The 121,896-nt window shown below is 44.0% G+C and overlaps 1 protein-coding gene and 1 pseudogene across 3 annotated transcripts; both read right to left on the bottom strand.

The window, feature by feature from the left end:
* Positions 1-360: 360 nt before the first annotated feature.
* Upp2 (uridine phosphorylase 2) lies at positions 361-38,208 on the bottom strand. 3 transcript variants are annotated; one of them, XM_032901935.1, is made up of 8 exons: positions 37,730-37,791; positions 31,161-31,214; positions 29,537-29,654; positions 21,657-21,815; positions 18,106-18,220; positions 13,917-14,126; positions 11,771-11,917; positions 1,494-1,645 (listed from the first exon to the last, which is right to left on the bottom strand). In XM_032901935.1, the coding sequence occupies exons 1-8, from the start codon at positions 37,789-37,791 to the stop codon at positions 1,494-1,496; spliced, it is 1,017 nt and encodes a 338-aa protein (XP_032757826.1). The 3 variants fall into 3 exon arrangements, with proteins under 3 accessions (XP_032757829.1, XP_032757826.1, XP_032757828.1); XM_032901938.1 differs by lacking the exon at positions 31,161-31,214 and having other exon boundaries at positions 361-1,645; positions 11,771-11,911; positions 29,543-29,654; positions 37,730-38,208; XM_032901937.1 differs by lacking the exon at positions 31,161-31,214.
* A 13,814-nt stretch (positions 38,209-52,022) lies between these two features.
* LOC116900816 lies at positions 52,023-100,320 on the bottom strand (annotated as a pseudogene).
* Positions 100,321-121,896: the final 21,576 nt, after the last annotated feature.

Below are 121,896 nucleotides of genomic sequence, written 5' to 3'. Positions count from 1 at the left end.
GAAGTGGATTCCACTTAACAAAATAGGAAGTCGAGGAAAAGGATGTGGCTGAGGAAGTGGATGCGCTCCTGCCTGGCCCTTCGATGTAGTAGTTCAGATGTCTGTGTTTGATGGTCAATTATTAAGAGACCCAGAAAGGTGCACTCCAAGCATTCTCGCTGCCAAAAAGGTTCACAAACTGAAGCACCTTTTAGGGGATCCTTTATTACTGCTGCTTAAAAGAGAAATTCATCCTCATCTCGTCAGAGGCATGGGCCATTTCAGACAGCCCAGAGCCTGCTGTCTCCAGCAGGGAATCCTGCCTTGAACATCTATTCAGCCACATACAACGGACAAAGGATCCAGGACCCAAATATTCTGCAGCATGATGAAAGATATATTTTATTCATTCCACAACTATGTACAAACATATATACACACAACATTACATACTATACAAGTTCGCAAGTCCTCCTCCACTCTTACCCCAACCAGACACTCCAGTTTCTAAATGTTCAAAAGAACCTGGAAGGCGGGGTCAATTCCTGGAGCCTCTGCTGCTTGCATCCTCTCAAGGTCAACCAGGGGAGGCTTAGGTGCAGGCTCTGAATGAGACCCGCCTCAAAGTTCCTCAGATGGATTCAGTTACTATCTTGATTTCAAGTTTAAATTTGGTTATTAACTAATCCTGCAGCTTATTCAGTTCTTACTGAGACAACGACAAATACAGGCTTTGTGTGTGTGTGTGTGTGTGTGTGTGTGTGTGTGTGTGTGTGTGAGACATATTTCCTTCTAGGAATAAAAAGATCTTGAGAAGGTAACTGAGTCACTTCTGATTTCCAGCTGGGGAGGTGGGTGGGTGGGTGGAGGTCTGCGTTACTGAGGGCTTTCATTTGAAGAGGGGGAAAAAAACCCAAAAGTGTGACCTCAAGCTGTGATGTTCTGTGACTCTCACATACACTCATAAGGTTCTAATTCCATTTTTGTGCACTGAAATTGTACAGGGACGGGAGAGAAGGGATGGCCATATTTCCCCAAGGAGAATTCTTCCATACCGTCCTATATTACACTGACACATTTTTGTAAATATTTTGAATGTGCATGATCAAATTTTGTCACTTGTCCAACACCTAGAAGTGCTGACAACATCCTAGCATACACTTCTGGATCTGCTTCAGCAAGCAACTGGTAAGCATCTACAAATGGCTGATCTATTTTGATATAAGCTTAATTAATGCTACATGTGAAACTCCAAATGTCACATTTCATGAGTTTAAAATATTAATTATTAGGCTGCTTTAGTTAACTCGTTCTAAAATGGAATTTGAACTTAATTTCACATGGGTATTAAATTCTCTTGCAATAAATTGAACTTCAAGATAAAAGATTTCATAAAATCTTTTATGATTTTTTTAGCCCAAGGATGAGAATTACATAAAAATATTATAAACAACACATGGCTTCATCGTTGCAGATCCATGTACCAACTCTCAGGAGAGGGGCGGGATTCGGAGCTATGACATCTGGTCACAAAGTCCAAGCTGTTTTTTGATGAAATTTGAGATTAGGCGTTGTGGCCGTTGCTGGTACTCCACCAGGACATCATGAGACAGATTGATTTGGTCACTCTCGAGTCTGTCGAGAAGTGTCACACAGACCACAGCAGCTAGTAAGAAAAGCCATATGGTTAGTGAAGTGAATGTGCTGATCTATTCTACAGACTATTTGTCTATAGCACTGACATTCTCAACATGGACGTTTTAAATGGTTTCCCCGTGATGTAGACACAATCTACTGGATTTTCTAGTTTCCTTCCTTCCTTCCTTCCTTCCTTCCTTCCTTCCTTCCTTCCTTCCTTCCTTCCTTCTTTCCAAGGCTCATTTAAATTAGTTAATTGAAAGTATCAAAATCCGTCTTGGCCCTTTCCTCTGTAGTGTACTAGATTAAGGAAACCACTGTGCTCAGACCAGAACACCCAAGGCACACAAACCCCTGGGCTGCCAATGGTAGTACTCCCCATTGCTGGGAGGAGGCTCTTTCTCCTTGTGGATACATCTAAAGGGACGCTTTATTTCTGGGTGCAGTACATGAGTGAATGTGCTTGCTGTAGATGAATGAAGCAAACAGCAGTGGGCTAGCTCTGGGATGCTGCCTAGAAAAATATAAAGTCGAGCACTGATTCTTATAAAATTTAAGATCTCAAGTCAAATGCTTGAAACTCTCAGGCACATGAAAGGACAAACACATTAGCATTTAATTTCCAAAGAATGCAGGAAATAACATTGTTAAAAAAAAATACAAAGACATGTGAGAAAGAACACAATATCTTTTTAAGAAGCAAAATTCTCATTCTTTTGACCCAAAGGAAATGTCTTTGATTTGTTCTACTAGGAAAACCCAGACGGAAAAAAAAAATGTGTGCTGTATTAATTTTTGTTACCAATTTCACATCGTGTCTTTGATTCTGAGGAATGTGCCTGTTTATAATGGCATCAGTGGCGAGCACTTATGGATCGTTAACAGTGAGCTAATCTCCATCAGCATCTAAAAGTGTATTTCTGCAGAGAGGGTCAGCTCTGGGGACATTAGCGACCTGTTTGGGCATAGAAGTAGAATTGGGTAATATATATTTCTGTTGCAGACTTCATTGGGAGATTTAGGAAGAAGTATACTATAATCACAAGAGTGAACACTATCTTTTAATTTTTTACTTTTCATGGATAAAGGATACTTATACATGCTTGGGGCACAATGAAACACTTCAGTATGTAATTGAATTATTATAGAAAGATTAAGTCAATCTAACATGCATATATATGCATATTATCAGCAATATTAACAATATTTACTAGGATGTTTAAATTGTTCCTCTAAGTGCAACTTTGTACCCTTTGACCAACATGTCCATATTTCCCACCCCACCAAACTTCTACTCCCCATCCATTTGTAACTATGATTCTTGTCTCTATACCTATAAATTTGAGGTTTTTAGATTCCGTACATGAATGAGATTATGCAGGATCTCTTCTCACGGCTGACTTATTTTGCTTAGCACAATGTCTTCAGTGTTTATCTGTGTTGTTGCAAATACCCAAATCGCCCGACTTGCCTTCATTGTAAGACAAGAATGTCCTGTTTATATGACCTTCATAGTTCGTTCATCTACGGATGAACACTTTGGTTGATTTTATAATGGTGGCTGTTGTGAATGATGCTGTAGTGGATGCTAGTGAGTACCAGTCTCTCCACAGACTGAATACAATTCTTTAACTTATGTATTCAGAAGTGAGATTGCCAGACACCATGATGCTACTATTTTCAGTCTGAGAGACTTTTATCCAGTTTCCCAAGATGGCGGTGCTTTTTCATCCCTCACCAGCATACTAGGCTTCTGTTTTTGTTTTTTTTTTTAAATCTCCACTAACGCTTGTAATTCTTTGCTTTTTGATAGCTGTTGTAGCAGGTGCCCCATAATCACTGGGTTACTTCTTTCCCTGCTGTTAAATTGTATGAATTCCTTTTGTATTTTGTTTATAAGTGTCTTGTTATTCTATTGGAAATGTTTTCCCAATTCGTGTGTCTTATTGTTTGTTTAGTTCTTGCTGCATGTCGGGCATTTGAGATATCGTAATTCAGGCAGCCATGTCATGAATGAGGCAGTATTTTTGTTCCCTTAGACAGATGATGGAATGACAGCTTAGAAAGGGGTAAACAAATGGCCCATTATGATGGAACAGCTAAGTAAGTAACCAGTAAATCCCCAACTTCCTAAACAGCTGCATCCATTCCTCTCCTGAACTTGTATGTGGTGAACTGCTAGGACTTGCCCTGGTCTGCCCAGCAAACTGGTGCTTACAATCAAATGAGAACCACTGAAAATACTCAACCGTGGAAGAGTCGAATAGTCCATCACCTAGGATCATTTCTTTTACTCAAAACCCAGTCACTTTGTGGTAGAGCAACTCTGCTGAACAGGTAAACAAGAAAGCTGTGAGCTAGCACTCCCCGTGCTTTTTAAGTTAATGAGCAGCGGGTCTGTGAAGTGTTGATGTGGCTGGCAGATGCATTGAAAGTCCAGCTCCAGTCCCTCACTTGGCAGGATAAAAGGAAACGTGTGTCCTGTACTCTCCACAGAGCCGGCACCAAGCAGAATGTTTCCCTTGGATTTCAAGGGCCAGGTCAAATCCGCAGAGAGCAAGTAACAGCAATTCTGGCTTCGTTTCCTCCGCCCTGGGGAGCCCCGTAACAAGCAGCATATAATGATCTTGTCACCCCCCTATTTCCATGAACAAATAAAAGGGACTAATTACTCAAAGCAACCTGTCAAAACGAAGCCTGTGGTTTTGCTGCCATGATCCTTAGATTAGGCATGGAGGGTAGTTCCTGGGGCCAGAGGGACATTTAGTGACCTAACTGTCACCAAGAACATTGTCAGCTACCTGACCCAGGAGAAATGTAATGGGGACACACAGCTCTCAGGCAGAGCTCACTGTGTTCTGATCTCAGCCCTTTGCCACCTTTCATGGCCTCTTATCGAAGCTGAGGGAAGTTGCCTCTGTGTCTTTTTTGCATAAAAAAAACTACATGGATTTCTATGCATATAAAATACCTGTGGATAATTTTGGGGACCCAGAGCCTCAAAGCTCATACATTAAATCCTTTAGGTACCCTGCAGCCCTCTGCTCGGTTGGGTTAGTAGCCCCTCTCTGGTTCAGACCAAACCTCCAGCAAGGTTTTACATTAATGGGGGACAAAGATAACAGGGCTGGAAGCCAACACCCATGCACACAGCAGCAACCAAATGAGCTGGCTGTTAGAGGAAAGAGAAAACAGCAAAGGTTAGTGTCGCAGCTCCCAGCCTGGCTTATCTTTCTGCAACTCTTTTCTCTTTTCTTATCCCCAACGTCTGCTTTCTCCCACTCAATCTGTTGCTCCTCAACATTTGAGTTTACAAAGCCAACACACTTCCATTCTGGTCTACCTCCTATAGAAGACACTAGAATCATGCCATCATTCACCCAAAGCCTTTCCACTTCCTGTCTCTCCTCTAAGACTTTGATCTCAGCCCGTTGACCACCTATCACAAAGCAGGTAGAGAGGTTCACATTCAGAGGGACCGACAGGACCAGGGACATGCAAATAACTTATTTGTATGTTCATTTCTCTCAAAACTTGGTATGCTGGCCACCTGTGTCTGAGCCCCAGCCTGCAGGTAACTCAGATTTGTAGGCTACATTCTAGACACACTGAACCAGAGTGTGGGTGGGGGAAGGGAGGAGACAGTAAATACAGTAAATAGAGAGCAGGTGTTTCTGGTTGAACTATCTGAAAACTAAAACATCCAACTCAGTTCTTGAATCAAAGAAAGTTGCCACAAATGCATATACCTGGACCCTAACCCTTTAGGTCAATAAAACATGCTGAATTAACTGGTTCGTTCACATCCCATCCTTTGATTGTCCCGGATCTCTTATGAAAGTGTTATTAAAGATGCTTCCTGATACAGCCAAGCTGACCATCGCACTTGTTTAATCATTGGGTAAAGTTTAACGTTTGGATCAAGTTTTGCCAAAACAAACAAGAGAAGAAAGCGACTCACATACTTTCTTTGGTTATATAAGGAGAACTGAATAACACAAGGTGTTTTCATTTTCACCCAGAAGTCTAGAACTAAATCCAGGTGTTTACATTCAGCCTTGGATTCCTGGGTATTGAGGCTCCTAGGAGTACATTCACTCCCTTACATAACCACCTCTCGGTCGTTTTCTCTTGTTTTAAATACTGTTTCAACATTCTTTTTCCATTGAAAGCTGTTACTTGTGTTTCTTCCTGTACAGGCGTGCGCATGTCCTCTTTCAACAGCAGCTGCCGGTCTGTGGCACCATGCTAAGGAATTGCCCATTGGAAGGCAGTGATGTCAGATCTCATCCATCTTTGTCCTTACTTAGCTGTGTTTCCTTAGGCTACTCGATTTTTCTCTCTAGACCTGGCCTCATCCTCTCAGACAAGGTTGTCTTTCTGAGGCCTCCCCAGGCCCCCAATTTCCACCTCAGACCTTACATCATCTTTCAATAGGAAGACCATGCTACCATCCCTGAGGAGGCCTAGCAGCAATGCTGGGTCTGAGACCATCTTCTGCTGCAGGCCGGGCCATGAAACAAAGATGTCTTGGGAAGCACAGACAATGGAGCCTGAGATCCTAGGCCTGGTTTCTGGTGCCATAGCAAAGAGAGGCCACACACGAGATGTGTTGGCAGTAGTGAGAGAAGCTTTGCCTTAGAATTAAAGCCACTCAACCAAAACCATACTGTGGCTCCTATTAAAGTACATTAAAATATTGCAAAGTATTTTTTCCTTAATCTCATCTTTGTCAAATTAACAGGCCCAAAATAGCTAAGTGTCAGTATTTTAAATATTTTATCTCAAAAATTAGAAACATGTTTGAAGTGATAGATATGCTAATTAGCCCAAGTTGATCATTATACAGGCTATACACATATTGGAACTTGCACGGTTATTAAACAATGGAAAACACACTGCAAGGTGTGGTGAGATAACACACAACTGTAATCACGGAATTTGGGAGGTTAAGGCAAAAGACGTCAAGTCCAAGACCAGCCTGAGCCATATAACACCTCGCCATGATCACCTTAAACAAAGCAACAAGTTAACTACTTATTGACACCTGATCTTTTAGATGTGAAAATTGAGTTGCTATGGCATCGCTATGCAATATCACTTGGTGGTTGCTTAACTTTTTATTTGACTCCAGCACTAACTCTTGGGAGGACCCAGTCCTTACAGTTTGTTTGCTGAAGCAAGATGATTGTCTACTCATCATATTTATGACACAAAACTGGTCTCTGATTTTTGTATGATACACATTTTGGTTCTTTGGTCCAGAGACCCCCAGTCTTGTGTTTTTATGGAGAGGCTCCTGGCAGAGGTAGCAGTGTTCCTGAAGCAAATGGCCTGAGTTACACAGAACTGAAGTCAAATTCCAGCCCATTGGCTTAGCTGGGAGAAGGTGCACTTGGCCACTGTTTCTCTTGCGAAGGTTCGGAGAGCTGCAAGTGGTTGTCAAGTATCCATGTGAAACAACTTTTCAAAACCCTGATTTACTTCTATTTTGGGATTAAGAAATACTCTAGCTACAAACCTAAAATAATCATTAATTATTTCAGTAACATCATCTGGGCTTCGTCAGTGGTCACCATGCAGATTCCAGACCCCAAGATCCTTCATGGCTGGGAACAGCCTCAGAAGAATTTAAAAAGTTGAATGCAAGTTGAGTTTCTGTTCCCTTTTATTGAAGAGTTTCAGAGTTAACTTCCTAAAGAGTGAATACCTCCCTAAGTTACAAGTAGCTGTCAAAAGAAATAACGTGGAATTATTCCTTTACTCTAAAGGAAAACCACAGTGAATTGCAGACAACTGAAGACATTGAGAAGGACTTGAGCAGAGCCTAATCTTAGACAAATATTAGGTTTTATATATTGCTGTGCAAGTTTGTGTCAAATGGCAGTTCTCTTGATAAAAACTAGATACAGACTGAATATATTTGTCACAAGTTCATAGCCCAGGAGGGTTACCATCTTTGATCAGAAGCCAGGGGCTTAATTGAAGTAAATTTCACCACCAGACAGGGACAGACACATCAAAGACGCACCTGCTGGACACTGTGTTGCTTTTCTGCTGTCCAGTTTTGAGTTACTCTGAAGGTACAGCTTTCTGATGTGGGGTGACTTGAAATCCACTATTTCCTTATTCAGATCTTTGTTAAGGTGGTACTGAACCCCTGATACATTTGTTGGGGACAATGGCCAAAAGAACAGCAGAGACAGATGGATATTGGTGGCCCTATTCCAGGCAGTTTGTTCACCCACATGTAACAGCAGACCTCCTGGGACTGCAGGTTTGCGTAAGTCTAACAGCAAAGGGAACTCTTGGCTCCCGTCCTTCAAACAATTCTGAACTACTCACGTGACCCGAGAATGACGGATCTGGTTTTCTATGGCCGTTTGCCAAGGTCAAGTAGAGTCTCCCCGCCATCCTTTACATTCATTCCTATTTATTGAGTTCCCACGTGGTAGGCATTACTCTAGGGGCTGGGCCTGGAGCAAGGGCAAACTCCCCCCCCCTTCTAGTGTCACATCACAAGGGAGAGAGAATGAAAGCTCGCCTGATTCGATTCTTGTCACTTGAAACAAATTAGAGCCAGGTGGACCCCTCAGCTCCATCATATTGGCCTTTGGAGCATTTTCTTCATTAACGATTGATATAAGAGGCCCAGCTCACTGTAGGCAGTGCCATCTATAATAAGCAGGGGATCCTCGGTTGTGTAAGAAAGCAGGTTGAACAAGCCAGCGGGCGAAAGCCAGTAGGCATCCCGGGGCCTGACTCCCCTCAATGATGAACTTTGGTGTGGAAGGGTAAGCCATTTAGAAGAACTCATTCCTCCCCTAGTTGCTCTCGTCAGCCAGCATATTGTATCCCAGCAACAGACAGCACAGCAGAGCATGCATTATATAAAGCCATACATACGTTAATATATAAGCAAGCCAGAAATAAAGATAACAGTGTTGAATAGGTAACGTAGAAATCAAATACACAATATAAATATGGGTGATTGGGTTTGTGTAGTCATACAACGGTCCCTTCCTTAAGAGACCAAGTCTCACTAATTGTGAAGATGAGTGCTGAACTACATGGACACGGACCCTCCCCAGGCCGGACAGATACAGAATGATGCAACTCTACAAGCGTGCTAACTCTATGACTGAGTCCTCTGGGTTAAACTGTGGTTCCCAGGAGAGCAGTGTCAAGGCCCAGTGTTATCGGAAGGCAGAAACTGTCAGTTCTCACATGGGTGTGAATTCATGGTGGTTGTTCTGCTGTCTCTTTATAGTATAAAAAGACAGAAAGGGCCGCCAGAGAAGGCAACCTGAAGAATATGATCGGATGGGCTAGGAGTGACCGTGGAGGGTAGTCAGGTCTTGTGAGCCCGAAACCACGGATCTTGGACTCAGGGGTCAGGTGAGACATCACCATACTCCTTGTCATTCATGTCCTTCCTGATTTTTTGCTAGGACAGCAGAGAATGATTGCACCCTGGGCCTTTCCTCCCAAGCTTCCCTGGTCTACACAGAGTGAGTGGATAGGATAAAGCTAAAGAGGGTTGCCAGCTTTAACACCATGAAGGGATGAAGGGAACGTGTTATGAAGTAGCAACGAAAGACAAGGGCATGATGGCTACCTTTCCGTGGGCCTTTGACCCCAGAGAGTTCATCTTCCACAGCCTACATGCTAGAAATGCACCTTGTAAAACAATGATGTCTTAGGGACATTAGAGTCCCTGCGACTATGAAGACATTTTCACAGTAATACTTGGATGAGCGACAGAGCTGCAGAGCTGCGTGTGTGCCGGCAGCCAAAAGGGCTCTGCAGGATGAAAGAGAGGCTGCGGCAGTGACTTGGAAGAGAGAGACCCGCGTGGATGCTGAAAGCAGCAGCCAGAAGCTCCAGCAGCAGCAGCAGCAGCAGCAGCAGCGAGAACAGAACACTGTAGAAAGACCACGGAAGGCAAGTTATGAAGTGGAGATATCTGCAGATACAGGTGAGCTCATGACATCTGCCACAGGACCAAAAGGCTCTCTTAAGAGAATGGCTTCCCTCCAGTCTCCGAAAGATTCTCAAAAGACAAAGACAGATACCCAGGGTTCACAAGCCTACAGGGTTCCCTGGGGGCCAATAGATCACTTTTACAGAAGGAACTCATGGTCATCACCACACTTATATCTGGCAGCCTATTGGCTCAGTATTTTATATTTGACAGTGCTGGTTACCAAAATCTGCTCGTTTACATATTAGCAGAGATATGAGTCATTTGTTCCGATAATAAGGAAACCTCAGAAGGTCTTTCCTGGAGCAGAAATCTTTTGCATTGCGGTTCAAGCAAGGTCAAACTGCCCTGCCCTTGTTCGTTGTTTTGGGTTACAGTTTCTCTGAAATTGGGCATTCGTGCTGAGTTTGTAAGCAAACAAAGAGCACAGAGGTGGTGTCTGGGCAGATGGCTCAGTGGTTAAAGCACTTGCTATGCAAACCTAACTAAATGCCTAGTAAGTGTGTAGACCTGCCTGAAACTGTTGCCTCAGAACACAGAGAAGAGGTATTCTCTAGAGCAAGCCAGCCAGCGGGACCAAGCCATGACATTAAGCTTAAGGTTTGGTTGAGGTAGAAGAGTCACTGAGGATGATTCCTGACCTCCAGCTTCCACATGGCATGCACACTCCTGCGTGTGTCCCCCGACACAGGCAAGCATGCACATCACACACATACACCGAAAAGCAGAAAACCTAAACAGCACAAGGAGGAATTTGTGGTTCTTCGCCAGATAGAATCACCAGATTGTTGTGCATATGTATTCTGCAGTAACTGGTTAAAAAACAGTGTTCCTGCAAACAATCTCCTATAACTCTCTGTAATCCCAGAGTGCATTTCAGACATGCACGGTGTCTATTACATGTATAAGGAAATGGATTGGCTGCAAAGACAGATGTTAGAAATCAGGATGCTTTTTGTGACGTTTTTGCTCTCAGAGTAGCTGAGAATGCCTTCCTGGTGTACTGGTGACATCGCTGGTCACTCCGTCTTGGTCTTCATCTCCGTAACTTTTAGCTTTGATCTCTTTCTGTCCGTCTGTGCTCTTTCTACCTCGTGTACTGTATGGGCTTCAAATGCCACTTTATACTGTCAACGTATTAGTTATTCCTCCAGTCCAAACCCTTCATCGGAGCCCAAGTGTCATCAAGTCCAACTGCTCACCTGACCTCCATCTGCAGGTCACAGCCACCAAATCCTCACCTAAACAGGTCTGTCCCGGGTGTGATAAGCTCACTCTTCTGGGTATCCTTAGGGTCTGCCTTTCTCCTAAAACTCACAACAAACTGTCCTCAATTCTCCTTGGGTTCCTCTCTCTGTTGACTGTGACTGTATCCCACTGCCCTCTGCTATCCCCCTGGCCTTTCCTGCCTCCCTAGTCTGCTGCCTTTTAGCCCTTTAATCCTCTTCTCACTTCTCTGTTCCCATTAGCGTCTTCCCAACTCGGCATTCAGAGAAAAGTCTACCGAAGCGTATCTATTCCGAGTTCTCCAGTTCCTTCCAGTTTCCAGACAGAAAGTCAAAGATTTAAAGGTGCTATGTGCAGCCTGCCCCTCCCCCTCCCTCACGCCCCACATCTCTCCCCACCCCTCCCCACCTGTCCCTGTCACACACCTGCATGCTCCCAATATATTTAGCTTTACGTTTACACTTTCCGGAACGTGCCACTTTCCAGAACGTGCCTGCCAGGTTCCCATGCGCCCCTTTCCCAAATGGCACCTTCTCCTCCTACCTTTCCCTGACCACACTAATTAAAATGATGACTGATAGACTATTTTAGGAATCTCTCATTTACAACCTGTCTCAACAAATTCAATTATGATTTTAAGAAAACCACACCCACTACCAAGATAGAGAACAGTGAACTTGCAGTTGAGTCCTCTGTACGTCATCAACCAGCAGGTGCCTTCGGATTTTTGATCCTTGAGCTTTGCTTTCTCGAGTCCCTGAGGGGAACAACGTCCTGCCTGCTCACAAATCTCTATGAGGTAATGTTCAGTATGAATAATTTTTAGGCATGGGATCGACACAAAATAAAATTTGTTTGGGCTCCCTTTCCTTCTCCTGAAGAACAAACACATTAGCTTTGTGGAAGAGGGGAGCAGGCCCTTAGAATGCACAAGAAATTTACCTCTCAGGCCACATAGTCCACACATGGCTGCGAACACCGTCGATTCCATTTCAATGTTCCTGACTCCAGCTTTGTACGCTCTCTTCAAGTAGTCCAGCTTTTTCTCTCTCGAGAAAGAACATAGCGCTCCATCTAAGCGGCCTTGGCCTGAAAGAGATTGGGGTGATTCAGTGGCTGCTGTCTCACCTCAGTGGAAGTAGCATCCTCAGAAGGCTGCCGGCTTATACGCCTAACTCTTGGGAGAGCCTCCTCTGGGGACCTGGCTGTGGACTCTTTCCTCCAAAGGGAACTACAGAACATGGCCACACCTGGCTCAGGTCTCATACACAGGGCAGAATGTCTGTACCAGAGTCCCCCAGTTCTGAAGGACAGTGGGGACACCAGGAATGGGGTGAAGGGGTCACAGAGAAAGTTGCCCTTTGAGGAGAATCTCAGCTGGTTCAGTGACAGGGACACAGGCCATGTGGAGACACCGAGGGAGAAAGGTTTCATATCTCAGTGATGCTCCTGAGGTAAATAGTTTGGATTCCGCCATTCTCCCTATGACCATGGCCAGACATAGGCAGCTGGTGTGTGTTTTGTCCCTTGCACACCCCTCAGGCTTCGTGCTACCCCTTCACTCAAGTTTTCCTATCCAGATTGTCCCTGTTGCTTCTGCCTTGCTTAGTTTCACTGGGTTGACCAGTGGGCCCAGAAGAAAGTGGAGAACGATCTGATGTTACCCCTTCACCGAGTGTGTAGCCCAACCTTTTACACCCAGCCAGTGCCCGGATGGAAGCTAGTGACCCGCCATTACTTATGCAGACCTTCCCGAAGGAAGTGCTTCCTCTCCTCTGCTCCTGATCCCTTTGGCTTCCATCCTGACAACGAGCTTTCTCCTGTTCTTCTCTCCTCTTCAGTGCTGCCTGCCAACACCTCTGTGGTATTGAAGCTGAGTCAAGCTCAGTTGTCCCAGAGGCCCTCGGTAATGTGAGGATCTACGCAGGCAGATAGGGGTTGTCTCACCTCACCCAGCCCCAGCATAAGTAGCCCCAGATGTGGGCCAGGTCTTTCCAGAGCTGTCATGCATAGACTATTTTGTACTTTTTAATGCTACTTTATGTTATGTCAGAGAGCCAAACATCTGGACTTTCACATGGAAAGCTCTAGAAATTACAAATGTTGGCAAAAAATACCTCATATTTGGAACAATATCTCACAGGCCAATGGAAACACTGACTCTACCAGGCGTCTGCTAGTGAACTGTGACATAACACATGAGTGGGTGATGCTCTAAATGGAGGGCCTAAGAGCTGATGTCCTAGAACAGTCTCAACCTGTCCATAAATACCTGCTTGCCTATTGGATAAATACCTCCAACGCTTTTACTAACCCGAGCAAAGGCAAACAGAATACGATCTATCTCCCTGCACGACTTTTAAAAGTAATATGTAAACTTTGATTGAAAGGTAAAAGAAGTTGGCAATGGAATCTTAACATTAACTAAAATGATTATAGAAACATAACTACAGCCCAAGATTTGCTGTGAAATGCTATGGTCTGAAGACAGTGCAGATTCTTCTGTAATGAGCAGAATTCGTGGAGATTGTCCTGTTTTTCTTTTGCCTTGACCCTCATCCCTTGGAACAAGAGCTGTTATTTGATAGTGACCTTCAACTTAACTCTACACTAGGTATGGAGAGCATTTACTCTTGGCTATAGGATAAAAGCCCCACTCTGAGACTACCACATCGCCATAGGATCTGTCTAATTAAACATTTCTCTGTTTGCTAGTCTCCTTTCTTGCCTGGGGGTCAGGAGAATGACAAAAGCATAGAACCAGCATATTCCTCTTTCTTAAAGTCAGCAATTTAAGTAAAAGTCACAGGCAGAGAGAGAAGACGCTGTCAATATCGCTAATTGCATTTTAGTATTCAAATTGATACAGGATTAAACCCATTCTCAATATAAAGTCACTCTGCATGTTTCTCAGCTGCTTATTAAGCCCTTATGTTGCTATGCTTTAGTAAGTAAAAAGGCTATTTGCTTCCCCTTGAAAAATCCACACTATTAATTTGCTAGCATGCAGTTTTAATACAAATTGTGGGTTCGTGTAACGAGCGGCTGCTGTTTTCCGACGCTTCCCTGGTGTGCAAATGAGTCTCACCTTCATAAAAGTCATAGGTACACATCGTGTGTCCGATGAGGGTTGGAAAGTTGGGGATCTCTCTGCTACAGTTGAACAAATCAGTAGCCAGTTCTTTGTCAAGCTCGGTGCTTCGGGTGACCACGTTATCCAAGATGACCTGCTCAAACCGAGGCTTGAAGAAGGAGTCTACAGCTGTATCTGTTATTACAACAGACCCTGGAGCAATCCCTGCAATGTGGAACAAATAAGTGATCCCAGAAGATTGCTTCGAGTTGACTTCTGTGTCGTGTAATACGCGACCTCTTCCGTCAACATTAATTAATGCTGTTTGTTAGTGGTTCTCCCCGCTTCCATCTTTAAAAATATTTTTTCCCCTAAATGCAATCGAATAACCTTTAGAACAGGCATTCTCATTGGCCGTCTTTGCAGATTCGCATTCACAATGTGGTGGGGTTTAGGTTTCAAGACAAACATGATTCTTGGACATGCAAATTAGTGCCAGCCTTCAGGCTCGAATTTGAATAAATTAGGTCAGGAATGAAGTAAATGAGCCTGCCAGCAAGTAGCTTTCACAAAGCGATGTGACTACTTGATATTTAATCTTCCTACAAACTCCTCCATTACTATAATTTCTTGGCAGCCCTCCTCTCTCTCCCTACAGAGTCTCACCACAACCCCTCCCTTTTCTCCCTGACTCCATGCAAATTAGGCCTCTTGGCTGCCCTTCCACTGCTACAGAGTCTGGCTTGAGCCAAGTCAGGGACCCACTGAGATGCCATTTCCTGTCAACTCTTACTCTCCCTGCTTGTCCTTGTCCTCCCTTTCATCCCACTAAAGCCAATGTTCCCCGGTGTCAGTTTGAGTCACTCCCTTCCAAAGGCTTGAACCATGGAGAGAGAACCAAAGAAAGGAGCCTATAAAGGAAAGGTAATGAAGGCGGGGTACAGAGAGTTGCCCAAGGCCTTCTGGGACCCATCTTTTGATTTAGGCCAATTTCTACTGACAGCCAGAGGGAGAAGATGTATCTAAATGATACTTTTTAAAAAAGATTTATTTATTTTACATGTATGAGAATACTATAGCTATCTTCAGACACCAAAAGAGGGCACTGCACCCCATTACAGATGGTCATGAGCCACCATGTGGGTGCTGGGATTTGAACTCAGGACCTCTGGAAGAGCAGTCAGTGCTCTTAACCTCAGAGCCATCTCTTCAGCCCCCTCCTTTTTACATTTTTTAAACTGGCCTTTGTGTGTCTATTTCTCTGATGAAACACAAGCTATATAAGGTTAAGAAGGGCGTCAGCTCACTGCTCTCTTGCCTGGCCTGGTGTGGAACCCAGCACGTCGTGAGTATTCACTAGAAATCAGTGAGTCCTTGCTTCTGTCAAGATACCACAGAACGCAGGTCTGCAAATTCTGGTCCTCAGGCCACATGCCTTCTGTCTTAGTAATCGAAGCTTTGTTGCAACATGATCCACGCACTCATTTACATACTGTCCTGGCTGCATCTGAGCCATGATGTGATGTTAAGACGTAGCAACAGAAAGTGCACAGTTTGCAAAGCTCAGAACCTTTATTATCTGGCACTGTGAGGAAACATTTCTAACAACCCTGGCTATGGAGTGCAGACTCATCTTGGGTTCGTCTGCATTCCGATATTCCAAAGGAAAGTAAATAGGGAGCACTTCACATTTCCCACTAGATGCCCAAGGTGGCTGTGGGACTTTAATTTCTGTTGTAATAACAACCCTAACAAAAGCAGAGAGACCAGGTTTATGTGGTTTACAATTCCAACTTACAGTCCACCATTATGAGGAAGTTAAGGTAGGAACTAGAAGCAGTCATCTCATCCAGTCATGAGCAGAGGGGGGAAAAATTGGTGCACATGTACCTGCTAACTTGCTTGTGCTCAGCTGCATTTCCTTACGCTCACAGAATTCAGGATCCCCTGCCTAGGGAATGGTCACACCCACATCAACAAATTGAATTAAGACAATCTCCAACTAGATATACCCACAGGCCAGCCCAAGGTAGATGCTAGGTTGTGTCAAGTTGACAATTGATGCTAAACATCCCAGTAGCTTCTGAAGATACAGTTCTGGTTGGCCAGAACAACAGAACAAGGGTTCCTTGTGTGTGTGTGTGTGTGTGTGTGTGTGTGTGTGTGTGTGTGTGTGTGTGTGTGTTCAGAATACCCTAAGGCACTGAGAAGGAAGTTGAACATGTGTTTTCCTCATATTGGTTCAACATGTGTACATACACTGCAGCATCTATAGCCTAGTTTCTCCAAGACAAAAGTTCTTTTTAATTGTGTACATTTCCTTTATCAAGGTATTTTTCACTCAGTTAAGGAATGACTGTATCAGCAAAAGAATAAGTAATATCTGTAATTTTCTGTCTTCAAATATAGTGTTGCTTCAAACAAAGCAAACGAGTCCGTCTTAGATGCAACTCTGAGCTGAAGCTGTTCACACCAGTACAAAAGCTTGCTTTGCCTCCATTTACAGGCCTCCAGAAGTCGGTACAATCCTGTTGTAGTCTGTACTGTGTCATCATGAAACACAAGACCATGACCGTGATTTGGGCGGTCACCAGAGGGAGGAGCTGGAGGCTCATTCCTATCAAATGACAACTGCTGCAGTCAGGAGGCCAGAATGTGGAGCTGTGAGCGCAGAAGGCAGATCAGGGATTCCCACAAACGGAGGATTGCAAGCAGCCTTAATGATGGTTCCCAGGTCTTTCCCAGGCTCTTTGTCCCCTGAAACTGATTATTTGAGAAACTACAATCCAAAAGGATGTCTGGCCAACACTGACTGATTCCATTCTCCCTTTCCCTTTGGAAGAGCACCCACGAAAGAAAGATTTTTTTGTTCACATGTGAGGGGCTTTGGGCTGGCTTTGTCTCTGGAGTATAGCTCTAGAATGGCTGCTCCCTTCTAGCCTGCCCCACCTGAGTCAGAGCCATCCGTGGGCCTGCCATTTCTCTAGTCCTCTGAGGGTTTTTTGAGATCACCTCTTGCTCCAAAATGCTTACTCAAGCAATTCTGGTGTGTGTGTGTGTGGGGGGGTGTCTTTTTAAAGGCTCACCCTGGTTTATGGAACCATGTGGTCCTGTTGCTCTATCAAACCTTCCCATATAAAATATTGCATCTGCATTAGCATGTAGTCACATGATAAGATGATACCCTGATAAGACCTGCTCCTTAGGAAACAACTGAAGGGAGGCAGGGGAGATCTTGGATGGACTTAGGCAGTCACTTGACCTTTCCTAAGAGCTCACGTGGTCCTTTTTGCTGTGTAGTTGAGTAAAACACAGGACCAAGAAAAGAGCTGTAAGCACTGAGATGAGCCAAAGGAAAGATTTTGCTAGCAGCCATAAGGTCTGATCTTATCATTTTCTTTACCGGAACATCCCTATTCCTGTCACATAGAATTCCTCAGACCCCACCCTACCCTTACTATATGCTGATTAGTTTTTGTCAACTTGGCTCAAACCGAAGTCAACTGGGAAGAGGGAGCCTCAATTGAAGAGCTTCCCCATAAGAAAGGCCTAGCAGCACCATGACCTCTGCTTCAGTTCCTGCAGCCAGGTTCTTGCTGTGAGCTCTTCCCTTGGCTTTCCTCAATAATTGGCTGGGAGCTGTTAGCTATATAAGCCCTGCTCTCCCCATGTTGATTTTGGTCGAAGACTTTTGATGGCAACAAAGAAACAGACTAGAACATACTGTAAAATCATACTTTCTAATAATTCTTCTCTTCTTTGTATGAACATCTTTGAACACCAGTAGAATCACACACACACACACACACACACACACACACACACACACACACACACGCACAGAGAGAGACAGAGACAGAGACAGATACAGAGACAGAGACAGAGAGACAGAGACAGAGTTAAAGTCAGAGAGATAAAGTCAAAGACAGAGAGAGGGAGAAAGAGAAAAAGACAGAGAAACACACACACAGATATATATATATATATATATATATATATATATATATATATATATATATATATATAGAGAGAGAGAGAGAGAGAGAGAGAGAGAGAGCGCTTTAAATTTTCAAGCCCCAGCCTCCCAGTACTTCGCAGCCTATCTGAATTTCTGTTGGGCTCTAAGTATGTTGGTGTACTTTGAATTAACACAGGGATGTATGAAGAATCACTCGCTTTAATGGTAGAAATCAATCCATCTCACCAATTCCCCCCGATGTTCCAATTCTGATGATGGTAACATCGCAGCAGCGTGCATGGTGGAGTAATTTGATGAGTTCGTGGAGCATAATGGAAATGGAGGGGATGCCCATCCCGTGCTGCGGAGAGAGAGGAGAGTCATTATACATCTCACACACGCATAAGCGAGCAGGACGTATTTTTTCTTCTTTATGAGTTAACAGCCCTTGTATAAATTTACATAATCATCAAGACTGTGCCAACGCTTGGGAGAACGTAAGTCATCTCTAAGTGATGCCTACGTGGCATGCTGATGGATGGGTCCATCTGTGAGGACTAGAGAGAGGCATCCTCCAGCCAGCTAAACTGAGCCGCTCACTGTCAGGAGCAGAGGTGGACGGCAGGGAGTACAAGTCTGCCAGGGCAGCGTCAATGAGCTCACTTGATACATAACTGACAGGAAAGTGACGAAACCTAATTTTGCCTTCCATTTCACACAGCCTTACTTCACCCTAGTGAGCGAAATAGTGAACTAATTTTATTGTTCAGATGTAGCCTTGATCGTTTTGCTGTTAGTTCTGTGTGAGTCCTGGACTCTAATGGAGAAACGTGTATTCAGTTCCCACTCAAGAGTTTCAAACTTATGCTGACCCTGTGAATACATCCACATTACCATGGATTATGACTGCAGCCTGGTTTAATTCAGAACTTATGTCAAAACAATCACAGGCACCACACTAGGGGTCAATCAACATGGACTAGAGGATTGAGCCACTTACGGTGGATCCATTATGTCTAACAAATCTTTGGAAAGATTTTTCATGCAGTAGCTTGTAGAAACTGGAGCTGACTTTTATCATGGCTACTTCACTTCTTCTTTTTTTTTTTAATGTCATTGGATTTTTTTTTTACTTCTACTTTTATACTATAGCTTTTTTAAAAAAATCATTATAAACATCAATATGGTTTGCTAAGCAAAAGGTAATTTGTAGCCAGCTTTGAACAGTATTGTTTGCCCCTATAATGTATTACATATAAAGGTTGTCAGTGACATCTAGGCTAATCCCCCAACCCCATTTTCTACATTTTGGTCTGTACCTTAGCATTCTCTTTCATTCTTCCTTCCTTCCTTCCTTCCTTCCTTCCTTCCTTCCTTCCTTTCTTTCTTTCTTTTTTTAAATTCGGTATTTCTTATTTACATTTCAAATGTTATTCCCTTTCCCAGTTTCCTGTCCATAAGCCCCCTAACCCCTCTCTCTCCCCTTCTATAAGGGTGTTCCCCTCCCCATCCACCCCCCAACAATCCCCTACACTGGGGGTCCAACCTTGGCAGGACCAAGGGCTTCTCCTTCCATTGGTGCCCAGCAAGGCCATCCTTTGCTACATATGCAGTTGGAGCCATGGGTCAGTCCATGTATAGTATTTAGGTAGTGGTTTAATCCCTGGGAGCTATGGTTGGTTGTCATTGTTGTTCTTATGGGGGTCTCAAACCCCTTCAGTTCTTTCAATCCTTTCTCTAATCCCTCCAACAGCGGTCCCGTTCCTCGTTCAGTGGTTTGCTGCTAGCATTCCCCTCTGTATTTGACATATTCTGGCTGTGTCTCTCAGGAGACATCTATATCTGGTTCCTGTCAGCATGCACTTCTTAGCTTCATCCATATTATCTAGTTTGAGTGGAGATATATATATATATCTCACATGTGGGGCAGGCTCTGAATGGCCGTTCCTTCATTCTCTGCTCTAAACTTTGCCTCCCTATCCCCTCCTATGGATATTTTTGTTCCCCCTTTTAAGAAGGAGTGAAGCATTTGAATTTTAGTCATCCTTCTTGAGTTTCATGTGGCCCGTGCATTGCATCTTGGGTAATTCAAGCATTTGGGCTACTTCGCGTCTAATCTGATGGCAGAGTCTGTGTATCGATCCACGGCCACAGAGACTTTGGAAAACCACTAGAGCTGTGGTCATGTTGTTTCCAATCAGAGCTCCCTCTCCTTCTGGTCACCAAGAATATTAAACTGTGGAAACTGTGGGCCTCTGGGGTCACCATGTTTTGTTCTCATCCAATATGCCCTAATTTCTGAAAGCTTCATAAGCCTCCTGGATCCGGGAATCAAGTCTGTATTGATCTGTGTGCTCGAGATTAACAAGTTTGGGGCCTTGGTGCTAGCGCTGCAATGAATAAATAAACTATCGTTTGCTCCAACTGTAAATTAGCAGATGAGTTACTATTTCATCTACTAGGTTCCCTTACAATCAGCCATTGTGAACTTTAGGATCAGCACTCAATTTTCAATATGATGATAAAATTACAAATAGACTTCCGTTTCTCTTAAAATTCTCTCTCTTTCCCTTTCCCTCCTCTTTCCCTCTCTCCCTGTAGCTACTGGAGATTTGCAAAGTGGTCTGTATTGGGAGCTGCCTGTCCGTCTAGTACTCTCAGTGGCTAGCTTTGACCATTTGGGTCCTGGTCCTTGACAGGACACCAGTATCACCTCTGGCTTTGCCTTCAGATCAAGTATTTCTGATCGTTTTTGTGTGTGGATGCTACTTTTTTCTCTCTCCATTTGTTGTACAAAATAGAACAAATAATTATTGTTTAAAGGATTTTAACTGAAAAGTTACTAGGACAGCATCAGCGGACACTTAACTTCTTCTAAGGTAGGTAGTCTGTAATTTTTTTATCGACTGAACAAATTAGTAAGTAAATGGATTCTGCTATTAGAAGCCAAAATGAATTTCAGGCACTCTTGGCCTCATGAGATCCTCTTCGCCACCCCAGTGGAATTATTATGCATGTTTTCTTTGGTTCCCCCATGTTCCCTGCTCTCTGCACATTCCACCACTGTGTAATCTGAGTCACTTGAGGGATCAGTGGATTGTGATGGTTCCCTAACACTTTACAACTCAGCTCTTCAGAATTGCCACATCTATGTAGGTCTTACTCATTGTCCCAAGCCCATGCCCCTTAAGAGGACTACCACATCCAAGCCCATGACAGACTTGGGTTTTTGCTTCAGAATGTAGCCATGTGTGGAGAGCTAGGTCAGGCAGAGTGGGTGGCTGTGTACACCTTGCCATTGGTGGGAACTGCTCAGAGACTCACTCTCCTTTCATTGCATCTTAGACAGTGTCCAGAAGAGCTATCAGGTTCTGACAGAGAGCAGAACGCATCACAAGACCTCAGTGCAAATGCGCTTGCTGCTTTTTGGCAAGTTTATTTGTGTTAAATTCTAACAATCCTGAGAATTGGCCTCTATGAGTAGCTCAAGGCTCCTAAGGCGGGATAAAAGACAAAGGAAAGGAAATGGCTGGGAAGGGGACCATGTTGAACAGTTAGGAACAGAAAGAGAGATGAGCTTTGAAGACTTTTGCCCTTTCCTAATAGTTAAGTAGTGAGTATAAAGGCAGGTAGTGACCCTGCATGCTCTGCCCTGTCCCAAAACCTTTTCCCAGTTGTTCACTTTCGTTCCTTGTGTAAGAGGACACAGCAGCATGGGGCGAGAACTGTGTTCAGATGGTCCCAGTTTGGTGTGCATCCCACAAAGGCTAGCTGGCCTGCAGCCGTCCCCTACTTACACTGAGGGAGAGCACAGGGCCTGTTTTGAACATGCAGTATCTGTCTGTCCCCGCACAGATGTCTTCGATGTCGTCTCCATCTCCCTCCAACCCGAGTTCCTTGTGCATAAACAGTGCAAACGCTTTCATTCTGTTCGGGCTCCCACCAACGCAGACAAACTGTCAACAAAAATGAACGGGTGTCTACCGTCATCACTATGATAAGAGCAAGGGGCTATGTCCGGTTCTAATGTTTCTGTTTTCACAGCGCATTTAATTTACTTCTGAGTGTGTGTAGATATCTTTGATTGTGTTCAAAATTTGGCTCATTTACGTCATTAACCTGAAAGGAGGCAACTAGTTGAAATGCATTATGTACTAAATTAGTGAAGAAAATCATGTAAATGTTCACATTGTTCAAGGAGGTGTTTCCTGGTGGTGTGGTAGCATCAGCCGGCATCTTCATGGCTATAATCATCCTAGTGGGGAGCACTCACGTGACACGTTTAGTGTCAAGTGCTAAGGATGTGGATTGTAAGCACTTGCCAGTTTTACTCTGTTTTCTGTGTATCCACCTTAATCAGGATCCTTTATTTTAAAATTTACTATGATACCCTCAACCTTTATAGGAAGCATCTCAAGACTTTCCTTCACTGAGAAAAAAATCATAACGGAACACGGCTTGTTACTGTAAGCTCAGAACTTGACTGCAGTAGGTCATCCATCCCCTAATTTGGTTTTGTATTTATCTTATTCTCTGACTTTAGGGTAGATGTTGCAGTCAAAGGTTGTCATGAATTGTCATGACTAATAAAATGTGTTGATAATCGGCAGTTAGGCATGGTAACACATATCTACAGCCAGAGTTCTGAGACAGGAGGATTATGAGTTTGAGAGCAGCCTGGACTGCATAGTGCTTTTGATGCCAGACCAGAATATATAGTGAGACCCTATCTCAAAAAGAAAATTATAATTGGTTGTGTCACAATCTGTTAGAGATATGTCAACCCCAAGGATGGAAGAATATGCCAGAGAGAAAGGAAAGGAGTGTCCTGTTGGTGGCCTACATGAGTAGGCATCCAGGTGGGCACCAAGCAGGATTAGCAACAGAGAGAGGGGTCTGAAGGCCAAGAGGAAGCAGAGCACACAGAAGGTTGTCAGGCAGAAATCTACTCTGAAACAAAAGCTGTGTGGTATGGTGCAAATGTGGTGTGGTGTGTCATAAGAGGCGTGTGTGGTGTGATATATACAGTATGGTGTATGTGATATGGTCTATATGGTGTGATGTAAGAGATGTGGTATATGTGGTGTAAGAGATGTGGTATATGTGGTGTAGTATATGTGGTATGCTATATGTGATACAGTATGTTGATGTGGTATATGTGGTATGGTATATATAATGTGGTATATGTAATGTGTTATATGTGATGTGGTATATATGTAGTATATGTGGTATGCTATATGTGATACAGTATGTTGATGTGGTATATGTGGTGTGGTATATGTAATGTGGTATATGTGATGTGGTACATATGGTGTAGTATATGTGGTATGCTATATGTGATACAGTATTTTAATGTGGTATATGTGGTGTGGTATATGTAATGTGATATATGTGATGTGGTATATATGGTGTAGTATATGCGGTATGCTATATGTGATACAGTATGCTGATGTGGTATATGTGGTATGGTATATGTAATGTGGTATATGTGGTGTGGTATATATGGCACTGTGTATAGAGTGAGGTGCAGAAAGCAAAAGCCAAGGAATGCTGGACAGCTGCCATTTGAGTGTAGGCACACTTGGCTTTGAGCACTAGCTCACCACTGATTAAGTCACTTGCTCAGCAACACACAAAACCTTTGTATTCCTCAGATCATCATCTCTGGCACTCTCAAGTTTAATCAGGATGAAGTAGGACTGAATTTAACAAAGGACCAGGCATGGATCCTGGAACCTTCTCAGTGTCCACATCTGTGGACTTCTACCTTTCATATCAGATAACACCGCTCTGGCCTGCATTTTGAGCCCACATCTCTGATGCAGAATTCAGTTAAAAATGAAGCCAACGTAAGTTTTCTTGGGGGGAAAAAGACACTTAGTGGTGCCTGGCTGATGTGGGCAGTTTTGGGCAGAGGAGCCAAGGAAGGCTAGCAAGGGCCTTCGCAGGGGCTGTCTGAAGAAATTCCTGAGGTTGTTGAGTGGGTGTCCTTCATGTAAGAAATCAACAGAAGTATTGGGTGGTCTGATCTCATGATGCATCCTGTTTCCACTTAACAATAATTTCTGGGCAGCGTACAGTAACTTTCAATCACAGGACATAATTACTCTTTTTGTCTGGGTACTGCTTCTCATCTGCCCTCACTGCTGCCTTCTCTGGAATTCCCTAGGAGGTTTCTCAATGGGGCCTTAAGGTAGTAATGAAGACAGCCTTAAAGGCTAGAGACAAGAAGGCAAGGCAGGCCATGTTTAAGGTAAGCCTCGAATACTGCTCCTTTCTTGTTATGAGTAGTTGAGCACTTTCTTGCTGTGCGCAGGTCAAGGTCTAAGTACAAGAAGGCCCCTTTTAATATACAAAATACAGGAGATTGAAAATAACCTCACTGTGTGGTGCCAGTACATCTAAATTACAATCATTTGGATTGACCATAAAACCAGAACAGATGTTAGAATAGTTTGCAGTTTGTGTTCTGCTTTGAACTGTAGATATTGCAGTAATCAGGCAGAATGTCTGCAGATTTCTGGAGACATGCATAGACAGAAGCAAGCTTAGCTCCTGACACCTACTCCCAGATTCACCAAGCATCGCCTGTAGACACCATGACCAGCCTGGCTGCTTTAATAAGAAGTAACACACAGCTGAAGACCACCAGCCAACATTGGTCACCAGTGGCACTGACTGTGATTTATGTTCCAAACAAAATGGTCTTTGTCCAGGACTTATCAAAAAAGGTAGAAATGCACTGGGCAGGAATAAAGCATTATAAAAATATTTTCAGGATTTTGCCTAATGACTTCCAGAACAAACTCACCTTCAAACATCCCCAGTAGCTTAAAAGGTTTTGCCATATGGCATTAATTTACAACACAGAGTTTATGCATTTTGTATATTAAGGACTAGAAACAGTCCAATGCATATTCTGAAGTCTTATGAAGCAATGACTTTCCATGTTACTTAAAATTCTGATGACACCATGCATTTCAGAACAAAGCCCCCTGAGCTTGAACTGATCAAATGCTCCCTACCTGAGAGAGTTTTGCATGGTAAAACTCAAGCTTCTAAAGGAGGTAGGCAACCAGCCATCATGTGGCTATGATGTCTGTGAACCACATTAACCAGTACGGCATGCTAACCCGAAGGGTGCAGTAGTGGCCCACACATCTTGGTAGTAACCAATTGCTCTCTAATTGGACGTAAGACCCACTCAACATTCATGGGACTGGAAACCTAGCTAACTATTCAGAACTAGGAAAGTCATGGTTTTAGGAGGAGAATCTCCAACCACTAATTTACTAAACCAGTGCTATCCCTAAAACAATCTATAAAAATTTGCCCTTGTAACCACAGGTAAGTGTAATCTTTACCCCCAACCCCATCAAGAAAACCTTTTTGCAACAGAGAGGGACCATTACAGAAACCCACAACCGGTCAAAATTTAGAGCTGTGAAGCCCAGTCTCAGCGGCTACAACTACGAAGCATTCCTGCACCTAAAGATCAGGGAATTGTGAAGGAGGAGAGGGGAAGACTGTAAGATCCAGGGGACCAGGGAGATTGTTTGGAGACCATATTACTTATAACAGCAGAAGCTGTACTCATAGAGTCTCACCAACATAACTACCCAAATGTGAGCTAAACAAGAGCAACACCCATGGGCATGCAAACACACACACACACACACACACACACACACACACAGCAAATAAAGAAAGCTGGGAGGTGTTCTTCCTCAGGGAAGAGAACACCAATTGGTTGGCCAGTGCCAAATACTCAGCCCTGAAAACATACCTCCAAGCAACATCATATGGACTGAACCAGATAATGTTTAAGATGGTATATGTATATGCACATATGCATGCGATAACAATTAGTGAAAAAGAAGTCAGGAATTTGGAGGAGAGTGGGGAGGAGTATATGGGAGGGTTTAGAGAGAGAACAGTTAAGGGAGAAATGTAATTAGAAGCTCGGCAAAATTAATTGCTTGGATGAAGGGTACGTCAGTGATTTTATAAAAGGCATCTGTGACAACATGATAAAATATACATTTGGATATTGAATTTGGAAAACATCTTTCTAGCACCTCTATCATATTTTTCAATCGTATTCATCTTTTATGAGTGTGGCAGAGACGGATGAGTTACATGTCAAGATTCTTCTCTCTGAGTTTACAGGTAATGTTAACTTCCCAGACATCTTTCCAGGTAGACAAGGCCATATGCCCAAGTTCCAGCCACTAGAAATGAGCCACTTCCAGCCTGGTTCACAGATGCACCCCATCCCCATCTCACAGGAGGATATAATACACATATATACAATCTATAAACAGAGAGACACGAGAGGACCAGGTCTCTGGACCTCTACTCTACCTGGTCAGCCATCAGCCAGGTATCCCTGCTGTACTTGCTATGACCTAAAGGTCAACTTACATTGTCCTAAGTCACATAGACTATGTAGTACCAACATGAAAACCCTTCAAAATATAAGAAAGCTGTGAAGGAGTAAGGCTAACCGTCAGAGTCAGTCAGATTTGTTTTTCTGTGCATTTGTCTAAGACAGGATTCCGTGTAATCCAGGCTGGTCTTGGACTCATTGTATAGTGAAAGCCAGGCCTGAACCCCTGACCCTCATGCTCACACCTCCCATGTGCTTTGAGTGCAAGCATGCACCACCATACCTAACTCTTTCGGGTCCTAACTGTGTATCTTACCATCTTCTCTCCTTTTGAAGTTACTACTGATAATAATTATCACCTTCATTTGCTGGGTAAAGGTGAGTTTTTAGGTATTGGTGGTTTGTATCCTTTGCTCTGTAGCCAGAATTGCTGACCTGAGACTTAAGGAAGAAATCACGTCTATAATGTTCTCACTCTGAGATAAGGGAGCACTGGTGCAGACACACTTCTGAGGATAGGATCTATAACAACACAACTGGGTTTTTATCTTCTGTTGCCAACATTCCGTTTCCACTGTGATTATAATTCTCTTCAGATCCTAAAGCTAAACACACTTTTGCCTCCTATGCATCAAAATGGGGCTACGATTAGGGTTGCTGTCAGGGACAAAACTCTTTGAATTGGCACATGTCTGTTATTCAAGTGACTGTCCTGGTGGGTGACAGTGTTTCCGGGAAACAGTGTGGCAAACATGCTGGTGGAAATCCAGCTAGGTAGCAAGTGGGAACATGAAGTCTCAACTTCTAATGTAATAGAGATAAGACCATATGTACTCATGTGTGTGTGTGTGTGTGTGTGTGTGTGTGTGTGTGTGTGTACATAACATGTGTGATTCTCATCTCTAAAACAAAGTTATCCATCCTGTTATTTACCAATAACTAGCAAAGCAACTGCTTCATCAGGGAAACTAGGGTTTAATCTCAGCTTTTCCACTTACTGCCTGTGCCTTCTACAGATAGATAAATATAACAGGTGAGTTTTAACACCACATATACATTGAGACCTAGTGTCCTCTTCTATATAGGAAAAATAATAACTAGTTTGTAATGTAAGCAAAGCCTGATTTTAACTCCTGACCCTTTTGCCTATACCTCCCATGTGTTTTGATTACAGGCATGTGGGTATAAGAAAGGAATGAGTCTCCTTAAAGGGTAGGGTTAGATAGGATCAGATAAAAAGAATGGCAGAGGAGAGGCAGGCACTTGGACATGTAGATAATAGGCCAGTCTGTATCAAAACATCTCCTATCTTCTTTTTCTTTTTTTTTTTTTTTTTTTTTTTTTCGGAGCTGAGAACCAAACCCAGGGCCTTGCGCTTACTAGGCAAGTGCTCTACCACTGAGCTAAATCCCCAACCCCTCCTATCTTCTTAATGTACTGAATACGGTGTATCTTCATTTGTTAATTATGGCAATCCTTCTATTCCAAACAGTCATCCTTAGATAAAGGTCTTGGGGAAATCACTGTGAGGCACGAACTTCACACCTAACATCTGAATTCAGGTACAATCCAGTTAATAAGTACCAACATTGACTCCATCAAAGATTCCTGGGGCCTAAACATCAGATTCAGTAGAAAAGACAGAGATTGCATTCAAAAGATGACGCAGGAAAAGAAGGTGGGCTTTACAAAGGCAGGGAGCTGCGGTGTGGAGAGGAATTGGGGCACAGGCTGTGCTGCTGTCTGGAAACCCACCTACGTTCTCTCCTTTAGCGCTGGACGGAGGAGGTGGCTGCGCATGCGCGGACCGACAATGGGCATCCTAGATGTACTTGCTTCCCTACTTCCTTCTTCCACCCTCCTTTCTTCCTCTGCCTAAATTCATCCTCTTTGTCCTCTTTCTCCACATTCCTCCCAGTTCATGTTTGAGAATTCTGACTTACGGTAACTCGGGATCTACTCAGTATCTTGAGCAAGAGCCCTGGCACCTTGGTCTAAGTACCAGCTCCTACCAGCTCTGCCACTCTGGAATAACTTTAACTTCCTTTGACGTCTGTGAGTTCATTCCCTTTGACCATGTCTGTGACTCAACCTATACTAATATCCTTGCATGAGAAAAGTCCTTACAAGAAACAATATCTACTTGAGTCCTGTTTCTAATGAGAAACATTAACTACAAAAGTTAAAAATAGTTTATGTAATTCTTGATCCCATGAACAGTGATTTTCAAATAAAATGGAATAATATGGGAAAATGGTAATAATATAACGTTAAATAAAGTGATAAAGGGTATCCTTAGATAAGAGCCTCACCCAGGCTATCCCTGGACTTGTTATGTAACCAAAGATGATTTGAATGTGAATTTCTGATCCCCCTGCCTCAACTGCCCAAGTTTTGAAATAGAGGCTCTCACCACTCCATCAGTCTATGCTGAGTCTTATTTTACTCTTAGTCTTATTATAAGTATTTTAATATTTTTTATTAAAAGCAATGGAGGAGGCAGTATAGGGGTAATATGCTCAAAGTCCTCTATGTGCTTATAAGAAAATGTCCTTATGTAACCTAGTACCAACTACAATGAATATATACCAGTAGAAAAAAACGAATAAGAGAAATGGAAGAAAAGAAAGTGGGCTGGTGGTGTCTTGGTCTAGGAAGTATGGCTATAAGGTATATTTTAAAAGGAGAATGTTCTTGTCTGTGTTTTCCTAATTTTAAATAAGGAGCAAGAATCGCTCTTACAGTTTATGTGTATGATAAAATAAATAACTTAGTAATACAATTCTCCCATTATTATTCCATAAACAATTTTCTCATGAAATATTTCTTATAAGATGATAAAATCTTAATGATTCAAAATACGGGCAAATGGTCGTTTTTGAGAAGAGAATAATAAGGCATTGTTAGTCTAGAATTTTTTTATGATTCAATAAGATGAGAATTAGTGAGGTTCAGCGATAAATGTAGACGTTAAGATGTGAGCTGAATCTGTTAAGACATAATGAACTCTGAATACCCAACAGCGTTGTCAATACAAGATTTATGTCCAGGGAACAGAGCAGCGAAGTGATCATGTTTGCATTGGATTCAGTTCGGAAACCTTTGTATCCTGTTGGGGTGGAAATGACCATTCATGATGCTTGCATTCCAAATTAGAGTGGCTTCATGTGCTCTTGGGACTTCTGACCTATCTCTACCCAAGGCTATTAACTTTATTTGGAAAAAAAAAAGAGAGAAAAAATGGCTGTGTAAATACAGTAATGTTTCTGACATTCAGAATAGTTTTACCTTTACATCCCCAAACATGGCTGGTAGGTTGTGTGTTTTGGTCCCTAAATCCAAGTGGTAGAGAATGTCTTCGTCCATGGCATCCAAGTGTGGATTCCTAACATACACAGACCGTTCTCTAGGGGAAAACACAATGAAGATGTCAAGCTATTTGGAGAGAAGAACACCTGAGACACGAGAACAGACTACACCTATGAGCGCCACTAACACAGCGATGCCCACAAAACTCTCATAGTTAAATCTATAATATAGTTAACATTTGTTTTACAATTACTATATACCACATTTAGACCCAAGCATGGAAACTATACTATCCCAGGAAACTGATGAAATAAATACACCAACTCATTCAATACCATGACCATTACATTACATGAGAAATATTAATAATCAAACTTACAAACTGAGACAGCAAGATGCTTAGAAGTTGAACACTCCCACGCAGCTAGGAAGTCTGCAGTCATCTCCCTCTGTTCACTCTGTCCCTAATTGTCATCTCTTACTGTGAGGCTACATAATGTAGGGACGTGGCTCTCAGACTGCCTTTGTTCTAGTGTCTGATCAACTGGACACACACTTACCGTGCAAGCATAAGTAAGCTAACGCTGTCCTTCTGTTTCCTCATCGTGAAGTAGGGGTGGTGAAAACTGCCATCAGGCAGTTTGTGAGCCCTGAATTTCCTGATAATTACAAGACATTGGGATGTATAGTGACAAAGCACTTACCTTTATGCAGGAAACTCAGACACACACACACACACACACACACACACACACACACACACACACACACACACACACACACACAGAGAGAGAGAGAGAGAGAGAGAGAGAGAGAGAGAGAGAGAGAGAGATGCTTGCAAAAGCCTTGTGTGCAGTGATAGAAGCATCCATTATCCCTCTACTTGCAATATTGTGAGGCTTTATTGAGATCAACCAGAAAAAGCAAAGTGGGACCCAAAGTGCTTTGTGTTTGTGAACTTCTGATTCTTTGCCTTTGGGGTACACCACTAGGTAACTCCCCAGTGAGATAATGTCATATGACTGAGTTTGGACAACGGGATGTGAGGACATGACTTGTCTACAGTGCTGCTTGGTTCTGAATTACATTATCTCAATGGCTACCTGGAGTCAGTACCCTCTTCAGCCATGATTTGCACGGAGCAAGAAGCTGCTGAGCTCAGACAGTATTGGTGTCTGGTCCCTGAGAGGTTGCTGTCTGTGGTCAGTGAGCTTGGCCATGATCCTGGTCCCATTAGAAGGTTTAGGTGAGAAAGAGACTTCAAAGGATGGGGAGCTGGGCACAGAGAGATCAACAGGCTCCTGAGGAATGTGAGTTAGGGTACATCAGAGACAAAGAAAGGAGGACTAGGTACAGGTCTGGGCAAACAAGAATTAGCTAGCCAAGAAAGCAAATGCTTAAAATGAAGCCTAAAGAGCTTGAAGAAAGTGGGGGTGGGGGTGAGGAGAAGGGGTTTAATCTTAATGAACACATGAAATTCAAAACTATTGCCATAAGAAATAGGAAACTTAGAAACTGAAGGTAAGACCAAATGAACCCTTTAGCCGAGCATGGTGATGCATGCATTCAATCCGGCACTCGGAAGGCAGAGGTAGGCTGCTACCTGTGAATTTGAGGGCAGCCTCGTCTGTACTGTGGAGTCCCAGTCCAGCTGGGGCTACATAGTGAAACCATGTCTCAAAAAGCAAAACCAACCAAACAAAAAGTCTTTTGTTTTCCTTTAAAGGAAGGTCCTTCAATGTGGAAAATGTCCAGTAGCATTCTTTTACTGACATCAGAAGCGTGTGGGACGGGGAACAATGGAAAGACAAACTTGCTCCAGAGAGAGAAAAGGGGTGGGAGGCCTAGAAGCTTCGCTTGGCATTGGCCCATCGCTCCATTATCCAGGATTTCAGTGGCTTCTCATTTCCCCCTGCATCCTGGAGCCCACCTCACACTCAAGGCCTGAACATAACCTCCCTTTGCATGGCTGACAAAACCCTGCTTCTTTCCTGACTGTATCCTTCCCCGGGGAGCAACTGTGTCTTCAATAGCCTTGTCCCACATGCTCCACTGACGAGGCATCTCTCAACACTTGTCTCCATCTCTACACACTTCCTGTCTCCCGTCTCAACTTGTTCTGGGTCTGGGTCTGGGTATACCTACATAAACAACATATGAGTCCTGTGTTCATATGCCAGGATTTCTTAAAAGCAACCATGAAGAATTGTCTGGATGGCTCTACTCTCAGAAATCTAGATTTAGTTGTGCTTCTCTGTCTCTGTCTCTACCTCTGTGTGTGTGTGTGTGTGTGTGTGTGTGTGTGTGCATGTGTGTGTACATTCTTATGATGCTGGTTTATGGAAATACTTTGAGCATCAGTGCCTTTGAGAACCCACCAGTTATGTTTCCTTTCTGCCTAAGACCACTGGCCTAGCTCCCCTCACAGCAGTCCTAGCTGGGTCACCAGTCCTTCCTTTCTCACTTGGCAAATCTATGTGAAACAAGGTAGCGAGCTGCCCTTACAGGCGGGCCCTTAATTCAATCTACTCTGTACTTACAAAATACACTCTCAACAGCCTTCTCTTATTTTGTTTATGATATACTCCTCTGGGTATCTGTAATAGCAAATCACCTGTCCTAAACTGCAGTGGTCAAGACCTCTTACCAAGAATCCTCTGGAAATTCTTTGCTCCGTCTACTTCCTTCTAAATACTTTGAACCATCTCAACTCACCTCATGACCTTATACATCTCCAGAGACTATCCTCTAGATCAGGGATGGGCCTTAAAACCACTAAGGGGATTCAAAGGAAAAACACTGGTGACTGGACCAAAATCAATTGGATGCTCAGAAAGTATTTTTTAAAGTTTGCCATCAAGCGCGCTGCTGACGCCGAGAACTCCTGCAGTAAGCCTTTGCCCATGAACTTCTCCTTCCACTCCCCTTCCAACTTTTCCTATCAAAACAGGGCTCATTCCTTAGTCCCATTCAAACAACACATCTTCCGGGAGAGTTTTCTAAGCAGTCTTTATCCCTAATCAATATCTTCCCTCACTGTTGTTCCTAAAGCATGTATGTTGTGCTAATGCTATTAAAATGGAGTTAACTTTCTGTCTCCTCAAAAAGACCGTAAATTCCTTGATGCGGGCTGTCTAATGCATCTTTCTTTAATCTCTAAGACTTAACAAATCCTATTTGTTAACCTAAATTTAACTGTTCAGAGAGTGGAACAAAATACTATTAGGTTATTTTTTTTTTCTCCTTAAAAACATTATAAGTGACAACATCTTAATTGGTTGCTGAGTCATACCGCTTTTGAAAGAAAGGAAGAAAAAGAAAAGAAGGATGGACAGACAGACGATTACTCCATGATGCTGCTGTACCATCACTATTTCAGGCCCAGCCCCTGCATCCCAAAACAATGCAGACACCAGACACCTCCTTGCCCCTGCTGGGAGGAGTGAGTCAGCATTCCCCACAGTCCTGATGCAGAATGCTCAATGAGGCTTCTGGGCCTCCCAGCCCAGCTCAGGAAGCTGGTTAGAAAAGCAAACCACGTTTCCACCCCAGAACCATTGAATCAAAACGTGCATTTTAAGAAACCCTAGTGATTCACATGCCAGTTCTGGAAGCACTGCCACTCATTTCCTCCTCCAAATTCAATTCTACTTTTGATTTCATTCTGCCAAAGCAGATTTCATGATCTGGACATTTTTCTTGGGATTTCCAACCTAATCTACAAACTGAGCCGCAAAGAAACACACTCACTCATCTCTGACGACTCTTTAATCACTCGGGCAACTTTGAACTAGAGTCCGATGTGGATGGAGACTCTTGTCCCACTGGTCCATGAAAAAGGACTGCTAAGGTATCATTCTCTCAGCAACCAGAGAAGGCTTTTTGGCCATTTGAAACCTTTTCTGGTTCCACACAGATTTGAGGGTTCTTCTATTTCTGTGACAAAGGACATTAGAATCTTAATTGGAACTGTGTTGAATCCTCAGGCCACACTGGGTAGTATGGACACTTCGCTAGTCTCTGTTCACAAACATGAGCATTCCTCTCACCTGTTTATATTTCGTGATGTCTTGAAGCTGTCACCAGTATTCTATGGTTTCTCAGAATACAGTATTATTCTGTTTAATTGGGATTATTTTTTTAAATTCATTTTCAGGCAGTTTCTTGTTAGTACATAAAAAATATTCATCTTCGTTTGCTGAGTTTATAACTTACAACTTCACTCAATTTGTCGGTTGTATTAGGGTGTGTGTGTGTTTAACATAATGCCTTTAAAACAACAAAGTTAGAGACATCATCTTTGAGTGGAAATACAAAACTATTGTAGGGAGGAGAAATATAAAATATATGGCCCCGTGCACCTGTAATATAGAACTAAGTTCTAGCCATACAGTGAAATCACTAGATGGACTTTAAAGAGCATCTCAGTTCCTTCTCTGGATTTCTGATTCAATTAGACAAGGACACCTGTGTCTTAAAGTTTCTAGAACAATGGGTGTCCACCTTTTCTGTGTTCAAGAATAAAGTCTGGAATCAGCATTGTCATTACTTACATTCTCGTGTTATATTTGTTATAATAATCTATAATAATCCCATACCACACTTTGGAGATGTTCATTAGATTTCTGTGATGTCTGATTGCCAATTAGTGATGCTGAAACAGAATAATCCTAAATTCAAGGCCAGTTTAGGCTATATAGAAGGTTTTAAGGCAGCCTCTGTCAAAGAGTGGAACACGGTCTAAAAGAAACAAGCAAACAAACAAACAAACAAAAACCCACACATGATTGTAATCAAAACAGTGTGGCACTGAACCATCACTGAAAGAAACTAGATAGAAGATGCAGAAATAGACCCAGTTATAAATGGACAGCTGGTATTCGACAAGGCTGCCGAACACACACAGTGACCAAAGGAAAAGCCTTCCAGTAAATGGAGTCCAGAAAATTTGATCTCCACTGGCAAAAGAAAGAAATTGAACCAGGTCTTGGACTACGTCCAAATGTCAGCTCAGAAAAGACAGCAGCTGTACATGTAAGACGTGATGCTGTGTCACAGAAGACCACAGGGAAAAATTCCACCATATTTGTTTGGAAAGTAGTCACACGGGTTGGACTCCACAAGGAAAGACAAAAAAAAAAAAAAAAAAAAAAAGGAATTGTAGCAAACTAAACTCATGCGTCGAAGAGACAATCCATGAGCTTAGGAAAGTGTTTACAAACTACATATCTGACAGGAGTCTATAATCCAGGTTAAATAACTTAATAAGAAGGATGCAGAATACAGTTGAATACAGCCTAAAGGTTAGGACAGATGTTCTCAAAGATCCAAATGTCCCACAAGGATATTTAAAAATTTTTTACTATCACTAATCATTAGGGAAATTAAAATTAAGAACACAATGAGATATCTCTTCACACCTGCTGGAATCAGTATTAGTAAAGGCCAGTGATAAGAGATAATGAGGTCTAAAGACAAAAAAAAACAAAAAAAAAAAACAAAAAACAAAAACAATAACAACAACAACAAAAAAACCCTGTATACTATTGGTGGCAGTGTAAATTAATACAGATAGTTTGAAAAAATACTATGGGGGAGGACTAAAATAGACCTATCATGGAGTATAGAAATTTCACTTTTTGTTATATATTCAAAATAATTGAGATTGGGGGAGGGGTGCTGGAGAGAGGGCACAGTGGCTCAGGGCACTGGATACTCTTCCAGAGGTCCTGAGTTCAATTCCCAGCAACCACGTGGTGGCTCGCAACCATCTGTAATGGGATCTGATGCCCTCTTCTGGCCTGCAGGTGTACATGCAGATAGAGCACTCAAAGACATAAAACAAATAATTCTCTTTTAAAAAAATTGAGATTGGCATGTCAGTGTGAAATCTGCACTCCCATGTTGATTTTAGCCCCGCCTATATACATATTTGTGTATATTATAAATATGTTTATTAATATGTATTCAAAATGGAGTACTATTTAGACTTTATTACAGTTAGTTATTTGTGGGTGTGAACGGGAATGTGCACACAGGACGGCACATGTGTGGAAGTCAGAGGACAGCTTGTGGGTGTCTTTTTTCTCTTTCCACGATATGGCTCCTAGGAACCCAACTCAAGTCACCAGCTTAGTGTCAGGTATTTACCCACTGAGCCATCTCACTTCTCCCAGCTTTCACAGAGAAGAACGTCCCATCATTTGTAATGTGGACAGAACTGGAAATGTGCTAAGGAGAACAGCATCCCAGAAAGGCAAACACTGTGCCACCTCTCCTTTGTGTGGTCTCTAAAAAAACTGTTGCCATAACTGAAACAGAGAGAAGAGTGGAGGATATCAGAGTCTAGCAGCCAGGAAAGTGTGAGAAAGAGAGGGTCAAAGGATCTCTACCTTCAGTGAATGATCTATCCCACCTTGTCTGGTAACCACAGGTGATACATATATACTTCCAACTTGCTTTAAAATAGACTTTGGACATTCTTACCACTAAACAATGAAACATTGTTGAGGAAATGGATATATTATCTAGATCGATAGAATTTTCTACAACACGTACATAGTGCAAAACCTCTTGATGGGATGAGGATATGGATCAGTGATAGATCCAGCATGCCTGAAGCCTTGGGTCCAGTCCCCAACACCATAAACCAACCAACCAACCACCAACCAATCTACCAACCACACAAACAAAAACCTACCAACACATCATGCCTCAGGAATACAGGTCAATTATCATTTTCAACTAAAAACAAATAAATTCACGTCTTAAAAATCTTTGAGGAAAAGCTTGTCTGAGACTTCATGCCAAATTCAAACAAGTGTGAACCTGGCTCTTCCAACACTCTTCTCTTTCTAAAAATCTCTATCTACCACTAAATACACTCCACGTACTGTTTCCTGTGCAAATCTATTTTTTAAAAGAGTTATTTGTTGTACTATGTGAGTACACTATCACTGTCTTCAGACGTACCAGAAGAGGGCATCAGATCCCATTACAGATGGTTGTGAGCCACCATCTGGTTGCTGGGAATTGAACTCAGGACCTCTGGAACTCAGTCAGTGCTCTTAACCACTGAGCCATCTTTCCGTGCCTTTTTTATAGTCTATTTTTATTCTTTTTCCTAACTGGTGCTCTAAATATTCGTCACCAAAGACAAGTACTAACTGGGACATTTTCCATTTTCCTTTGCCTTCGTTTGCATATTTCTCCATCTCTCCTTAGCTTCCCTGAAGGAATGAAGGTGGCTGGAGGGGTCGGTTTGAGCTTGGGGTGGAGCGCTGACCGTATGCTGACGTCATGGCAAGACATTTCCCACAATTCTCCGCGAATCAGAGGGAATTTATAAAAAATTCCTTAAGCCTCATGAAGACTAATGCTCTATTATGTTCTGCTAACCGGAGGCAGAAATTAGAGTTTAATTTGCAGGCAGCTAGGGCAGATTTATGCCTACCTTTGAGACGAATAACATGCATGGTATTTCAGAAGTCGATTCTATGTCAAGTCCGTCCATCACAAGGCATAGGAAATTACCCCATGACGCACTCAACACAGTTAAAGTGCCGTAGGCACCACGGGGCCCTTTCATCATTTCTCAGGTACAGCCCGTGGTCCTGGAATTAAGCACTGAACTCCACAGTGAATTCCAGGCTGTACTTTGAATTTGTCCGCTCCTGTGGCTTGGTTAAAATTCTCACGGCTTTTGTAAGTTCTTTTGACCTATTTTCTTTGTCTTTTCCCCTCTTTTTCCTTTATTATTACTATGTATGTTTTTATCATGTTCTCTTATAAAACCGTATGTACATGTGCCGGGGTGCACATGTGGAGGTCAGGAGACAATTTTGCAGAGTCCGTTCCCTCCTTCTACCTTCTCTGGGTCCTGGGGGAGTGACCTCAGGTGGTTAGGCTTGCTCAGGAGTACTTTTATCTACATGCCTCTGCTCTGCGTTCTTACATGAACTAACTTGCCAACTCCACAAAAAACAAAGGATGAAAATTTTCAGTGCTTTCTCCCCACTAACCCCCGTGGATTTGTATTATGAACAGTATTAGAATACATAAATCCAATTTTTAAATGTCCAATATAAAATGATGTGTAACACTCTGAGCATCTAAAATAAAATCCAAGGGACACTCATCTGACTGAAACGATAAAGATCAAAAATTACTCACCTCTCATACGTATTCTTGTCAGGTCTCATGGATCTATTAGAAGCAGGCAAAATGGAAGCCATACTCCGCACTGGGCAGATAGCAGGAAAAAGCAGTGTGAGAGCCTGCTGTTAAATTACAGAGCTAATCACAGTGATGCAGCTTCAAGTCAGAATACCACCTCCCCTTCAAACTGAGGTTTCCTCCTGAAATTTTCTCTAAAATCTTCCCTGAGTATTTTGAACCCCTCTGACAAAGTCAAAACACCGTCCCTGGATAGCCTTTTATACTCAGCCCTGCTCTCAGAGAATCATCCCCCAGGGAGATAGGCTCCCTTGGAAGGTGTGGCATCCCTTCTCTTTGAGCAGGTTGGTTAGCTTGTTAACTTTGATCCCAGCACCTGTCCATGGCATGTGACCCTGGTCCCAGCATCAGGCTGGTGTGACACCCAGACTTATTTGCTTTGAGACAACTGTACACGGATGCAAGTCCACTTTCAGCCTCTGTGCTCACCTCATCAGAAATGTGCCCAGTGCTCATGATAACTTCCAGTTCTCCAATGTTTCATTTTCCTCTTCTGCCCCATCTCTTGCCAATCTGTTTTTGTTGTTCTTTGTGTGAACATCCAAAGTCAGGACCTCAGAGAGGTTTCTTTGTCTGAACTTTGCCCATCTGAGCTCAGACAGAAGGTCTGATGATTAAACCAAGCTGGTTTCCTGAGGCCTCTTCATTTAACTCAATACTATACCCTCCACTAAGCCATGTCTCTGGGTGTCAACGTGGGTAGAATAGAGTTATAGCTTAATATTTTCAGAAAATATGGGTTTTTTCTATTGATTAGTAGCCTGTTGTGGTTGTGCAGGGCTGTTGTTCTAACACTTAGGAGTCGGAACAGGAGAGTTGTTGGAAGTTTGAGGGCAACCTGGTTTACAGAGTTCTACAACGTATATGGGAGTAAAGCAATCTCTGCCTTAGATATAAAGAAGGAAGGAAGGAAAAAAAGAAGGTAGGAAAAAAGGAAGGGGGAGGAGGGAGGGAAGAGATGGGAGAGAAAAATTATGGACCCACTCTATTTTCTGATGTATTTCATTCTGGAGTGACGAAACCTACTTCCTCATGACCCTTTCATGGTTCCTATGGGAATCCACTGACATTTTGTATGGAGCAGAGCTTTGGGAAAGTTGGTATCGTGAATTTTAAGTAAACCTGATGTTAAAATATCCTCGAGTGCCAAATGGAAGCTGGCATACAGTGGCACTTCCTGATGCCTGTGGATTTCTGTTTAAGACCGTGCATGTCATTCAAGGAGCAGATACCCTGGATCTTAACGTACCCAAAGCATCCAAGAACCATTATGAAAATTACCTTAGACAATGGAATGATAGGTGCAAGGCAAAATAACTCTGGGCATGAGAGTTGTCTTCAAACTTGGGACCTTGGCTCCCGCCTGCAGCTTACAATTGCCTGTACCCCTCAAGGCTCCTGACACTGCAAGCCAGTCCACCGATGCCAGTCACCAACCACATAGACACTGTTACCAGCCCCTTAGTTGGTTGTCTATATGCTCGATCTCTCCGTTTATCTTAGAAGATAAAGAGGAAGACCACCAAATTGCATCTGGCATTTACGGCTGCTCCTGACAGGTCGAAAGTGTTAGCTAATTAGTTATTATGTAATTAATTATCTTTGTGAGCAAATTAGGGTAATTAACATGTCTGTCTCCAATGCTCATTCTGTCAGCTAATGATTCTGGTCACTAAGAAAGTAAGATAGAACAAGTAAAGTGTATGTACTCCATATAACGACGTTTCCCCGCTCTGGGCATTGAGACCAGTAGTCCATCATGTGAGGAAAGTTTAGTCTACGAAAGGCCAGGATCAGATGATGTCTTTTGAGGAATCTGAAATCATTCTCTCCTGATTTCAGTCTTCTAAAGATTAATTCATACTCTTACAGTGAGCTGGTACCTGAAGGCCTAACAGGAATGGGAGAAAGCTTTGTTTGGGGAGAGCAGGCAAAAGGTCAACTCAGGTCCCACCACCGAGTCGCAAACATGGGCTGTGTTCCAGCAAAGTCTTATGACTCCTTAGAGCGCGGATAAGAAAGGTCCTGCATTAGCCCCACCGGAGTCCTGCTCTGTGGTGTCGGAGCTGCAGTGAAGTGAGTCTTCCAGCCTTCCGCCCCAGGGCCAGGCCCTGAGGATCCTCCAACCTAGACTATTCTATCCCTGACTTAGTTCTGCCTCTAACCTCTGATGTCAGCTTGATGACTCTAGGTCTCTCCCCTGTGGCTGCAGTTTCTACTGAGTCCAGGAGTGTTAGACATGTGGAGTTAAAATCCTGCCTTCCCACCCCCTACAGCAGTGTTCTGTCGCTCTGAAGAGGGTTTGTTTTCAAGATCTGGTAACACTGTTAGCGCTCAGTGTTCTTTATCGCTAAGTATTTTCCACAAAACAACTCTAGTGTCCTTCATTTTTCCTTCCAGCATGCTCGTATTTTAAAAATCAAGTGTCAGAAACACTTTCGATATTCACACCTAATAACAGCCACCTTAGTTCCTTCAGTAATGTTTCATCTGTGCGAGACACAATCCTCAGGATGCTTCTCCTTAAGGTGCCCGGTTTGGCTGTGCAGGTAGATGGTAGCCTTCGGCAAGTTACCTCTGTTCTAGGAAGAGCATCCCTGACGGGCGTGCATAAGCTTGCAGGCACACCCCTCATAACAGGGAAGTACCACACCCCTGTCCTGGTTTCCTTCTTCAGGACGAGTGGTTAAGGGCAAGCATGGGCAACAGTAGGAAATTCCCCTTTTGAACCAGATTCTCCTACTGGCCTGTGACTGGCTTAAAGGAGCTCTAAAATCATCATAGTCTATCCACTCTGGTGCGCATAGTTTATTTATAGCTTTGGTTTCATTCGGTAATATTAAACTGAGCACAGTAATATTCAGCAATATTACTGTGGCCAAGAAAGCGGTCCAGATAAAGGCATGAGTAAGACAGTTCTTACTTCTCTTATTTCTTTGACAAAACAAGTGTTGTCTATGGGCAAGAAGACCCAAGCTCCCACCTTCCTTGAGCTTGTCTTCCATATGTCAGTGCACATGCACTGGCTGTATTGGCAGCAGCTCTTGTGTCAAGCGGTATGCTTTCTTGATCTTTTGGTCTTCCTTTCCTAATCCATCCCCAGTTCTCTCCCTTTATATCGTAGACGACTTGCAGCGAAATGTTAGGCATTATTTTGCTTTAGAAACTCCAGACGCCCTATTAGTAGTGCTACATGGTTTTCACGGCCAAATATTTGCCACGGAACAGCACTGGTGGCCGTTCTTTGAAAATCAATTTTCCAAAATTGAATGCCCAAGCAAGGTTTCACTGACTATAATGCACTTGCAATGCTCACAGTTAATGCATGGGCACCTAACTCCTTTAATAGTCACTCTGCCGGTGCTCTGTGCAAAGCCTCCCAAAGATGCCTTATTTTCTATGACCCATTTAGGCTTTCTCACTATTTCCCACCTTCCTGGGAGTCAGAGCAGGGAGCAGTGGCTATAAACGTCCCGCTCACCTTCTTTAAGAGAAATCACCAGCATATCTGGCTTCCCTCATCCCCTACTCCTCTTCAAGGTGACCCCACGGAGCAGTGTGGGTATGAAGGAATTTCGTTGACTTTCTGGCACTAAGGAAGAAGGCTCTTTTACCGTCCTTTGGTTCTTTTGTCAGGGGGCAAATCTGTGGTTTTTGTGAGGTCCTTGGATGTAGTTTATGGGTTCTGAGGGACAGCTAAGCTAGCTTGCCTTAATTCAGTGCTTCTCAGCCTTCTTAATGCTGCAACCCTTTAATACAGTTGCTCCTGTGGTGACTCCCAACCACAAAATTATTTTCTTTGCCACTTCATAACTAGTTTTGGTACTGTTATGAATTGTAATGTAAATATTTAATAGGTGATCCCTGTGAGAGGGTCATGTACACTTAGTTTTTTAAAAAAGAACAAACAAACATACTTTTAATAAGGGTTCTCAAATACTTCGACCCCCCTTCTAGTCCAAAGATAGGGGAGAAAAGACGGTAAACAGGACAAGGGAATAAGGATCGGTTTAGAAGTGGTTCTTTGGGGGCAATTCCAATCTTCATTTGTTAGGATATCAGCAGTCCAGTTCAGTAGTGTCAAGACAAATCAACAGCAGTGGCACAATTCAGCAGAAACCACCAGGCCTCCACCGAATTGGCACGAGTCAGCAGCAATGACCAGGACCAGCCAGAATGCCAGGAGTTCTCTACCAGTTCTCAAGACCAGCGAAGCATTGCAAAGTTAGCTATGCAAGCACTCTGTCACTGCCCACTGAGTCCTATTCATAATCTCTCCAAACATCACATGCCCTCCTCCAGATCTTGCCTCAGCAAAACACCATGTGAGTTTGCTTCAACAAAACACCACATGAGTCTGCCTCACATGACACAACCAGAAACTTACACTTTGGGTCATTCAGTCCCTGAAGGGGGCACAAGCCAGGGGTTGAGGACTGCTGCCTTAGTGGACAGTGGTGTGTTTCCTTAATGTGTTAAACATGGCTGAGCTCAGAGGAGAGCTTCTCCTTGCAATTCACCCCTCCAGAGCCATGTAGAAGGAGCCCACCGACGATTCTTTTCCAATATGACATGGAAACTCTTTCAAACCATGAGCCCATTCAAACCTTTGCCCTGTTAGTTATTTTGGTCAGGCATTGTGATCACTGTGATACAAAAGAAACAAATAGAGAAATTTTGGGCTGACAAGGGATTGTATTATGAATAACTCTGTGCAATTCTTAGACCTTTAGACCTCCCAGGCTGAGGTATGCCTGCCAGGATGTATGCTGCTCCCCCTCCCCGGAAGTTCATCCCTTAGAGTGAAACAGGAAGTCCTGTGCTTCTCTCGTTTGCTCTCTCTCAATCTAGAAGGGGAGGTCTCTTTTGACTCCCCCCAACCCCTGGCAGAGTGAATTTCCTCTATCATTCTGAGTTCTTTCTAGTTTCTAGTTAGCAATGTCCAGAAACTGAGTGGAGACAGTCCAAGCAGACTGCAAGCCTCAAGGCTCTAGGGGCGTTCAGTCCTATTGGAGCTCACATGACATCATCACATCCCCAGGAGAGACAGGGATTTAATGTTTCCCTTTTTAGGTCTTGGTCTTGCGTTGATCCGACCTTTCCTTCTATTCTCCTGTTCCTTCATTTTAGAGTAGGGATGTTTACTCTGTGGATTATACATTGGAAAGATATACCTCCTCTTTTTCTATTTTACACAGTCTTGCCAACATAGAGTTGACCTTGAGCCTCGGAAGAAAAATTGAACTTTGACATTTAAACGGCCTTGAAACTGCTAAGTTTGAGGCAGGGCTCCTAACGTGGTGTTTAAGTGCTTTTTTATATTATGGGATGCCCATGAGCCTTTGAAGTCTAGGGAAGAGATATTCTATTTTGGATATAAAATGTGCTTTTCGGGCTCATGTTTTAAATGGTCAGTCTCCAGCTGGTGCTGCTTTCTGTAGGAACTGATACATGAAACCTTCAGTAGGGAGGGCTTAGCTGGGGAGAAGCAGAGCGCTCAAGATGGGCCTTTCTAGGCTATATAGTTATACAGCCCGCCCACCCCACCCCTTTCTAGATTTGCTTTGTGCTTCGTGGACCATTCTGAGCCACCTCTGACACGTGCTCTCACCATCACGAATGGAGCTGGCGACTTTGCTTTTCTTACCATGATTCATGGAAACTGAGCAGAATAAATACTTCCTTTCTTGGGTTGTTTATATCAGATATTGTGGTCAGAGTGATGAAAAATACAGTCTATTACTCTTGGAGCTGAGAAGTGAGAGGAAAAGCTTCTTCTTCCAGAAGCATCCAAATGAAAATGGTGTTATTTACACCCTGGCTTTTCTTACTGGGAATATGAGAATAGAGTGTCGCTAAATTTGAAATACCCTGTGCTTAGGGCTAGAGAGATGGCTCAGCAGTTAAGAACACTTGTTGCTTTTGAAGAAGACCCAAATTCACTACCCAGTCTCCACATTAGTTCACAACCTGTAATCCTAGGTCCAGGGGATCTGGCACTCTCGGATGGTCTCTGTGGACACAACTGCACATACATTAAGGCAAACACTCATGCATAGAGAATATATATATATGTATATGTATATATATATATAATTTTTATGCTCTAATGGATGACTTTAATGTAAACACAGAAAATCAACAGACAACTCAAAAGCCAGTGACACCATAGACCCATAATGGCAGGACCAACAGAGTTATTTAAGACTAAAAATGCTGGGCTTCCAACTATGCTGGTCTTTCATTTTTAGAATTGCTCTGCTCTCACTTTCTGAGAAAGGAAGTATGAGGCACAGGATATCAGACAAGATTCAGAAAAAGAAAAGGAAAAGAAAAGAAAAATGAAAAAGTTAATCTTCCCGAAACAAGTATGGCATTTTAAATCAATAGCAGTAGGGAATCAAATTTTAAAGCTTTTCACTAAGCTCAAAATAACCGCTTTCAAAAATAATAACCACATTCAATCTAGAATGGAAATCTGAAGGACGGGGGACAGAAGATGAAATAGCAAGACGAATGTGTACCATCGGTGCCTGCCTCAGATCCCCTCCCACCCACCCCGGGCTGAACCGGGGCTGGGCGGTTTCTGTGCCACACCACATTTAAGCCTCGTAACAACCCTCGGAAATGGCTGTTATTATTGCCCTAGCTTTCAGTTAGGAAGTTAAAGCTCAGAGTGCTGATCTAGGGGATGGAGATGAGCGTTCCTATAATAATACAAACCCACAGAAGCCCCGCCCACTTCACCTGTACAAGGGCAGGAGGTCAAGGACGCCGCAAAAGACAGGAAGTTGCTCAGGGTCTTCAAGGTAAAGTAGGATGTGAATTTTGGGTTAATCTCTGCAACGTTTTACCCTGGGAGACACAAGAATTTTTTCAATTCATTTACAGAAAAAAGAAGCCATGGCGGGGCTATGGTGGATCATGTGTTCCGTAGGCACGGAGGGGCAAACCATCCCACTAAAAGGAAGGCCCGTTAGGAGAGCTGAAGTCAAAATCGGCGTGCTGCCAGATTTTAACTAGACCTCCGATTTACAATTTAAGCACCTGATGTCTGGGTCATGTCAAGAGCACAACTTCCCTAAGATTTTATGTCAAAAGTCAGGCCTGGTTCAACACACCCCCTGCGGCATGTCCTGTTCTCCTCAGCAGGACACTGAAAGGTGAGTTAGAGACACAGAGCCGGAAGTTGTTTCTGTGACCTCCTCACCAGCTTGCTGGCTGTCCTCACCTTTCCAGTGACCTGAGCCTGTGTTTGTTTTTCAGCGATGCATACAGGAACATTCGGTGTACCGGGCAGTCAGCCTTGGGCTGGGAAGGAACCTGTGAGTCTGTAAGCCAGTTAACCACGTTCATCGAGGAGAGTGGGCCAATTTTCTTAGGACCCAAGGCTGTAGTAACCTCAAACATACAATTTAGACTTGTGTTGCTACTGCCTGATGCAACTAACACCGTAGGGTTATGGCATTCCAAAGCCAGTTGATTCTAATTTGGGTTTGAAAATAACGTGTCTTATAGCATTCCCTCATCACGAGTGACTGCAACGTGTTGGCTAAACATTAATTCTTTCCTAAGGAGGTAGAGCCCTTTGTTACACAACCCCGATTGGGCTTCTGTTTCCGTCAGTTATAACCTGATTTTCACGGCTGACTTTTTAGCACTTTACCTTGGTTTGCTTCTTAGGTTTCTGTCCCTTCAGTGATTACTGGTGGTTCTGTGTGTGCGTTCCACACTGAAGATGTCCAGCTATAAAAGATTTAAAACAAAAGTAGATAGATACTTAGTAGAGATCTATCGAAAGGAGGGATTTTGCTGGCAACCATATGAGGGGGGATTGAAAATTACTTACCAGTATTTACTTACAATTTCACAAGGAGGTTTAAGATATCTATGTACATATTAAATATAAACTATAACATCTCATACATTACAGGTGCTGTTATATACAATATACACATTTATATCATGTTACACATTGAGTACCTTTGTCCCAAAGTCTAGGTAGACAAAATGTTTCAGAATTTGAATTACTTTCAGAATGTAAAGTCTGTATGTATGAATAATGAGGTATCTTGGGTATGGGACCCAAGCACAAACACAAACACAAGTTGATTGATGTTTCATGTACACCTAGGCTGACAGTACCATTACTCAACATTTTAAGTAAATTACGCGTGAACCAAAACATGTATACAGTGAACCATCAGAAGTCACATGTGCAACGTATCATCTCTGGACTGACATGTCAATGGTCAAAAAGTTACAGACTTTGGAGCCCTTTTGACTTCACATTTTTGAGCTAGAGATGCTGTGTGTGTGTGTGTGTGTGTGTGTGTGTGTGTGTGTGTGTGTGTGTGTGTATACAAGTGTATGGTGGGTGTGAATGGGTCTATCCATGTCCTACAATTTGTTCTTTTGTGCTCAATGGAGGCTCTCCTGCAAAATGCATATTTACTCATAATATATACATCTTTGTGTGTTTACATGAGTTTCGCTAGAATATATGATCGTAGGTTGACATGTAATCAGTTTGAATCAGATATTATGACACTGCCCTATACAGTGATTTACCAAGTTACATTTCTGCCAATCATGCATGATTTTTCTATTCTCCCATATTCTTACCACTAAATCTAGTACTATAAGCCACATAATTGTCTTGCCAATGTGGCTGTTGTATATGGTATATTTCCCTAACTATTACTAAGGTTAAATATTTTTAAAGATTTATTTATTTATTTTATGTATGTGTGTATACACTGTATCTGTCTTCAGACACACCAGAGGAGCATCAGATTCCATTACGATGGTTGTGAGCCACCATGTTGTTGCTGGGAATTGAACTCAGGACCTCTGGAAGAGCAGTTGGTGCTATTAATTGGTGCGCCATCTCTCCAGTTCTGGGTTAAATATTTGTATGAATTTCTGGTATGTAATTGGTTCTCTCTTCCATGATTTACTCACTCCTTGTCTGTTTGTCTTTTGACTTTTTGTCTTTGTCCTACTCATTCATAAGTCTTGGTATATGTTAGGTACTAATCTTTTGTTGGGAGTGTATTTTGTTTTGTACTTTCAAGCATTTTCTGTCAATTATATTTTAAGAATTTATCCAATGAACAATATACAGCCTGATTTTTTAAAATAATACTTTTGGGCTGGGTGTGGTGGCACATACATTTAGTCCTAGCACTCAGGAGACAGAGGCAAGTGAATCTATGATATTGAGGCCTCCCTAATCTCCTCAGTTAATTCCAGGATGGCCACAACTAGACTACAGAATAAGACCCTGTGACATAACAACAAAAAAATCCATCTTTCACCTGCACGGGACACATTCAAAATTACTGTGTTGCTGGTTGTAATGGCATAGGCTTTAATCCCAACACTTGAGAAGCAGAAGCATTAAAAGGTCACAGGTTCAAGGCCAGCCTTGGCTATGGCTGGCTGGTTGTCTGTCTGTCTGTCTATCTATCTATCTATCTATCTATCTATCTATCTATCTATCTATCTATCTATCTATAGAAAGAGGTTGGTTTAGGGTAAGTTTGGAAACAGTAAGTGCATGAGATACACAAATGACACAAGAAAAGAATTTTTTTTTAAAGGAGAAACAAGGCTAAGTTGATACAGGAAAAAGAATGGAAGTGGAGAATACTATTTGGAGGGGAAGGAAAAAGGGGAAGAAATAAAGAGAAAGGGAAGATTTTACAATACTGTAAAAGTTCAAAAACCAGAATTTGTAAATGTCAGGAGTAAAATGAAAATATGAATTTTTAAAAGCCAGTGAGATAATATCAAAACACTACTAAGCGTATTAAAGGCAAAGAGAAATCACAGGGACAGAAAAACAATTAAAAAAAAAAAAAGAAGCAAGGGAAAAGAAAATGCGTTGCCTAACACATGTAAGGAAGTGTGTAAACAAATTAGATGAACATATGAGCACGAACAGTAAAGTCATAAAACCCATAAAATACCTGCTCAATGTGTAGGGAAGACAATGAAGTATCGGAGCAGTTTCCCTTTGTCCTTAGGAATTGGAGGCCGCCAGCGATGCGCGTGGAGTTGTGGGTTCGAACAAACCCATGGAGCCTTGTCTTTCCTTTGGTTTTGGGTACAGAGAAGTCTGCCTGTGCCCTCCATGGCTGTCATCCTGGCTGCAGTTTTCCCTCTTCGTGTTATCAGGAGCCTCTCCTGGCCACAATTACCTTTGCCAGCTGTGTCTGCACAGACTCTCCCGCCCTCCCGCTACTGTCCAGGTCATTCTGGATAGGATAGCTAGTGGGTTAGCTGACGGGGTGTCTCCTGGTCTGTTGAGGATATGGGCAGCATGAGTATCATGAAGATCAGCACAGCCAGACACCCCTACCTTCAGACTGTCCAGACCTCATGGGGATTAATACAGAGCTGATGGGATACCAATGTAGCTGTCTCTAGAACATCAGAGTCCTTGGGCTTAAGAGTAGGGTGTTGTTGTAAAAATATAGAAAAAATATAAAAAGTATAGGTTGTCTTTTATCCCGCTAGGTCCGCACCACAATGCCTCAAGATATCTGCTAGATATCTTGGCAGAAACACATCCCAACCCGATGGTGGCCCAGTGTCTCCAGCCACTGCACACTTTCCTACACTCAAACTGTCACAAAAAAGAATACACAACACAATGATCTTAAATCCAATTGACAAGATATCATTGCCCACCTAAACATACAAAGCCCTGTATCATCCATCCCTTAGGAACATTGATAACAACCTGTAAATACACAGAGCAGAATCTTAACGTCACCTGCCATGGTTTCTCGCCCTCTTCCTCCTGTCTCTTTCCCTTTCCATTCCAGTCTCCTCTTCCTTCCAACTTCTCTCCCATCCTTCCTTCCCCTCCAATGACAGGCCTCCTTCTATCCTGTACCTGCCCCTCACCTGTATTTTACAAATTCAATGGGGAGAAGGTTCTGGTGAAGTCACCTGATTCCTGAGTATGTGACTAGACAGCTGTCCTTGGGGCAGTGGAATTAGCATCAAAATACAGATAACTCCAGGGGAAACCACAACAGTAGGGAAAGGCAGATTGACCAAAAATCAATTGATCTACCTCCTGGCCTCAGAGTTATCAAGCCCCAGGCTTAGTCTCAATTTAAGAGAGCTGTTCTCAGACACCAAGAGCAGAGGTAGCTCTTATCATGCACTCCCCAGCCTGATCCAGCCTCCTGCCATGATCCCTTGAGCTCGTCACGATCCAACCTTCCTGGCTCTCTACATTGCTTCTCCAAGTCTTCCCTCATTTGGGGGATAGAGAAGGACAAGGCTCTCCCATTTATGGATTACACAGCCTCTGGAGCGCCTCAAGTTTTGCAACAGGTTCTCTTTTAATATGGAGCCCAGCAAGGGCTTTCCAGGTCATCCACTGTGTCAAAATGGCTTTCTCTCTGTAGCTAATCTGTCTGCCAGAAGCTTTGCCAAAGCCCACAACTGGATTTGAGGCCGAAGAGGTCTATGGACTTGTCCAGATGTGCCCGACTTTCATCTGCCTTACCTACTGGAATCAGCTTCTGAGCCCCTTCCCCCATCAAGGAACAGAGGGACTGCGATGCATTTGGCTTCTTGCTCTGGGCCCCGTGACTTTGGTTTGCTGTTATCCATTGTTGCCTGGCTTCCTTTGTAGATCTTCAAAGAGTCTCCTCAATTTCTGTCTGTGGGATGAAGCCTCTTTCCTCTCATTCTGACTCTCTTTCTTCAGCTCTTACCGAGGCACCTTAACTTGCCGTCTTTCCGTAAGTCCTTCTGGCATTTACAGTAGATATCCACTAGGTTGCTTCAGCCTGTCCTGTGAGTGTCTTACCTAGTGTCTTTTATTCGCCTCTATGCTACAAGCTGAGGAAATTACCTGGACTGTCCACCGGCACTCATTTCCTAGCTGTGATTAACCGGGCGGGCCAGATCGCAGCCACACTCTCGGTGATTAGCTATGCCTTATTCTGGTTAATTATGCAGTGTCCTACAGAGCCCTCTCCTCATAAACAGCTGTCCTGCCCTGCCCTTTCTGATTATGTCACCAATTTCATCAAGAAAATGGGGGAAAATAAGACAGTGCCAGGTGTTCCTGCCCTTGCACTTTGAATTATTCAGCAGTCTGCCACAGTGTCAAAATACCCACGAGAAACGGCTAAAGGGAAAATATTTATTTTGGCTCGCACTGTGGAGGTTTCCGTCCATAGTCACATGGCTGTGTTGTTGCTCTGGATCCACAGGGGCCACATGTGGTGGGAATCCCATGGGACAAAGCCGGTCACCTTGTGGCAGCAGGTGAAGGAAAGAGAGAGGAGGGGGCCGGTGTCCCCACACATTCTTGAAGAGTGCTTTGAGTTGTTCCTGTTACCTCCCAGTAGAGCCACAGGAGAGTGACACAACCCTGAGTCCATGAGAATCGAGGGACTACTGCACATCAAAGCTGTGGCACTGAGTTTGGCTGTAACTCTGGTTTAGGTTGGTTTTGAAATTGGGCCTTGTTCGGTATCTCCAGCTGGAGATTACTACGTAGATCAAGTTGGCTTAGCTCCCAGAGCTTTGCCTTTTACTGACGGTGACCCTGGTAGCACTGGGAACCCCTTCTATGAAACCTCTACTGCCCTGATTTTGAAGATGTCCTAGCCGGAGTCTTTTAGTCTAGTGTCATTGGTTGGGTCAGAGGAGAACCCCACTATGGTGGCAGCTACTGGTGTTTATAGTCTCAGCAGCAGGTCCAGTCTGATGGTGGAAAAAGTCGGTGAGTCTGATGGCCTTATGGTCTGGGGTGTTGACCAGGTCCATTCATAGGTTACGGAAGTAGTAGTAAAATATCCCTGTTCCCTTTGATTTTTTGCCTATCTCCAGCCTCCCTGTGACATGGTTACTAGCGCTCCATCTTACCGGAAGTCCCTCTGTCTATAATTTTAAACATAAATAATCCATAACTTGACTCAGACCATTTAATTACCTTATTCTTGCCTGTGCTCATTTTTCTCTTGTGTTTTTGCCACCTCCACTGGGGATGGCTTTCTGGTTTTAGCTGTAATTTTTGTGTGAATCTCTGCTTCCTTCACGGGGATCCGGGACGCATTGGCTGGTGAAGTGTTGCTAGACACTGACTTTGGATTTGCTTCTGCCTAAGGCTGAGGAGCTCTCCCATGTAGCACCTATTTGGCCCTGATATTATCCGAGAACTTTAACATAGTGTGGCCCCATCCATTGTCGTTCTGTAGCCACACATGACAATTGGCTCGAAGGACTCCCTGCAAATCATTTTTTTTTGACCAATACTTGCCCCCAAGTTTTCTTTGCATCTCAGGACTCATTGTTGGAATGTTTAAGCCACTCTAGCTATAATGTACACAATATCCAAGAGTAGCATTTAGCTTAATAAGGGGATTTTGTGACTCACCACCTCCTCCTTCCAGGAAAAAGCAAGTGTGTACACCCTGCAGCCCCTAGAAACAGAGAGTGAAGACTCAAGTCTGCTCTCCTCTGGGTTAGGGCAACATCAGCTCATATAATTGATTGGTCTTCATAGCAGATGGTGCCACGTGATGTTTTTCAGTCCCTACAGCAAACTCCCAGGAACCTCTACTCCACACACCTGTGTTTGTTAAAATGCTTGTCCCTGTGCCATGCCGCTGTGTCTGTTTTGCTTGATAAGCAAAAATAACACTGCAAAAGAATAGTTAGGCAACGTTTAAACCAGCTTTGGGCTGGGGAAAAGAAACCCATTCAGTATAAAGGATGTGATTTGGGATCCAAGATTTTCTTGAAAGCAGCCTTGACTCTTGTCTGTCTCGACTCTGGCGCTGTCTTCGTTGGCCACTAAAGAATTGCTATGTGGAGGCTTTGACGTGTATGAACATCTTACTCCAAAACAAGCATCTCGCACATTTCTGCTATACCGTGGGATTCAATTTACGGAATGCCACTATCTGTAACTTTCCTGGTCACCCTTGAGCCTCATCTGTGCCCATATGTAGAGTGACAGCCCTGTAAAGAGGCTTCACAACAGGACACAGGCACAGCAAGTTTTGCTTGAAAATACTTTAAATCAAATGTCTTTAAGATATTGTTTCGAAATGGTATAAAATATGTTTATAGCTAATTGAGGCAAAACAACTGGAATTTTTTGAGCAGCTTCCCTCTCCTCGACTAAGAGCCTCTCTGGGGTGAGAAGGGGGCCCATGGCACAAAGACTGGTGATGCTCATTCTAACCATCTACTTGTGCCTCGGTGTCTTCTTCATGCCCACCCGGTCTGGCGGATAAAACACAAGATGGCAGGCACTGTGGTAAAAGTCATAATTCTGTTTGAAGGCAGGAAAACCATTGTCAAGCTTTAGCCAGTCCTGATTCGAGTTGAGCCAGCTAGAAAAGAGAACCATAGAGTCAGGTAAACTGAAAGCGCATAGAGCATAAAAATAGAAGGTCAACGTAGGAAATGATGCATTGTTCTTGAGTGTGATCTGTGCACGAATAAGTGGAAAATAATTGCATTCAGAGAAAGGCCACGATCCTGACTCCACAGGCAGCCGGAGACAGCAAGCACAACGCTAACGCGCACGAGGACTGCACCTCCAGTTCACGATGCCACCCAAACCATACACAGCTTAAGAAGCAGTATGGCCAACTGAGAAGAGAATTCTTTCCAAGCCAAATGGACCCACACCATTGTTACACACTTGGATGCTTTTCCTGTAGAGTGAAAATAATAACTACTACTCTAGAGAAAATATATCTTAAGGAAAAGAACAAAACAAAGTCTATCAACTTTTACCTCAATGTCATTTATTACTTATTAAGAGTCGTTGTTTATTGTGTATGTATACGTCCACATGCATGCCTGTGAGTGCAGATGCCCCTGGAGTCTAGAAGATGGAGTAGGATCCCCTGGAGCTGGAGTTGCAGCTGCTTGGGAGCCACTGTTGTGGGTGCTGCGAACTGAACTCAGTTCCTCTGGAAGAGCAGCAAGAGTCCTTCAGTCTTTTCTAAGCCACCGCATCTCCTCTATCATTTATTATCTCCACACAGGCTTTTGCTTAAAATCAAACATGTAAAATAAAATTAAAAACATGCAAATGAAGAAACAGAAACTTCTCTGGGGTTGGTTGAACCCAAATCTCTTAAACAAAAGTGTCCTTCAAGAAAGATCCCCTGACTGCTGAGGGGTTAAGGGGATGTCTGTAACATTGCATGGATCTCTGCCCTAGAGTCAGACGTCAGTCACAGAGGATGGTAGCCCAGGACTGCCTATGTGTCTCTGTGCCAATGCGGCAGGCAGGAGAGAGGCTCTGAGAATACACGAGTCCACATACAGCTAACTCTCCATTTATGCACACTGACCAGGCAACGGAAGGATGAAGGAGGGATCGAGAAGCCTTTAGACTCATTCAAACACATTCCACACTGTGCTATAAGACACAAAGTCTTTATGAAGGAGCAGAAACAATGGCAGGTCAGGGAGAAACACTAGAAAAGGATTTTGAAATCTTTCTCTCCTAAAATGAATGTGTGGAAATATGAGGAACATAATTAAGTAAAGGGGGATGGGTTTATCATGATTCTTTTTTTTTCTTTTGAGAAAGGCTCTTAGTAGGAGTCCCAAAGCAAGCTCAATTTCGACATCCTCCTGCCTCTGCCTCCCAGACAATGTAATCACAGGAGTGTGACATTATATTCTAGTGGATTATTATGATTTAATGATCTTTTCATTTACCTTGTTTTCCTAAAGTCCAGTGATAATCATAGTGGCTTCGTGTACAACGTGAGACTTTACTTCCTTAATAAATGACCCTGTAACATAGATATGTAAATTCACAAAAATGTCCACTTACCGTCTGGGTCTCATGGGTGGTACACAGTCCATGATGTGACTCTGGTACTGAATTCCACAATTACCCAACCTCCTCCTATCCGAGAAGCATACCTAGAATGTGAATAGCTAATGAAGTCGTATGCAAGTAACTGCTGAAGTAATATGGTTTTTTTCCTGAGTAGATTCAGTGTAACTGCAAAGAAATAACACTGGATTGGAGTTAGAATGCTAGGGTTCTAGCTCCAGACCCTTATTTAACTCACCCACACTTAACTTGGTATTCGATTATGAGGAAATCATAAACTTTTTTATGTCCCCAGATATTCCCTCTATTAAATGGAGGTAAATAATTAATACTTCATTCAACCCAAGAGACCTGAACATATATTTTAAGTCCTGTCTGACATTCATGTGGGCAGAGGCAGAGGTGTCTTGTTTGACTGGGCATGACATTCTACATAAACAACACCAGTATAAGTGGGAGAGCTACAGGCAGCTTGGGGGAGTTTAGAGTTCATCGAGATCCAGTCATTTGAACAGGGAGTTCACTACCAGGACTAAGCCTTAAGAAGAAACTGGAGTGTTGAGAATTTGGCCATTAAGAAGTAAGGCGCACTCTGCACATGGACATGGTGGATTTCTAACCACAAACTCAAGCTGAGATACTGTGTCTGAGACGCTTCTGCCTAACCCTGAGGTCCAGACTAGAGGGAACTAGATCTTTAGGTTGGAGCCTTCGTGATCAAGGTCAATGCCCTTGTGGAGGAAGCCCAGAGAGTTTTCTCAGTCCGTCTCCCCTGTGACAGTACAAGAAGTCAGCAGCATGAGCCCTGGCATTGTGTGAGTTTGCTGAAATCCAATCCTGCTGGCCTACTGATCCCAGATCTCCAGACCTCAGAGCTGTGAGGGGTAAGTTCCTACCAATTCCGTGGCTGGTTGTTATAGTACTCTGAACTGACGGAGCCATCGTTGAAGGGTGTGACAAAGTAACAAACAATGACGTCATCAATGACTCGCCAGCAGGACTTGCTGGAAATTGTAGCTTGTCAGAGAAGCTACTACCCAAAGGGAGATGTCTCAATAGAGAGGTTTTACTGTAAAACTTTCCCAGGGTTCCTGGGAAAGTGGCCAGCCTTGGTGCTCTGCTGGAACTGGGCAGAGACACGCTGAATACACTGCAGAAGGTTGGTTTCCTGCAAAGTGACTAACGCTAACGGAACATTAGTAAGAGAAGCCCTGTGCCTATAGGAGCCAAAAGTCGCCAAAGCTGCTCTCGGTACAGGCGTCCTGGGTGTAATCCTCAAATCCACAGCCAAAAATTTAGAAGTAGGCAAGGGCAGAAAAAAGGCAAGAAAGCTCTTCTCCTCTAATGTCTCTCTAGCACCCTCTACTGGTAAACTCAATGTGTAAAGAAAAACCATAAAGGGGCCAGCTTCACATTACAGAGAGCACCTTTCAGAGGGTGGGGGAGGTAATTATGGAATGAGAGGCAATCTCTCAATAACATGAGGAAGGATCTTAAAACCCATTTCCCGACAGGAAAGATTTACATTCAGACACTGTATCACTCTATCATTCATCCCAGAGGGAACCACCCAAAAGCCTTCTGACTGAACCCAGGCCCTGTGAATAATTGTGCTAAGTTTGAATGTGAGTGTCTTATGGGAGGTCATGTTTGCCCAGCTCACCATGGTGGTCAGTAGGCAAGCTTCTCCCACGTGGACCTCAGGTCCTTGTAAAGTAAACGAGGGAGAGCGTGGTCCCTCCGTGACTTGTCTGTGATATTTTATAAATGACAGACTAAGGCTCAGTGAAATGTAACAATACAGTTAAACTGGCCACTTCTGTCCCTGTACCATCTCCATTATTAGTCAAGCAAAACACAAGGCGAGTGGCGCTAGCGTTGTCTTTTCTGCTGATTTCTCTCTGCTCTGGATTTGGCTGCTTGTACTGCAGAGGCTTTGCTGATTTGCATAAAATCAGGGGCTTATTGGAAGAAATATCAGGTAATCCTCCAAGGCAAGGAAATAGCTCGGAGCTTCTCAGGCCTCCCTTGTCCTTGGGTTAACTACCCTGATATTTAGTGCTCCCTAAATTAAATTCCCATTCAAAATCCCTTAAACACAACCGCCACCTCACAGTCTGTAATTACTGCTGCAAAAACCGTTGACTTGATTCTGCTTTTCTCTCTCTGTCCTAGTCTTCAGGGCCATTACTTTCCAATGCGATGAGGTTGTAGCGATTTCTATCACTCCCCGGAATAGGAAATCCATGGTACTTTCATCAAGTAACTAAATGTTACCCCATTTCCGACTCTTAAATAATTTCTTAAGGGAGAAAATGTGATCTCAAAGTCTTTGCAGCACTGCTGATAGTGTTGATGGTAGCAATCAATGCTTTGGCAAGGTTAATGATGTGCATTTACACATAGTGCTTCATTTAAAGTAAATAATCAGGCATTTTACTCGCTACCGCCTCTTTATTTCTACGATAGAAGCCTGATTTAAGACACGCTGCAACTTAAAGAAGCCATGGTAAAGCATATTTTGCAAACATTACAGCTAATTGCAGATATAAACTTGAGCCCACTTATTTATTTAAAACATGAAGGATACAAAAATAAAAATGACCAAATAAAACACATCTCAAAACACTCAGAACTACTGGAAGATGAATCTCAGAATTTTACTGGGGACTCAGGACTTATAATGGAGTTTCGTTTTGTTTTTTTAAGTGGGTGTTAGACGAATGGGTGTATACCCGACCCAAGTACCTAGGAGACTGATAGCTTAGTCCTGGAGGTCAAGAACCAGTGGGCAAAACAGGAAGACTACAGGGAGCACAGGAAGCATGCACAAGTGAAGTATCCAGTTGAATGTGTATTGTTGATAGGGGCACGGCCATGTCCAGGACCCTAAAGCTAATTGCAGATATAAACTTGAGCCCACTCATTTATTTAATTTCAAAATAGCACACGGAGCTACCTTACCTGGCTAATGGGTGGAAAAGCTTTTCTCAGGAGTCTTTATGACTGCATATGAATGCTGGTCTGAAGGTCTGTCTTAGGTAGGGTTTTACTGCTGTGAACAGACGCCATGGCCAAGGCAACTCTTTCTTTTTTTTTTTTTTTTCGGAGCTGGGGACCGAACCCAGGGCCTTGCACTTCTAGGCAAGCGCTCTACCACTGAGCTAAATCCCCAACCCCAAGGCAACTCTTATAAGGGCAACTTTTAACTGGGGCTGGCCTACAGGCTACAAAATTTAGTCCAAATTTAGTCCATTATCAAGGAAGGAGCATGGCAGCATCCAGGCAGGCATGGTGCAGGAAGAGCTGAGATTTCTACATCTTCATCCGAAGGCTGCTAGAAGAAGACTGACTTCCAGGCAGTTAGGAGGAGAATCTTAAAACCCATGCCCACAGTGGTCCACCTGTTCCTAATAAACACACTAGGTTCCAGATAGCTGCTATGGTAGCCATTAGAAAGCCCCACCTGACCCCACTGTATTGTGTTTCTCTGTGTCCATTCTTTTTTCATTCCCTCAATGTACACAGTCCGGAATGTGGAATTTAGAGATCACAGCTCAGGGATTATATATGTCCTCTGACATTCACTTCTTTTGTTTGGGGTTTTCAATTCATGTTCTTGGCTGGAAGCCATGTTGTTTCATTGTCTTTCAGGGGAAATGAGGTGAGTATTCTCTACCTCTTTTTCTCTTCCTCCCCCTCCCTCTCTCCCACCAACCTCTTCTCTTCATCATCCCCCAAGGTCATTTTGTTGATCAAGCTGGCCCTAAGTTCTCAGTCCTCCTGTTCCAGTGTCCTGGGTGCTGGCATAAAACTGTTAAAGATAGAGGTTGGTTGATTCTTCAACATTGAAGTTGTGCTGCAAAGTTTAACTTGATTCTCTCCTTCATTCAAAACCAGCCAAGTACCTATCTTCTGTTTGTTATGTGTCTTAGTTAGGGTTTTCCTGCTGTGAAGAGACAACATTACCATCAAGAAGGGAGCATGGCAGCATCCAGGCAGGCATGGTGCAGGAGGAGCTGTGAGTTCTTGTCGTCTCCGTCTCCGTCCCGCAGAAAGGAGCGACACCACGATGTTCTTCTCAAAGCAGTTTATTCACGAACCTTTCTTTCTGCATGAAAGCAGCAAATCTCTCTTTTCTTCCCTTCATCCTCCCTCTTCCCTTCATCCTCTCTCAACTCCGCCTCCTCCGTCCAGACTGCGTAATCTCAGTTCATAGGTCCACGTCACATGGCCTGATCTTGCGTCATGGTGCGCCTGCGCGGCTCTCACAATGGACGTGGCTAGTTTCAGGTGTGTGAGGAAGTCAGGTGCTAGTCATGAGACTTAGCTGCAGTCCCGGGCACCATCTTGGGACTGCCGCCACACCCACTCCCCACATCCTTTGTGACTGTATAGCTCAGAATGGCTCCCTACAAGTTCTACATCTTCATCTGAAGGCTGCTAGGAGAAGACTGGGTCCCACATGGTTAAGGGGAGGGTCTTCTTACCCACCCACCCCCGGTACATACTTCCTCCAATAAGGCCACACCTCTTTACAATGCCATTTCCTGGGCCAAGCATATTCAAACCACCACAGTGTGCTAGGAACAGAGTAGAGAGAAGAACAGTGAGTCAAGTGGGAAGTACTCTAGTCAGGACTCTAGTCAGCCCAAGCATAGCAAACAAGGCTCTGGCAGGCCTTGCCCTTCTCCCTCATTCCCTCTGTCTTGCTAAAAATCAAAAATACAAAAAAAACCCCAACCAACCAACCAACCAACCAACAAAAACATTAGATTGCATTCCTCTGAAGTCTATTCTCTTCTATGGCCACTTCCTCCTCCTGAGGCTGTCTGCTAGCTATTAAAGTAGTAGAGTCTAACAATCAAAAGCCCCCTTTGGCTTGACTAATTAATATGCCCAATTAAAATTAAACACTTCATCCTAACATGAGGCTTCCCCTTTTGTCTTTATAAACCATCCATTTTCATGTCTCTCTTCTCTATTCAGAGGCCGTCCTTTGTACCCCTCTGGGACAAATACCCCTTCTCCTTCCCTTGTTCCCTCCCCTTCTCCCTCATCCTCTATCTCCTGTCCTTGTCTCTTATTCCCTGTCCTTTGTCCCTCTAGGGAAAATAAATCTCCTTTGTGCAGAGAACTTGGTCTTGAGAGTCCTGAGCTGACACAGTTCTTTTTCAGATAGGACATTAACTAATGGAGTCGTCATCGAAGGAGGCTTTTGGAAAACTTGTAGAGACAGATAACAGTGAAGAGAACAAGCTGCAGCTGCAGGAGGCAGGAGGAGTGAAGCTGGTCTTCAGGAGCTGAGGAGGAAACGTGTTCCACAAGAAGTAAGGGTGAAAACGAGGTACAAATTACTCAAGAAAGCTGTGCGTCCTTTGCAAGTACTCAATGTGGAACTGCTGAATGCAGATTCAAAAGCATGACTGTGAAGCGATGCTGGTCAGACTGTGTATGGAAGGAGAGGAGCAGAAGGTGGGGGAGGAGCAGGTCAGGGACTCTTTCTTACAATGGATTGAGCACTTGAAACATGTCGGGCACCCGACAAATGTGTGTTGAATCGGAGCATAGTCAAGCTTTTAACCACACATAAATCGAGTTAATGCAGCAATTCTATCAAGAATAGTATTTTAAAATGCCAGTATGATGGACCTCCCTTATAGTTAAGCTGGTTTCTATCTCTGGGCCTCATCCATCTGGTAGTCCTCAGAAGGGAAAGGGATCGATGTTATCCAGGAGAGAGATATAGCATATTATTAGGGAAGTCTCAGCTGTATAAGAAAGAGGGAGATGCTCGCCCACCCACACCTAATGGGCTGTGGAAAAAGAAGAGGGTTTCAGAGTTTGTTTCTTGTATATTATCCCTGAGTCATGTGTTGGGTCTGAAAACCCCTGACAGAAATGGAAGAATCTGGATCCTCAAATACTATAGCCTGGTCCCCCAGTTTGCCTTAGGAAAGCTAAGCACTTAAAGGCCAACGCCAGACTTGGACCATGGGACAGTACAAACATACCATGCAGGGCAAAGCCATTTATAGACAGACCAAGATAGAAGGGAACAGAACTCATAAAATCAACCCCAAAGCTGAGGAGAGTAATTCATGCTTACAGTCCCAATACTCGCGAAGCTGAGGCAAGTGGATAGCCACGATTCCAGTCTAGACTGGGCTCCTGAGTAAGATCCTGAATCAAAAAAAAGCAAAACAAAACAACACAAAACCCAATCCCAAACACACCACCTCCAAAATAGATGGTTTAAAGGAAAGAGACCTAGACGTTCTTGGGAGCTGTGGGTGGCTCCAGCCCCTCTCTACTCACTATGCTCCCACTACCTTGGCTGAGCATTAACCTGGATGTTCAGATCCTCTGTGGGGTGGGGGGATGTTTTAATTCCTTTGTACCCTTAAGCAGTGGTGGACATAAGCGCATGCTGCTATACAATGCTTTCTCATGATATGAAGGCAGAAAAGGAGGAAATGTTTGCATTCTTCCTTTCGAGGAGTTTAGTCTATGGCTAATTCATCTCTACCACCACACCAACCTAGTAACTGAGGCTGTGCACTGAGGCATTGCAAGTAGAGAACATTCTCCTCAGAGGGAAAACCTTGGCTCCAGTGTGGTGGCTTCCGTTCAGTCTCTGAAACATTCCAGGGCCCAGCGACATCAGCCACTGCAGGAGAAGATGAATCATGTGACCCTACTTCCCCAGCCAGCTCAGAGATAATCACTTTATAACTCATCTAAAAGACATCTAGTTTGAACATATCCTGAAAGTATAATTAATATAGTGAACCCAATTGCATGCCAATGAGTAGAGGATCGGGCTAGTCAAAAGTACCAGTGACCCTTGGGAAGGGCTGATTCTAGATAGGACTAGGACGGGAAATACAAACTGTGACCCTCCTGTGTCATATAGTGCCCCAAATAAGGACATGCTAAATAAATAAATAAATAAATAAATAAATAAAGCAATGCCTTACATTTATTTACTGGAGACACGATGACAACACGCTGTAGACTTCTTGACAAGTGATGGAAATCCTCTTCTCATGGCTCAGGAGGCTAAGCTAATGGTCCAAGATCAGGTGCTCTCGGGGATGATGACCACCTGTTTACTGTGCATGTTCTCACCAAACTTTCTTCTATTCTCACATGCAGGGCTGCAGGAGACAGGTGGGAGCAGGAGCTTGTGTTTCTCCCAGAGGAGAAGACACCAGACCTAGTAACATAAAGCCCCACCCTTACAGCCACCCTTAACTTTCATCATTTGCTACCCTTACTATGTAACTTTCAGGACATTTATACCTCTAGTGTGACTGTACCAAAGTAATACAAGACTCAACCGAAAGAACTTCTAGTAACAAAGCCAAACTGGTTTTGCCAACAAGGTGAGTAAAGTAGCAATGTATATCACCCAAATATAAAATAAAAACCCTACCGGTTCATACTGATAAACATAAATGATAGAATAACTTAGTGATAGGTTTGAGAGACAGGTCTTTGCTCAAATGAATTCAAAGTAACTTATATAGATATTTACCCTCAGAGAACAAGAGCCCAGTTTCTCGAGCTCTGTGAATTAGCTTCTAACATGCAGAGTGTAGAAAGAGAGAAAATGAGTAATCTGGCACATAACCCAAGTCAAGGTCTACAGAGATAAGTCAAGTTATAGCAAAAAAAAAAAGTCAAGTTATAACCTAAGATATAAACATATCACTTTGATAGCCTTCCTTCCAGCAACCACATCGCCCTAGACTGATCATGAGGAAAGCACCAAGTATACCAAGTATGTATTCTATACATAGTCGTTTAAAAATAAGGGGAGTATACGAAATTACAATGCAGGAAGAGCCTAGAGACACAGAACATCTAATCATAATGTGGTATATTGAGCAAGATCTGTTATGAGTTCAATTGTGTTTATTCAAAAAGGGCAAGTATACTTAACCATCAAGAATTCATGTAAATGATCTCATTAAAAAATAAGGCCCATGCCATGTCATTGGTTAAGATGAGGTCATACCAGAGTAGGATGCAACTCCCATGTATTATGATTGACTGGTCTTCTTATAAGAAGATGGCCAGGGAACTGGGAAGGTGATTTATCGGACAAAGTGCTTGCTAAACTATCCAGGCATGAGGACTTGAGTTCAAGTCCCTAACACCTACATGAAAGCTAGGTATAGGGTCACACATCTACCCAATGCTGGTAGAGTGGAAACAGGCAGATCCACTGAGCTTGCTGAGGAAGTGTTAATCCCAAATACAAAAGGAGGAAGACCACTGGCCCAAATCATCACAACCAAATTAGTTAAAGCCAGCAGATAATTGAAGCAAACATCGTTTTAAGTTTGTGTAGATGAGCTATCTCTCCCTAAAAGCAAGACTGAAAAGATCGGCATTAGACAAGAGGAAGACAAGGTTTTTGGGAGTTTCCAAATGGGGGTTGGGATTGTCAGGCAAGGTCCATGCCAGAGGTCCCCATGATGGATGAAGAGAACCAAGTCCTACAAGTTACCCTCTGACCTCTATATCCATGCCATGGCGTGCACCTGTGTCCTACCGTGATTAATTAATTAATTAATTAGGGTGTTTTAAAATTTGTTCAAATGTTAAATTCTATGGGTTTATATCGTAGCAGAATTTGACTTTTATTTAGAAAAACTAATTAGTGAGTCATAACTAACTTACAATACTGTCCCTTCCACATACAAATCATTGAGTACTCATGGGGATGAGGAGAACCGAGTGAAATATTAGGGATGTTTCTGGAGAGGAGTCCGAACACTGCATGGAAAATAGAGCGAGCTGTGCAAATCATCCCAGGGAGCCTACCCTGCACCCTTCACTCAGCAGCTCCTGCATCTGAGGTACTGCTGCTGTTTTGCCAGCCAAGCTCTTCCCCGTGGCCCACGACAGCAATTTCAGCACAATCTCACAATACCACAGGGAAATGACTTTCAATATACAAAGCCCATGATTCTTCGCAATAGAACCAAAAGATGCAAGATTTCATTTTCAGCAAACCCTTGTGCTTCAAAGTAGTGTGAAGATTTTATTTGAAAAAAGAAAATGAAAGAAGGAAGGGAGAGAGACAGAGAGAGAGAGAGAGAGAGAGAGAGAGAGAGAGAGAGAGAGAGAGAGAGAGAGAACGTGACCTTGTTGCCTGTAAGCCTATTTTTTTTTCCTTTTTGTTCTTTTGGCAAATATATAGATTGTTCACTCTAAAATTGCCACTATTTCTATGTCAGAGTAAAATGCAGAAACATTTGAAACCATCAGTTACCATCCTTTCCCTTGAAGTAATCCTACACTGCCTTTTTTACTATTTTGACCTCTGATTAAGAAGGTCCATAATCTGTTCATCGCTTCTGTGGTGATTTAAGTGAAATGTTTCCATAGGCACTGCTATTTGAATGCTTGATCCCAGTTGGTGTTTGGAGAGGTGAAGGAGGTGTGGCCTCACTGAATAGAGTACTTCCTGGAGGTGGGCTCTAAGAGCTGAACCCTACTCCCAGTTGGGTTTCCCCTGCTTTGTGCTTACACTTAAGCACGTGGGTTCTCGGCTTCTTGCTTTGTTGGCCATGGCTCCCTGATGTTGTGCCTTGCTTCTTTGACGGACTCTCATCCCTCTGGAACCATAAACCCGAATAAAGTCTTCCTTCTGTGAGTTGCCTTGGCCACAACAATACAGAACAACAAAAGAGTAATCAATCCACCCTTCTTCCTAGATCTGAATTGTAAAAGATAAAAGTCTCAACACACAACTAAAGGATGTGAATGACTGAGCCATCCAGGGGTAAAATGCTCTTTTTGTCTGGGAAAGCAGCTTCGGTGCATCTCTAGCTGGCTTTGGATGTGTTGATAGTTCTAGTAAAGGACAAATATTGTAGAGTGTTGTTTTATTTTTTAAAACTCATTCATTCATTCATTCATTCATTCATTTGATGTGCTAATGCTATGGGATGAAACTTAGTCAGTGTTCTCTAGAGGAACAGATCCAACAGAATGAGTGTGTGGACCTGAATGCGTACAGGTATGCATACAGCTTATGCCGAAATAATGATGGCAGCTGGATCGCACCTGAGGCTGACGACCAGGCGGTGGCTAGGTGTCTCTGCCGTCAGAGTAGTCTCACAGTGGCTGTCTCTCACTGCTGACAACCCAGTAGCCACACAAAACTGGACACCTTAACAGTACCAAGCTATTGCCAGAAACCTGACAGTTTCCTGAGATGGTCCTTTGCCCACAATGGAAGCCTGGAAACTCTAGTTCAAAGAATTTGCAGCAGCAGGAGGAGAATATGTCATCTTGGTAGCAAGAAGAAAGGCTAAGCAAGCAAACCGTGAGATAGCTTCTTTCTGCCATGCCCTTCCTCACCTGGACTGCTACCAGAAGGCAGAATCCACGATCAAGCTCGGTCTCTCCACACCAATTCAGACAATCGGGATGTTTCTTCAGCTGAGGCTCCCTACACAGATAATTCGGATTTGTGGCGAGTTGATGTCAAAATTAATCCATGACAGTACTGAATAAGATTTTGTACATGGGCCAGGCCTTCTATGAGAAGTCAGACCCTTGAATCTGAACTCTGAAAATCTGTTACCCTGGTTGTCTCTAAGTCTGTCTCTCCATCTATGAGGTGAGGAGTCAAAATGCCAGTTCTTTGAGAATTAGAGATATATTAGATGAACTACATTATTACAGTTCTTAGCAAACTGAGCAACACATGAGGAGGCCATCACATACACTAGATATTATAAACACACATAAAACATAGCTCTTGCTCTCAGGATTCTGTCACAGAGTATATCTTTCTCAGATATTTTGAGAATCAGAGACTTTTAAAAGATAGTTGGAAATTGGAGAGATGGCTACACACGCACACACACATACACACACACACACACACACACACACACACACAGGACATATACATACAGACAAATACATTTAAAATAATTTCCCTCTTATTCTAATCTCTTCTTTATGGCACTATATTCTATTTCCCCAGTCTTTGATGATCTAGATAGGGGAGGGCAGGGTAAAGGAATATAAAGAAAGGCAACTAACCCAAGAAGCATTTTTAAAAAACCATGTGGAAACCTACAACTGTAGACACTTTGTAATATATTTACATATGTGAAAGGAATGTAAATGAAACTACCATACAATGGGGAAGACGATGCCCTGATTAGACATTTTATGTAACTAAGAAAAGTCCCCAGTATTAGAAAGTTTACATCTTGTTGAATTGTTAGCCAAAATTCTCCCATAAATTACAAACTATTTCTAAAGATAGTGGTTGCAGTAAGGCCCTAATGCTGAAGACAACGTTTTCTTTGTCATCAGATGTGAAGAAGTTGACCTGGTGCCCAACTAGTAGCTTTATCCCTATTGAGTAGTATTGATGGTGTTTGAAGTTGATCTGCATGCTAGTGGAGGATTAAGGTAATCATCAATATCACCCACTTATAGTCACAAATTCTGTGACCTCCAGTGAGTAACCTTCCTGAAGGGCTTGCTAGTGCAATAGTAGTACAAATGTTACACGAGTAACCAACCATTTTGTTGATGGGTTAAAGCACACTCTATGAGATAGAACCCATGCTAGGGCACTTCTAATGTAGCCAAGAACTTGAGGATAGGTCATAGCTTAAGGGATAACCTACTACTTTTATTCTGCTAAATGGACATAATGATAAAATAACTCTTGACAACATACTGATATATCCACAGATCAGGGTATCCCTAAGCCCTTAACAGAGAAGCTCCTGTCTGTAGTAGAAGGTAATCAACCCAGAGACCTTCAACAGGACAACATACAGAGAGAACCTGGAGCACTCAATCCTAACTGGGATGTCTTTATTAAGTCTCTGCCCTCAAGGCTCAGTGATCGTTGTGCAAGGCAAAGGTAGAGAAATTGCAAGAGCTAGAGGTAGTGGGTGACACCAAGGAAATAGCATATTCCAGATTATAATTGAGCAGAGGCACAGATGAACTCACACAACTGTGATAGCGGACAAGACCCACACAAGTTCAAACCCCATCATAGAAAATGGAAAGTGGGTACAACATCTCACCACTAGCAAAGAAGTTTTTCGCAACTGATACCTTCTGGGAGAGACAAAGGCAGAATGACAGTGGGTACATCAACTACACCATGGTTCCATGACTAGAAGTAGTTGGGCAACACAAAATAGACTTCATGTTCTTTCATGACTTTTTTTTTGTTTTGTTTTGTTATTTCATGTCTCTTTTTCGTTTGGATATTTTTCTAGAAAAGAGAAAGAATATAAGTTGAATGGGTATGGAAGGGAGGATCTGGGGGGACTTGGGAAAGGAGAAGTGTGATTAAATATATTGTATAAAAAAGCCAAAAATGCACATTAAAATTTTTTTAGCTATTAGGATTCTGTCTTAGAACTACCATCTGTTCTAGCTTGGTTTCTGTTGCAGTAATAAAACACTGACTGGAAGCAACGTGCAGAGGAAAGGTCTCGTTTGGCTTACAGGTTAGAAATCATCATGGAGGGACGTCAAGGCTTGAAGCAGAAACCAAAAGGGGAATACTGTTACTGCCTTGCTCCCTTGGGTTGCCTTTCTTACAAAGCTCAAGACCACCTGCCCAGGGAGAACACCAGCTACCCCTGCTATATCAGTTAGCAATAGAGAAAATGTCCCACAGACCAATCTGTAGGAGGTGGTTCCTCGGCTGGGATTCTCTCTTTCCAGATGTGTCCAGGTCTGTGTCAAGCTGATAAAAACTAACCAGGGTTCCATCCAAGACTTCTATTATCCTCTCCTCTCTGCACCCCTTCCATTTTCTCCAGGAGAGTCGTTAAATTCCGGCTTATTCACCAGCTCTGGGGCACCTTGGTCCTGCTTCCCCAGGCTTTCCCCACAGTAAAGGGTTTGCGGAAGTGCTTGGGAGCCTTCCTTTCAATCAAGGACCAGCATACTACAGTCCTAAGGACAAATCTGACCCATGGTTTGATCTGTGTCATTAAGCTTATTGGAGCAGAGCTGAGTCCATTTCTTTACGCACGTTCATGGCTGCATTTATATGACAGTGGTAGAGTTCAGAGTTCAAAGACTTTAAGCCCACCAAATTTGAAAATATTTACTTTTTGGAAGACTCCAGAAAATACCAGTTTCTGTTCTAGGAGAGGCTAACATTGATGGATCCGTGTTGGGAATACAGCTTAGTTGACACAGCGCTCACCTAGCATGCACGGGGCCCTGGGTTCAGTCTCCTGCCATGTGACGCAGTGACAGAATGACAGTGAGGACATACCAATCAGACATTCACTAAGTACAATAATTCTTAGAAATAATGGTCAACGCCATAAAGCATTCCAACAAAGGCAGAGAGGCCCAGAGATAATAGTGATCTGACGACAGTGACAGAGCTAATACGTCACTAAAGTTGTTCCCAGGTCTGTCTTTAAGAACCAACATAAGGAGTGCCCACTGTGACAGGACAGAGTCCATTGATACTGTAAGATCCACCTTCTCTAGGCAATGGGCAGTACAAATAAGGTAATTTTCAACACGGTCTTTGGTTATTGAATTATTCATGGTGTATACACTTTGTCCTGGTTTACAGGCATCTTGGTGTGTAGACTGTCACACTTCATACTATTACATCATCCAATAAAAGGAGTCAGTGAAATGGGTTTTTTCTTCTTTAGGAGGAGTCCTCAAACTTCACTGCATTCTAGGTTTATTGATGGACTCCGATTTCTTCCTCCCTCTTAGCATGTGTCCATTACCTCTCCTCTGGAGTTTCTGAATAAAATAGAGCATACTAATTTTTTTAGGATACTAGATATACAACGACCCTGTTTTAGTGCAAGTATGTCCTATACAATATGTGGGACATATACAGACCATACATATTTTTTTGTTGTTCACTAATTCTGGATATCTTGCCTCGAGTTCAGTTTGTGTGTGGCTTGACTTATCATCTACTGTGGAGTGACAAGACATTTTCTTAAAAGGCCTCCAGGACCAGGTAAGAGGTCATCAGATTTATCACATGAGGGTATGTGCTGGACCGTCTGTACCATGTACTGCATTTTGCAATTCCCATTTTGCCCCCATGAAAAAGACATGCTAGTTTTCCCATCTGGGGATAGTCAGTCAATGGAATGCACACGATTAGTCTTATGTGTTCAGTGTAGTATAGTAGTTTTTTTACGTTTCTCTCTAAGTAAATTTGCTTATTTATTTTTCTAATATTCCCAATAGAATATTAGAATATTCCCAATAGAATTGGAATATTTCTAATATTCCAATAATTTAGACTCAATAAGATGTGTTTTTCAAGACGCTTTCAGCACAACGCTGTCAGGCTTGGTCCCCAAAAACTTCATTCCACCACAATTTAACTGATAACGTAAATGACCACTAAAGTTGATTTCATCATAAAATATATAAAATCCTCTCTGATTTGTAATTCCTTAAAGGGAAATTGAACAGATCGGGTTGTTATACAGTGAAAGATTACCTATATCCCCTGAGTGTTTTTTCAATGAATGCTCCTAATTTAGTTATATTAGTCTAACTAATTAGTCATTAGTTACATTGTCTGCTGATAACTCCCACCTGCCACCAAGTCCACAGTCACTGGATAGCAGCATTAGAGATTCACTTGAAAAATAAAACAAAACACTTCTCTGAATAATGCGTTTTGTTCTCATTGCCCACTCAGTAAAAGCCAGACCCTTTTCATCCCAAAGTCCACTTTGGAGACAGAAATTTGGTTGTTGGAGTTGATGGAGGTGTCCGTCTCTTACCATATCATAAAACACAAATACAGGCTAGAGCTGGATGTGAGAAAGGAAGATTCTAAGCCAGGGGGTCTCAACCTTCCTAATGCTGCAACCTTTCAATACAGTTCCTCATGTTGTGGTGACCTCCAACCATAAAATTATTTTCGTTGTTACTTCACAATGCAGTTTTGCTACTGTTGTGAATCATAATGTAACCATCTGTGTTTTCTGATGGATTTGGGCCACCCCTGTGAAAGGTTGAGAACCACTGCTGTGAGCCAAGTCACCCTTAGAACAACTGGGGGCCCAACGAGGCCCTGCTCAGCCCCCAGACCCTTTGTCTGAAGGGTCTATAGTTGCCTGGTGCCTCGCGCTGCGCCTTAAAAATGCAGAAAGGAAAGAATACTATGTTTACTGTGTCTAGTCAAAATCTGTGCAGTTTACAAAAGTGTTTATTTCTTGCAAATATCTTGAACCAAGCAATAAGCTAAATGTCTGATCTAGAATGAGGAATAAGACTCCCCTCACTTTAGTCCTGCCTACTAGTCTTATTATTTTAAGGAAAGAGAATGAAAGGAAAGTAAAACTGAGACCATCAGAGAGATCGACTATTAGGAATCAGATAATGCATCATTGCGGTGACATTAAAAACTGGGAGCCAAGGGAACTTTTCTTTCCAATTGAATTAGGCCGTGTTAGTTCTCATAAATAAAATCACATCCAGCCGTTCTGTTCAAGTCTTTTCCAAAGGAAAGTTATCAGCTAGGTTTAGGCTTTAAACAAACACTGGGTTTGAATTCTAATATGTGATCATAAGGAACTAATGTGAAATGCTTACAAAAGTCCTCTCCCCAGGTAGTGCTCCCCATTCCCCTCAGAATCCCAAACGAGAGCTGACTAACTGCTTTACTATGGACGAAGGTCTTTAAAGTCGTCTTTGATCCCAAAGCCATGATTTCATTAAGTTGCCTTCTCTCCTGCTGCCCATGGAGAATAGCACCCTGATTGCTACAGCCTGTCCTCCCCCGATGTGATGTCCCGACACCTGTTGTTCACGAAAAGAGAACTCCAGAAAAGGAAAGGAAGCTGAAGACTCAGACAGCTGCTAATAACCACTGGGCCGCAAAGGGGTGGGGGCTGGGGGATTTCTGAAAGCAAACCAGGAGACAGTGTGACATAAGACCTGGTGTCCTCTGGCTTTCAATGCACCAGAAAACAATTTAAATTAAAGGAAGAAAAGACCAGCAATAAGAATAGGGAAGTGTCTATTTACTGGGTACTCTGGCTTTGAGAATGCCACCCCTACCTATGCAAATCCCTCCTAGACTCTCTTCTGTCTCAGCGCCCAGCATCAGAGTGATGGATGTCGAATCAGTCTCTTGCTTGGGTCTTGCTTTTACATTCTCTGTCTCTCTCTGGAGAAATGGACCCAGAGTCAGCCGTTATTTTCAAGAGTAGTTCCTTACTAGAAATCATCTAGTATAGGGGTCCCTATAGAATCAAACAGTTAACAAGTTGTGATGACGTAGACGAGAATCATGTCTGGCACTGCACTGGAGACACCTAAATTGTCAGAGTCCATGGGGACAGTGCAAAGGAATATCCGCTTAGAGGAAAAGAGATATTACAGTGGACAAAGACAGACAGGGACACCTCCATTCTCTCCCTGCTTAGCCGAGATAGGGAACGATAGGTATCATATTAATTTTTCTTGGGGAAACGTGAAAAAGACTTATTCACACAAGACAGCACAGCACCAGGTGAGGGTAACAATCCCACACAGTCTAGCTTGGTGAACCAGTGAATTTAACTTCAGTTCCCTAGAAAAGCGTGGGCAGCTTACAGGTGGCTACATCACCTAAGAAAATATCTCCTTCCTCACGCCATGTTCCCTACCCACCCTCAGCAACTGCTAAACACACACACACACACACACACACACACACACACACACACACACACACACACACATATATATATATATATATATATATATATATATATATACAGGAGAGTTAAGTCATAGGGTGTAGCTAGTAAGCTCCCTCTCTCTTAAGCCCTCCTTTCCCACTATAATAGAACCCTCCCTCCCCACTGTAATAGAACTTTAATCATCCCAGTTTTGTGTGCTCTGTGGTTGATACTCAGAGCTGCTGGGAGTTGAAGATGACAGAGTTCTAAAAGGACAAGTCGAAATTGGTACACTACACTGGGGAGCTTTTTGACTTCTTCTTTTTCCAGATACATAAATGGTAGGTCTCCGAAAATAAAGAATATGGTTAAAGACTGAAGCAGGCCCCTGGAGGGTTAGTGATGTGTGGTTCTTTAAAACCATGTTCTTTACACGCTTGTTTCACTCAGAGGGAAGACCCAGATGATGTGAGGCTGATGTTGAGAGGAAAGACCAGCGGGGAACGCTCAGTCTTTTATTCTCCTGTGCACCTCAGTGCTCTTCATAACCCACTCAGCAAGTGAATCCTCCCCTAAAAGTTCATTGTTTCCAAGGCTTACCCATTGACCAGCCTCCCATGGGCTTGCCCCAGCTAACTCCCCAAGCCTACACGTTCCCCCCAGCCAGAGTGCAGCTCTGAGAAGATTGGGCTCTTCCTTATCCCACGTCCACAACTGCTTTGTGCCTTGTTCAGGTGTTGAAGGAGCTGCCAAGCGACCTGACTCAGTCTCTCCCTCGCCCTGGCCGAGCATCTAGCTATGGCTGTCAGAGGTTCCGGACTTTCACTTGCCCCAGTGCAACCCTCTGTTCTGTTCCGTCTATGTACCCCCTGTCTCCTTAGCCCCTTAAATTGTTCCGGGAGCATAAGAAGCCCCAATGAATTAGGGTTGAGGTAGGAGAGGCCTCTGCTAGGCTTCAGGAAAACTAATAAGGAAGATTTGCAGGCTGGGTAGCGGAGGCTGGGCCTGCAATAGGTCCCCTGATGTTCTATCCAAAGCAGTTGCCAGCCGTGCTTGGCCTCCACCTTAGAAAGCAACAAGGACTTTTTGCATTCCCACATTCCTCCCTAATGTCCTATTCCTTTCCACTAATAGTGTCCACCATGTTTTGTGATATGATATGATGTGTGTGATATGCGACATATATCATATGTGAAATATATGCGTGTATGAGACAAAGCATTCAATGTTTTCCCTCTTTCCCACCCCATTACTCTCTCTTGTTCCTTCCACTGTACCTTTAGATCTGTTCCTCTTTTCCCCTAATCCCTCTTCCAGTTTCATATTATGATAAACGTAATACACACGCATGTGTAGGCATGTCTTTAAATCTAGATTCTACGTGTAAGATTCTACGTGTGCTGGACAGGATGGATTTTTGGTTCCATTTGTTTTCTTGCAAAGCACACAATTGTATTCTTCACTAAGGCAGGAGACAGCCTTGTGTCTCGGCGCCACATGTGTTTATTGACACGTTGATGGACTGCTAGGCTAGACCCATATCTTGCAATTGTTTTTACACAGTGATAAATACAGATGTGAAATATTCCTTTTATATGTTGATTGAGAGTCTTTCAATTTTATACTCAGAAATGGTGTAGCTGGGTCGTAGGTTAGTTAGCCCTATTTTTTAATCTCTGAAAATTTGTATTCTGGTTTTCATGGTGTCTGTACCACTTCGCATCCCCACCCAGAGTATAAATGTTTCTTTTTCCCTACACCCTCACCAGCATGTGTTATCATTTATTGTTTTTGATGATCAGTACTCTAACTGGTGTTCCAGGGATCTCCAGTGTGGTTCTAATTTGCATTTCTCTGATAACTAAGAACGTTGGCTGTTTTTTTCAGATAATTATTGACATTTTTATTTCTCATGCTGAGAACTGTCCATTCAATTCATCGCTATAGTTATTGATTAGATAATATGTGGGTTTGCTGTTTGATTTCTTTTGAGTCCTTTACAGAATCCAGATATCAATCAGAAGGAACAGTTTCTCCCCGTTTTGAAGGCTTTCTCTCCTTGCAATTGTTTCCTTTGTTGTGTAGAAGTTTTTAATTTCATGCAATTCCATTTTCCAATCCTGCTGAAGCTACTGGGATTCCTTTTCAAAAAGCCCTTGCCTGTGCCTATAACTTGAAGTGTTTTGCCTGTGTTTCCTTTTGCATGGCCAGAGTTTCTGGTCTTACATAAAGGTCTTTGACCCACTGGGTTTTCCACAGAGTGAGTTCTCTTAGTTTCATTCTTCCTGTTTTTGACAGTACCAATTTTTATAGTCTCTTTCCCAATGTCTGTGTTTGACAGCTTTGTCAAAGACTATGGTGACTATTGGCTGTGTGGGTTTATTTCCAGGCCCCTCTATTCTACTTCACTGGTGCATGAGTCTGTCTTTAGGCTGACACCAGGCTGACTTTGTGGCACTATGGCTCCATGGTATAACTTGAAATTGTTGATTGTAATACTTCTAGTATATTGCTATTTAGAGATGCTTTGATTATTCAAGATCTTTTGCATTGCCATACAAATTATAAGGGTTTTGATTTTCTACTTTGGGTCACTCGAATTTTGGTAGTAAGTGCATTGAATTTGTGATTGCTTCTTGGTAACACAGCCATCCTCACAATATTAATTCTGCTAATCTATGAGGATGGAGAGCTTTGCCATCTCCTGGTGTCATCTTCATTTCTTTCCCCAGTATTTTAACGTTTTCATTGTAGAAAGCCTTCTTCTATTTGGTTAGGTTTATCCTTAGAACTTGTGTTTTAAGCTAATGTGAATGAAAGGTTTCTCTTTTTTATTAAAAATAGATTCTTTTCTCATACAATTTACTCATTATAGTTTCCCCTGCCTCTGTTCCTCCCAATTCTTCTTCACCTCAACTCCCCTCTGCATCCACTCCCCTTCTATAGCTCGTTAGAAAAAAAAAAAAAACAGGCTTTTAAGAGATAACAACCAAACATAACAAAATAAAGTATAACAAGATCAAAGTTGAACATGGCGACCCACCAGAAGAAAAAGTGTTCCAAGTGCAGGCACAAAAGTCAGAGACCCACTAGTTCTCACAGGCAGGAGTCCCATAAAAATACTAAAGGAATAGCTATAGTACATATACACAGAGAACCCTGCTGTAGACCAGGGTAGGCCCTGTGCTTACTGCTTCAGTCTCTGTGAGCCCATGTGCACCTTGTTCAGTTGGTTCAGAGGCCTTGTTCTCCGATGTCCTCTATCTCCCCTGACTCTTACAGTCTTTCAACTTTCTCTTTTTCAGGATTCCCTGAGCTCTGGGGGTGGGGGGGGAGGAATTTAATGAGAACACACAAGTATGTCAACCATCCTGTACATACAGAAGAGAAGGAGGGGGCTGCAGAACAAGGGAGAGCAATGGGACATAGTCTTAAAGCTTTAGCCCATGGTTCTGCAGGAGTCATGGAAGCAAAGCCTGCATAGGCAGGAATAAAATGAGGAATACAGAGGGAGGTGCTGCTGCTGGAGAGGGCTCAGTGGGTAAAATACTTGCAACACAAGTAGAGAGCAAATGTGACCAAAAGACAGGGGACACACGCATGAAAACACCATAACAACAACCATTGCTGCATAATTATGCACAAATAATGTATGCCAATAAAGATAAATAGCTCAGAAGCGAAGGATACGCTATTTTGAAGGAGGGCCTGGTTTTACTGAGTATACTCGTAATGATTTTTAAAAATATTTCACATCTGATTAAGCTGAGATTTCTAATGATCTCGCTTCTAATCTTTGATGTCTACTGGTTGATTTCCCACCCCCCAACCCCCAAAAGTCAACCCATTTCAAACACCTGTTAATAGTCCTCATGAGAAAGGGAGGATTCTGTGCTTCTCCTAGTTTCACTGGAACCTGTCAAACCCATGTCATACTTCTGAGTAAAGAGCAGGGCTGAGGCTTAAAATGAATGCCATCACCAAATCCTTGCAGCAGGGTGCTTCTCTTGCCACCCGCATGCATGTGAGAAAAGGCAGGTTTAAGCTCATGCTGTGTTAGACAAATGAACGAGTCCAAAGCTGCCTCTGTAATGTTCCCCAAGGTCAGGGGCTTTGGGTTCACTTGTGCATTGCCTAGAATGGGGTTTCCTGTTGGTTCTTGGTAAGAGAACCTCAACATCCTTGCATGTGCTTTATGGGAGATGGTTCTAAGGTGGGAAGATAAAGCAGTTGCTTTTGGATGGAATGTGGCTCAGAATAAGTGCACCAGCATAAACCAATTTACCAACAAGAACTCTCAGAAGTGCCTGAAAAATGACAATTGACTTACATAACTTATCACCCAGACAGATCACAAACTGATGAAGAACCTTCTGTGTTTTAATATATTGAAAGTTTTGGGGAAAACAAAGTCTACATTTTCATAATATACAATGGCAAAGTTGTATTAACGTTAATGAAATTGTGATTAAGAAAAAGTGACTGATTCCTCATATTCATTTCAGGTGATAGGGGGGAAAAATCACAATTTAACAGCCTGTTGGAATGCTTCTAGGCAAAGACTGTGTCAAAAGAGAATGTTTTCCGATCCAAACAACACAGGGGAAACACAACAAAAGCAATCAGGGCAGTGGGACTCTGTGGTGTCTCTGACTGGGGAGACCTGGAGTAAACTACCCATGAGTAAGTCCAATGTTTAGCAGCATGAAATGAAGTTGTAGGTGGAGTTTTCAAAAACAGTCGGAAAGTTGGCTGGGAAGTCGTGCTGGATCCTAGCCAAGTGTGGTTATTAGGGAGTGGAAACTCTGAGCGAGTACACACTGTGACAGCAGGGTGAGCAAAGTCGTCAAAATGCAAGCCCAGCACTCAAGAGAACTATACACACTTCCTTTGAGTGAGAGACACTGACTTTGATCTTCATTCTGTCCACCCAGTAACAAAAGAGAACATAAAACAGAGTATCAGGCCCATTCTTAATTTGAAGCAATAATTTTGATATTCTCTGGAGGTATGATTATTTGTGGTTTATTTTTTAGTTACAGTGTAGCCTCTGAGATTTTGAAGGCAGATAGAACCGGTGTGTCCTTGTGTTTTGATGTGGAGTAGCCTCGAAATGAAACAGTATCCTTTGTCTCCACTACTCTCCACAACCATGTGTCCTTGAAATCCAGGTCACAGCTGGCCCCATGGACGCAGCTGCTGCTAGCAGCTGGTATCACTTGATCTGGCCACTGGCGGCTTGAACAGGGGCTCGTGGCTCTTCTTGGTTCATGCAGCCCTGTGCCATTTGTCTGATTGAACAGATTTCTCCTAAAGGTCTGTGACACTCATTTTCCTCAGCATCAAAATTCCCACGCTCACAAAACTTCAAGGGTCTTTCCTCCTGAACACTCATCATTGGAGGGCCAAAGGTAGAATGGCAGGACTGAGGCAGCGGGAGGTCTGTCTTAGCTCTGCAGAGCACCAGGTGTCTTTGATGAAGACAACTGCTTAGAATAAGATGAGAAATGACAACTCTCTCGAGTCTTCCCTGTGTTCCTGAGTCCTTCCTGTAGAATACAGAACATCACTGTGCTCTTTACATATCCAAGCTGCTAGTGTTACTAAAGCTACCCACTGCCCTTGAAGTTTGACCTTGGGGTGGCATAAGGAAACATGGTGTTCCTTCCGTTACTGCATCTCTTTTACAGATCATTCTGGATGAAAAGGGGCGGGGCTCTCCTTCCTTTCTCCTGAAACATAGTATCCCTCTACAAGTAAACCTTCTGATTTTACTATACTAGATATGTAGTCTCTGCATGCTAGGAGGAGCTCTGTCATCTGACCCATCTATGGTAGTTTCTTCAAATCTACAATGGATTTAGAAATCTCTCCCACTTGAGCCTGTTTCCAGGCTCGTTATTCTCTCATAGGTCAGGGTGTAACACACCCCTATACCTTAGTAGGTCCTCAGACTTTAGCACAACTGAGGCCATGATTGAAGTACCATTAGGGCAGGTCTTGGAACCTAGTACATAGGTAGCAGTACCTGCCAAATTGTGGGGAGATCCCTAAATGTACTAACCTTGCTCTTCTTGGCTTCTGCAATTCTGATTCTGACTAACTGTTCTTCCCAACTGAGGTGTTTCAAGCCAGGATGTGACTTTTGTGTTTAAAAGCCGACCCTAAGAAAGGCTCAGCACTCCACCGGGGTCAGGGGCACCCAGTGTGGTCACCAGCAAGATAATAAAGACTCACTACTGGCTTGAACCAGGTCTAAGTAGTCTTCTCTAATGGATTCCTCACAACAAAGATATTTCATCGCTTAGCCTCAGAGGTAAAGGCCCCAAAGATTATTTGACAGGGAGACAAGACAGATTAGTTTAATATTTGCAAAATAGCCTCATTACAGTATAGGAAATAGAAAGTCTATTTACAAAGGGGAGGAGCTGGCAAGGGAGGGCAGGATGCTGGCCCATGTTGCCTGGTGTGGGCTGTGATTGACGGAGCACAAAATGCAATACACACCCAGCCTACAACAGCCATTTGGCTGCAGGGGGGTTATCTCCAATGCCTCCTCTTGGTGGTTTCTTTGGCTTGTCCTCAGTTCCCAGGCTTGTGTGTAATCTTTCATGACTGGATTATCTTAAGTGCATTTCTTTTTGTTTTCCTTAAAGCCAAACTACGAAACTAAATGGAAACACTCAGCTCAGACTTGCACTCCGTAATGGACCCTTTGTGCACACGCACAGAGCTAATGCTTACCTCTTGTCCCTGTAATCCCACTCTAAACACTCTTTCACTCAACAGCAGTTCCTGGTTGCCACACCCCAGGTTACTGCAATGCCTTTAATCTTCCCCCCCAAAACCCGTCTCCACCACATCCTCTCCTCAGATACTCATCTCTCCCTCTCCCCCAGCCTGTTATTTGGATTTCTGTCAGTGCATTTTCTGAGTAGGCCCCTTCAAACAAATCTAATTTCTCTGCTTCACTCAGCAGACTTCTACGCCAGGCAGGCTGATATCCAAACTGGCCTGTAAGCAGCAACCACAGTCCATACCTTCACTTACGCTTTCTGCTTGCCCTGAGACACTTTATACTGTGTCCACATTCCAATGCTGGCCTAAATCCAACCCCCTCTTCCAAGTGCACCTCAAATCCTACTCACTTTACATTTCTCTAAATCACTTGTTGTTCAAGGCCACCCCATACTACTTTAGAACTTAGGGACACTCCAACTTTGAATCAGAGGGAGTGTCCATGCCTGATATTTATTGAAGCCATCCAGGACCCAAGTGCTTGGCTGGAATGGCTCAATTGATCTTCATTCTATCCCTACAAAGCACACTCTGGACATGAAGAGTTTGAATTTCGAAGTGTCTGGCAGCTTTGCTCAGGATTCATGGCGAGAAGCCGGTACACTACCCCTTTCTACTGTACTGGTTCTCAACCTTCCTAATGATGCAACCCTTTAAAACAGTCCCTTGTGTTGTAGTGACCCCCCAACCACAAAAGTATTTTTGTTGCTACTACATAACTATAATTTTGATACTGCTATGAATCACGATGCAACTAATTTTAGAGATACAGGTTTGCCAAAGGGGTTGTGACCCACAGGTTGAGAACTGCTGTTCTAGTGTCAAAGGTCTTCCCTTTACCTCCTGCCTGCATGTCAAAGCCATGTAGGGCAAGAATTGGGACCTTTGTATTCTCTGTGTGCTCTTTTAAGCAAGCACATAAGCCTTGAATGATCCTCCTCTGCCCTGAATGGTCTTTCTCATGGATTCATTCTGTGGTGGATTGAATGGAAAGTAACACCATGGGAAGAGTGGCCTATGTTAGAGTAGGTGTGGCCTTGTTGGAGAAAGTCCATCATCACAGGGGCGAGCTGTGAAGCTCCACCCAATGAGGAAGAGACCCTTCTCTTAGTTCTGCCTGTATGCTACTATGCTTCCCACCATGACAGTAATGGACTGAACCTCTGAAACTGTAAGCCAGTCCCAATTAAATGTTGTCCTTTATAAGAGTTGCCTTGGTCATGGTGTCTCTTCACATCAATAAAACTCCAACTAAGACACAGCCTTTTGTCTGCTATCCAGCACCATGGGTCTTGCATTTAGGTTTTCTTATTCAACAGCATTAGTGGCTGCACTTGTCTTTCCTCTCGGGAATCTTCAATGATTCTTAGGTGGCTAAGATGCCACCAGTCTGAGACAGGAGGCATGGGAAGGCCTTCAGGGGGACCTGCCATCTCACTCTGCCCACCTCCAGCATTTGATTCTGATGTCCCACCCCATGGCACCCTTTTGCAAGACCAGAGGCACACAATTTTCCTAATTCTCAGTCAAGTCAGGATTGTGTCCTGCCAGAGGCATTCTTGGGACCAGCTTTGGGAGAGTGTGGAAAGGAGACCCCCTAGATCTCTCACTAAATGTTCCTCAGCCCTGTGATTTATTCAGAGAGGAAACAGCTGTCCCCGACTAGAACAGAGAGAGGTGTAGTTTGGAAGTAGATGTTAAACATTAGAGCTTATGGCTTCAAAGAGGATCTGCCCAAGGGGATTCCTCTGCCGGTTCCTAAATGACAAGCTACGAGCGTTCAACCCTGCCTTAAGAAGTGGTGAATCTGGGGAGGATGTGTGGGCACTTCGCAGGCACAGGCCTGGCAGGGAATGTTCTGCGGGGCTGCCCTGCTATGAGAAGACTTCATCTGGAAGCCACTCCAGTGCGTCCACCTCCCCCCTTTTTGCCTTCCTTCCCCTGTTCCCCTATTTTTCTAGATAAGGAGAAAAGGACAGAGTAAATGGCACCTGCATTTCTCACAGCGCAAGCTTCCTGACATACCAACGTCAGCTCGCAGTACCTGGAAGCCCCTTGGTCACTGTTGACACGACAGAGCCATTTAAGAATCCCCTGAAAAGCCTTTCAGGTTCTCCTGCTTCTTTGTGTACTGTTGCTGGCCCAGGAAACCTAACAAAAACACTGGAAAGTTCCTTTCAATCTTACATCTCCTTCGCTGGTAAGTGGAGCTCCTTTGAGATGGGGGGAGATGGCTTTCATGATGATGACAAATTCCAGAGACTTCCCATTCCAGACATGTCAAGGCATACCGTGGGTTATAATTAGCTCTCACAGTAATAAAAAAGGCCATTCTGGCTAGCTTACTTGTCTTTACACTGATCACGAGCCTCTCTTGCCTGTGTTGAGTGAGAAGATCTGCCCATGCCCACTGCTGTTCTCAAGACAGGGCAATCCACAGACAGCAGTTAACTCTTCCTGCAAGACGGGAACTTATTTCTGTGACTCACCCACAGGGCCATCTTCAAAGGGACCCTGGACCTGGTCCCTTGTCTGACTGCATCCCTCTGCTCTAAGAAATGTTGGTACTGGAAATTGAGATATAAAGTCAGATTAAATCAGGGATTAGGTAGACTTTTCATCTTTATCCAAAGAATGCCTTAAAATAGTATCTCCTCGCCAAGGGCAGTTGAAAAGTGGCCGGATTCATAAGAATTTTATCCCCAATCAATTTCTTGGGAATCAGATCACACCCACCTTCAGTGGAAATGACACAGGGGGCCCTTTCACATGTCTGTACGGTTCCAGGGTGTTCCGCTGGATGTGCAGTAATTCTCAGGACAGAAGAAGGTTCACTAAGTGACTGACCACTCATATAATTAGTTCCCATTCAGTCATAACTTCTCAAATATTGGCAGCAAGATCTCTGCTGGATACTCCCATTAAGTGATTAATACAAGGCAAATCAAATGCAGATTGACTGAAGCCAAGTGAAATTGCCCGCCCTGCAATAGATGCAGGCTTTTATCTGAATAGGGGGCGGATATGATTTGAACTTCATAAAAGAGCGCCTTAAATATCAAAGAATGAAAAGAGATCAATGGAAAAGTAAGGAATGGTATTTTTATAACTTTTTCTCCTAATGTCAAAGGTTGCAGGGTCTTTGCTAAGGTCATCTGTGCCCTGTTATAAGTTACTCCACATTATGTAAAATGGTGGCTCTCTTGGCAATGTCTTACCGAGAGACACTCCATTTGACAAGCACCTTCGACTCCATTTTGAGTGCAGACTCAGAGGCAGAATGACTGTGCACCCTGGTGGGTACATTAACAGCATCTATCCAGCACCACCCACAAGGACTGGGCTGGCATATGCACTATTCCTAAGAGTTAAAAGGAATAATGCCTTATAGGGAGCAGAAGAAGTCCTGAGAAAATGTGTGTTGTTGGTAGGAACATAGCATGACAAAGGCCCCAATGCCTCAGACCATGGGAGTAGCAAGGCCCACTCCAGGTTAGGCTTGGAGGAATGCAAATGTCTTCCCCTGGGTAAACCTTTAACAAAAACACATGTGCTGAAAATATCAGTTGCAGCTTTCTCCTCCAGGATGACTGCAACCTGATACTACCTGCCTATAAAGACTCCCTAGCTAGATTAGTTAAACTGTTTCCTCTCCTTCTTCTCCTCTTCCTCCTCCTTCTCTTCCTCCACCTCTTCCTCCTCCTCCTTCTCTTCCTCCTCCTCCTCTTCCTCCTCCTCCTCTTCCTCCTCCTCCTCTTCTTCATTTGTCCTGTGCACAATAAACTCGCTGAGTTTCTAGGTTCTGCTAGTATTTCTGTATCAGACTGCATGGCTCACCAATCCCAGCTTCTGTCTGTCTGTCCGTCCACCTGTCTGTCTGTTGTTTCATGTACCCATTCTACATCCCCCCAGTTAGGTCAGTCCTTGAGCCACAAAGCACTGCCCTATAAATGTAACAAGATAAACCATAACTGTAGAAACATACAGCATATTAAAATCATACCGTGATAACCAGACCTGAGGACTTATTGATCCTATCAGCTTAAAGAAAGGATACAGCACTCTCTCCTCACAAATGGAAAGCACCTAACACTGTGACAATGCCAGCCCCTCACACTTGCCATCTGACCACCTGGTGTTTGTGTCAGGGAACAACAGGCAGAGAGACACTAACCCTTAGGGTCTTCAGTGCAGCCTGCTCAAGCAGCCTTCTCTTCGTCCACCTGTTCCTCTGACAGGACTCCAGTCTGCTGTGCACGTCTCTGGACTTCACAGTCCCAGGCTCCCGATTCTGCAGCTCAACTGGAACCTGAGACGACTCTCCAGTGCTTCCTTATCATCCTGATCTTATTCCCACACAGATTCCTTTGCATTCCAACCAGCCTTTCTTCCTGCCTCTTGAGCCCAATCTGTAACGTGTGTGTGTGTGTGTGTGTGTGTGTGTGTGTGTGTGTGTGTGTGTGTGTACACATGTGGTGTGTAGTGTATAGCCAGAGTTAATAATAGTAATTAAGACTGGGATAAAAGGACCCATGTTTGCCTCAGCTAACTATCAGAACAAATTGCTGTCTCTGAAACTGATATAGCTCATGGATTTATTATTTTTCAATTAATCCTGACAGTGTGGAAAGACACAGACATGTTTATATGTTTTGGGCATATTTTTCTTGTAGATAGAATTTTAATTCATTGCCCAGGGTTACCTCAAAGTAAAGATCTTCCTGCCTCAGCTTTCTGAGTGAGAGAATTTCAGGCATGTACAAGCACACCCACCTCAAAATTTTGCTTTTTGTTTTAAATTATTTCCCCTTTAATTTTTAATAGTGATTTCCTTGGATAATAAGATTCACTTATGGCCCTTTATCATTTTGGGTATATATTAGTGCATTTCATGCTTGGAGTCTGTGGGACTGAGTGGCAGTGAGGGGCACCACATAGCGGGTGAGAGAGCTGAGCCCCTGGGAGGTGACTTAAACACACAAGTTAGTAAGTTAGCTTCAGTAGCATATTCAAAGTGCATGCTCTCATTTTATAAATAAGAAATTTGGTTGCTAAGTAATTTAGTGACTAACCCTTGGCCATATGTCTAAGTATATTAATTATACTTCAATACAGACTTTGTGATCCCCTACAAACACACACACACACAGAGAGGAGAGAGAGAGAGAGAGAGAGAGAGAGAGAGAGAGAGAGAGAGAGAGAGAGAGAGATTGAGGTTTATCCTACTGTATGGGATGTTTCTTTACAGATAAAAATAGTAAAATATGACATAGCCAATGTTACCAACACTAAAAATATCTAAGGAAATTTCAGGAGTCAGGTTCTGTTGCAACTTCCCTGGGAGTGGGGAAGGATAATGCCTGCTGGTTAAAAATGTTTGATTCATTCTAGGCTGAGTGACATTGGCCTTTCACCCATGAGTCCAGCAGGATACGTATTTGTCTTCAGTGACCCCTTTACCAAACGATTCACAGTGATTAAGCACTGAGCAAATTCAGACACAGGTAAGATCTGATAGCACTCAGACGTGGGGAGCCTAGACATCCCCAGCACAGTGAAGCCACGCAGAGCACTGGGCCGTGTACGCTGTCTATTTTTATCAGCATATTTCTATTTCTGCCTTCATTTTTCCCCCTTCCTTGCCTTTGCAATGCTAGGTGTAGGCAGAAAAATTTAGATATTTATCCAGAAATTGGTATTTTACTACTGATGAGCTGATACAAACAATACAACCAGGGCCATTATAATGTTAAGTGAGTTTTGAACAAATAGAGTTAGAAATCCAATTATCTTTCCATAGGAAGCTTTTGTGCGCAGCCATTGTTAAATAAAGAAGGGAAGCCAGGAGGAGAGTTGGAACAGCAACTTCTTCTGCCTGTAAGGGACATCAGAGAATTTTGCTCTGCACATACATTAATCCATTCATAATGGCCACCCCTTGCTGTCAGCTCACAAAGATCATTTTTAACTCCTGCTTTATGTTGGTTACTGGAGGCTTCCTTTTGGGAGAGGAGCTGAAAGCCAGGAGCACACAACATGAAGCATGAAAGACCACACATAAGCTCTACACACAAAACTAACTTCCAGAACCAAGCTCCAACAGGCTTCCCCTGGGACCCCAGGTTGGGACCCTCAGGGTTTACTAGAGATGAGAAAAGGTCCCAGGCTAACTGTCCTTTAACTGGCCTTACACCAGTGTCTCTCAAAGTATTAGAGGTGCCGTCATTACACTGGGATCTGGCTTAAAACTTCAAATTCTCATGCCTGGATTTGTAGTGGGATCCGACAGTCTGCCTTTCCTAAATGGTAGCAAGAGGCGCCCACACTGTTAGTCCATGCACTCAGAGCAGCAAGAGTCTCAACCCGTGCCTTGGTTTACCAAGTCTTCTACTTGGTTTTCTTTTCTTCCTTTCTTTCTTTCTCTCTCTTTCTCTCTTTCTTTCTTTCTTTCTTTCTTTCTTTCTTTCTTTCTTTCTCTCTTTTATTTTAATTGGATTTTTTTTTCATTTCAAATGGTATCCTCTTCCTCCTTTCCCATCCATGGTGGTTTAGTCCCTCTTATCCTTATCCCCTCCTTCAATCCTTTTTCTTACTTCCAATCAGGAGAGGGCCCTCCCTCAGAAAAATTCCTCTCCCAATACCAAAAGACCCCAACCTGCCTCCCCCCTGACATTCCCTTCAACATTGAAGGATACAGAGTGGTCCTACAAAATGGAATATTACTCAGCTATCAAAAACAATGGGACCAAGGCAAATGGTGAACTTCTCCTCCCATTGGTGCCCAACAAGGTCATCCTCTGCTACATATGCATCTGGAGCCCTGGGTTTGTCCATGTATACTCTTTGGATGGTGGTTTAGTCCCTAGGAGCTCTGGTTGGTTGGTATTGTTCTTATGGAGTTGCAAGCCCCTTAAGCTCCTTCAATCCTTTTCAAGAACAGCCATTACCATTCCAGTCAGGAGGGAGCTTAGAAATGCCTCGTCCTTTGAATAGCAAGCATTAGCTGTGTGACTTCTGGGGGGAAGGAACTTCCTTTTCAAAGCTGGTTACTAGGACCAAAGGACATCGTGCTTACATTGGTCATTGTTTGCTCCATCAACACTAAGAGCAGCCATCTGGCTTTCTGCTTTCATTTTACAAATGTGAAGTCACTGTGAGGTGAAGAGTCCAACTCGGTGTGGCACAGTTTGGCTAAACCAGAAGAAACCTGATCTCCTGAGAACCTGTAGGCCATGTACTTAGTTACATCATAGCCCATTACTAACTGAGGAGCTGACCCTGGCATTCGCCCAACCTCTTTCACTGACCGAGCCTCTGGAACCCACAGGACATCAGTGGCTTAAACCACACAGCCAAATATTTTTTGCTATGGCTGGTTCTAACAGGTCAAGCCTTCTTCCATTAATTACGAAGATTACCCAGATAATTGATGTAATTGGGGACACAGAGTATCTGAGTGAAACCAGCCAGAATGGATTAGATCTCGCCAGTACAGCCTGAGATTCCTACAGTTCTCAAGGGAAAAACATTTCCTCCCCCCGTGGAAAATTATGGATGGCCCAGTGGAACCTTTGATTTGGTTCACGAATAACACTAGGTGTGATGACCTAGTCCCTAAGGACAAAGCGACTATCAAAATGTTGGACACACGTAGTCATCCCTCTTTTTCTGTCATATTTTACAGAAACCTTCAATAGAGTTTCAAATGTCCACATTTGACCGTGATGCCTTTTGGGAGGTCAAAAAGCAGATCAAATAGAAAAAAAAAATGCTCTCCCGAGGTGCTTTGCAAATGGGCACTAGCCACAGGCTGTTCCAGCTCGAGGGTGAAAGAGAAGCACCAAACTCCTTTCTCTGCAGAATGAAATGGCTTCTGAGATATGAATAACTGAACTGGAAAAAAATATTAGCTGTCTGTCCACTGCTGCTGCATAATACAAAATATATATCATTCCAGCGTCTGCCCTGTGAAAACCTACACAAACACTACCAATGGCTGGCAGGACATCTCTGCGGTGGTACAGACGGTCCTTACTGGTGCAGTCAGAATGGCGCTGTTCACATAGCCCATTAAAATTGCTGGGGTCAGTATGCACTCATTCCAAAGACACAACCTTCTTAACAAGGCAGCCCTGCATCCTTTTAGTACAAGTGGGGAATTTCTTACGTTTCTACACATTATTAGAGCCATTTTGACAATCTGGTGGGAGAAGGGGCCCAGGAAGTGGCACTGCCTGAGCGAAGCACAAGAAAGCTGGTGGGGCCGATGCAAATGAGAAATTCTATGTTCTGGTCCGTTCCAAAGTTGGGAGTCTGAAAATTAGATGGGTCTGGAGACTGGAGGTGGAACACAAAGCGTCTTCCTTTTAAGTGGCTGTGGACATTCTAATCTGAGTTGAGGCAGAGAAGGAACAAAGCGAGAGCACGTTTATCCATTTGTGGGTACGTCCCTGGATGTTTGAGCTTTGTGTGGACTTCCGGCCATGTGAACCTACAGTCCCAAGGCACAGCCACCTGAGATGCTTTCCGGTACACTCCACATGTGTTGGGATCAGATATTTTCTTGTCCTCTGTTATAGATTCAATTATATCCCCAACTCTCCACCAAAATGGAAAGTGTCAAAGTCTTAGACCCCCAAATACCTCAGAATGTGGCCTTGTTTGGAAACGGGGCCACCACACGGTAGCTACCCATCACATGGGTGGTCAACAGCTAACACGCCGTCATCCTGATGCATGGTGCGCTCTGCTTCTAATATGACTGACATCCTTAATGAAAGGATGGGCATATGAAGAGTGACGCACATACACAGAGGCCACCATTTAAAAACAGGGGTAGAGACTGAAATGATGAGACCATAAGCCAAGGGATTGCTGCTTCTCATAGGAGCTAGGAGAGAAACGGGGAACCATGCTAGCTTGAGAGAGGAACCTACTACACTATTCCTACTACTGTACTACTACTACTACTACTACTACTACTACTACTACTACTACTACTACTACTACTACTACTGGACTCCTCACCTTGACAATGGTGAGGACACATACTCCTGGGCTTTGATGCTACCCTGTTTGTGGTATTTTTTTTTACAATATCCCTAGGGATGCTACATCCACTGTATAAGGAACACCACATTTCTAGTCTTTATGTCAGGTCGTCAGATATGAGAATGAATATGGGATGCAAGGAAATAAATGAGCTAGAAAATGGGAAACATTTCCAGCCCCAGATAGACTTTGGGCAGAGCCAATATTTTGCTGGAGATGTGCCACAGATTTTAAAGAACATACAGAAGACCTTGGGGTCTCCTTGTCTGCCTATCTGGTACCTGTCAGGCACAAAGCGAAAGAAGGGGAGTTCTGCTTGCACCCCCTTAAACTATTCACCGTTCTTTCATTCACTCGATGAATATTTATCTTCTGCCTAGGGACAGGACACTGGCATGTTGAGAACTCGAAAATAACTGGTCTTATCTTCCTTTGCCTTTCCAGAAGCATTTATATTCACAGTATCAGTGTCAAAAATCTATAGTTGATTGATTTGGAAGTTGTGTGTTTCTCTATGCTGTCCTCACACCCGCTTATGAACTGAAAAGCTGGCACTCTTCTGCTCAGCCTTTATATATAATGGTACCTTGGCAATAGCTGGAACGTAGCCTTTACCTGCTGAGGGGACATTTGGTGAATAACAGCTTTTAGTGTCAAATAAGAACACCTCGGGGTCTGCCCATCTCATTCCTGGGGTGCTAAATGGTGGGGTTGAAATATTTGGCATATATTATCAGTAGATGGATCAGTTACACTGCTCTGGTTAGAAGACACCCATAATACCTCTACCTTTGTCCAGATAGCCTCTAACGGGCCAGCCAGGCCATAGCCTGTGCCCACTGATATCTGAGAGATGACCCATTGTGAGCCTCTGACTGGAACCAGCACAAGAGAGAAGGGTTGGATGTTGGTCAACAACTAAAAATCAGAACAACATCAAGGTCCTCATCTCCCTGAATTCAGGCCTTTAGTTTTACTATATCTCTATGTGTCTTCTAAGGGTTCTTGTGCTGCCTCTGAGAATAGCAGCCTGCTGATAAATGCTGATCAGACAGAGACATCGCTAGGCAAACCGCCTTTCTCCGAATCTCCCCGTCATGTGTTCCTGATCACCCATTGATTTGATACAGGGACAGAAGAGGGGCCCTTGTGAAAGCCCAGGCTTCCAATGTGCACAATGTTAACTGGTAGAGGACTGCAGAATGTGCAGAATGGAGTTTCCCAGGAGGAATCGAACAGTGCAGGGCTCTCTCCAGTGACCTCAATTTGAGATGTCCATCAGGAGGAGGAAAAATCCTAGGACTGGTTTAAACCAGCTTTTCCTTAGAGAAAGGCAGAACTGGACAGTGCCATGTGGCACAGGAGCAGACATGAGCCACTGCCCGGTGCCCCCACTCTCATCCATCACTGTGACCTTTTCAACTGGGTTTATAAACCTTAGGCTCGTGATAAATCTCAGTTTTCTCTAGGAAGAAGAGGAGTCCTAGTTCAGCTTCCAAATCTCTTCTTTGGGAGCCTTGCCACTCTCCAAGGCTGCTCCAGACTCTGGGGCCCTGAGGTTGTTTACATATGCTGGTTTGGGAAGTGCACACAGGCTCCTGCAGCCGGGCTTCTTTGAACGCACTGACCCCTGCTGGACGCCTTCCTTTTCTCTTGAAAGCCCCTGAGCTGAAGCCGGGCTGTTCACTGAGGTTGATAGAGGACACTGGCTTCTGGGCTGGGACTGCCTGCCTAGCACCCAGGCCTCTTCTTTATGGGAAACAGACTTCCTGGCCAAGATCAAAGACAAAGGCCTTCAAGGTGCAGGCGGCAGTGCCAGGCAGAACAACTCTGTGCCTGGTCAGGCTTCTGTGTTGCTGTGTGTGTGTGTGTGTGTGTGTGTGTGTGTGTGTGTTTTCTTCCTTCATAAAGGCACAATGTGAGTCTAGAGTTGAAGAGCATCCACTTCAGAGTCATCAGCCTTTCGCATTTGCTGCATTGACCGTCTTTGTTGACTTGGGCAAATCCTGGAGGAAGGAAAGACAGCCCTTGCCTTCTCTTGCCAGTCATTGGCTGCCTTGGGCTTCCCTCTGCAGCTCTTCCTGCGTTCAGGGCAGTGCACTGCGATTAACAGGGTGGGATAAAGCAAGAGACGGAATTGATTGGATCCCAGAGAAACCGCTTGTTGAACAGGAGCCTCGGGGGTGAGATTCACGGTAACATGATCTAGTAGTGGAGTTTCACTCTAGTAGTGGAGTTTTAATTCCGTGAACCGGCTCATGAGGACGCTACTTCAGAAAGGGTGCTTCTAAGTCCTCTGAGATGATGCTGTGTAGACAGGGAAGCCGTCCACGGAGCAAGTCTACTATTGCAGCCAACTCGCCCAAGAAATTGCCCTTCGTGGGGGAACATCTGCCAGACAGCCCACACCCACCTTTCTCTCTTCCTCTCCCCGGTTTTTGAAAAGAGGTGCTGTGGCGGTAAACATTTTAAAAGGCGGAACCTTTTAGCTCGCACTAGCGCCAGCAGCGTTGGGTCACATGGCACAGCAGGGTGTCTTCATCTCAGCGGTCCATACTGCCCTAAGTACTCTCAGACCCAGGCGGTCCACAAGCCGTTCCAGCATGGCTTGCCACAATGATCTCTAGAGTTAGTTCCGGCACTGGAGGGCCATATGGAACTAACCAGAATTTATCTCTGGTTAGCATCTCTCCCGGCAGCTCTCTACAAGCCTGCAACTCTCTGGTTCCAGCTACCATCAGGGCTCTAGAAGTCCAGCAGCGGCTGGCCTATCGTGGCTGCCTGCCACATACTCTGCCCACACTGCCAGCAACCGTCTCCTGGAAGTTAAGGTAAAAACTCCCAACTACCTGGTGAAATCAGGACTCAATGTACCGTAACTTAACAATCAGATTTATATGTTAAATTCTCAATCCATAATACATTCCCACAAAAAACTCACAACCAAATGATAAAGATATAAACCGCCCACCTAGATAAGCTAAGTTGGCCTATAGAAATCCATCCCTTAAGAAATATTCATAACTACCTGTATCTATGTAGAGACGCATGGCGATGGGTCATTTACCTCTGTCTCCATGTTGTCTCTCCTCCTTTCTGCCTCTCTGTCTCCTTCTAAAACCTCTGTTCCCACCTCCCTTCCTTCTCATCCAACAACAGGCCTCATTTTATCTCGTGTCTGCCTTCACCTGCATAACAACACCAACCTACATGGTGCTGAGTGGCCACTGGGCTGCTCAGGGTAGATCCCATATATTGAATCTATAGGTCAGCATACTACGTCTATACCCACCCCCGTCCCTTTGGGGTCACATCAAAGGGCTGTGTGTTATCCCAACTTCCCTCCCAGAGAGTCCTGCTAAGGTTAGGAGAGAGGCGACTACTCTGGGGGAAGTACCAGAACAGACTTGTCCCCACTGTGGCCAAGGATGAGAAGAGAAGGCCTGACTGAAATGAATAAGCTATACTCTTCCATACAGGTCACGCCATCCACGGATGGTGAGCACCTTCTCTTCAGGCGAGAAATACCACTTTCATAGCCCCACCACCACCATCCCAAGCCTCGTTCCCTTCTCCACAGTGCTCCAGGCCCAACTTTATGGAGAGCACTGAAATTTAAGTTCTAATCACCAGATGTTGCCTCCACCTGCTGTCCTAAATGACCTGTGGCTTGCTGGAGGCAATTACACACAGGCTTTGTGGGCTTAGCAATGGGAGACTGAGGGTGAAGAATACCGACAAGAATGTGCTATTTCTCTTAGAAGCCTGTTAGGACGGGAGCTTGAAGTGATGAGAAAGGTCAGGAAACTACTCCGGTATACTTACCCCCTGCTCTAACTTGCAGTCTCTCTGCGGCTCTCCATAAAGTAGTGTGTGTTATCTGTCCAATATAAAGGGCACTGCTATCAGTAACTCAAAACTGGATGAGAATTTTCCCCACCAACCTCGCATTCAAGGACTCCCAGATCCTGCCTTCATGTGGTCCGTAAGCCACTTCCTCACAGAGGCCCCTCTCTTCCTGGGCATGCGCATGCTAGCACAGTCCCGCATTCCCAGGGATCTCACAGCCCCAACTGCAGCCCGTGAGACAAGCAGTCTGCCACACTTAGTCTCACCCCTGCATGGTTCCTGCCTTGTCCCACCTGCTAAGGAAGCCTCCCTCCTTCTGTGCTTATATCTTTACATCCTTTCTTTGAAAGAAAGCATTTTCATCCACCATGGAACTCTAAGTTCAAAGAAGTCAATGCGGGTGGGGCAAGCGATACAGCTTAGTGATGGGGCACTTGCTAGACTGCTAAAGGCTCTAGACTTGATCCCTACCTAGTACCATTAAAATTTACAATAAGAACAGAGTCAGAGAAATGACTCGGCGGGGAAAGGCATCTACCACCAAGCCACACTACCTGTTGTTCATTCCCAGGGCCTACACAGTGGAAGGAAAGATGCTACTCTGACCTCCACACTCACACCATCACACCTGGGCACATGTGTACACACACACACACACACACACACACACACACACACACACACGCACATAAAAACGAAGACAACAAAACCATCCAATCTTATGCCTCTTTCCTTCTGGGGGAAGGTGGACTGTCGAAGGTCAGCGCTCTGTCATGCGTCCATTAGTATCAAGGCCACAGCTGTGTGTGTTGGCTGGGACTCCCAGAGGAGCTTCCTGAGCATTGTTCACTCAGACCTCCCATAAACATCCCTGTCACGCCATCCCAGCCAACTCCAGGACTAGACACTGCATTTTGTTTGTTTCTTTCTCTTTTCTCTACTCAGCCAAGTAAGCAGCTTCTAGCTCTTAAGTTTTAAATTAGCATTGTCTTCTCCAAGCCAACAATTCTGCCGGCCTGCCGCATGGTATCATGGTTTCCATACGGGCACCTTGCCAGAAGTGCTTTCCTGGGCACCATGTGGCTTCCAGTGTCATTCTTAAGAAGTGCTGGTAGAGCCAGGCGAGGTAGCACATACCTTTAACTCCAGCACTTGCAGAGGCAGAGGCAGGGCAGAGGCAGAGGCAGAGGCAGAGGCAGGGGCAGGGCAGGGGCAGGGGCAGGGGCAGGGGCAGGGCAGGGGGGGGCAGGGGCAGGGGCAGGGGGCAGGGGCAGGGGGCAGAGGCAGAGGCAGAGGCAGAGGCAGAGGCAGAGGCAGAGGCAGAGGCAGAGGCAGAGGCAGAGGCAGAGGCAGAGGCAGAGGCAGAGGCAGAGGCAGAGGCAGAGGCAGAGGCAGAGGCAGAGGCAGAGGCAGGTGGATCTCAGTGAGTTGAAAGTCACCAGCCTGGTCTATGTAGAAAGTCCCAGAACCTCACACAACATGAACTGCAAGCATATGTACCAGAAGATGGCTGACACCTTTGGTTGGTATAGCTGGGTCCAACCATGCAGATGATCACTCAGTTTAAATCGTAGGCCAAATTGAGGGACCAAGTGTGCCAAAGCCACAGCCTTGAGTCAGCTCTGCGTGCCTCTGCAGGACCTCCTTTGGGAAGAGCTGACTCAGCCAAGGCACGCCAGCCGCCAGGCTGCCTCCCACATCTCTAGCCTGTTCCCAGGGCCTCGTCATCTCTGAGGCTTTTGATCTTTGTTTTAATGGACAAACTAAGAGGACAGAGTCCTCATGGAGAAGAGGAAGGCTACCAAGAAGAGATGTCTCTTCCCTGTACCCCTCCACGTGTCTCGAAATGCCTGGCACTGGAGGAACCAAAGGATCAACTTAGCACATAAGCTGTAAGAAGTGTGGAAAGTGTTTGCTCATAGCATTTAATTTACTAATTGATATTTAAGCAATGCATTACCTAACAATGTTTAATTAAGAATGTCTTCTAGAATAATTTTACTTTTTCTCAAAACACTAAGTAGGCTTGGCTGGCCTCAGACTCACAGATCTGCCTGCCTTTGCCTCATGAATACCTCCCATGTGCCACCATGCACAGAATGACTTTGTTTGACCCTTAATTTCATTGTCTCTTTATCACAGTGGCCATGTTGTGAGCACAATATATCAGAAACATAGGAAGGCAGGTTTGTGTCTGTCCGCAATGTCACAACTTATTGAATAACAATAAATTCACACAGCTTAAGTTTCAGTGACTAATTCGTCATAAATCCTGGCAATGAGGCAGAGGTAGATACAAGTTCTTTATACTAATATCGCAGAGTTCACAACATATATATATATATATATATATATATATATGCATAGGTATGGTTTTGAGAATGAATATAGGTTAAAGAGGTCACTTCAGGGTTCAAGAAGTTTCACGGGGGCTGGGGGATTTAGCTCAGCGGTAGAGCGCTAGGGAAGCCGGGCCCTGTTCGAGCTCCGAAAAAAAAAAAAAACCAAAAAAAAAAAAAAAAAAAAAAAAAAAGTTTCACGATACTGAGGCAGACCGGTGTGAGAGAGGGCTGCTGGTAGACCTGTTGGTAGAGATGTTCGAGTCAGGTTTGAGAGCTGAGCTGCAAACTTCATCTGCAAGGTGAAAGGCCAGACCCAGTCTAGAGCAGATGGTGGGTCCAGATGCATGACAGGTGGATGCCAAGCAGCTGAGTACGCTTTGTCAACAGAAGGGGGCTGAACTGAGTCAGGCAGTCCTTGGTGCTCAATACACCACATTGGTGTGGGGCCCTGGCATGGCAGTATTAGGAATCTGTCACTTTCGGGGATCCAGGAGAGGGAGTCACACCATTTTGGTGTGTCACAGGTCTAGCTTTCCTAATACAATTTTAAAAATGCCCATGTGCCCGTTGGACTGCATGTTTGCCTCACCGCCGCTGGGGTGCTGGAGCACAGCCTGCAGGCATCTCAGGGGAGAGAGAACACAGTCTCAGCCTGTGTTCTTCCGGGCCAGGCACAATGAGATCTGGGATAGACGCTGTGGTTCTCAATCTCCTGTGTACCCAGATAACACTGGGGACCTTGAGGAGTGGAGAACGGGGTGGGAGTGGGGGTGGGAGCTGGTACGATCCAGGCAGGAAAGGGATAGCTGAACCCAGAATGAGAGAGGAATCTGGTTTGGTTCTGAGTGAGTGCTGGGAGATTTAGGCATGGCTCTTTACAAAGGCCCCCTCCCTGCCTCCAACTCGAGGTAACCCTTGATGAAGGAGAGCGTCCTTGACTCTCCAAACTGCTTAATCTGATGGCAGACGGCATACTTCTTACTCAGGGTGAACCAGAGATTAAATACCTTTTGCAGGAAAAAATGCCTGGGAAGGGAATCTCATTGGCTAAATACTGGAGGCCTATCTAGACACCTCATTAACATGGAGAACTCCAGGTTTTTATGCTTCATGACAGGTTGTTATGGTCCTTTATGTGGGGTGTCATGGTTGTGTTCCAGGAGAGGTGGAGCTTGGCAGGAACCTGGTTCCATTCCTACTGTTCTCAGTTCTGAGATTCCCCGGGGTTTTGAACCCACTTCAACCTTACCAGTTCTTCTGTCTGGTAGCATGGTCCAATTGTTCCGCATGTGCCCCATGGTTTCTACCTTTCTACCCACCCACCTTTCTACTCACAAGATGAAGTCATTTGTCAGTCTGTACTGGATGTGTGGTGCCCAATGCTGCAGTTTCTGGATCCAGCCAGAGACTGGAGTCATCCTTCTCCCTCAAAATGAAGTCAAAATTTGCTTGTAAAATGGATTCACCCACGACAATGCACAGCATGAGAAGCCACTGTTTGATAAAGTATGAAGTAAAGTAAGCGTAACCTGACCTCACCAGGCCACCTATGAGCATTACCAAGTCACCCAGACCACATCTTCCCTCTTCAGTGACTTGTCACAATGCACTGTCGACCTCCTAGACAGTAGTGTATGAGGTCTTCAACTCCAAACCATATGATTCTATAGCAGTGGAAATGTCAGCTGCTATCTTACAGGTTGGGAGTGTGACCACTTATTCTCCATTTGTTCTGTGTTTGTTCTGTGTTTTTTATCCCAGATATAACAGTCTGAGGCACCCCTCTAGGAGTGATTACTAAGTCTGTACCAAAGTTCTATACCTCTTTAAAAACTTGGTTCTTGGATGAAGAGATGTCTCAGTGATTAAACGCACTGGCTGCTCTTCCAGAAGATTCACGTTGTCCCACGACCACCTGTAATTCACCTCACAACCACCTGTAATTCCAGTTCCAGTGCATCCAATGCTTTCTTCTGACTTCTGAAGTCACTGCACACAGGTAGAACATGGACAAACATAGGCAAAACACCTATACCGGTGTAAAATAAACACATAAAAATTTAAATCTATTATTTGCTCTTTGTAATAATGTAAAACAATCAGTGTGTATGAATAATTCCAAGGTAATAATGAATAAATAGTAAATAAAGAGAATTTTGTGGGTTGGGTGGCTTGGTTTGTTTTGTTGAATGTTTTTTGAGATGGGAGTCTCATAAAATACAGGCTAGCCTCCAACTCTATGCCTTGCCAAGTAACCTTGAACTATTGTTGCCTTTGCTCCCACCTCTCAAGTACTGAGATTACAGGTATACATCACCACATGGTTTTGTCAAAAATAAGCAAAACAAACTGGGGATGCCTTGTAACCCTGAGTAAGGTAACTGTGATGGTATGAATACATTTGGCCTGGGGAGTATCACTATTAGGAGGTGTGGCCTTGTTGGGGGAAGTGTGTCTTCCGTCTAGCTGTCTGGAAGCCAGTCTTGTCCTGTTTGCCTTCAGAACAAGTTATAGAACTCTTAGCTCCTTCTCCAGTGCCATGCCTGCCTGGACACTGCCCTGCTTCCTACCTTCACGATAATGGACTGAACCTCTGAACCTATAAGCTAACCCCATTAAATGTTGTCCTTTAAAGAGTTGCCTTGGTCATGGTGTCTCTTCACAGCAATGGAAACCCAACCTGAGACAGTGACTCAGACCCAAAAAGACAAATACTGTATATTCTCTCTCTCTCTCTCTCTCTCTCTCTCTCTCTCTCTCTCTCTCTTGTTGATTATTTGGGAATCTCACATCATGCAGCCCAATTGCATTCACTTTACAGTCCTCCCCTGTCCACCATTCATCCTCTGTAACTCCCCTCCCCCACACCCTCCCCCTCAAAAAGAAGAAATTGGGAAAAAATAAACAAATGGAAAAAAGGACATTTTGTGTTGCCCATACACTCACCAGAGCATGGTCACATTCCTAGTGGTCAGCCCCTTACTTAGGGAGGATGAGTCTTTCTCTCCTGTACCCCTGACAGAAGCCATAGCCTGAGGAGAGCCATGGGACTGCCATCTCCTAAGAGAGGCAGGGCCGACTCCTCCATGCCCATGGACATCAAAATGGCTTCATGTGTCAAGCAAGACCGTGTTTGGGCTTCAATGATAACATGGACCACAGACATCAACATGACCCCTGTCTATATCAGGATCAGAAACACAGTCAAAGGCTACATGCCCCAAGGCTCAGGTGGGTGCATATACCACTCACATTGGCATCACACCCCAACCCTGGGAGAGCAAAACCCAAAGATGTCACCAAGGTATCAGTCAGTGGCACTGACTGCATACATTCACTATTGCTGAAGATGACACTTTGCTTGTAACTTTGAAAATGGAGTCGTTGAGCTGGTGCCCCAAATAGAAGCATCACCCCTACTGACTACTGTTCATGATGCTCAAGAAGGCAGGAATACAAAGGCTGTAAGAGTCAGAGGTGATGGATAATTCCGAGCGCACAAGACTGATGCACATACGAACTTACACAGACTATGGCAGCACCCACATGACTTCCACAGGTTCAAGCCACACGTGGTCCCATTACTGGGAAGATACAGGCCTGAGTCCCACTCCTAAACAAAAACTACTGCAACTGATACCCACTGGCAAAGAGACATCAGTTCACTCCAGTGGAGTTTTACTGGGTGAATCTACCACATTCCAGGGCAGGGCCCTTGCCCAGGAGTAAAAAGCAAAAGGACTTGATGTGGACTCTTTCCTTGTTTTGCATTTTTTGTCTTACTGGTCCTTTGTTGGTTTGTTCTGGTTTTCGTTTTTGTATTATTTGTGTTATGGGGAATTTTTGTTTCTTGTTTTGTGTTTCTTTCATTTGTTGTTGTTGTTGTTGTTGTTGTTCGGGTTTTTCTGAAGACATGCATACATACATACAGAGAGAGAGAGAGAGAGAGAGAGAGAGAGAGAGAGAGAGAGAGAGATGAATAAAGAGAGAGAACATAAAGTTGGATGTTGGATGTCTGGGGAGGCCGGGAGGATCTGGGAGGAGTTCAGGGACGGGAAATGATCACAACATATTACATGAAAACAATTTTAATTAAACAAAGCATTTTTTAAATCTTGGAATGACTTAGAGTATAACAAACCTTCCCAAGGATTTACACACTATCTAATTATTGCAACATCTACCTTTACATCCGTGTTGCCTTCTCTTGAGGGAAAAGCCTCGCCCAGTGTGTAAGCAGATCCTAGCTTTACACTTTCTGAATCAGTCATCAGCTAAGGCCCTTCCTTCCCCTCTCTCTGACATTACCATTTGGACAGTAAATGTCAGAGTCACTCTCAGCGTGCTTCAAGTCTCTGGCTCTCTCAGACGGCGTTCGCTGTGTCATCTTGTGAGTCTAATGTCTACACTGTAGCCAGACAGAATTCATGCTCAGTAGCTGGTACTGAAGGCATTGCAACCAGGCATGCAGTGTGATATTTAGAGTACGGAAGGTGGGCTTGAGAGATGGTTCAGTAGTTAAGAGTACTGGCTGCTTTTCCAGAGGACTTGAGTTTAATTCCCAGCACCCATATGGGGGCTCACGCCAGTTACAGTGGATCCCATCACCTCCATGAATAGTGCGTACACACAGTGCACAGATAGATATGCCGGCAAAACACCCATACACTTAAAATAAATAAATATTAAAGCGACAAAGATTCTGAAAATTACATTAACAGTCACCACAGCTTCTGCTCCAAAGGAAGCATTACTGTGAGATAATTCACTGTTGCTCAAGTCTAAACACAAGAGATTAATTGCGTTCGATCTCAGAATGGCATACTCAGTTTAAATTAAGTATGCAATTTAATGTTACTAAACATTAGTTATTACTTGTTTTAGGCCTGAACGCCTCTTCTTTAAGGCAGGACCTCCTCAGATGTCTCATGATAGGGCTTCTGGCTACAGAGAATGGAGTTTCCTGAGGAGGGTGAGGTCCTGGGAGAGAACACACATTCTCGCAAAGAAATAAAAACAACAACTGTGGTGGTTTGACCGGGAATGGCCGCCCCCAGACTCATGTATTTGAATGTTTGTCCTATAGGGAGTGGCACTGTTAGGAGGTGTGGTCTTATTGGAGTGCATATGGCCTTGTTGAAGGAAGTATGTCACTGGGGGTGGGCTTCAAGGTCTCAGATGCTTAAGCCCAGTTTCAGTGGCACACGGTGCTACCTTCAGATCAAGACAGAGAACTTTCAGCTCCTTCTTCCGGTACCGTGTCTGCCTGCTGATCTGGGAAGCGTGAGTCCAAGTCAGCGGAACATGTCCACAAAGACAAGGCTTCTGCCTCATGTGTGTGAGGTACGGCTTCAGTTTAGGAACCATTAAATTAACCCCTTGCTTTTCCGTGACCAGATGCATTTTATACTAAGCATGCTCAGCAGAGAGGCATGGCAGTTGGCAAGGGGCGAAGACCGTGTGTCCAGTTCTATGAAGCTCACATCCCTGGAGCTGTGAATACAACAATGGAAAATGGTCTTGCTCATGGGCTTCAGGTAACATCACAGAGAAGGTTCTCACAGGCTGGGGCCTAGAGACATATCCTGCTGCAGCAGGAGCCCCAGCCTTGGGCAGTGCAAGGTGATTTGTGACATCAGCATCCTAACAGTGTCTCGTTCCCATCTACCAGGGGAAGGCGTTAGAATCCTAGCGTATCAGATGAGATGGGTCCTGAGCAGTGGCCCCTGGACCTGGAAGAAAGAGTCCCGGCTGAAGAAAGGCAGACTCAAAGCCCACGCAGAGATGCCCTGGTGACCCTGTGGCCATGCAGAGCTTCGTCCCCTCTTTTTCTTCCTCAGATGACAGACTTACCCTGACTACAGACCAAAAGAAAAAGGAAATTTTCTCAGATATTACTGCTTTATGTTTTAACGACCAGATTACACCTGCTGGTTCCCCAAAAAAAGTCAAACTTCTGGGGTGCTTTTGAGAGGCTTCCTTTGAGTGACAGCTTTCATCCTACAGGGACCTTTTCTCCATTTTTTTAATCTTTTCTCTGGATCTACTGTGGATGTCTCGCTGAATTCCTCCGTATAGACTATGACATTTGATGGAAGTTTAAGTTTGATAATTAGGTAATTTCTCTCCCATTAAATAATTTCCTTTCCCTTCCTTTTAAAATTAATACATACCTTTAAAACTAATGACATCTATACTGAGTAGCTGAACCGATGGTTAGCTGCATAGTTTTTCAATTTTATGCAGAAGGCTGCCACCTCGTGGCTGCTGTGAAAACTGCTACTAAGACGCCCTCTATCCCCAAGCACGCAAACACACACACACACACACACACACACACACACACACACACACACACCTGTTTAGGGAGGGACTCTGGCCTACTCAATTAATAAATTACAATATCGTCTTTTTTTGAAAATGTATTTTACATGCCCTCCTTCCCTTCCACAGGTAAACGTATATAGATTTCCTCAAGTTTCAGTACAGAGACCCTGTTCCATGTGGGCCTGGTAGTCACAGCTAGTAGCTCAGTTGTCTTTAACTCATTCCTATAATTTTCCCTGTATTTTAAAACATGGACTGCACAGACTGCCTCTATTGGAATTCCTGGGGAAGATATTAAAATTGAAGATTTCTAGGGTTCTCTCCAAGACTTGAGACATGGAATCTCTGAAGAGAGGCCCTGAGGTTGGCATTTTATTTTATTTTATTTTATTTTATTTTATTTTTTAATTTTTGGGGGTACAGTGAACTTTATTGATGGTATTCAAAAGAGAAGAGAGGGCTCCCTAGGGCCCTCCTGTTATTACAGGGGTCTGGGATGGAATTGTGAAGGAGATGCTCAGTGTTGGGGGCTGTTAGGATGGGAACTCCTCAGCAACTGAGGGCATCTCTCTTGCTCTCAGTATCCTTGCTGGGCTGAGGTGGGTGGTCCAGGGTTTCTTACTCCTTGGAGGCCATGGAGGCCATGAGGTCCACCACCCTGTTGCTGTAGCCGTATTCATTGTCATACCAGGAAATGAACTTTACAAAGTTGTCATTGAGAGCAATGCCAGTCCAGCATTAAAGGTGGAAGAGTGGGAGTTTCGTTGAAGTCACAGGAGACAACCTGGTTCTCAGTGTAGCCCACGATGCCCTTTAGTGGGCCCTTGGACGCCTGCTTCACCACCTTCTTGATGTCATCACACTTGGCTGGTTTCTCCAGGCAGCATGTCAGATCCACAATGGATACATTGGGGGTAGGAACATAAAAGGCCATGCCAGTGAGCTTCCCGTTCAGCTCTGGGATGACCTTGCCCACAGCCTCCGCAGCACCAGTGGATGCAGGGATGATGTTCTTGGCTGCCCTTATGGCCATCATGCCCCAGCTTTCCAGAGGGGCCATCCACAGTCTTCTGAGTGGCAGTGATGGCATAGACTGTGATCATGAGCCCTTCCACGATGCCAAAGTTGTCATGGATGACCTTGGTCAGGGGGCCTAAGCATTGGTGGTCCAGAATGCATTGCTGACAATCTTGAGGGTGTTGTCATATTTCTCATGGTTCACACCCATCACAAACATGGGGGCATCAGCTGAAGGGGCGGAGATGATGACCCTTTTGGCCCCACCCTTCAAGTGAGCCCCAACCTTCTCCATAGTGGTGAAGACGCCAGTAGACTCCACGACATCCTCAGCACCAGCGTCACCCATTTGATGTTAGCAGGATCTCGCTCCTGGAAGATGGTGATGGACTTCCGGTTGATGACAAGTTTCCCATTCTCAGCCCTGACTATGCCATTGAATTTGCCATGGGTAGAATCATAGTGGAACATGTAGACCATGTAATTGAGGTCAATGAAGGGGTCATTGATGGCAATAGTGTTCACTTTGCCAGTTGCAGAGCAGAAGGCAGCCCTGGTAACCAGGCACCCAATACAGCCAAATCCATTCACACCAACCTTTATCATCTTGTGTATGGGACGAGGCTGGCATTGCAGGAGAAGATGCTGCTGTCTCTGGAACAGGGAGGAGTAGAGAGCTGAGGTTGGCATTTTAAACAACCTCCCAGGTGATTTATCACTCACATTAGCATTCTGACATCGCTGTGTTCCCATCTACAAGGGGGAGGCATTAGAGTCCTAATGCGCTAAGTGGGTTGAACAGTGAGCAGTTGCCCCTTGGACTTGGAAGGGAGAGAGTCCAAGCTGGATAAGGCATTCTTGAAGACTACTGCAAACCCAGACATTTGCTGCTTCAGCGGACACCATGATGACCCACTGACTCTAACCAAACCCTCTAAACAGTAAGTCATCCTCTACCAAGAGAGTGGCCACTATCGAGGGACATCTTGTCCTACACAGGAAGCAGAAGATGGCAAGCAAAGCCAGAAGAACAGGTAACCCCCTCCTCTCATCCAGGCCACCTCCTACCTCCTAACTGATTTTCTACCTTAGAAACTGCAGTCCTATAGTTAGAGTCAAGGGCTAGTGCCCAGGCCTGTCTGGGAAGGGGACAGGGTGGGGGAAGAGGCCAGCTTCCGGTCTGCCTCCCTGCTGACCAGCTATGTGGGCATGCTCAGAATGTCAGCGAAGCATGGTGATCCATACTTAGCTTTGCCCCGAGTCTAAAGTTCTGTAATTTCAATTTGAGCTTTAGCTAGAGAAAAGGTCGTGACCTCACAAATCCTGTGTTCTAAACTTAAGACTCTGCAGTTTGTCAGTAACTCTTGGATATCACAATAAGAAATGAGATCCTGGGGTTGGGGATTTGGCTCAGTGGTAGAGCGCTTGCCTAGCAAGCACAAGGTCCTGGGTTCGGTCCCCAGCTCCGAAAAAACAAAACAAAACAAGAAATGAGATCCTTTGCCTCGTATTTGGGCAAAATAAAACCCAGCTGGATTGAAAGACCTCCATTCTCCTCCTCCACGGTCCCATGACCTCACCTCACAATACCCATCCAACTCCGTTGTGCTCCAAAGACTCCAGCTCAGTAGATATCAGACTCCACCCCTATCCTAGCCGGGCCCTGGTGTCTGAACCTTTTCCTATTCAAGCACCCATTCTAAAGAGTACCTAGGCGGTTATGAGAGCGTGTCTAGACTGAGTCTTCACCCAGAGCTTTCTTCCTGTTCCTCTAAGGTCAAAGTGTGGCTCCTCTATGATTCCATCATCCCTGCACATCTCACTCAGTTCTTGACGAGAGGCATTAGGACTATCTTGTTTTGTCTGCGGCCTTAGATACAACACCTGTGTCTGCCACCTAATGAATATTTAGGACGAGGTTCCTTGACTGATTGATACTGACACTGGCAATGAAATACCCTGACTTTTCCAGAACAGGACTTTAGTAAAAGCTGCCCCACTTCTGGTCACCTTCATCCACAATCCTTCTCCCCTTTCCACCCTCCCCTTCTCCTCTGGGTGAGTGGTACCCACCCTGGACATGCCCCCACCCTGTCACACCAAATCTCTTCAGGGCTAGACGCTTCCTCTCCCACTGAGGCCAGACAAGGCAGCCCAGCTATAAGGACATATCCCATGTACAGGCAACAGCTTTTGGGATAGCCCGGCCAGTTGTTCGGGACCCACATGAAGACCAAGCTGCACATCTGCTACACATGCGCGAGGAGGTAGGGGCTAGATTCAGTCCAAAACATAAATCCTTTTACATCCTCCCTTCTCTCTGTATGAAGCTGAAGAAGCCATTGTGTAGGAGTTAGTGGGAAATGCCTGATGAATGTGGACTGAAATGCTGGGGTTTCTAAAGGCAAAAGTTAACAAACGCATTAAAATTTCTCTGTGGAAATCACAGGCAGAGTGGGGAGATAATCCCTCAACACAAAAAGAGAGGAAATGACATCAAGACTCCAAGCACATGGGACCCATGGGCACATGTGTCCTTTTTGTCCTTTGTCTTTCTCCTTTCTCCTCCAGTGAGAGCCAGGCAATAGACTCTCTGGCTTAGCCATGGCAGTGGTCCCAGTGTCTGTCTGTCTCCTTCTTGACAAGGGTCCTGTGCAGTCTGTAATCCTGGATTTCAATGTTAGACCTGCAGTCAAATCCAGCCAACAGTTGCCCAGAATGGATCAGTGTTTACACGAATGATGTTGACACTTAAAAATTAGGAACCGGGGCTGGGGATTTAGCTCAGTGGTAGAGCGCTTACCTAGGAAGCGCAAGGCCCTGGGTTCGGTCCCCAGCTCCGAAAAAAAGAACCAAAAAAAAAAAAAAATTAGGAACCATTCCTTAAATAGAAGTTGCCGGATTTCCTTGGAAAATCAAAATAGTCAAAGGTGCCAACCCCATAATTTTACATCAAGACTGTTGTTCTCACCCTAGGCCTATGGGTGCCTGTATCTTTACATAAGTGGCTTCCTTTGTAGACCCATTCACTGAAACATCCTACAAAGAAGAGATTCGAAGGTTTGACTACACTGCCAAAAATACCCATAACCCTTCCTAATTAAGAATGCTTTAGTTGTATTTTCTATCCTGGACATTGTTAATGGTTTTTTTTTTTCTCACGTTGCCCAAACTGTCCTTGAGCTTGCTATGTAGCCGGGCCGAACCTTAAGCTTCTGACTCTCTGCCTTCCACTTCCAGAATGCAGGGTTGATTACAGGTGTATGCCACACACCAACCATGCTTTCTCTCTCGGAAGCAACACACACTTCCATTTTCTGTTTGGCTTCTGACTTTCCCGGACTTAAGACTCATTTGCCTATAATCACATTATCTATCGAAATGAGGAAAAGGTAGCAGGGTAATAGCTTAGTCACGAAGAACTCCTCCCTTATGTTCAAAGCCCCAGGCTCAACATAGATTGCAGAGCAAAGTGTATGTGCAAAAAGGAAAAACCAAAGCCAAAGAGCCCCGGAATCCTGTGGCAGCAGACACACTCACCCACACGGTATCACCTGTCCCTCACTCAACAGGAGCTGTGTCCAGCCTCCTGACCATGGATCAGTGCGAGTGACTGCCCACTGTAACTATTCCTGGTCCATGCATGGCTGTCTGAACCTGGAGCCTGCCATTCAACTCCAGGAGACTTCTCCAGCCAGTGTCATCCCCTGCAGCCGAGAGGGCAGAGGTTGCTAGTGCTTCAGAGTCTTTGGAATTCTTGGCTCTTAAAGTGTCCTGAGGAAGCTGGGGACGGTGACTCACGTTTTTCATTCCAGCACTTGGGAGACAGATGCAGGCAGGTTTCTGTGGGAACAAGGCCAGCCTCGTCTACATAGCGAGTCCCAGGCCAAATGGGGTTACATAGTGATGTGAAAACTACATCCCCAGGAACCAGAGAGAGATCAGTAGGTCCACTTCTGTTCCTCCTCTTCAGCAAGGAAACCAGGGCGACAGCTACAAGGAGCTGGAATGCGAGCATGAGGGCACACTGGCAGAGTAGGTTGGGACAGTGCCCATCCTTGCAGGGAGTGACACTCCCTCTCCCAACCCTGACCACAGGTTCTCAGAGTGGCCCTTCTGAGAAAAAGAGCAGCGGTGAGCCTCACTCTGCAAAGGAAGCAGGTGGAGAGCTGACTTGAGTTCATCCAAATACTCAGAAATCCCTCTCTCTTCCACAGAGGGAATGTCTGGGAGTTCTCCAGCAAGTACTTAACTAGTTTGACCTAACAAGTGTTAGTTATTGCATCAGTGTGTTAATGGAACGAGTCCAGGCCTTTGAAGTAACTAGAATTTCTAATCGACAGTCTCCCAGCCTTCAAGCTAACAGGCCGGAGCGAGTTCCTGCATGCACTTGTATATTACAAGGAAGCTGGGCATTTTGTGGCAGCAAATGCTTTAATTTAAGTCATTTTTTTAAAAAAAATTATAATGCTGTAAAAATTAGCTTCTTTTTTTTGGTATGTAGTTCTATGAATTTTAACACACGTATGATTTGTATAACCGCCTTTAGGAATCAGCTCCATCACTCAAAATAGCTCCTCCGTGCCCTTTGAAATGGTCTCAGAAATAATTAGAGTGGTGTACACATAAATCGAAAGCCACAGGGATATTTACAAAATGAATTATGCATTTTATTTCCAGCGCATTAGGATGAAATTTCTCCGCGTGCGCGCGCGTGTTTCGTTCCAGTTGGGGGATATAAATTGTCACGAAATAACGTTCCAGTTCAGCCCCACGCACTGCGTGTGGTAAGCTGAGGGCTAATCTTTCTGTTCTTATTTTCGTTTATTTAAAACGTGTACATTTAATTCAAATATTTTCAAAGTACGTAGGCTTAGGAAGAAGAAACAAAGCAAGGCAGACAGTGGCTTGTTCGTGTTTCCTTGAGAGATGTCCAGGAATTTGACAGAATCAGAGAATCGCGAGTCTCGGATGAAACTTGGTAAGAAGTCATGAGCACCTCCCTACCTTAAGTTGCTTTTCATGGGCTTTTCGCTCTCCACCTGTGGGAATGGCTCACAGCACAGGCACAGGCCAGCTCGCACAGGCATACGCCTCCAAGTAGCTTGGCACTGTTGGGGTACACTCACTGTGATTTTCACATATCGACGGGCCTCCATTTCTCTGTGTGATGCATGGCATTCGCTTTCAAATCCTTGTTTCAATTTAAACGTGCTTACCTGAAGTTACACTGTGTTAGTTCTTGGGTCAGAAATTATTGAATTTTGGGGAAACAGCCAATTCGGAGTCTTCTCTGTCCCCACTGTGTAGGAGAGAGAGAAGTATCAGGAAGGCTTAGACACTGTCCGAAGAGGCACATTTAACCGCTTAAATATGTTGTCCCCATTATTCACAAGGCAGTTCTGAGTCACCTTTGCCTTGAAGATGGAGCATATTTTTACAGTAAAGTTAGGGCACACTCCATAAAAGTTTTATGACTCATTTATTGGGGAAGAGCCATATATTTCAGGATGAAGAAGTAAGTTCTAGATATTTAGCAGGAGAGGGAGGAATCCCTGTGCCAACCAATACTGTGTTCTATATTTCATTTCTGCCTTTAATGCTTTTTTAAATCCTGAGAGATTAAAGTTTATTTAAAATGTCACACTTTGCAAGCCACCCATTACCTACGGAGAACACCCCAAGAGCACGGCCATCACTCTCGTTTATTGCTGTAGAGTAGTTACAGACTCTCTGTCGCAAAACCCTGACTCCTGAACATACTGAAGAGCATGAGAGAGAGAGAGCCGCTCAATAGGCGGTTACAGAGTCCTCTATCCATCCATTCCCCCTGTGTTCAGGGGGAGCAGCTCAAGAGCATGGTAGTTGGAAAGACCTCAGTCTTAGCATTTGGTCCTCAGGAATCCGCCAATGCCTGAAGGAATCCTGAGTTCAGGACAAGAAAAAGGTGAAAGCAGGCTGACCTGTACCTTGGCCCCAACTTTTGTTGTTGTTTTTTTGTTTGTTTGTTTTTTGAACTCGGAGGTTTTTAAAACATAATAGCAAAAGCACACCAATTACTTAAAGTTTGCAAGCACATTCTTGTCAACATGAATCACCTGTTCACTTCTGCACACAATGAAACATTTAAAAGACAACTTAATCCCTGAAGAAGATTCGATAAAAACAGAAGGTACTATTAGAGGGCTTTAGAGGAATGGTTGGGCGCGTATGTGCGTGCCTGCCTGCATACATGCGTGCGAGCCTGTGTACGTGCGTGAGTACGTGCGTGCGTGTGTGTAAAATAGTATTCAATCTTGAAAACAAAAGAAATTCTCTCCATACTGCAGCACAAATGAGTCTTGAAGATGCTATGTTAAGAGAAATAAGCCCACCGTGGAAAAACAAGCATTATGTGGCCAGATAGTTACATCAATACCTAAAGAGGTTAAATGCATAGAAATGCACAGTAGAATGATTTTTGCCAAGAGCTGGGGACTGTTGGGGAGAGGCTAATATGGGATTGTCTAATGGGTGTAGAGTTGTAGTTTTGTAAAATGAAAATGTTACGGAGAACCTGCACAGCAACATAAATACACATAACAAAAACTCTACACTTTAAAGGGGAATTTAAAAAAAAAACAAAAAACAAATGTACGTGAGTGCTTTTACCTGCATGTATGTGCGTGTACCATGTGCATGCAGTATCCTCGGTGGTCAGAAGAGGGTGACAAGTCTAATGCCTCAGAGCCACCCTGTGGGAACTGAACCTGGGTCCTCTGCAAGAGCAGCAAGTGATCTTAACCTCTGAGCCATCTCTCCAGCTCCAAGACGGTAAATTTCATATAGTATTTTTCTTTAACCAAATTTTAAAAATCTGTTAGTTTTTAGTGACTATGATGAGAAATAATTAAATCCTGATCTAAAGGGTATGAATGCAGGTAATTTTACCATCCACAATGTCGCCAGGATGTGTTTTATACCCCTACAAGTCAACATGGTTGAGTATTCAAAGATAAGGTACCACAATAAAACCCAGGAATTGGAGACATCGATCTAAAAGCAATCTGTGACCTAAAGATTGCCTGGAGCCAGCTCTCCCTGGGAAACTTAACGGTTTGCATGCGTGGGGTTGAGGTACATGATCCAAGTTGGTGAGGTCTTCATGTGTTGGGGGAGGGACGGTCTGGGTTTTTAGTGATGAAGAATACTTGTAGTCCTCAGTGGCAAATTACAGAGGATTCATGTCTCACGTCTCATTGCCTGGCTTTATGCCGTGCAATAACAATTTGCTCACTATAAGCCTGATGAAACATAGCTGTGTAGCAAAGAGGAACACTATTATCAAAAACACATTCCTCCGCTGTCATGCAAGGGTTCGGATTTAACTATTGTTTCTAACAAGTGAAGGAGCTGTTTGGAAAGAATTAAGGAAACCATGGCTCTAGCCTGAATTCCAGCAAGCCCCTTACAAAGGCACTACCTTCCAGGATGCTCCCCACAGCAAGGCCCCTTCTGCAGACGCATGGCTTAGCCGACTCCGTGGGGCAGTAGAGTAGCCTCTCTATAGGCTCCTCTGATTAACTTTCCTAATAGATTCTACCAGCCCTACCTTGACTTGTTCTAGTCTGGCTCTAATGAAGGCAAAGAGTCTTCAGAGACCACTTGCCATCCTGGAACTGGGCCTCGGAGCTGTGGCGTAGGCCTGTGAGGCAGATGTGTGGTAAATACCACTGTCACCACAGCCAAGCACACAGCACATTTTCCAGTGGAAATACTATGCTGGAGACAGAACATTACTTAGCAGTGGGTGGGCAACTCACTCCTAACAGCTCAGTTCCTCCCTGTCAGGGACCCTGTGAAAGCTGGCTTCTGCTGCAGCTGTGGGAGAAAGCAGCCCTCCAGTAGCTGCTGGGAGCAGACAGTGGGGGAAGCAAAGAGAGTCTCTTGGGGAACCACTGTTTGTGATTTGACAGCATAAACAGCAGAAAACAAAACCCCTGGGTCCATGAGCACAGACTCTCTGTATATGGCTTTCTCATCTGCATGGACTTGCTTATTCCCCCTTCTCACTACTTAAGGGTGCTTTTGTCTGTAGATGTAACGACACCGAGGTGTCTCCATCTTAAGAAATGTTTGTCAAGTATGTGCCTGTCACCATCTGAGAGCCTTTTACTTCTTCCTAGTGGGTTGTTCAAATGACACCTGTAAGTGACCCAATCTGGGGCCGGGTGTTTTTATTTTTCCAGAATGAGTGCTTACGAGAGGAAGCCACAGCAATGTGCTGTCTTCTTGCCTCGAGGTCCCTTTTCAGTCTGGCCCATCCCTGCTAGCACCTGTCATAAAACGCAGCATCTGCGTTTCCTCACCCAGACAAGGCCTCAGATGACAGGGGACTCTGGCAAAAGCTTGACTACATGCCACATGTCATATGCCAAAACATGTAAAGATTATAACACCCCGGAAACAGGCCCTTTGTCCACTGGGTCTCTGCACCATGCTTTTTGCATAAGAAACTCATTAAAATCATCGTATTGGCCTGTCTGGAGCTTCGGATGTACTGTAAAGCAGTCTTCACGGCGAATGGTAGTGGCGTAAATGACAACCGTCTACCATGGCTCATGTAGTTGAGCATCCCCAGTTGGTGGAGTGGCCTGGGTTATGACACTTAAAGATAGGCTTTGCTAGGAGCAGCGCATCCCTGATGGCAGGCTTTGGGAATTTATCGCCCCGCCCTACTTCCAACCTCATTCGTCGTAGCCTTTTGTGGAAAGCTGTGAGCCTGCTCTCTACTTCTGTTTAATTCTGTGCAGCCATTAGAAGAGGGAGTTCTGTCTGTGCCTAGGACTGTGGAAAACTGACAAGCAGCCACAAGATGGAGCTGGTACTCAGGAGAGGTTCAAGTTAATGAGGGCTGGAAGACGCTGTGTTCCAACATCCAGGGCAGAAAACTGACATCTCACTGAAAGATAAAGACAATATTTTAGGAAGATGTATGCTCCAAACTTTTCATAAAGTCAAAGTGTTGTTCATAACAGATTCCAAATTTACTCTCTAACGATCTAGCAATTCCCTTCTGGGAAAATAACACACAAAAAAACTATGACACGAGAAATATCTTCCTCAGAGACTCTGCCTGTACCAAAGTAGCTTTCTTATCTTTTTCTTTAGCTTCAAAATGTCCATTCTTCCATATTTTCAGTGGCAGTGCCATGATATAAAAGAGAAATGCATTTGCTTACTTATTTACAGACTTCTATGCCCTCTGTGTTTCATTTTTAAAACAATTGAACAGCATTCGGTGTTTCCCATCAGTGCACCTTTACTGTCGGGACTCTTACCTCTCAATCTAAACTAAAACACTCTCCCTGCCCTATTGGACCTCACTGGGGTGTAGCTGCAAGATCTTGGCAACGTAAGATTAATAGATAACCTAAGGTGTTCCAAGCTCTTAGGAAATCCGGAAGAGGCCACCAGAAGATGAGTCGAAATGTATCTCAGTTAGTGGAGTTGCTCGGGCTGTGACACTTAAAGATAGGGGCTTTGCTAGGAGTAGCGCATGGTCCAAGACCACAGTATAGGTTATGGTCAGGTGAGCATGGATCCTGGGGCCTGGGGAGTGCACAGAGCAGGCCAGCTGCTCCTTCCACCACAGTATGCAGCCTGCGTGGCACTAACGCAAACCCAGAGCATCCTGTTGAGAAATGGAAACCTAAAAATAAACCCGCAAAGAGTACAGTACCGTGCCCTTGGCTTGAAAAATCTGCCCAGCACTGTGACAAAAAATAAAAAGCCTTTTCTATGAAGACTGTGTTCACAAAGGCCATATTTCATCTTCATACCGACTCCAAGGAAAAGCATGCTCAGAAAATGTGCGTCTTGGCTGTCCTTCAAACTGTAAGATTATTGCATTTGGCTCTGGTTGTTCTGGACATTAGATATCTGTGTAAAGTTTCTGAAATCCCTCAAACAAAATGTTAAAGGTCACAGATTAGATTAATAGCGACATTTAAGCAAATCAGCTATTACAGTATATATCTGATGTTTGATGATATTTGGCAAGGATTCAAGGACAAGGGGGGAAGGTGGCGGCTTTCGATATTTCCTACAGTTCATGCTTTAGAATTTCCTTTAATAAATGATGACGTTTCTAAGGCAATTTGGCTCAGAGGGCCCACCAAGTATATATGTGTTTAATTTTTAGCAGTTAAATCCAAATGTCATTGTCTGTAATTGTAATAAATTATTAGTTATAATAGTATTTGTAGCAGCAAAGAATGTCAAAGGAAATTCATAGTGTGCATTTTGCATGTATTTCAAGGCTAGATCTTAAATTGGTTTTTTTTTAAGACTTTATAGACTTGTGTAACTTTTTAAGAACAGTTGCCTCCAATTAAATAACAAATACTTCTCAGAGACTCTTTCAGGTTCAACGTTCCTTCAGTGTACTGCAAAGTCTGGAGAAATGGACTTCGTTAAGAAGCCCGGAACCCCTGAAAGGATGCTTGAAATGGTATTTAATACCCTCGAAGAGAGGACCAATCATTGGTTTAAAGTTTCACTGTAAAGATTGGTAGCTAACACTGATTACAGGTCTCATTCAAACCGAGAATAATAAACACGGGATGAAGGGAGAATAAGGCTCTGAATTGCTCTTGATCTCAGAGTTGTTCCTATTGATCAGCCTGGAAATCGCAGCGCTAATCGTAGGTAAGAAATCCAAACGCTTTAGAAAGTCGTTAGCCCTGTGAGTGCAGGAGACCCATTCTTTGTACTTGTATAGTATTTTATTGAGGAAAGCCTTCCAACAACTGTGTATTTAAGGTAAATTCTAGGGTTGACCCAAGTTGGGTGAGATTCCCTTTCAACTCTTCTTGGTAACTCACAAAGGCCCATTTATGTGCTCCTTCTAATTCAGCAAACGTGTTCTGAACACTTACTCTAGGCCTGGCACACAAGAGAAACAAATAGCACCCCAGCCTTCAGTGGGGTAATTATTGACCTCGCTCTGGCTTTCTCTAATAAGCTCAAAAGTAATGCCTCCTGCAACATAGTAAGTTTGCACTTTAGATCGACTTTTCCAGAACATTCTGGCAAAGCTTCGAGAACAAAATCATAAGGAAGAAATACATTAAAAGAATGCAAAGTCACTCCAAAAATCACAAGGGAAACTTCCAGCAGATTCTGAATTGCAAGCGTTTTCACTTTCCGTTAACTCCCATCGAGACCCAACGTACCCCATCACACGTAGAGCTTCCACTCTTTTAAATTAATTTGCAGGCTATTAGTAGTCCCTCAGAAGTTGATCACTCCTGTTTTAATTTAAACAGTGGCGCATAAGCTTCTTACGGATGAAAATAAAAGAGTGGAAAACTCTTACAAATGTATTGGCCAAGAAACGAGTCAGTGCGAGAGTTTGCCAGATGGGGGAAGCAGAGAGCGCTTGCCATGACAGCTGAGGACCTCAAGACCAGGTGGTTGCCAGGAAACCTTCAGGGCACCTGAGAACGGAGGACGCTCCATCTGTCAAGGCAAAGTTAGCTGAATGGAAGAGCTGGCAGTAGGACGCACAAGTCAGAAGAAACAAGCAAAGGAGACAAGAAAAATGAATGCAACGCGGAAAGAAGCCACAAAACCCTGACTGTAAATAGGTCACCTCCAAAAGAAAGGACTTAATTGCTCGCACTTTGTATTTCTCAAGTGTAAAGCAAATATAGTGATGTTAGCACTTCACAGAATGATCATCACAAGGCTATGCCACGATGCACGTAAAGTGCTCAGTGCACTGCCCATCAGGGTCACAGAGAGGAGGGAACAAACACAAGGAGCTGTTATTGTTTCCTGCTGCAGTTGCTGAGGTGCCGACAAAGCGAAGCTGAAGGCCAGCATCAGAGAAGAAAAGCCAACAGAAACCCATAGCCGTCGTACACTCCATACGTGGAGACAGCGAAGGAACAACGGGAGCTCTACTGGTGAACAATCTGATGGCTCTCTATAGCTCAAAGTCGGTCTCCTAGGAAGATCCATCAACCTCTCCTCTGCCTAAAAGATAACCTGCCATGAATCCTGTCACTTAACTGAGGTGGAAAGCAACGCTTGTGTTCTTTCAAAATGAGAGCAGTTGTCTGGCGGGCTTCAGAGCAAGAGCGGGAATCCCGGAAGGGGTGCCTGTACAGTGGCAGAATAAGGCGCCCCCTTGAGGTTGTTATCTTGTTTGCCAAACCAGTTCTTGAGAGTCATTTGGGGGGTTTTGTTTGTTTGTTTGTATCAATGCTAATGACCCATTTGTTTATAAAACTGTGGAGTAGATATTTCCTGTTCTTGGAGAGGATGGTAATGTTCCTATAGGCCTAAACACAGCCTGCATTCTGCAAGGGGCTAAGTGCTCTGCCTCACATTGGGGACTTCAGACTTAACAGACTAAGTTCTGAATTCAAGATGGTGGTGGTGGGGAACTGAGGGGGAGTGTAAACTCTTGTTTGTAAACTGAAAACACACACACACACACACACACACACACACACACACACACACACACACACACACACACTATACCACTGAAGAATCTAGACATTGGGGAGAACTCTCTCTGGGGTGCAGGGATAGCAGCTTTCTCTGACATGTTGTTCCCTGGTGAAGTCTTCCTGAGGTAGAAGATAAGCCAGCTCACTTTAGAAGCTGGGAGATAAGAGGTTTATTTGCATGAAGAAGACTCATGAACAGCATGGGACCGAGGCTTGCATAAGTCTAGGAGTCTGCCGTGGAAAGTGAATGCTTCTGGGCCTGCAGGGGCTTTGGGGACTTACACTGCAAACCTAGTTGTTTAGACACACCCATGACTCCTCCACTCTTACTGTAACGTCAAACACGAAACCAGCTCTTAGTAGGGGTTTTATTAAGTATCATGGTTTCATCATTTATTATATTTCTAATAAGAGGCGCAGTCACATAAATTCACAGAAACCTCAAGGGTCCCCCATCCATTTCACTCTCCTGTTGACGCCACCAAGTGCTACCTACTAATTCTGCTTGCAGACAGACTAGCCCAGCTGCTCCAAACCACTTGACCCAGTGTGTGACGTTTCCATCTGGGAGACAGTTGGATCTGCCTTCCAGTCTCGACCCTGATCCTTGCTCCTTACAGAGAAGCCTGAGAGTCCTTCTTAAAATATCAATTAAGCCTATTGATTTCCCTGCCCGTATCTCAGTGATCTCAGGATGAAGACTGGAGTGGCATTAGCCAGGCGCAGTGGCTCATGACTCTAATCCCCAGAGGCAGGAAGATTGCAAGCTTGGCCTACATAGTAGGATATCTTCTCAAAGTATTCTAGAAGGAAAAGACTGAAGGGGCCTACAAGATGAATTGGAAGCTAAAGGTGCTTGCTGTCAAGCAGGAGGACTCAGGTTGAATCCCAGGGACCCACATGATGGAAGGATTTCTCAATTTCACACATATGCCGTAGTGCCCCTCTCATCTCCTGTGAATAAATGAATATAATAAAAAGTTTTACTGAAATATTCAACAGCACACACAGCCAAGACTGTACTTAGTGGGCTGCGAGAACTCGGTGAGAGCCTGACCCCTGGAAAGAGCTATCCAGAAAACCCCATGAGATGGTTGAGCGGGCATTCAAGTTGTGAGCATCTGTGTAGGTGGGAAAAAAAAAAAAAAGCATGGTAAATTGGGCAGAGAACACACATCTATAATCCCATCCCTTCAGATGCTGAGGCAGGGGGTTAACAAGTTAAAATCTAATCTGAGCTGTATAGCAAGATACTAGAAGCATCGAGGAGGAGGGAGAAGAGGATAGAGTAGGAGAGAAGGTGACAGATTTGGGGAAAGGGTTGTTCTAAGGAGATCCAGTAGAAGAATAGACTTCCTGCTCCTACTGGCAAGATGGCTGTAATGGACATGCCACGTGGGTGTCAGAGCCCGGTGACAAGGCATCACAATCCACCAGTAGCATCCTCAACCAGGCGAATGAAGCAACTTCATTACAAACCAAAGAGGAGCCCCAGTTACCTTACATTGAAAAATAACAAGAACCGAGAACTGTACGGTCTACGCCCTAGAGTGGCTTGTCTTTCCCAAGCGCCTGCTAAGGGAGCAACTTCACACCAGTCACCTCCCATGCTTAGTTACGATCGTGCTATAATTATGCTCTTTACTTTTGATATATGAAAATCAAGGCTCAAAGGGTTGCCGAATGTCAAGTAACTAATAAGCCGCAAAAAAAAAAAATTCATTTCTTTATATAGAAAAGGGATACATGTGCTACACGGTTCAGGGTCAGGCAGCATGTAAAGCAAGCAAGGGATTTGTCTATTATCTGTCCCCCCACCATGATGATCACAGAGCTCCCTACAGGGCGGGCCTGTTTTGTTCATAGCCGCCTCAGCAGCATACCAAGTAGTGTCTGACCACGGCAGACTTTAAGCGGGGATTTTTTTTTTTTACATAAATGGAAGAAATAAAGGTTGACAGCTGTTTTATTACTCAGTATTCTGATTCGGAGATTTACAAAAGTTGGAAAGATCAGTGCGGATACCCTTATGTCCATAGATTTTGGTGTTGGAGAGATTTCTTATTCTCTCCACTTCCAAGTGCTGCTACTAAAATACAACTTTGCCTTATTCAACCAGAGGTTTCCATTAGCAACAAGAATTAATTAAATTATGAGTCATCGGCAGATGACACTAATGCAGATTATCCCCCACGATTTTTTTCCCTAATTATAAAAAGTAATACAGTAAAAGACACATGCTAGAGCTATTGATTTTAAAAAGCAAGGCATGTGCCATTGTGAGAAGACTTGGTTGGTGGCGAAAACAACATGCAGAGTAGATCTTGGTACGTTTTTCTCCCAGGGGTGACAACAATACTGGGCATAGTTTATGTGTACCTTATACCTGCCGTGTGTATTGTCTCGTTTAACTATTTTAACGGCACCATATGGTTCTATTATGTCCTCAATTAATCAGTATTATTTCTCCCATATTCTGCTTTGAGCCAATCTGGAACTTAGAGAAATGTTACAACATGCAAATGTGCGCACGCACATATCCCTCAGGCGTGTGTGAAGTGTGTGTGTGTGTGTGTGTGTGTGTGTGTGTTCTACATTTTCTTCTGTATCTGTGTATATTGAGAACCTTGAGGTTCCATTAATACTACACCCGCATTCCTAAACCTTGGAGTTTCGCCTGTCTTTCTACCTGTACCATTTCCTGTACCAGTTCCTGGCTCCAAGTGTCCTCAATATTTTTGCTTATGGAATTGGCCCTGTAGTAACAAATCTCTCTCCAGTTGCCTCCACCGTTCTCCTCCCAGTAGGGAAATCCCATTCCCCCCTCTAGTCTCTACAGATCGCAGCCTTCTGTCTCCCTGGTAAGCTCTAATGCCTGGTGTCAGCATGGAGACCCTGCTTCCACTGTCCCAAGACTTCTCCAAACACCTTGGGATGAGACCACACCCTCATCAACACAAACCAACACCTTCCCAGGACCACTTCCTCACTGTTCAGTATCGGCCATCAGAAGCAGGTCAGAGCTGAACCTGGTGGCACAGGCATGCGATTCCAGCTACCATTAAGTTCAAGGTCCACTTGGGCTATAGCGAGTTCAAAACCAGCCTAAGCATCTTAATGAGGGGATGTCTCAAAATAAAAAGTAAAAAGAAGACTGGGGTCTAACTCAGCGGTAGCATGCCTGTCTAGCATGCAGGAGGCCCTGAGTCGAAACGGAAGGGGAAAAGGGCAGCAGAGTCTGTGGCTGCAGAGGTTAAACCCAGACCAAGGCCAGCAGGTTACCATCTTTGGATATCCATGAAAAAGGACAAGGCAGTTAGATCAAAGGCACGGATGGCCTTGTAGCCTGCCATTTGTCTGAGAATGAGGAATAAAAGACGAAAGAAAAAAAATGGAGTGGTATTTTGCTCATTGAGCTGTAGTGTGTGTGTGTGTGTGTGTGTGTGTGTGTGAGAGAGAGAGAGAGAGAGAGAGAGAGAGAGAGAGAGAACAAACTTATAGACCTAGGACTCACATTGTAGAAAAGTCAACTCTTGAAAGTTGTCTTCTTACCTCCACACTTGCACCGTGCCCTCAAACACACACACACACACACACACACACACACACACACACACACACACACACACACACACACACACACACACACACACACACACACACACACGCACTCATGCACAGACACGCACACAGAGATAGATGAATACGTGAAATTTAATAAGAATGTAAAGGAAACGGAACAGGGAGGAAGCTTTTTCTGAACTGAGCTACAAGCAGGGAAGTCACCACTGATGTTACAAGACTGTCGCCAGCTAATACCCAGCTGCCCCATAACTGCTGGGAAATGCAAACAGCTTAGCGTTCAACCGCTTCTATTTTCTCCGTGTCTCAAAGCAGCAGAGCAGAGAGTCTCCAAAGACAAAGGCTGTGAGAGAGAAACACTCACTGCAGCCCAGGCTGGGGGGAACTCAGCACAGGCTTGCGTTTTGAGTTTCCTTTTGTGGTGTTAGCAAATAGATCCAAATACCCGAACCTCTGTGCCCATCACTTGTGTCTGTGTGAAATCCCACACCGGTCTCCAGCTCGGCAGATCTCGCATTCTCTCTTTTCTGAATTTTCCTTGACTGCGTGGCTTCCAAATGAAAACAAAAGGCGTCTTTAAAAAGAACTGACACCTGCTTTCCTCCAAATGTGTTGTTCATCAGCTCCTCGGTCCTGGTTCGCTCACGTTGCGGAAGGAGAACCAGCTTCCGCTCTCTCCCCAGCAGGTTTGCCTAAGGCTCCTAAGTTAAAAGTTTGTGCAGCGCTCTTATTGTTCTCTTTTCTGATCACTTCACTCTTCCTTGATCCTGACTCGAATTTTCCTTTAGCTGACTTTTACTTCACTGCCTTTCTCTTTCATGACTTGCTGAGATCCTCCACATCCTCACTCCGCCTCGCTTTCCTCCTAAGTGCTTGGTCAAATGAGGTGCGTTTTGGTATGTGTGGATCTCGGGAAAGGAGAATCCCTTTAGGCCCGCGTTGCCTCCGCTCCCTTCTACAGGAGATAACAGCTCCCGTTTCTTACCGCAGGTCTCTTCCTTCCGCCCACAGTGAAACAGTCTCCCTCAGAATCCCACCAGATTTCGGATCCACTCAGGGGACACGAAGAAAAACCCAAACCCCGCTGTAATAAGGCTGCACATGTCCAGGCACAGTCAGAATTTTATTATTAAACATAATGCTGGAACAACCATCTCTCTGCCCATTTCAGGCTTATATATAAGGTGCTTAATTACCAGGTAGGACAGAAGAATGTATATTTGAGAAAGCGCACTGGTGAGTGGTCAAGAACTCATTTAACTACAGGCTGAAGCCCTCGGGTAGAGAATCTAACAATTCTTGGCACAGAAAGATGGATGAGAAACTGGTCTGTGGACGACTGATAATGTGAAAGAATAAGTGGCTTCCCTGGCCACCAGAGGTGCTATGCTCAGACCCTTGCCACTACTATGACATCTATGACATTTTCTGTACCCTTATTATGGTCCACACTATCACCTTTACATTTTACATTACTTTGCCTACTTTCCAGATGGGAAAACCAGGTGAATTGATTATTGGGTCTCTCTCTCTCTCTCTCTCTCTCTCTCTCTCTCTCTCTCTCTCTCTCTCTCTCTCTCTCTCTCTCTCTCTCTCTCTGTGTGTGTGTGTGTGGTCCTTTCCGAAAGGACCCCATTTGACATATTTGAAGGGATGCAACTTGCCCCCATCTGCAATGTGTGTTCCTAGGACGGACACATCATCCAAAGAGGTGGTAAGTCTTTATGAGCTTTGACATATGGACCTGGGGAACACTCTAGAAGGATGGTAGCCTAAAATCTAAGACTTCCTTTCATTCTGCTTAGAGAAAAACCATTTCCAGTAAGAAATGTTACTGCCCCAACTGAAGAGTTCTAGAGACTTGAAAGATGCGGCAAACAAAACACTTCATTCATTTCTGTGCCTGGTGTCTTTTAAATCAGTTCTGGTCCTAGGATTTACGGTTTTCGGAGCTAAAATGCCCTTATCTTTGTTTAATCTAAATTGAGATTCTGTCCCTCTGTAATTTTTTATGAGTCTTGTAGATTGGGCCTTACTCACAGAAATTCTTCACCCCAGCAGCAATCAGCACACACATGTAGAAATCCACCCAAGTTTGGGGACAGAACCACCGTGGACCCGTATGCGTTTGCTTTATCCCCAGCCTTTTCTCATTCAACTCCTAAAATCCTGGGAATCCCCTTGAAGAGGCATGGGGATTGGCTAAATGGCGGGCAGCCCTAGGTAACTTCTGATTCCCCTATCCCCTCAGCCTCTGGAGAAAAGGAAAGCTGAGGTATAAGTAGATTGACAACGCCAATGATTTAATCAACGTGCCCAGGTAATAAAGTTTCCAATAAGGTTAAAAACGGACAGATTTAGGAAACAGCACATGGAGCCTTCTACAGGGTGAGTGCCCAGATAAGACCAGATGTGACATAATCGTAGCTGACATTTTGTGATGGTCGTTCCCAGTTGTCAGCTGACTAGATCTGGAATGAACTGCGGTCCAGAAATCAACCTGTTTGCTTACAAAACCTTTTTATAAAAGGTGGATTTATTTATTTATTTATTTATTTATTTATTTATTTATTTATTTATTTATTTATTTATTTATTTAATGTATGAGTGTTCTACCTGCATGTACACCTATGTGCCAGAAGAGGGCATTAGATCACACTATAGATGGTTGTGAGCCACCATGTAGTTGCAGAGGATTGAACTCGGGACCTCTGGAAGAGCAGCCAGTGCTGCTCTCAACTGCTGAGCCATCTTTCCAGCCCCAACCCTTTTTTTTCTCTTTTCCAGTTTTATTTATTTTTTTTTATTGTACAAGGATGAGTGTTTTGCTTGCATGGATGTGAGTGTATGCAGTGACCTGGGTGGCCAGAAGAGGGCAGTCAATCTCCAGACTTGGAGTAACAGCTTGTCGTGCGCTATCATGTCGGTGCTGGGAACTGAACTTTGATTCTGTTGGAGATAAACGTGTTCCATTGAGTTTGAGTAGCTACCCTAGCAAATGAATAGCCCTGAGAGGGGACCCAGGCTGAAATCCTAAGTTTAGGAAGCAGTGTGAAGGGACAGAGTATTCGGCCTGCGGGATCTGATATTAGGACGATATTATGGGGATTAAGTAAACTGTGGTGCATCCCGCTGGTATCCACTGCAACACGGCTTGCCTGCTCCGTAAGAGAGAACCACCCCACACACATCTGTTGGTATAATTGATACGGGTTGTTAGAATATATGTGGAAAAAATCAGACTTTGTTGTGTTTTGTTTTTACTTAATCACTGGGAAACAGAAGCTAGGTCCATAAGCTGTTGGTAATCCGACTCTGAAGGTGAAAACGTCTTGTAATTCATAAAATGTTGGGAAGAGTGCTCAGAAATGTTTTACTTTAGCATCAGGGGAGTGTGGGCGGGGCGGAGGAGGGGAGGTCCTATGCTTTGTAACCCTGAACATTTAAAACACATTTACAAAGCCACCTTCAAATAATCAAAATGTTTCCAAGGAAATTAACTGCATACCAAGAACAAAGTTTGTGTGTATGTATAGAAATACAAAAAGTGTGCAGCACCTAAAAACGTAAAGATCAGAATTGTTGACATTACTGAGCATGCATAAGGTAAGAAAATATAGTGATGTAGAAAAATACATTGAAACTGACCTAGAATTTTACAACAATGGAACACGTGGGCATGCTGATTAAAACGCACGTTCAAGGGCTAAGGAGAGAGCGCAGTTAATACAATGCCTACCACGCAAGCGCTCTGTCTTATATATGCTCTTAATTAGAGGCCGTTGTATGATGTTATCCTCTCTATTACCAAAATATATGACTGAAAGGATGGAAGAAAAACTATCTTAAAAAGTAAGTTCAGAGCCAGCTACATGGCTCAGGGGGCGAAGGTGCTTGCCACCAAGCCTGATAACCTAAGTTCAATCCCCAGGATTCACACTGTTGAAGGAGAGACACAACATGCACGAATTGTCCTCTGACTTCACCCAGTGTGCTGTAATACGCTCCACCCCACCCCCAAAAAAAACTGGTAAGTAAGTGTAATGAAAGATTCGTTAAGTAAATTCAAAATTTTACCTAGAAATAAGGAGAATTTTCATGCAATTTAGAGACAGCCATTTCCAGTCCTCGTTTGTATTTTCTCCTCATGCCTGCTAGGCAGTAAGACAGGTAAGACTACTGAAATTCAGTTTTAGCTACCTAAAATTGGTAGAGCCCTTACACCTGTTCTACAACGCCTCATAAGTTGCTAACCTTATGCTAACCTTACGCTAACCTTATGCTAAAAGACTTGAGCAAAGGCCACCCAGATGAGCGTCAGGGTGTCTGCCAGCCAAACATCTGCACACATAAACACGAGCCCACACATATAAAGATATATAAATAAATGTAAAAAATAGGGCTGGAGAGGTGGTGCAGTTAGGAGCACTTGCTTCTCTTTCAGAGGATCCAAGTTCAAATCCAGTACCAGTGTGCTGAGCGGCTCATAACCCACCTGTAATTCCCTTTCCAGGGGATTCTGAACACTCTTGGACTCCAAGGTCACCTACACATATATGGCATATATTTACAGACATATACACACAAAACACTGTGTGTGTGTGTGTGTGTGTGTGTGTGTGTGTGTGTGTGTGTGTCTTTTAGGAGAATACTTCAATTTAGCTTAAGAAAATAATCCGAGTTTTAAGTAACAGTAGCTGAATGAAAAGAATAAAAAAAAACCAAAAAAAAAAAAGAAAACTACTAAACTTTTTTTTATTTCAAAACTAACACTCAGTGTAAGCAGAAAGTTTCCAGACTGAAAAGCGGCAATGCCCGTTGTCCTACTGTTTCCATTGGTAACTTTGCATGTGTGGTATGGAAAGAGGGAACACATTTTGGGGTCTCCTTTTTCATATTCTCCTCTGAGAATACTCCCCTCTGAGTTTTAACTCTTTCCATCTGTTGTGAGAGGATCTTGCCCTATAGCTTGGGCTGGTCTCCAGCTAATAACCCTTCCCTCTCTGCTTCCCAAGAGTTGGAATTACAGACCTGTACCACCATACCCACACACACACACACACACACACACACACACACACACACACACACACACACACACACACACACACACACACACACACGTCTTTCTTATAACTGACGGGCCCCTTGTAAAACTGCACATGTGGTATTCTCTACATTGCTGTCCTCCATGGTCTAGAGCAGCTGTTGGTCTGTCCGTGGATCTATGGCTGTAAAGAGTTGGGGAATTGAACCAATATGTGTTCTGTTATCCCTTACTTTATTTGTGCCAATGGATGGGAGTTGAAATATGGAAAACATCAGCAAGATAATACCAGATTAATTTATGCTTGGACGCGGAATAAAACCAGACACATGTGCGTACATGCAAATGCGCCCACCCCCATAAGCCTCAAGGCTTTATGCTCACCACTTGGCTGGGATCCTGTCTGCAGCCTGGGGCCATCATGACAGTGCTGGAAATGTCTCTAGAAACCAAAGACCATCTGAGGCAAGAGTGTTTGATGACAGAGATTTGGGGCTGAATCATGGGTATATATGCATACAAATTCAGAACTACCGGTAACTAATTAGCCGCACACTAGTATTCTACCCTGAGAAGTTAATTTTCCGGGGCTCTTTGACTAGGGACAGGGGGTGGGGGTGGGGTGAGGTGGGGTAGTTCTTTGTGGAATCCTTCAAATTTGGTGAAAATAGTGACTGAGATTATAGAAAGAAAACATGCCTTGCTCAATTGCCTACGCGCTTTAAAGAACATGGGGCAAAGCGAAACTTCAGGACTTATTCTTAAATTATTGCTGGCACGGTAGCACATGATGGTAATCTTAGCCCTTGGGGGGAGGGAGCATGCAGAGCAAGGCTCAGAGTCATTGTTTGCTAAGTGGCAAGCTGAGGGCCTGGCCTGGGTTTTTATGAAAACCTTCCTCAGAAATGAAACAATGAAACAAAATGAGACAACACCAACAAAGAATTTAATTCTAAATAGAGACGCATGGAAGCTCTGGGCTCTGTAAATGCCCGGTTAACTGCACATGAAGCCGGTCCATGGTCTTGCAGGTAAGGTACACATAGTACC

This window comes from Rattus rattus, chromosome 5 (assembly GCF_011064425.1).
Source record: "Rattus rattus isolate New Zealand chromosome 5, Rrattus_CSIRO_v1, whole genome shotgun sequence".
NCBI classification, from domain to species: domain Eukaryota; kingdom Metazoa; phylum Chordata; class Mammalia; order Rodentia; family Muridae; genus Rattus; species Rattus rattus.
Note: the sequence above shows the minus strand (reverse complement) of the source record. Positions and strands in the feature narration are given on the sequence as shown.

Excerpts from the sequence above, each read along its gene's own strand:
- Upp2 (XM_032901935.1), bottom strand. The coding sequence starts at position 37,791 with ATGGCTTCCATTTTGCCTGCTTCTAATAGATCCATGAGACCTGACAAG. Across the intron at positions 11,918-13,916 it reads TACCTATGACTTTTATGAAG|GCCAAGGCCGCTTAGATGGA; the intron begins GTGAGACTCATT and ends AATCTCTTTCAG. Across the intron at positions 1,646-11,770 it reads TGGACTATGTGGCCTGAGAG|CTGCTGTGGTCTGTGTGACA; the intron begins GTAAATTTCTTG and ends TTTTCTTACTAG.